General features: G+C 29.7%; 17 protein-coding genes and 1 non-coding gene across 36 annotated transcripts in view; 7 read left to right on the forward strand and 11 right to left on the reverse strand.

Annotated features, from left to right (window-relative positions):
- Positions 1 to 1879, reverse strand: part of LOC127241066 (uncharacterized) — a 4658-nt gene extending 2779 nt beyond the window's left edge. The window contains exons 1-2 of one of the 2 annotated variants that reach the window (XM_051259957.1): positions 1506 to 1879; positions 247 to 1080 (exon numbers count right to left, since the gene is read on the reverse strand). In XM_051259957.1, coding sequence (XP_051115914.1) covers positions 247 to 1078 — 832 coding nt within the window. In that variant the 5' untranslated portion in view covers positions 1079 to 1080; positions 1506 to 1879. Of the gene's footprint in view, positions 1 to 246 lie in introns of both variants that reach the window. The other variant, XM_051259956.1, reaches the window with a different exon arrangement.
- An 8098-nt stretch (positions 1880 to 9977) lies between these two features.
- LOC127240950 (uncharacterized) lies at positions 9978 to 15537 on the reverse strand. Its single transcript, XM_051259825.1, has 9 exons — positions 15334 to 15537; positions 15089 to 15204; positions 14910 to 14967; positions 12526 to 12675; positions 12225 to 12435; positions 11730 to 11775; positions 11429 to 11549; positions 11263 to 11335; positions 9978 to 10613 (listed from the first exon to the last, which is right to left on the reverse strand). Exons 1-9 carry the CDS (start codon positions 15410 to 15412, stop codon positions 10409 to 10411), a joined length of 1059 nt encoding a protein of 352 aa, XP_051115782.1. The 5' UTR covers positions 15413 to 15537; the 3' UTR covers positions 9978 to 10408.
- An 881-nt stretch (positions 15538 to 16418) lies between these two features.
- On the forward strand, positions 16419 to 21560 carry LOC127241062 (ATP synthase subunit gamma, mitochondrial). Its single transcript, XM_051259953.1, has 9 exons — positions 16419 to 16623; positions 17797 to 17840; positions 17975 to 18127; positions 18684 to 18797; positions 18892 to 19019; positions 19693 to 19815; positions 19909 to 20028; positions 20686 to 20807; positions 21127 to 21560. The coding sequence occupies exons 1-9, from the start codon at positions 16523 to 16525 to the stop codon at positions 21194 to 21196; spliced, it is 975 nt and encodes a 324-aa protein (XP_051115910.1). The 5' UTR covers positions 16419 to 16522; the 3' UTR covers positions 21197 to 21560.
- Positions 21561 to 39172: 17612 nt separating this feature from the next.
- On the forward strand, positions 39173 to 41386 carry LOC127241104 (non-specific lipid-transfer protein Lac s 1-like). Its single transcript, XM_051260002.1, has 2 exons — positions 39173 to 39556; positions 41342 to 41386. Exons 1-2 carry the CDS (start codon positions 39213 to 39215, stop codon positions 41352 to 41354), a joined length of 357 nt encoding a protein of 118 aa, XP_051115959.1. The 5' UTR covers positions 39173 to 39212; the 3' UTR covers positions 41355 to 41386.
- Positions 41387 to 47295: 5909 nt separating this feature from the next.
- LOC127240833 (heparanase-like protein 2) lies at positions 47296 to 53430 on the forward strand. 7 transcript variants are annotated; one of them, XM_051259659.1, is made up of 12 exons: positions 47296 to 47534; positions 47734 to 47779; positions 48591 to 48634; positions 48709 to 48968; positions 49054 to 49090; positions 49203 to 49386; positions 49486 to 49634; positions 49718 to 49951; positions 50022 to 50211; positions 50286 to 50411; positions 51343 to 51442; positions 52984 to 53430. In XM_051259659.1, exons 4-12 carry the CDS (start codon positions 48747 to 48749, stop codon positions 53377 to 53379), a joined length of 1638 nt encoding a protein of 545 aa, XP_051115616.1. In that variant the 5' UTR covers positions 47296 to 47534; positions 47734 to 47779; positions 48591 to 48634; positions 48709 to 48746; the 3' UTR covers positions 53380 to 53430. The 7 variants fall into 7 exon arrangements, with proteins under 7 accessions (XP_051115616.1, XP_051115614.1, XP_051115617.1 ...); XM_051259657.1 differs by having other exon boundaries at positions 48722 to 48968; XM_051259660.1 differs by lacking the exon at positions 47734 to 47779 and adding an exon at positions 48350 to 48465.
- An 834-nt stretch (positions 53431 to 54264) lies between these two features.
- LOC127241120 (protein ISD11-like) lies at positions 54265 to 57875 on the forward strand. The gene is made up of 2 exons (XM_051260025.1): positions 54265 to 54616; positions 57688 to 57875. The coding sequence occupies exon 1, from the start codon at positions 54309 to 54311 to the stop codon at positions 54579 to 54581; it is 273 nt and encodes a 90-aa protein (XP_051115982.1). The 5' UTR covers positions 54265 to 54308; the 3' UTR covers positions 54582 to 54616; positions 57688 to 57875.
- A 1259-nt stretch (positions 57876 to 59134) lies between these two features.
- LOC127241129 (SNAP25 homologous protein SNAP33) lies at positions 59135 to 64369 on the reverse strand. Its single transcript, XM_051260034.1, has 6 exons — positions 64182 to 64369; positions 61411 to 62067; positions 60547 to 60640; positions 60258 to 60391; positions 59540 to 59637; positions 59135 to 59454 (listed from the first exon to the last, which is right to left on the reverse strand). The coding sequence occupies exons 2-6, from the start codon at positions 62017 to 62019 to the stop codon at positions 59355 to 59357; spliced, it is 1035 nt and encodes a 344-aa protein (XP_051115991.1). The 5' UTR covers positions 62020 to 62067; positions 64182 to 64369; the 3' UTR covers positions 59135 to 59354.
- A 1942-nt stretch (positions 64370 to 66311) lies between these two features.
- Positions 66312 to 72715, reverse strand: LOC127241113 (uncharacterized). Of its 5 annotated transcripts, none has more exons than XM_051260014.1 (9): positions 72574 to 72715; positions 71915 to 71995; positions 71309 to 71368; positions 70452 to 70554; positions 69343 to 69916; positions 68166 to 68301; positions 66971 to 67138; positions 66729 to 66886; positions 66312 to 66634 (listed from the first exon to the last, which is right to left on the reverse strand). In XM_051260014.1, exons 2-8 carry the CDS (start codon positions 71993 to 71995, stop codon positions 66827 to 66829), a joined length of 1182 nt encoding a protein of 393 aa, XP_051115971.1. In that variant the 5' UTR covers positions 72574 to 72715; the 3' UTR covers positions 66312 to 66634; positions 66729 to 66826. The 5 variants fall into 5 exon arrangements, with proteins under 5 accessions (XP_051115971.1, XP_051115969.1, XP_051115970.1 ...); XM_051260012.1 differs by having other exon boundaries at positions 70404 to 70554; XM_051260013.1 differs by having other exon boundaries at positions 70404 to 70554; positions 72560 to 72686.
- Positions 72716 to 74706: 1991 nt separating this feature from the next.
- Positions 74707 to 74779, forward strand: TRNAR-UCU (transfer RNA arginine (anticodon UCU)). The gene has a single exon. It is a non-coding gene; the product is annotated as a tRNA-Arg (tRNA).
- Positions 74780 to 75995: 1216 nt separating this feature from the next.
- Positions 75996 to 81346, reverse strand: LOC127240827 (plant intracellular Ras-group-related LRR protein 7). 3 transcript variants are annotated; one of them, XM_051259645.1, is made up of 10 exons: positions 81055 to 81346; positions 80571 to 80640; positions 80273 to 80319; positions 79159 to 79267; positions 78938 to 79023; positions 78491 to 78581; positions 78248 to 78333; positions 76969 to 77055; positions 76760 to 76885; positions 75996 to 76297 (listed from the first exon to the last, which is right to left on the reverse strand). In XM_051259645.1, the coding sequence occupies exons 1-9, from the start codon at positions 81151 to 81153 to the stop codon at positions 76775 to 76777; spliced, it is 786 nt and encodes a 261-aa protein (XP_051115602.1). In that variant the 5' UTR covers positions 81154 to 81346; the 3' UTR covers positions 75996 to 76297; positions 76760 to 76774. The 3 variants fall into 3 exon arrangements, with proteins under 3 accessions (XP_051115602.1, XP_051115603.1, XP_051115601.1); XM_051259646.1 differs by having other exon boundaries at positions 76751 to 76885; XM_051259644.1 differs by having other exon boundaries at positions 76756 to 76885; positions 81055 to 81345.
- Positions 81347 to 84312: 2966 nt separating this feature from the next.
- On the reverse strand, positions 84313 to 89529 carry LOC127241027 (cell division control protein 6 homolog B-like). The gene is made up of 16 exons (XM_051259907.1): positions 89255 to 89529; positions 88898 to 89000; positions 88596 to 88816; positions 87991 to 88065; positions 87813 to 87919; positions 87553 to 87659; positions 87384 to 87443; positions 86729 to 86802; positions 86589 to 86639; positions 86359 to 86408; positions 85756 to 85891; positions 85592 to 85681; positions 85441 to 85503; positions 85245 to 85340; positions 84712 to 84801; positions 84313 to 84605 (listed from the first exon to the last, which is right to left on the reverse strand). The coding sequence occupies exons 1-16, from the start codon at positions 89426 to 89428 to the stop codon at positions 84573 to 84575; spliced, it is 1530 nt and encodes a 509-aa protein (XP_051115864.1). The 5' UTR covers positions 89429 to 89529; the 3' UTR covers positions 84313 to 84572.
- A 9015-nt stretch (positions 89530 to 98544) lies between these two features.
- LOC127240912 (diacylglycerol kinase 1) lies at positions 98545 to 108091 on the forward strand. Of its 2 annotated transcripts, XM_051259762.1 has the most exons (8): positions 98549 to 98870; positions 100996 to 102325; positions 103025 to 103391; positions 105029 to 105105; positions 105865 to 105984; positions 106140 to 106304; positions 106987 to 107124; positions 107774 to 108091. In XM_051259762.1, the coding sequence occupies exons 2-8, from the start codon at positions 101144 to 101146 to the stop codon at positions 107921 to 107923; spliced, it is 2199 nt and encodes a 732-aa protein (XP_051115719.1). In that variant the 5' UTR covers positions 98549 to 98870; positions 100996 to 101143; the 3' UTR covers positions 107924 to 108091. The 2 variants fall into 2 exon arrangements, with proteins under 2 accessions (XP_051115720.1, XP_051115719.1); XM_051259763.1 differs by lacking the exon at positions 106987 to 107124 and having other exon boundaries at positions 98545 to 98870.
- A 135-nt stretch (positions 108092 to 108226) lies between these two features.
- LOC127240915 (uncharacterized) lies at positions 108227 to 112661 on the forward strand. Its single transcript, XM_051259765.1, has 2 exons — positions 108227 to 108610; positions 112287 to 112661. The coding sequence occupies exons 1-2, from the start codon at positions 108435 to 108437 to the stop codon at positions 112429 to 112431; spliced, it is 321 nt and encodes a 106-aa protein (XP_051115722.1). The 5' UTR covers positions 108227 to 108434; the 3' UTR covers positions 112432 to 112661.
- On the reverse strand, positions 110332 to 113968 carry LOC127240913 (uncharacterized). The gene is made up of 3 exons (XM_051259764.1): positions 113648 to 113968; positions 113085 to 113249; positions 110332 to 111764 (listed from the first exon to the last, which is right to left on the reverse strand). The coding sequence occupies exons 1-3, from the start codon at positions 113892 to 113894 to the stop codon at positions 111724 to 111726; spliced, it is 453 nt and encodes a 150-aa protein (XP_051115721.1). The 5' UTR covers positions 113895 to 113968; the 3' UTR covers positions 110332 to 111723.
- Positions 113969 to 116918: 2950 nt separating this feature from the next.
- On the reverse strand, positions 116919 to 120233 carry LOC127240840 (UDP-glycosyltransferase 83A1-like). Of its 2 annotated transcripts, none has more exons than XM_051259671.1 (2): positions 118825 to 120233; positions 116919 to 117922 (listed from the first exon to the last, which is right to left on the reverse strand). In XM_051259671.1, exons 1-2 carry the CDS (start codon positions 119213 to 119215, stop codon positions 117033 to 117035), a joined length of 1281 nt encoding a protein of 426 aa, XP_051115628.1. In that variant the 5' UTR covers positions 119216 to 120233; the 3' UTR covers positions 116919 to 117032. The 2 variants fall into 2 exon arrangements, with proteins under 2 accessions (XP_051115628.1, XP_051115627.1); XM_051259670.1 differs by having other exon boundaries at positions 118660 to 120233.
- Positions 120234 to 120921: 688 nt separating this feature from the next.
- Positions 120922 to 125787, reverse strand: LOC127240841 (uncharacterized). Its single transcript, XM_051259672.1, has 3 exons — positions 125695 to 125787; positions 123028 to 123097; positions 120922 to 121602 (listed from the first exon to the last, which is right to left on the reverse strand). Exons 2-3 carry the CDS (start codon positions 123076 to 123078, stop codon positions 121264 to 121266), a joined length of 390 nt encoding a protein of 129 aa, XP_051115629.1. The 5' UTR covers positions 123079 to 123097; positions 125695 to 125787; the 3' UTR covers positions 120922 to 121263.
- Positions 125788 to 132348: 6561 nt separating this feature from the next.
- On the reverse strand, positions 132349 to 136263 carry LOC127240847 (protein Asterix). Its single transcript, XM_051259685.1, has 3 exons — positions 136056 to 136263; positions 135808 to 135908; positions 132349 to 132619 (listed from the first exon to the last, which is right to left on the reverse strand). Exons 1-3 carry the CDS (start codon positions 136194 to 136196, stop codon positions 132550 to 132552), a joined length of 312 nt encoding a protein of 103 aa, XP_051115642.1. The 5' UTR covers positions 136197 to 136263; the 3' UTR covers positions 132349 to 132549.
- Positions 136264 to 137076: 813 nt separating this feature from the next.
- Positions 137077 to 144179, reverse strand: part of LOC127240869 (uncharacterized) — an 11307-nt gene continuing 4204 nt past the window's right edge. For all 4 annotated transcript variants that reach the window (XM_051259722.1, XM_051259720.1, XM_051259721.1 and 1 more), the window contains 8 exons: positions 143216 to 144179; positions 142994 to 143133; positions 141109 to 142911; positions 140913 to 140961; positions 140578 to 140819; positions 140351 to 140458; positions 139058 to 139721; positions 137077 to 137887 (listed from right to left, as the gene is read on the reverse strand). The exon at positions 143216 to 144179 is cut by the window's right edge. In XM_051259722.1, the coding sequence (XP_051115679.1) occupies positions 139490 to 139721; positions 140351 to 140458; positions 140578 to 140819; positions 140913 to 140961; positions 141109 to 142911; positions 142994 to 143133; positions 143216 to 144179 (3538 nt within the window). In that variant the 3' untranslated portion in view covers positions 137077 to 137887; positions 139058 to 139489. The remainder of the gene's footprint in view (positions 137888 to 139057; positions 139722 to 140350; positions 140459 to 140577; positions 140820 to 140912; positions 140962 to 141108; positions 142912 to 142993; positions 143134 to 143215) is intronic.

The raw sequence follows: 144179 nt of genomic DNA on the forward strand, positions 1-144179 counted from the left end.
GAATCAACAATTTTCTTACCAATTACTATAAACTAGGTTACTACCACTGTATATTTGCCAATGATATTCGTCAAACAAGCTAAGACATCAATTAAAAAATTTAGCCACACTTTTAGTTCAACAACCAAACAACATATTTTCCTAGTATAATTAAGAACCAGCACATCTAGTTCGAAGCAAAAACATAAAAAAATAAACACTTTGAACGATAAATCCGGAAACAGAATTCATAGTATAGTACCGTACCATCTTGTTCATTACTTCGATTTCCAGTCGCCAATTTCACATTTCGTCTCTCCATCAAAACCTGCTCAGTTCCGACTTTAGCTTTACCTCTCTGCGACAACTTCACGGGAGGCAATTTTGGAATGCCAACGACTAATTCATCCCCTTCAGGACATGTATCATTACAAACTTCAGGTTTGATCGTTTCTCGTGTCATACTACAAGACTCACAAGGCATTCTTCGAATTACTTTACTTCCATCACTCACACAAAATGGATTCGAAATTGGTTTCTCCGGAGGATGAACCGAGCAAATGCATTCCTCAAATTTGGCATATTCTCTATAAAACTGAGCCATCACACAGCTTTCGAGCGAATTTCGCGGCTTCATGAATTTACTCCTAATTCCTCCAAATTTCCGGCTACTTCTACCCCGTTTAAACCCGTAATAAAATCCAACATCTCTTGATGAAGATTGAGTTGCCGTATCTCCTGTAAGAACCTCGCCAGCGTCGAAAGCCACTCTGTCCTCCCAATCCCCTTTGTCACTATCCTCGACATTACGTCCCTTTGAAGAATTCGGATCATAAACCACACCTCGGAACATTGAATCAACAACCATTGCCATACTGTCCCTTTCAGCTCCACTATTCGAAGCATCATTACACGACAGTTTTTTATGCCCCTCGACACTTTCTTGCGCAGCCATTGCAGCTCTGGAGGAATCAAAAAGATCAAAGCTACACTTCTTGCCAGAAACCGAGCACGAATTACTTTTATTAAATCGAAGATTCTTCAATTTCTGAGCTACATATCCGGCGCCGGCGGCAGCAGCAAAAACCCAAACATCCATTTCTAGTAGTACAATGAACCAAAATTCAATCCCAAATAAAAAGGGTGTAATCTTTCTTCGATGATTATCATCAGCATCCAAAACCCCTAAAATCCAAAACCCTAAAAATCCTCACATTACCAAATCTTAAGAACGAACTGATGAAACCAAAATTAAAGTCAACCCCACCCCCAATTCGCCATCCGAATCAGATTCGTATACATATCTCGTCAACAACACTAACTATTTAACCATTCCAGAAACCAAAACCAGCTACGACGAAACAAGCTGCCCCCAAATTCCACCAAATCAATTGAAAACCCTAATTATTTATCCCCAAATGCTCGGTAGCATTCAAATGCAGATTAATCTCACAAAAACCAGACAAAATCGCAAAGCATTAACAACAGAATTCCATAATTTTAATCTCCAAGACAAGCTCGTTTACCAGTGATTCCCGCAATGCTATTCCCGACAAGAAGCACAAAATGGAAACTAAAATTCCAACGCCGGCAACACCCACCGCCGCCAGTTGCTTATCTTCTTCAGAAACTTTCAATCGAAATCGAAAGCAGAGAAAAAGCACATCAAGGAGACGAAAAGAGATCATTTTTCATGGTTTTTCCACCAAAAGCTACCGAACAAGAGAGGCGTGGACCGTGATTCTGACGAAGCGGAGAAAGGAAAACGAAAAGGCTTGGGCTCGAACGACAGCTTTGTACAGAGCGGAGGGTTTATTATATATAGAAAGAACAACAATGAGAAGAAAAGGACGTTTGCCTTTGTATTAGGTGACGAGGTGAGCGGTCGAACTCGACGAGCCTGGCAAGTGAACGTGAACGTGATGTCAATTAAGAGGGCTATCCTTTTTTAAATAAATAAATATAAATATTAGTACGTTTTCGTACAACTAATGAAATTAAATTAAATTAATAATAGTAGTGATAAATAAAATTGTAAAAGATAGAGAAAAGGAAATTCAACAAATAAATTTTGTTTTTTTTTTAATTTGATAAAAATAGAGAATTTTAAAATATTACAAGAGAAAATGTCATATGAATCCGTCATAAGCATATAATATAATACTCCCTCCGGTCCATGGAATAGATGTATTGCTGCATACACAAGAATTTAAATAAAATATAATTAATAAGTAATTAAAAAGTGTATTAGTAAAAATAATTATTATTTAGTAAAAATAATTATAGATTAAGATTAAAATAAATAAATAGTTTAATTAAAATTAAGAAAATTATAAAATTTAAAATGCGATTAAAGTGCATAATTATTATTTTTATTTTTATCGACATACATAATTTGTCTTTTTTTTTATAAAATATAATTATATATTTTAATCACATTTTAAAATTCATAATTTATATATTTTATTGTAATTAAACCTTTTAGTCATCTTAATTTTAATCTAAAATTATTTTTATGAAATTATAATTATTTTTATTAAATCAGTAATACACTTCCTAATTACTCACTAATTATACGATACTTAAAACTCTCCGTGCCTAATCTAAATGGGACAAATTGGTCAGGACGCAAGGAGTATTAAATAATGTGCTATATACTTTCTCCATCTCAATTCAAAGTATTTTTTTTTACTATTTTCGTACGTCTTATTTCAAAGTATTTCTTTATTATTTTAATAAAAGAAAAATAGTCATAGATTAATATCAAAATACCTTTAGCTTTTACTTAAATTACAAATAAATCATTACACATATAATTACTTTATACATCAATTTAAATAGCAAAAATATCAAAAACTCTTATATACTTCCACCACTGACTAATAAAATAATATTACTTTTTAATCTACTAAAAAACCCCAAATGACTTCTTTGATTTGAGATGGGGAGTATTATATTAATATTTGCTATTTTCTTTATAGAAATTTGCGACTCAAATTACTATTATACTGAAATCAGAATACATGTTGCTAAAATCAAAATATATTTTATTATATATAATGTTGAGAAATGATTTATCGAACAAAACACCTTCAAACACTTCAAATAGTCAACTCCCGAAGTGTGGACAGGTCATAGTCAAAACACATCTTGACAACAAAATATAATGCATAACTGAAAACAACAAATGAGACAACATATTTATTGACCCAGGAGAAATTCCACTAATCAAAACTGATTATAAAATATAAATAATCACAACTTCTTCAACCAAAAATGATTTAATGTTTTATCTTGGAAATTACCTCAACAGGTTCACGTTGTCACAAACGCGTAGTGACAACGACCATATAGCAGAGCAGCTCAGAGCTTGATCGTCTTATCCGATTGGTACTCCATTAACTCCGATCACCGTCGACATATCCGGTAGGTTTCAGTATAAAACACTCATTCAGAATGAGAAGAATCGAAATGGGTGGAGAATGAGAGCTTCACAATTTTTTTTTTCTCTCTAAAGCATGCTCTCAAACTCAGTTACAACCAACTTTTTGTTTCAATGGTTATATATCACATGCAACATTGGTTGGAATAAACAAATTTCACATTAATTTTTTTTAGTACATAAATGACATGGGGTGTCCTTCAATGAATCTGTACATTTTGACCATCCCAAAATATCATCTTTGTGTCTTGTAAGCATTTAATGAATAGGACAAATGAATAAAGATAAACTCATAAAGTTGACTGTTGTAACGTTACAGTGACAGGCTTTCTGCAACTGCTGTTTATTAAAAATGAAATGATTTACTCCAGCATGAAGAAGACATATTCGCTTATATGTCAAAAATAATTGGGAGACTTTTTATTTACATATAATTATATAATGTATTATTCAAGTGTGTTTTGGTATAAAGAATAAAATTATAGAAAAATAATTAGGATGCATTTGGTATATAGAATAAAATTATAAATAAATAATGACAAAGAATAAAAATTATAGAGAAAAAATTTAATAAATAATAAAAAATTATTTATTTTCTTTGATAAGCAAAGTAAAGAGAGATATCATATGAATCGATTCGGAAAAAATGATGTATTGGAAAAATGATTTGATAAAAAGGAGACGGTGAATTAATGGAATAAGAGATGTTTCAAAAAATAACTATTGATATATTTAGTTAGTGAGTTTTATTATTATATATATATATTTTTTTTTTAATTCGAATAGTAATTTAAATGCTATATTTTATAAAATAGTTTATATTATAAAAATTCAATAGGAAAAAAATTGTAAAATATACAAACTTTTAATTTTCAATTATCCATATTTTTCTGTACATAAAAAGATAAATGAAATTGTCCTGCAAGGAATGTTCTACTGGTATGAGATTGGATTTATGACCATGAGGTAATGAGTTCAAACTCTCGACTTTTCGTCTGGTCTAGTTTGCAGGATATTAGGTTCGGCGGGCGGGTTCCCACATAAAAAAGTAAAAAAGACTGAGAATATATATAATTTTCAAATTCTAATTTTACAAATAAGGAAAATAGGTACAATTTTATTTATCTATCATCATTTTCTTGTATCGAACATTTTTTTTAAAAAGAAAAAAGAAAAAAAATAAAAAGAAAAGTGGTGATGAAGAAGATGCATGGTAGATTGAGGTAGTTGGAATGTTGCTTTCATTTTGGGCATGTTTGTTTAGATTTTGAATTTTGGATTTTAGTTATGAACTTGTAAATCTTTTAATTTGAATAGTTATTCAATATGATACAAATATTGATTTGATGTATTAAGGGTGTGTTTGTTTGGAGGTTTGGATTTTGAGTTGGGATTTGAATAGTAAAAAATTTGAATTTGAATAGTTGTATGATGTGATATAAATAGGTGTTGGTGTGATATTTTGAATGTAAAATTGATTTTTAGTATAATATAAAAAATGAAAAATAGATATTTGATTTGATATTTTTGGAGAGAAAAAATCGGATGAATAGTGGATTGGAAATCCAATTCCCCAAACAAACATATAAAAATTATTATTATTATGTTAATTTGATAGTGTGAGTGAAATTTTCATAAATAGTAAAAAAATAAATGAGTGATAGTAAGTAATAAATTAACCAAATAGGTTTTGAGAACAGACAATTATTATATGTTGATGTTTTCAATAAGAATGTATTTTCTTCAAAGTATAATATAAGTTGTTTTAAAATTCTCACATAATACTATAAGAAAAAATCATTTTTTAACAAAACGTTTTTGTCTCTAATGAAATAAGATATTCTTGAACATCAAGCTAGATCAAATTTTGGTTAAAGAGTTGTCTAATGAATATAAATTTTAGATTACCTTTGACCAAGAACATGCTAAAAAATTCTTATTGAACATTCAATTTTATTCATTTAGAGATTAAATTAATAACTTTATATTTAAAATTATATATTCCTTGTACTATAGTTAATTTAAATTATAAGAAAAGCTTGGTTAATTAATAATAATTGTATCAATTTACAAGTTAAACCAAGTTTAAAATTGAGCTCAAATAAAAAGGATATATACACATTTTAGAAGAATGATCGGAAAAAAAACTAACAAAAACCGTTAATGAGTTGAGTGCAAACATGAAAATTTAGTTTGGCTCGTTAACCACTTTAGTTTTGTCTATCTATTATATGCGATATTTTTAGCACGATGCACCGAAACTGTCATCGTATATATACGTATATATAGAGAGATAGAATAGAATCTAAATTACTTTTGCAATTATATATTTATTACAAGTCGTTTTAAGGATATTACCGCATTCTAAAGAACAAACAAGAACAACAATAATCGCAAGATTATATGACTCGAAGTTGAGCTATAAGAAGAAACAATCTAGGCGAAGCTCAAATGCTTCTTATTCAATACCTATTACATTATTATATCGAAACATTATTCCATCCATATTTTCTCCGATCAACGAACAATCCTGCAACGACAAACAATTCTAATAAGTATACATTCCTCGACGCATAAATATTTTCGATACACTTCTCTATTAATTTAATATTTTATTGTAAAATAGTCTCTCCGTCCGCCAAATTATTTACTATCATTTTTCTTTTTAATATGTCCGTTAAATTTACCTAATTATTAATTTTGACATAGTCAACAAATAAACATTTAACTATTATCATTCATTCAATCATTATTTACAACAAATGTCACTATTTTTATTACCTTGTCTCTCATCATTTTCTTTAATTTCCAACTATATTTTTAAAAATACATTCAACTACATTTTTACTTTTATCATTTTTTCATAAAAATATTTATTTTCATTAATCTCTGCTCCGGATCCAAATGTTCTAAATTTACCAGACAGAGAGAGTCGGTCTTTTATAAATTTACACTAAACCAACGAATAATCAATCTCATTAATAACCAAAAACAAGTTCTCATAGCCATCAACACAACCAGACAAAGGTTATTCGACGCCAAAAATGTAAAGAGTTGCATATCAGTAAATTTTACCTGGAACAATCAATATTCGGTGAAAGTTCGAAAGGAATGTTGATCCCACATTTTTTCGGGATATCTTTTATATGGTTAGACTTAGCTCGGTTAAACCTAGCAAGAGGCTTAAGGCACCTACAAGCAACTCGAGATTTGTATGTAGTCTTAGTTTCATCGTTTAGGGCTCGAGCTCCGGCACAACAAGCACGTGGTGGCATTGGACCGCCTAAACGGAGGTAGCCGAGGCACGGAGATAGATGGCGCGCAATGGTTAAGCATGTAAACGGGGCGGCGTCGCCGAGAGGAAAGATTGCAACCAAGAAAATGAAGAAGAGAATCATTAACTTATGTTTTGATGAAGAAGCCATGGTTGAGGATGTTTAGGGTAGTGTCATTTCATGTCTTTTTATAGAGTTTTGAGAGTGAGATAGGACATTGTAATAAAGGAGTGATCATGGCTTGGTAGTAAATGATAGTACTTAGGTTCGAGGATAGGGATGGCAATGCTACCGATAGAGTTGTAAAATGAAGAAATTGTTTTGCTGGTTTGGTTCGACTCGTTTGAACTTTTTCGTTAATCTAAACGAGTTGTAAGCATAATAAAAATTAAACTTTGAATAATAACCAAACAATCAATGATTTTAAAGAATTTTTACTATTTTTTTAAAATGCTTCATTCCTCTAAAATGTCAAATAAAACACTATTATTATTGTTATTGTTGTGTTTGTTATGTCATCTGAGCAACAAAAAAAAAAAAAAACTCAATTTTGCCACTATTTTTGACATACCATTAATATTTATTTTTTAACAATAATTTTTTAAAAAAATATATTACATTATAATTTTATTTTATGTAAGATATTGTATCTTATTTGAAATTTTTTCTTTTTTTTTAAAAAAAAAAAGTAATTCAAGATACAATTAAACAAAGACTTATACGAAAAAGTCGTTTAATAAAGTTTCAATTTAAAGACAAAGTTAATTAGTACAAACATCGTCAAATCACCTTAGCTATTCACCCTATAGGCTATATGTACTTTGTCGAAATGTGTTCACTAAATGATATTCCGTTGTAAATAGGACTTAAGGATGCGACTTTTTCCGATTAATAATTCAAATTACTAATAAGCAATTATCATTCGAGTTTCTATCACTACAAAAAAATGATAAATTTGTAACGGAATTCCGTCCCTAAAGTTCACGTAGCTAACGTAATTCCATTTCTATTTTCGTCTCTGATGTCATTAGTAACGGAAAAAATAGATTTAGAGACAAAAACGTTTTGTTACAAAAATGAATTTTTCTTGTAGTGTATTTGATTTCATTCTCAAATTTCAAACAATAACGGGTTTGTTTGAAGTGGGTTTGGGAATTGATATGAAATTTGTGAACATTATGATTTTAAAATAAAATGTATTTTATATATGATTTACATATATGTTTTACATATATGTTTGATGTAATATACGGAATAAAAAGTCATATTCAATGTATATGAAAAACAAATAATATTTTCGTCTCATAAAATCAGTATCATTGGTCTCTTGCGTAATTGTACTTAATATTAAGAATATCCTGTATAATTTATTCTGCAAATATAATTGTATTTGTAAAAGACTAAAAGTAATTTTGTCTCTTTGATTTGTAATACGTATTGATATAATAATTAATATTAAAATATTAACACGCAAAAAAATTTATGATATAATTATTATGGGAATGAGGTAGTATTTAATTTGGAATATTTGGTTTGTATTTTATGGTAAAACATTAGCCGAATGTATTGTTTTATGAGATAATATGATTCGTTTTTATAAAATAATCGTATGGATTGTATAATAAAAAAAACTTGAAGTAAAAAATCTTAGAGAAAACCGGGCCTTAGGTTCTCATTCTCCATTAATTTTCTTTTACATATATTTGTTCTTCATAATTATTTTGCGAATCTCCTCGGTTTATTGTTTTATATGATAAGGGAAAAAATCCGATCATATACATGAATAGGTATTTACGAGAATATGTGAATTTCATTTGTATAGTTCCAAGAATTATCGCAATCTTATTTAAAACTCATATGTATAACTTGTTTAGTATTAAGTTCAATGCACACTATATACGTTCAAAATAAATGTGGTTGGCTTGAACTGGGCGTAAAAATATAACAATAAGATGAAAATAAACAAACTAATAATCCCGTTCGACCATAAATACATTTGGGGGCGGGAGGTTTTTAACTCGGTCCTATTTTCATTATAAAATATGTTCAAGTACAATCTTATACAAGACTCAAAGGCTCCAAACGCTACTCGCACAAAACGGGACATAATACACGGGGAGCAAAAATTTATTAATTAAATATTAATATATAAATCGTCTAAATAAATTCAGAATTTTGCGATTCCCCCAAATAAGGCCAAATATCACAATATAATTACAAAATATGTAAATATATATTCCAAATATACATCGCAATATAAACTTTAATTTTTCCTTGTCTCCAAATTCGAATAGGAGAAATTCCAACTCATATTTCTATTGCGAGTCACTCAATTTTAAATATAAAAGCCTTATTTGCAACCCCAAACACAAATGTATTTCAGTAAAATATAATTTTCATACGTATATTTAATTATCACTTTTGTTCTACAATTTTGAATCACTATAATTTGGTCGTGCACGTTTCATTTATTTGTGATTTTAGTCATATAAACACACTTTAAACATGCAACAAAGTTAAAATCACAAAAGAATGTAATATGTACAAGAACAACTTACAAAGATTCAAATTTTTGATATAACTGTGATGATCAGGTGCATATATATATATATATATATAACAATGATTACAAATATTCTCCGCTAGAGAGAGAGAGAGATACCTTAAGAATCCGATCTATGGTCTTTGGATCTTTACAACTAAAAGCATCCGATATATGTTGTTTGGCGGAAAGCATGTGAACCACACAAATTTGAAGGTTCGCATTGCCTATGTAGAATGTTCCACTATTGTTCTTCCCATCTCTTTCATGCTAACTCGATAACATTAGGACAACAATTTCTCAACTCAATCAAACACAAAGTATCGATGGATCTAACTTCTACACAAATATGGTGTGACATTCGGCTAAAAAATTACTTTTCGCACTATTCATCTACAGTAATATATTTAAAAAATAACATCAAATGCCTATTTCTAGTGTGTATGTTTTGCAAATTTCTTAGATTTCTACTAATTCACTACATTTTCCCTCCAAAAACATCAAATCAAATACCTATTTTTTATTTTTTATATTATACTAAAAATTAATTTTATATTCAAAACATCACATCACATATTTATATCACCTAATACAACTATTCCAATTCAAAATTTTTACTATTCAAATCTCAACTCAAAATCCAAACCCCCAAACAAACATACAGGAACACATCAATTACTCAATTCCAAAAATTTCCAAAACTCGTAGACTACTAAAAACTCATATATATACAAAAACTCATATATATACAGAGCCTACGCATTCTAGTACTTCTATTTGAGCGTTCGATCCTCTCATATAATTTCTAGCCTTACAATCCTACAGCAACTTCAATCCTGATAATATGAACCAAACTAAACTCAAGAAACTACAAATGGGTCGTTCGAAAATGCTTCAATGATACAACAGCCTTGACAGTTATATAATTCAAATAAAATGGATTAGAACTGATCTTCACTTTCCTATACATCAGCAACAAATTCTTTCAAGAGATTAATCATATATCTTCTCATCAAAATTCGTAAGTCAGCATACTTAACATTAACAAACGACGTACCTAAGTATGTGTAGAGCTTCTCTGAAATGAACAATAGGCCTTACTTAGTACAAAGGATCTCTGATCTTCTCTATGTTACTACATGCTCGCGCAACGGCAATGCATGTGATTTATCAGGAAATCTTCTGCAAAGAAGACTCCTTTTTGTCTAATGATATGCGAGTCGCTCTATCATGTTCTCTCAGAAATTCTACAGCCATGAAAGTGAGCGCTGAAGCTGGAACATACCACATAATTCTGGGGACGGCCCCTTTAAACATCCCCGGAATGCCTTCCCCCAACCATATCTTAGAAAGAGCATCGATCCATCCATTGTACCTAGAGAGACATTTCAGCATCAGTACTGATGATTTGCAAGGAAGAAAAAGGAGTCATGGAAATTATTGAGAAGATATAGCTGTTCGACAGCGAATAAACAGTGCACTGAACTTGCCCATTGCAGTAGCTTTTCTGTTACTAAATGTGAAATTAAACGACAACATTTCAAACACATAACTGACTGAAACAGGATCAGACACAATAAAAAAAAAAAAATCGACATGCTTTTCAATTAATATTACTAAAACATACAACATATACATATACTTACGCAAAATATATAATATATTAATACTCTATCAACTCACAAAAAATCAACAATCGAACACCAAATATTATTTTTTATATTACCGAAACGCTCCTTATGCCTCACGGAAAAAACACCTCAAACTTAAAACAAAAAACAATGTTTTGGCTCCAAACCAAATCAATACTAATTCGCTCGTATAGTTTCCAATAAAAATATGTTATTTCATTTTATAACATATCACGTCAAACTACACTTTAGGACAAAACTCAAATAAAAAATTCAAACTCAAACAAAAATCAAACACATTGCTGTCTTTGAATTATCGGGTATTAACTGATTGATGGTGCTTGAGCAAAAAATAAATTCCGTTTAAAATGAAAATCAAACAATCTTAGATACCTAGTGGCTGTCCCTTGTACTTGCAATCTGGTTTTGACAACATCCAAAGGAGTGGTGAGATAAGCACTCAAACCTGGGATATTTAAAGATTCTCAGCACATTAATTCGGGGAAATATCATCGACTCAAACTGAAAACAGCTCCATAGTTTGGAAGTATATACATACCACCGGCTAATCCTCCTAATAAAAGCCCCTCAACTGAACTATTTACATGAAAATCTGAACTGGGAAATAACTTTTGTTTGCCATATTCCGTCGTCTTCTTAAAAGCTTCATAGAAAGTGACCTGAAAGACCAAAAAGACGCATAAAGAGCATGACATGAATGTAAAAGACTGTTTATATGTACAAGATTTAACTAAAATCCACACAATAATATTGGTGGAAAACACAATTCTCATTCCACATTTGGTGGAAGAAAAATTATTTTAAATATTTGAGGAAATGCATTTACAAAAGTTTTATACCATAAGGCCAGCAAATGGCACATCCCTTGCAAGTGTAGACCAGTATCTGCAACAAGGTACCAAAATGCAGTCAATAATCAAGCATTAACAAATCAACCAAATTTTCAAATGAGGTATAACAAAATTGAGCTCAACTAACTTGCACAAATTAATAAAACTGAAAAGAAAAATTGGCAACACAGTATATTATTAAACCTAGCCTTTCATAACATATATTTTGATCACATCAAGATATTGTTTGCTGCCTAATTTATTGCACACAATTGGTTCTTTAAAAATTTTCTTACAAGCTCCATCGTAATGCCAGAATGCAGTAAAAAGGCGAAAGCTTCTTTACTACCATACCTTCTAAATACTTATGAAGATGATCTTTGACATATATCATCTAGCAATAATTTATTTATTTATTCATTATTATGTTCTTTTTCTTTTTCTTCGTAAAAGTGGAACAAAGTACATTATTAGAAGCTCAGACAATAAAACAATTGGTCATACCCTGCATATAGTCCCTTAAGCCCTTGTTCCTTCCATATTGAACATCCAGCCTGAAGCATTCCCGAATAATATCCATACATGTTCACACCATGCCCTGCACCTAAACCATCTTTGGCCACAATAGATGCCCAGTACTTCTTAGAGCCCTGAACCTGCATTCGTTGCTTCATCACTTCACAAGGAACATATATGAAGGAACCGAGTGTATCTCCTGAACCACATTCAGAAAACAGGCACTAAAATGAGTCATTAGAGATAAGACCACATTCACAGTTGCTACAAATTTTTTTGAAGAAATGACCTATCGCTCCAGAAATGAAATGTGCCCAGTGACCACCCAGGTTGGGATGCGACTCTTCCAACCATTTCTTTGTCGATTCTATCACCCCAAAATATGTGGCTCCAGTAGAAAGAGACCCCACAATTCCTGGCGTTATTCCTCTGTAAAAGCCTATCAAACAATTACCATCTCAACTCAAGTATACAAAATAACAAATATTACTTCTAATACTGTGAAAAGAACTGATCTACATTAGTATCATGATATAGTGATTGCATCAATAGGAACAAATTAGTCAATTTAAACTCATAAATCAGTCATTTTGGGGACATTAAAATTAGCAAAAGGAAAATTGTAGTATGAGACACATAACTATGACAGATGGTCTGTCATCGGATTTTTGTCAATCTTAACTGAAACGAACAAATATAAAGCTAATATCACTAAATCTCAATTCATTACTCATCAGCATAAAACAGAAATGGACACTTATGTCACCAAATAAAAGTAAAACTTTGTTTATTACTGTGTTTGGAATTTTCATTGGAATCCAAAGTTTATTACGATTAGAATTCTTCCATTTGTCTTTGCAGAATTATATTAGATACAACTCATACAAGTTGTTTAGAAATAGAAGTTTCTTTGGGATAGAAGTTTATACATGGTAAGGGTGGAGGAATAGATGAAATGGGATTTAAAGGTGAAGAAGAGCCTCTGATCATATAATTTTCAGAGAGTTTACAGTGTCCGCATTATAGTTACAGTTTCCATCGTTAGTCTTATTGCATGTTTCGTGTTATTTTTGTCTATCCTTGTATTTAAAAAAAACTACAGCAAATGGATCTTAGTTATGGCATTTTCCGGACAAACGATTTCAATGCCAATGTTGAAGAACTTGACTGCATTGGAGAATTAGATAGTATCAGCACATGGATTGATATCAAAAAGGTCGAAAGGTGAAATTTGATCATAACATGGGAACACCAAAAAAGTTGCTATTAGAGTAAGCCATCTGCTGTGTACCTATTTTTCAATGGAATATGCAAATAGAAGAGATGACATAGGAAAATTCTGGAAATGGAATCGAGAAAAAAGTGGAATGGTAACAAAAATGTAAATGGCATGCCAAGTATGATTTTTCTAAAGGTGGAGCCAACAGGGACAAGATCTACTCGGGCGAGATTTGAGGAACTTGGCAAGTTGTAAGTGAGAAACAACACGATAAAGATGCTGCAGGAAGTAGAACAGCAAGGATATGGAGCTTTGGCAATCGCATGCACATTTAAAAAAGCTCAAAGAAGTGATGCAAGAAAATTGACAAAATAGAATCTCTCAAATGCTTCGGAGAAGCTGAAACCAACTACAACAAATTCAACTGTTTACTTTTTATCAACAGTTCCCTTTTCAAAAAACATTATAGTTGTGTTTATTTGGAGCTTTTTACAATATTTTTACTATTCATGAAAAAAATTTCCCTCCAAAAAATCAAATCAAACACTAATTTTTTTTATTTCTTATATTATATTAAAAATCAATTTTACGTTAAAGCATCATGTCAACGCCATATCACATCACATAACTATTAAAATTCAAAATTTTACTATTCAAAACTCAATCCACCAAACAAGCACAATATGTTCGTAACCTAATTTTCATTTAAAATGTTAATTAAAAACTATCAAAACATCACATCCACCGCCTATTTATCTCATATCAAATGCTTGTTTTCTATTCAACTTTTTCCTACTCTCAAAACTAACACAAGACTCAAAAATACTTCCAAATCATATCAAATTGTAAGAAACTTGTCGAATTTGAGAAAGCAAAAAAAAATTGATTTGTTTGGGGGTTTGGGTAAGGATATTCACCATTCCATAATTTTATCACCAAAAACATCAAATCAAATACCTATGTTTTTATCTTTTACTATATTGTATAAAAATTCTATTTTATATTCTAAACATCACGCCAATACCTATTTATATCATATATCAAACAACTATTTAAATTTAAATTTTTTATTTATTCCCTTTCAAAATCAGCCGCAGTCTTCTAAAGCATAAGATGGCATGGACGAACTTCTCACTTCATCAAAATGTGTAAAAGATTATAGCTGCACTTAAAAGCCAAGTACTCTACCGATGAGTTAGCAACCCAGGGGGGTGTTCCAAATGAATTCGAAAATGAGTAGATGAAAATGCGAGAATGGGGATATATACATATATATATATATACAGAACTCAAAAAATATCCAAAAACCAAAATCAAAACTCAAACCCCCAAGCAAACACACCCATCACTATTCTCCCAACATTATGCATTCCAGCAGAAAATCGACTTGAGGAAATTATCAAGTATCAAAATAGAATAAGAAATAACATGAGAAACAAACAAAGATCGCTCACCACCCAAACCATCCGTAGCCCAAACAGCTCGAACCAACTGCAACACGTTCTTCTGATTCTAAAAAAAAATAATAATAAAATGCAACAGTTTTACTAACAAGAACGAAAAGCAAACCAATTCTGAAAGTAATCAACTCGAAATCGTCTCAATCAAGTTTCTAAAAATTCGAAAAAATTACTTTGCATCCACTGAAAATAGCTTGGCTTTGGATGCGCGTTTTAACAGTATCGACAGGATGTATCATCCCCTCGCCGAAAGCGCCGGCGATCGCGCCCCATAAGAACTCCCTCCACACTGCCAAATAAGAAAGCAACGAAGGATGACACGTAATCAAGCGCCATTGCAATGTTTCAAAGTAATAAACCCATCAAAATGGGCGATCTTCCATGTTAAAGAATTCCCATTCAGTCGAATGAGCTCTACCTATCGGATGATTCTGGTCTGAGATGCCGACAGACAACGATTTCGCGGATCTGCGGGGAGTAGAGCCGTCTACAGCCATGAATGTGTGGATGGTTGAAGCTTGATCAGGGTTTAGGGTTTTAGAGCTTGGGACTCGATCGGCCAGAATTTGGGAGAATGGCGGGGGTTTTCAGATCCGAATAGGATCCGGCTATCGACATCTGCCGGGTCAGACTCTTTTTTCAAATATGGGTAGTGTTGAAAAATGAAAAAGATATGCAAAATTACCTACGTACATTGCTTACGAAGGTATGTTTCGTTTGCCCAAAATCCTATATTTTTATTATTTGAATTCTGTCTTCGAAAAAAAAAAATAATTTTTTCTGTTACAAAACATTTTATCATATATTAATTTAATATCAAAATCAAATCAATTATTTTTAAAACTTATCTAAAGAAATATACCTTAAGCCTTTTTCGATCAATAATTCTCTTTCAATATTATTAAAAACACAGCAGCTACAGTGCTATTAGCAAATTATGTTACCCCAAACATACATACTTTAATATAATACAAATATAACATATAATTTAACACCACAAAATATAATTTCACACGATATATAATAATGTGTGTACATGATATACTCACATACAACATATACTATAATTATAAATTAATACATACATATTTTTTATTACAAAATGTACTCGTAATACTTCTTCCGTCCCATAACAAAGTATCCATTTCTTTTTTTAGTAACTGTACTATCTACCTAACGTTACAAATACTCTTACAATTTACAATATATTACACATTTACAATATATTACACAAATACTATTATCTTATATCACATATACTAACAAGGTTATTTTAATCATTTCTACTTTATTCCTATTATAATAATAATATTTTTAAAATTACTTGTAAAAAGTAAATGAATATAAACAATTTTCAACCTACCGACACCCATATTTATAGCAGATCTAAAAGAACAAATTATACTACACACAATTGGGCTTTCCACTATAACAGTACTTAAATAAACAGGCCCACTATCCCTACGACGTCGTCTCAGTAGACTACAAAGTTCAGCTCCACAGCACACAGCGTCTCCGCAATCACCATTTCCGAACAGGTCAAGAACGAGGGGAAACCCTAATCAGAGAAGCAGAAATCTGTTAGATCGAATCGATTTGGAGTCACGATGGCCATGGCTGCACTGAGACGCGAGGGCAGGCGGATCGCCTCCCCATTCGCTACTTCTCATGTCATCAATCCCATTCGTTCATCTCTTGTTAGCTCCGAGTAAGATAGATCTTTATGTTTACATTATTGATTACTGATATTTGGTGGTTTCTCTCCAATTTCTTTGATCGCGCTTCGATTTTATCTCACCGGTCGTCGGGTTATCATTAATTTTGGCTTATTGAGGTGCTTTTTTATTTTTCTGTAAAATGTCGAATTTTATTTTGTAATGGGGGAATGCCGCGATTTTTGTAGGATAATGTACATGATTTTTGTTCAATTAATGGTTTCTTACTCCTGGCTATTGTTGGGAAACCATCAATCGCCTTGACATTACTCATTTCTTTTAGTTTTGATTTCTGAGTGATGGAATAATTGTGAAAATGAATAGTAAAATTGGGTTAGTCTGTAGATTGACAGGCTTTAATTTGATTAATTGTATGATTTAGTGATTGAATTTTTAGTTATGTAAAAATGATTTTGAGAAGATCTTGGTGTTTAAGATTTCTGTTGTTTTGTACATGTGTGTGTCGCCTGCATCACCTGCTCTTGCATTTGCTACCTATATTTCTTTTGTTTATATTTGTGGAAAATTTGCAAAGAAGCAGCGGCTTGACCGGTAAATAGAGTTTCCTTCTAAGATTTCAGAAGTTGGGAAACTGATGGAGATGTAAAATGCTATAGTTGAGCGTGTCGAACGTAGCTTCTGGTCATCAATTGGTCTGAGCATGACATAAAAAACCTTATTTTATGTTCTTTATTTCAAAAAGATATGTGCTTGTTGTTAATTAAATGATTGTTTACCTTTATTCTATGAACCGAAATGCATGATTTTAGTCTATTCTTATATTAATATTTTGGATGAAGCTAGCTATTACTAGTTGCAGCAGAAAAGAAACACATCTTCTCCGTCAATGTGTGAAAAAAAAAAATTATTTGCTTTTTTGTTTCTTACTACTCGCTTGAAATAAAGGACCGCCGTATCTCAACTTGAAAAACGTAAGAAATGCACCAAACACCATAAAGAAATAGGAGTGAAAGAAAGCAATGATGATACTTTGCATAACTTCAGTTATCTGCATGTAATTAGATATAATATGGTGACATGTCAATTTCTATTGATTTATTTATTTTAGTCACTCATTCCTGCCGAAGACTGTGATGAACAAATTTACTAACTATACCTGTAGAGTTTCACTTGTCATCCTCTAACTAATCAATCTATGCCAACAGGGATAATGCCCTCACAGGAGTTCGCTCTATTTCAACTCAAGCTGGTAAAGATGTCTCATTGGATTTATTACGGCTTTCCTTTGAAATCTTTCTTTGGTTGATCATTTTTTGTTTATCTTTTACTTTGGTTCGCATTTGCACTTCCATTGACGGGTACAATGATACTGCCTGTGTCTAGTCCGCAACCGTATGAAGAGTGTTAAAAATATTCAGAAAATCACTAAGGCCATGAAGATGGTTGCTGCTTCGAAGCTTCGAGCCATCCAATCAAAAGCTGAAAATTCTCGTGGACTCTGGCAGCCATTCACTGCTCTTCTTGGTGACTTTCCAAGTAAGTTGACTGTAACGTTAATAATGTCGATCATAAATTTCCCAGCAGCCTGATATCATACATTATATGTTTCTTTCCTTTACTTCTTCATGATCTTTCCTCAACTTCAGTCCACGGAAGCCTTATTTTAACTGAGCTATTTATTTATTTTTCGTTCGCGCTCTGTCAGATGTGACCAATTAAATCTTTGATGATACTCGCATATTGACCTTTCTATTAAGCTAGAAGATAACCTCATCTCAAGCTTCCGGGTCAAGGTTTTTTATTGTTTGATATCTATCATTTACTTGATAGTCTCACGTTAAATTTCTACGGTCATAAGCTTTCATGTCACCTATGCCAATGGACAGTAAACTTAAAGCTAGTATAGGTATGGCTGTGATTAGAATGGTTGCTAGTTACTGTTGCGTCAATTTGACTAGGGTTTAATATGTTTCTAAATTGATCGGTGTTCTTTTAATCTTCTTTCTTTGTTATTATCGATGCTTTTTGGAACATCTTTATGATTATTGAATAAAAAGTTTGACCCTTCAGACATGTATGTTGATACATGCAGGTGTTGATGTCAAGAAGAATGTGATTGTTACTGTTTCTTCGGATAAAGGTCTTTGTGGCGGAATTAACTCCACAGTTGTCAAGATCAGCAGGGGCCTTCATAAGTTGAATTCCGGTGAATACAATTCGGAATTGCCTTTATCTCTGAGCTGCTGTTCCTTTTCTCTTATGTCATTCTGTTGGCATATTATTGCCAATTCATTTTACAGGCCCTGATAAGGAGTGTAAATATGCAATTCTGGGAGAGAAGGCGAGGGCCCAACTTATTCGAGACTCTAAGAAAGACATTGAGTTAACAATGACAGAGTTGCAGAAGAATCCATTGAACTATACACAGGTTATTTCCTGGTCCGCTCATTGCCAAATGATTTCGAACTTTTCCATCTCCCAAGCATTGGTTCCCGCAAAGTTGTGGCTAGATTCTTTTATCCTCTAAATTTTTGTTTGACACCTTTGTTATCAAGTACAGATTTGGAGTAGTATCATAGCTGAAGTTTGTAGATGCTTGCGTATCTTTCCTTCGGCTTTATTTGCTCCTTTCTCTCTATCCTGAATTTCTAGCCTTTTTTCCTTTTATGTTCTTATATTGATCTATGTTGCTATCATCATCATCATCTGTATCTATATGTTGTGCTGTTCAACTCTTTATTTTATGTTAAAAGGACATCCGTTTAAACTATTGACCTCTAACTCAAAGGTGCAACTATTGCTTGATGTTCTAATCTAAGTTCTGTACCTTCATTTAAAGAATTAGCTTTACTCATTAAATCATCCGGAAAATTTTCTATCCTAATTCAGGCTTTATTAAAACCTTACTGCATCTAGATTCTTTGTTTGATTTGCTACCGAATGAGAATAGTAGTCTTGCAGCAGGTTGGTCTCGGCGTCTCTCTACTGCATAATCTCTAAAACCCGTTAGATGTAATATACATGTTAATTCTTTCAGAGAGATATTTCTCTCGAGAATGTTCTCTCCTTGTGTATTATCCTCAATTTCCATTACATTGCAGGTTGCGGTGCTTGCTGATGACATCCTAAGGAACGTAGAGTTTGATGCATTAAGGGTTGTTTACAATAAATTCCACTCAGTCGTGTCATTTCTGCCAACAACCTCTACTGTACTATCTCCCGAGGTCATTGTCTGCCAAAGATAAATTTACAAATGTGATTCCAATAGCATGAGCTACATCCGGTGCATAATGTAATTAAGTGTCATTCTGATTCAGATTGTTGAGAGGGAAGCTGAAGCTGGGGGGAAACTCGGGGAACTTGACTTGTATGAGATTGAAGGTGGAGAATCAAAGTCTGAAGTCCTTCAAAACCTCGCTGAGTTCCAGTTTTCTTGTGTAAGTTTTTTCTTTTGATGATTACATATTATATTCCTAATGATAAATCAGATCTTATGAATATGGGGAAAATACAATTTTTTGGTCGCACTTATTATCATTTTGGTCCTGTAAATGGCACTTGACCTTTTAATGGACCTTATCTGAAAATGGTCTTGTTTTAGTCGATGTCGCTCTAATAGTTCTAATTATGCTTGTGACACTTACGTGTGCATTATGGACCCTCGTGTAACTTTTTATGGCCACACGAGTCCCGTGCAATTTTAGGACCATTAGAGCGACACCGAGCTAGATACAAGATTATTTTTAAAAATGTTATTTAGGTTGAGTTTAGATACTTTTGGAAGTGTTTTGAAGTTTTTGAGAGATTTATTTTTTAAAATAAATATTTGATGTAATGTAATTAAGTATTGGATGTGATGTTTTGTAGAGAACATAGAGTTTAATGTAATATTTTAACTAAATTATAGATATTTGATACGATATTGTTGATGTCTTGATGAGGAGGGCGCCAAAAGCAATTTTAAAACATATGTAAACAGAGCCTTGAAAAATCAAAATGACGTATTACCACTTACAGGACTCAAATTATATTCTCCTCCGCGAATGATTATTCTCTCAAACTTCGACGCAAATGTTTTTAATCTTTTTCTTCAGGTTTTGTTCAATGCCGTGTTAGAAAACGCTTGCAGCGAACAAGGTGCTAGAATGTCTGCCATGGACAGCTCCAGCAGGAATGCCGGAGACATGCTTGACCGTCTCACGCTCACTTATAACAGGTTTCATTCTTTTATCACATTTATTTCAACTTGACCAAATACATGCCCAATCTTTATCATATTAATATCAGGCGAACCAAACCTACTTCAAATTTTACCACAAAAATAAAAAATAAAAAAAAATAAAAATGAAGGGTGTTTTTGTTTAAGGGTTTTTAAATTTAAATAGTTGTTTGATGTTATATAATGTTTTGAATATAAAAATAGGTGTTCGGTGTGATGCTTTTGGGAGAAAAGAATTAATTGAATAGCAAAAAATCTTAAAATACCACAAACTAAATGATTTTCATCTTTCAATTCTTTTTTTTTTGGTCATCAGAACTCGTCAAGCTTCCATCACTACTGAATTGATTGAGATTATTTCTGGAGCATCGGCACTGGAGGGCTAACTGAACCAGGTTCCTTCATCTCTCTGTTTTTACCTCTTAAGAAAGTTGATGAAATAAATACAGCGCAGTTTCCGGAAACACCTTACTTTCGAGCCTTTTGTCTGATTTAAGAATAATATTTTCTCGGCTGATCTTGGGCGACGAAAACAGCACTATTGTGCACAATATGTCTTATAATCCTGTTTCAACTCTCCCTTGTTCGGACATGAAAATTGCTCGTTTTGGGACTATTTTCGTAGATTTTGGTACAATTTTATCGAGACCGGATTATGTCTTTACGCTTGCGAAAATGCCAGGCTTCTTGATTTATGTTATGTACGGATATGCCGATCAAGGGTGTTTAACTTGTGTTTTTAATCTCTAAGATTTGTTCTTTTGGCCATTTTTTTGGTTACTATGCAATTCTCATGCTCGAACTTTGAATTTTGATAGATTTTCGGTTTGTAAAAATCAAAACCAAAACCAAAACCGAATCAAAATTTTTAAAACCAAACTAAACCGAAATTTTTGAAATTTTCATAATGATGTTAGAGCTCATTCGTTCAATTTATTTTTCATCTCCAAGCAGTTTCATCTATTCTCACTTGCATATTTCAAACAATTTACAAATGACTCAAATGTTGAAATATAAATTTTTTAAAATTAAAATTATAATATTTATATATTTATAATATAAAATTTATTTTATTTACAATTGGATTTTTTGGGTTTGAATATTAAAAATCATAACCGAAACGAAATTTAAAGTTATAAATTCGATTTTAGATAGAAACAGATCAAATTAATCTGTCCAAATTGAAAAAAAAAAAATCAATTTTTTGGGTTTAGAACAAATGTTCATCCCTAAAAAAATACATTATCATTTATAAAATATCATATCAAATTACATGCTAAATAAAATCGCATAAGACCAAATTTAGCATTTGTAGATTAGGATTTTTGTTCCAAGGCATGTAAAAATGTAAAAGTATTATAGTGAATCATATTTTTTGTATTTTTGTTTTATTTTTTATTGGTATATGCATATATTTTATATTTTATATTCTTTTTAAGATAATGATTTATGGTAATTGTGTCACTTTGAAACACTAAAGCTTTATATATATATATATATAGGTTTTTTACAAGATTTTTATTATTAATTTATTTGTATATGATACTTTAAAATCAATTTTATATTTAAAATATTATATCAATATCTATTTATACAATTATTAAAATTAAAAAAATTTATTAGGTGGAAATCCGAATATAAAAATCAAATTTCCAAACAAACACACCCTACGCCAATACCCACAATAAGTGCTCGTGTATTTAAATGAAAAGTAGGTCATATCTCAGTGTATTTATTAGCATGTGAGAAAAACCATATCCCAATACAATAGTGTTAAGTTTACCATTTTATCCTTTTCAAAATAATAATTTTGGTTACATAAATAACCATATCACCATAAAATTACTCCTATTTTTTATTTTTGTTATATAATTGCCACTACCTTTTACACTAATACACTCACAAGAGCAAAAAGATCTTCTATCCATATTTTTTACCAACTACTAATATAATATCAATATTTCTTAAATTTCATATATTTTAGATATTCAGTTTTAGATTTAGTAGATTTATATCTAGATTTGATCTTATTCATAAATTAGATTACTTAGATTTGAGTCTATCGAATATGTTTTGTACTGTCTATACGTAGGCTCTTTATTTTGACGATGAACAAAACAATTTAATTATTTTCCCCCAAAATTTTCAACAAAAACTATATTTATGGGAGAAAGATGGGTATTATTAAAAGCATATTCTATACAATTTAAGGCATCTCCGACCAATGCTATTAATGGTGGTGAGTTGGTGGATTTAGTGTTGGTTGGAATTCCGCGTCATTTTTACTGTTGTGTAAAAAAATAGAGTTGCTCATTTTTTTATTATTTTTTTAAATTATTGTAAATTATAAATATAAAAACTGTTTAAAATCATATCCAATTGAATGTGACACATGACCAACAAATCATATCTTGATCAATTTTTTATTTCAATCATACATATATATATATATATATAATGGTGACAAATAGATCATATCTTGATCAATTTTCAATTTGAATTATAATATATATATATATGTATATAACATGGTGTGTTTGAATTTTGGTTTTATTGTTGAGGATAATAATGTTGTTCGATTGTAAATTAAATTATACTCCCTCCGTCCCAAATACTGTGCAACATTTGTGTTTAGCACGAAAATTTAGGTGGAGAGTATTAAGTACGATAATTTGAAATAATTTGGATATTAAGTGATGTGATTGAAGAGATAAATGATTATTTGGTTTTTTTTGTATTTGAGTGATGTGATGAGATAAAGTGAAGTGTATATTAATATATGTATAAAAATATTACTCCCTCCGTCCCAAACAATGTGCAACATTTGCTTTTGGCACGAGTTTTTAGGTGGGTAGTATTAAGTAGGATAATTTAGAAATTAGGTGATGTGATAGAGAGATAAATATATTTTTTATTTTTTTATTTGAATGATGCGATGGGATAAAGTGTGAGGTAGACATTAAGTATAATTAATTATTTCCTAGTTTGAAAATGTTGCAGGGTGTTTGGGACCTACCAAAAAAGAAATGTTGCGGGATGTTTAGGACGGATGGAGTATTAATTATTTCTAAATTTAGAAATGTTGCAGTGAGTTTGGGACAAACAAATAAAAGAAATGTTGCAGGGTGTTTGGGACGGATGGAGTAATATACTCTCTCCATCCCAATACAATAGTCTTGTTTACTATTTTTGTCCGTCTCAAAACAATAGTCTCATTTTCATAAATAACCATATCACCGTAAAACTATCCTTATTTTTTCATTATTATTACACAATTGTCACTATTTTTTATACTAATATACTCACAAGAGCAAAAAAGTTATTTATCCTTACTTTTTACCAACTATCCATATAATATCAATATTCCTTAAATTTCGTATTCAATCCAATAGGACTGTACTTTTGAAACGGAGAGAGTAATATTTTATTTATTTGTCAAATTTATTTTCATTTTCTTCTATCAATGTTAAATTTATTTTATTACCAATTTTAGTAAATTCAAAATACTAATTTTTAACTATTATCAAATATTTGTTTATAACAAACACTATTATCTTATTATTATACATTATTTATATTATTTCTCTTTATTCTCTTTAAAAATTAAGAAAATATTTTCAATTATTTTATATATTTTTAATATTCGTACCAATCCAAAATAGACTAAAATTGCTTAACGGAATTAGTATATATTTGATCAAAGATATCTATAAAGCATTTTTAAATATATTAAAAATTATATTTTAATAAAATATATTCAACGTAAAATGTTATTTTATAGTATATAAAAATTAATATAAATAAATAAGTATTATATATACATAATTAATAAGAATTAATTTATAAAAATTTTGGATTGTGTTTATTCTGTGAAATATTTTGAATTGATATATATATTTTTTGTGTGTGGAGATAATATAAAAATAATGAATGTCGGCATTTAGGGGAAATATGTGTGAGGTTTTCATTAAAAGAACACACTTTTGTTTTGTAAAATTGTTTGAAAGAATGTCTTTTTATATAAGGTATATAGAATTTTGTAGATAATATAAAAATAATAAATATATATAATATATTAATTTTTTGGGGATATATATACATATTTTACAAAAGAAATAAAATGTAAAAATATGTTTATTTATAAGGATAGAAAAGTTTCATTTTTCAAAAAAATGTTAGGGAAATAATTGAGACGAAAAAACTTTGGAGCATAATGTCAACTTAATACAACCATAGTTTTTTTTTATATCACACCTCATCCATCCCGACTTAAAGTATCTATTTACTTCTCTTTTTTTTTAATAGATTAATATAATATATTTTATTAGTTAGTAAAAATATGTACGATAATCTTAATATTTTTTTTCCTTACAAGTACAAAGAAACTAAATATTTTATAAAAGTTATAAGTATTTTGATATTTATATATGAACTACTTTTAATATAATAAAAAATTGATATTTTTTAATGAGACAGACGAAAATAGTAAAAATAATACATTGAATTGAACAGAGAGAATATATATTTTCATCATTCTCTCTATAGATATTTATTTGATTTTTGTAGAGTAAATATTACTCTCTTTGTCCCAAACGAAAGGAGCCATTTGAAATTTTGTAATAGATTAAGAAATAATAGTATTTTATTGGTTAACAAAAGTGTATAAGAGATTTTGACATTTTTTGTTCTTCGACTTTTTGTATAAAGTAATTGTATATGTAATGATATATTTATAATTTAAGTAAAAATTAAAGGGTATTCCACTATTAGTGCATTATTACTTTTTCTAAATTAGAAAATAGATACTTAAGGAGTGAGACAAATGAGAATGTTAAAAATATATTTTGAGTTGGGACGGAGGGAGTATATTTCAATAATAGCTGATGATACTTTTGATATGTAAAAAATATTTTGTCCTTCATATATAGATTAATATAATTATATAAACATAAATATTTATAAAGGGTTTGTTTTTTTTTTTCGAAAACTCCATGTTTCTACTATTTTGATTTTATATTTTTAAAAAAAATATATTTTTTTCTTTCACAAAATATTTTATCATATATTATTTTAATATCAAATTCAAATCAAATTTTTTTCAAACCCATCAAAAATAACATATAAAATATTTGTATGCGGTTGTAAAATTTAACATACTAAAACAAAACCTTTTACGTCTTTAGACGATAAAAAATAGCAAAATATTTTAGGTTCTATGTTGTATATTTGCGGCTTCCTTTTCTTCTATACAAACAAAATTATTCACAATATATAGTTTTTGGATTTTGCGAAATTTTTTTTTTTTTTTATGACATGAAAATTCACAACTTCTATACTCTGAGTGCATTCTGAATATATTTTTAGTCGAATCTAATAACTTACAAATTTATACAACAAAATAGTTTGCAAGCTATATCATTGTATAATAGTGGCTGTGATATTTTATAAGAAAAAATAATATATTTTAATTAATTATTTTTATTTTAATCGATAAGCAAACAAACCCTAAATTTGATCAATAAACCCAATGGAATAAAACATTTGAAAAAATAATTTTGTTAGTAGTGTCTCGACAAAATTTTAATATAACTTAAGTTCAGGTGATGGACGTATTTCAAAACTATAAAGTGTATTTTTCACTGAATTTTTATTACAATTTCTTCCTTTTTTTTTTTTGTGATCGTTCGGTATTTATTTAGATAACAAAAAGCATTAGATAGGTGGCGCGTCTCAATTATCCTAATTCATGCATAAATTACTCGTAAAAAGAGTTCGAATACGAGATATTTTATGCAATTATTTTTTAATCTATCCATTTTATTCTATCAAATTTGCTTCCCAACTATTTTGGTTATTACCTTCAAGAGTAATCTTCAAAATGCCTATTGATTGGATAGCATTGTCGAGATAATTCGGTTATATTTATTTTAGTATTTTCAAAATAGTAGGATTTTTTTATCGTTAATTATTAGAATAAAGTAATTTTGGGTAAACTGATCTTTTAGTCTCGTAACTGGACCCCTTATCATTTTAGTCCTGTAAGTGGAGCCTGTCGCAAACTAGTCTCATAAGTGAAAAATTTTCGCTGTTTTAGTCCTCCGGCGCCGGAGATGCCCGCGTGGCTCGCCGGAAGTGACGTGTCCGCCAGGTCTGACCTGGCGGACACGTGGATTTTTTTTTTAAAATTTTTTTTAAAACTTATTTTTAATTTATTTTAAATTTTATTTGTATTTTTTTTATTTTTTTATTTTGTCCAATTAAAAAAAATGAAAAAAAAATAAATAAATCCACGTGTCCACCAGGTGTCGCTGACCTGGCGGGACACCTGGCGGACACGTCACCTTCGGCGAACCACGCGGGTGTCTCCGGCACCGGAGGACTAAAACATCGAAAATTTTTCATTTATGGGACTAGTTTGCGACAGGCTCCACTTACATGACTAAAATAATAAAGGTGTCCAGTTACGGGATTAAAAAAACAGTTTACCCTCTTGAAAAATTGTGAAAATATTTTAGGTGAAGCAATATTTATTATTTTTTGAATATATATATTTTTAAGAAATATGAATAAAAACTTTTATTGAAAATGACAGGAGAGTATTTTTATATTGGACCTTTGATTGGAGTGGTTTAATAGTTATATTGATACTCTATAAATTATGTCATTTTTTTATTGTGTTAGAAATCGCATGTGTTTTATATTTATATCATATGCGATATTTTGGTGATTTTGATTGGATTCTACATAATTTATATGCGAATTGTTTATTTGCTGTGTGCAGAGGGCAAATATTAAATTCGGCATAATTGGCTGAAAAGATGAAATAAAATTAATTAAAGGCCCAAAAGCCCATCTACAAAATAACTAGGGCAAACATTAAATAAAAGGAGGGATCACACGTTTAAAAGGAGAGGACGGTTAGGGCAGAAACGCACAGGAACAAGAGACCGATAGATTCATAGATCGCGCAGGAGCAAATCGACAGAGAAGATTTCCCCCTCCCACTATGACTTCATCTTTCTCTTTTATTCTTTGTTATTTGATTATGAAGTAGATACTTTTATGGTTTGAGGGGTGATAATGTTTTGGTTCTTTTGTTTTGGAGATTTTTGATTTTTTATAAAAGTTCTTTTTTATTATCAATATTTGTCTAATTCTGATAATAGCGTTTGTGATTGTTAGATTGATTGAATATTTTGGTACCGATATTTAAATTAGTCTGATAATCTAAAGTCAATTCAAATAGGATATCCGTAATTGTATTCGCACTTGAATAGGTGATAATCGGGTTGAATAGTTCCTTCCCGGGGGTTAGACAATCAAATCTAATTTCTCCTCCTAGGTAGTAATTGTTTTGAATTGGGTTTTTTTAGATTACAATGCAGTTAGTCAATATTCTTATGGGCGCACCTAGGTTTATTTGCTTAATTAGGCGCAGTTAAAGGTCGTACCTTAATTACCTACACTGTAAAGAAAAATTGGTTGTCAGAGCTTGTTGATAACTATAACCAATTTATTGATACTTTAATAAGAATTAATTTTATTGAATTAATGATAAAACACAAGTGCCATAACTGCATCATCCCTTGAGCAAGCATCGCCTTGATAATCAGTTCCCTTTAATTTAATTGCTTTGTTATTTTATTTTAATTAGATAATAAAAGAAAAATCCCTCTTTATTTACTGCATTAGAACACGAAAGAGTGAATCACACAATCCCTGTGGAGACGATCCCTTCCCCTATATTACATTAATTCCCCTATATTACATTAAACTGTGATCACGGAGTAGGTGAAATATTTAATTGACCGCGCGACGGGTCATTGTTGTATGCTGAATTTTGTCATTTTTATTTATAATTTTATTATCTATATTTTAGTAACTAATAATCAATTTATCACCGTTTTATTCTACTTAAGCCATTACTTTTTTACTAAATTTTTAATATTTTTTCCAAAATAACCTTTTTTTTTTTTTTACTTACCATACTCTAACATTAAATATTATTCCCTCTGTCCCGGGTATTTTGTCCGCTTTATTGTAGACACGAGAATTTAAGAGGGGTATAATTAGTAAATAATTAAAAACGTATTAGTAAAAATAATTATCATATAATAAAAATAATTATAAATTAAACTTAAGATAGCTTATTAGTATAATTAAAATTTTAAAAAAATATAAATTAAATTTTTTAAAATAAAATTAAAATGTATAATTCTTTTCCAAAAAAAGAAAAGTGATAAAATAAGTGGGATTGACGGAAGTGCAAAAATGGACATGAGAAATGGAAGGGATGGAGTATTATTTTTCAATTTATATGTCCATACAAACTTACATAATTTGTCAGACGAAATGAGCATAATATTCTATAAAAAATAAATAATATATTTTTATTAAAAATCGTATAATTTAATAGTAGTGAATTAGGTTTGAAATATAAACCAAATTAACAAACCTTCGTCTATAGATTTTAATCATTTCATGGTCGTTAGGAAAAAAAAATAAAAGGGCGTTTTTTTTTAATTATTTTTTCGGAAAAAAATTATTTTTGTTTTAATATAATTAAAATTTATCAATTTTGGTTTCAATATAAAAATCTTATTAATTTTGGTCTCAATATAACCAAAGCTTATCATTTTTTGTCTCAATATAAAATTTTAATCAATTTTACTCATAATATGACCAAAACTCATCATCTTTTGTCCCAATATAATCAAACTTTATCTTTTTTGGTCCCGTCAACAAACCGACGAAAAATGCTGACGTGAAAAAAAATCAAACCTTATATTTATATTTGAAGAACTTGCACAATCTTGCAGTATTTTCCGTCGGTTTGTCGACGGTTGGACAAAAAAAGATAAGGTTTGATTATAGTGAGACCAAAAATGATGAATTTTGGTTATATTGGGACTAAAATTGATAAAAAAATTATATTGAGACAAAAAATGATGAGTTTTGGTTATATTGGGACAAAAAATGATGAGTTTTGATTATATTGGGACCAAAATTGATAAATTTTTATATTTGCACCAAAATTGATGAATTTTGATTATATTTGGACCAAAATAATTTTTTTCCCTATTTTTTATTTTTTACTATTTATTATTTTCATTTTTTAAAATTTTATTACATTCAATATTTAGTTTTATACAAACTATGAATCAAATATTTATTAACACCTAAAATTTTGAAATTAAATTATAATATTAATATATATATTAATAATAGTCTCGGTCAATGCAAGTGAGTGGTTGGGGTAGTTCAAGTTCACTCAAGAAAGAAATTGTCAATTATTGGATCATGATTCGTCTAAAAGAAAAATTATTATTATTATTTTTATATAAAAAGCATGAGGCTCTCTTGATATTTTTAAGTGAAATTATTCTCATATACTAATATTGAAAGAATACAATATATTCAAATTAATACAATATATATAATATATATTTTTACTAATTCATAAAATATTAACAATTATATATAAAATATTACTCCCTATAGATACCGTGTCTGCTACACTGTAAACACGGTATTTTAGGATGGGTACAATTAGTAGATAATTAAGAATTTATTAGTGAAAATAATTATTTTATAATATAAATAATTATAAATTAAGATTAAGATAACTAATTAGTTTAATTAAAATTAAAAAATAATAAAATTTAAAAATTTAAAATGAGATTAAAGTGTGTAATCATTTTCCAAAAAAGGAAAGTGACATGGTATATGGGACGAACAAAAATGGCAACATGGACATGGTATCTGGGACGGAGTATATAGTACTAACATAATAGAAATACTAGGGAACAAATTATTTTCCACTTAAAAACATCAAACAAAACATTTTCTTCAAAATATTACCAAATATTTAAAAAGATTTTCATGATAATGATTTGATTTTTGAATATACAGTTGTTTGCTTTTTGTGAAAAAAATATATTTTCTCCAAAAAAATACTTTCCTCTGGTTTTAAGAGTTCTATTTACTTTTTGTATGTTGATATTTAAATATTAATTATTAAATTAAAATTTAGTACAAATTAAAAAATAAATAAATACAAAACTATTTTCATTAGTGTTTTATATAATATTGATAGAAAGACACTTGTATAAAAAAATTATACAAATATAAGTATATTATTAACGTTGAATACAATGCCAGCAAAATATAAATGTGACTCTTAGAGATTGAATAGAAAGGATATATTTATTATATTTATATTATTTATACAATTATTTATATTTTACATAAATATATCCCAAACAATTTCACAAAATTTATATTGTTTGATTTGTTATTAATTCTATATATCAATTCCAATTGATTGTTTATCTATTGGTAATTATATATCAATTATTAATTTATTGCATAATTATTAAAATCACCACAATCAATGGTGATTTCATCTCATATGAAAAAAAATAATAATAATAAATATATATATCTATTCTCATTGACTTTTAATATTATATCATATAAATACGAGTTTGTACGGGTCTGCCACTTGAAAAGTCTATCTTGCCCCTCATTTCAAAAATGACAATTTAGCCTTTAACCTACCTTTGTACTGGCTTGAAAAGACGAGATTGTACGGCTCTGCCACTTGAAAAGTCTATCCAGCCCCTCATTTCGAAAATGACAATTTAGCCATTAATCTACCTTTGTACTGGCTTGAAAAGACGTTTTGGAACCGTCGCCAGCAACCACCGTCAACCGCCCAAGACGAAACGTTTTGAAACATCGTCTGCTCGGTTACATCAACCGCCTCGCCAAACGCCTCCACCAGTTCCAGAACTCAAATAGCCCAACCGACCAATCCAAAGACCAATCGCTATACCAAAAGACTTCTTGGCCGCACCAACCAAGCGACCTGTCTATCCGCCTGCGGACCAGCTGACTTGCCTATCCGACCGCAGACCAGCCGACCTACTTTATCTGACCGCAGACCATCAGACCTGTCTGTCCGACCTGTTGACCATCAGACATGTCTGTCCGACCGCTAACTATCCGACCGAGGACCAACCGACCATACCAACCGACCAACCGAGGACCTTCCGACCTGCCAATCCGACCGCTAACCAACCGACCTGATCATCCGACCGAGGACCAACCGACCAGACCCACCGACCGAGGATCTTCCGACCTGCCTATCTGACTGCTAACCAACGCACCTGACCATCCGACCGAGGACCAACCGACCTGAGCGCAATTTTTTTTTCCTTTTCCACCCGATTTCGTGTCTATCTTCCTTTAAGATCCTGCTATCCTTATTATTATTCTTATTATTATTATTATTATTATTATTATTATTATTATTATTATTATTTATTTTTTTTTTGCTTAACAATTATCAAAGTTGAAATATCCTTGTTATTTTTGACATTTCAAAACTCATAAAGAGATGCAGGGTCACCCTTCTTATCTCAAACATTTCATCTACATTCTCCTCTGTTTTATTTTTTATTGTTGTTGATGCAATTTTTCAACAATAAAAAGTAAAATCTGAAAATAAAGTGTTGATGTATTTTTTCAACAGACAAAAAGTAAAATTCAAAGATATGGAAAATATCCTTAAATTTGATTAATTAGCGCCTGAGATTAGGAATCTCTAATTCCTCCTTTATTGACACGTGCCTTGCACCGTCTCGCCAAACGCTTCCACCAGTTCCCAAACTCAACTTGCCCGACCGACCATTCCATAGACCAATTGCTAGACCAGCCGACCTACTTTATCCGACCTGCTGACCATCAGACCTGCAGACTTCCCGACCTAAGGACTTCCCGACCTGATCACTTTTCGCCTTGACGACCTCCCGACCTGAGGACTTCCCGACCTAAGACTTCCCGACCTGACCACTTTCCGTCTTGAGGACCTCCCGACCTGAGGACTTCCCGTCCTGACCACTTTCTGTCTTGAGGACCTCCCGACCTGAGGACTTCCCGACCTGACCACTTTCCGTCTTGAGGAACTTCCGACCTGAGGACGTCCCGACCTGACCACTTTCCGTCTTGAGGACCTCCCGACCTGAGCGCAAATTTTTCTACTTTTCTGCCCGACTTCGGGTCCTACCTTCGTTCAAGACCCTGCTACCATTATTTTTATTATTATTATTATTTTTGTACGTAACACCTTAAATTTGATTTTTTAGCGTCTGAGGTTAGGAATCTCTAAACACTGTACGGTACATAAAAGGAAATTGATTGGAAAATTAAAATGCTGAAAATTTAAAGTGGTGATCCCCAAATCTGACTTTGCTTTGTTGAAGTTGATTGAAGATGCTTGAAAATAAAAAATCTAAATCCTTAAATATTACTTGAAAAGACGTTTTGGAACCGTCGCCAGCAACCGCCGTCAACCGCCCAAGACGAAACATTTTGAAACGTCGTCTGGTCGGTTACATCAACCGCCTCGCCAAACGCCTCCACCAGTTCCAGAACTCAAATAGCCCAATCGACCAATCCAGAGACCAATCGCTAGACCAAAAGACTCCTTGGCCGCACCCACCAAGCAACCTGTCCATCCACCTGCGGACCAGCTGACTTGCCTATTCGACCGCAGACCAGCCGACCTACTTTATCCGACCGCAGACCATCAGACCTGTCTGTCCGATATGGTGACCATCAGACCTGTCTGTCTGACCGCTAACCATCCGACCGAGGACCAACCGACCAGACCAACCGACCGAGGACCTTCCGACCTGCCCATCCGTTCGCTAACCAACCGACCTGATCATCCGGCCGAGGACCAACCGACCAGACCAACCGACCGAGGACCTTCCGATCTGCCTATCCGACCGCTAACCAACTGACCAGACCAACCGACCAAACCAAACGACCTGACCCACCGACCTGAGCACAAATAATTCGATTACATTTTTGTTTTACAGTTTATATTTCAAATAAATAATGTTTCACTACATTACATTATAGAATAGTCGCGCGGTATACCGCGCAAGAGCGTGTTCTAGTATATATATATACATGCAATTGTTCCGTGTGTTTGGTACAGATAATTGGTGGCAGAAAAATGGAAATGTTTCTATTTTTCCTGTTTGTTTGAGTCAGAGAAATGAAAGTTAAGAGATAAATTTTTTCTATTTTTCTATTTTCATTTCTATCATATATTCAGAGAAATGGAGAAAAATGATTTCTACTATATATATTTTTATTTTTTTTATTCTTTTTTGTAATATTTAATTTTTATAATTATTTATATTATATTATTTCAGTTTTACAAAAATTATTTTTAATTTATCATTAAGTATTTAATTTTTTACAAAAATTTATACTAAAATATGATCTTACAAAACTTCGTATATAATTTATAATTTTTTGTTTTAAAACAAAAGTCACCATAAATATTTTTTCATGATTCTCACTTGCTAAAACTCTCTTTTGTTAGATTAATCATTTATTCTTGTCCGATCCATTCATTTTTTTTTTTACATTTTTCAACTGAATTCTCTATTGTACCAAACAAGAGAATTAATTTCCATTCTCTCCTCAATTTCTTTTCTCTCAAATTCTATTCTCTACTCTCGTTTCTCTGCAAACGCCCCACAAATGTAACACATCCAAATGTTTCAAAATATTATTGTGTTTGTTTGGGATTTTTTTAGGAGATTTATTCTATTAATGAAATTTTGCTCCCAAAGGATATTTTAAAAATATATTACTAAAATATATTACCTCCGTCCCACTTATTACGTCCATTTTTATATTTCCATCGTCCCATTAATTTTGTCACATTCTCTTTTTAGAAAAAAATTACTATATGTTTTAATCTTATTTTAAATTATTTAATTTATAATTTATTTAATTTTAATTAAATTAATTAATTATCTTAATTTATAATTATTTTTATTATATAATAATTATTTTTACTAATATATTTTTAATTATTTACTAATTATACCACTGCTAAATTCATGTATCTATAGTAAAACGGACGTGATAGCCGGGACGGGGGAGTATTATTATTATTTTTTTATATAAAAAATTATGTTTAATGCATTATTAAAATCAAAATTTAAAAATAATGACCAAGTAAATTTATGATGATTTCAATTATTCTCAAACAACGTTAATAATCATTTCGATCGAGAAATTCAATGAAAGCATGTGAATGTGTTTTCTTTGAGGTTTGGATTGAGGTTATTTTTTATTTAAATAATACTATCTTCGTCCGGTTCTAAGGATTACATTTAATTTTTGCGTGTTGATCTCTGAATATTAATTATTATATCAAAACGCAGGTAAATGTAACCATTAGAGGCGGACGGAAAAAATATTTAATATGATATTTTTGTAAAATAAAAAATTATATTTTGTTCGAAGAATATAAGTCTAAATAATAGAAAATCTGAATAGAAACCATCAAGAAATACAATTACGTCTCAATAAATTTCTAATGTAATTAAGGCTCGGGCGACGAATCTATTTCAAAACTATAAAGATATCCGTTATAAATAAATACTCCCTCCGTCCCACCACAATTGACACTATTTCTATTTTTATCTGTCTCGTAACAATTGACACATTTCTATTTTTGGTAAAAATTATTAAATCAAAACATATTTAACAAATATAAATCAATTTAATTAACTGCATACATACAACATCATAAATGAGGTAGAACCCACTCAAAACTCTTTTATTTATATCTCTCTCCAAAAAAATAAATATTTTTATCTATATTTAAAACTACACATCTTTTATAAAATTGATTTATGTTAATTATAAATAAACAGAAATATTTTTTTATTTACTTATATTATAGAAAAGTTTATTCTCTACAAAATGATATCCATATTGCATATATTTTTTAATTTCTATATAATTTTTAAATTTTTAAATATATATTTTAATTTTTTTAATCATATATATTAAATTTACTTTAAAAATATAAATATTATTAATTATACAAAAAAATAATATAATAATATTATAATTAATTATTATTATTAACTAATTAAATATATTCACCTTATATACCGTGTCTCTAATTCAATTGTGGTGGGACTAAAGGAGTATTTCATTACAATTTCTTACATGTTTGTTGATCTTTCATTGCTTATTTAGATGACAAGGAGCTTTAAATACCCGACGTCTTACTTATCCTAATTTGTATATAAATAGCTCGCAAAAAAAAAAAAGAGTTCGAATACGAAAGGTTATTATCATTTTTAATTTTTTTTTCATTTTTTTTTTCTATCAAATTTAGTATAACTGTTTTGGTCATTTCATGGTCATTGTATGGAAAATTTGTAATGTGTTCTTTTTGTATTTTATTTTATATTGTTATTTATTACTTTTAAAATAATTAAATTCAATATTTGTTTTCATAAAAGAAAATAATATATTAAATAACTATATATATATATATATATAAAGAAAATATCCAAATCACTCAATAAAGGTGAGTGGGTGAGACAGTTTATATTCCCTCCGTTCTTCAAATATAGGGGTTGTATTCAATTGAAATTTTAATAATTTTTTTTTTTAAAAAAAATATTGATGGATTTAGAAAATTCACAGAGTATACGCTAGTTTGATGAATTTTAGTAATTTATTTATATTTGAATTCTTTATGAATTTATATGAATTTCGTAGGATTGTAAAATAATTTTTTTATGAATATATATTAATTATATAAATTTATATCCGGCACAAATTTTATAAATATAATATATAAGTATTAATAAAATAAAATTTAATATTAATAAATAATATATAATTATTAATAATGTAGAAATATTGTAACATCGGTAACACCACTATATTGTAAATTATTAATTTTAAAATTTTAGTATTATATTATCATTCAATATATCAAAATAATTTTACATTTCTTTATTAGTTATTATTATTATTATTTATATAATTTTTTTATATAAAAAATGAATACCTATATAAATCAAATAAAAAATATAATTTACGATTTTTGAAAAAATGTTAAAATAAAATACAAATTAACGGTTCAAAAAAAATATATTTTAATATCTATTTCACCGTCATTGGAATGATAATATAATGTATTTGATAATTGAAAAAGGAGAATGACACCGAAATGACAGTATATTATATTCGATAATTGAAAAGAAAAGACGAGAGCAATACATATTCATTATGATAATAATATTTTTTAAAATTATATTTATAATATAAAAATATATTTTAAAAAAATTCATAATAATTTGCTAATATATTTTAATTTTAAATTATTATTTTTATTACAAATTATAATAATATTAATAAATATTATCATATTATTTATCACAAGAACAACAATAAGAAAAACAACAACAACACCAATAATAATAATAATAATTTAAAGAATCCACCAAAATCTCTACTGATGATTCTATTATATACAAAATTTTCACAAATTTTCATTAAAATCTGTAGACTTTGAAAATTTATGGATTATTGAATATCTCAAAATTTTAAAAAGAACTTTGAAAGTCAATACCTCAATATTTTAAAATACTTTAAAAAATTTCGATTGAATACCTCCAAATTTTTTGATTGAATACATTCAAATTTTGAAAGTCCAACAAAATCATACAGAGTCTAGATTGAATACACCCCCTTAGTTTCACTTTTCTTTTTAGTCTATCTGATTATTAGTTTTGACAAAATAAAAAAATTTATATTTAATTATTATCTTTCCTTCAATATTTATTTACACCAAAATCACTATCTTTATTACATTCTCTCCTCATTTTTTTTAATTATAACTAAATTTTTAAAAATATCATCAACTATATTTTTACTTTTATCACTCTTTTAATAAAATATCTATTTTTCTCAATTTTCGTACCGGACATAAACGCTCTAATTGGGATGGAGGAAGTAACAATTTATTTATTTATTTTTGAAAAATTAGTGATTAAAATATTTATCTTTGATTTAAATAATTATGTCAAAATTTATGTACTTTTTATTTTGATATTTTAAAATAAAATTATTATTAAATATATTTTGTATAAAAGTAATAATATTTTTAAAAAATTAAAATTAAAGATATAAAAGTATGAAATTTTGATTTTTTTTTTAAATGGTAAAAATCTAAAAGAAGTAGGTATTTTATGTAATTTCTAAATATTATTAATAAATAATACTGCTTCCATTTACTATCCATATATCCTATTTGTCATTTTGATGGTTTCAAAATCAATTTTTCCTTTTTATTTTTAATAATAATTGTACTTTCAATTTAAATAGAAAAAGTAATACACTTTACATACTATTATAATACTCCATCCGTCGTTCAAATCTATGTTCATTTTTTTTGTCATTGAAAAATATTTTCGTTTCTTTTTTAAATAAAAAATTATTACATTTTTGTAATTTTTTTTTACTATAAAAAGAAAAAATAACTATTATTACTCACTTTTATTAAAATTCGTGTCCGATCAAATTAGCACACGTTTGGACGACGGATGAAGTAAAATATTATCAAAAACCAAATGCCTTTAGGATATTTTATATTGTGCTATTTATTTATAAAACTACCTATATTTTAAAATCTACAAAAAGCAAATAAATAAATAAATAAAAGTGGACCAAAGGAGTATCCAAAGTTCTAAAATTGTATATGTAATTAAATAATTTCAAAATATCAAGATATATCACTAAATGCTTAAAATATTTCATAAAAGGTTTTATTTCCTTTCGTTTTCTTTGTATATATATACATATATATATATTTTTACTATGCAATGTACAATTTCTTTATAAGAATACATTAGTTTATTTTATAAAATATTATGTAAAATTATTATTTAAATTAAAATTAAAAACTAAACAAAACGTTTCAAAATGTCGCCCAAAAACAAAAAAACACTTTAACAATATTTTTTATGTAAAACATTTTAAAATAAAACATTTCAAAACACAATCAATTGAACAAAATAAAGAAATATTTTCTAAAAGAAAAAAAAATAGTTTTCAATTATATACAAAGCTTAAACTCAAAATCGTTTACTTAAGGACGAGAATTCTTTTACATCGTCATCAACTTATATAAATATAATTTCTCATAATAAATAAAATATATTTTGTGGCAAATGTTTAATTAGGACTAAAATATTCCAAAAATAGTATTAATCGTATTCGCTTTGACATACTAAGATAATTGAACACAACACGCAAAAACATTATGTATATTAACAACCTAATCGAAAAAAAATCGACAAGTTGATGTCATTCTCTTGTTACAAAAAAGTAAAATTATGAAGAGGAAATTTCAACTATTATATAATTGTTAAAATTTAATAAATTCAAATTTTCGATGTAATTCCTTCTATAAATATAAGTGAAAATTGCGCACATTTTCATTTACTCTGAACTGCAACTCAAAGTACCCTTGTTTATAAGTACACAAATTAATATTTTTCCATGGAAAATTCAACGGCTTCTAAACTTGCTTGCTTGGCAATAATGTTTTTTGTAATAACTTTTACAAAGGTCGAAGCAACTGTTAAATGTAGTGCTGTCTTGGCCGATCTTAGCTCATGTTACAATTATGTCCTAAATGGAGGACAAGTGCCGCTACCTTGTTGTTCCGGAACTCAATCACTCAACGAAGCCGCCAACGATACACCAAATGCACAAGATGTTTGTAAGTGTATCAAAATCATTGTTCCGAAGATTGGGGCCAAATCGGATTTTGTTAACAACATCCCAAAAATATGCAACGTTAATATCCCCTACACATACTCAGACGCGCTCGATTGTTCAAAGTAAGATATATATATATATATATATATATAATGCACGCTATTGTTTATATACGAATGTAAATTGTTATGACTCAATCTATATGTGCGCATTTAGGTATGGTTTAAAAGTATTTTTGAAGGTTTTTAGAAGATGAGAAATATATAATTAGTAAAATACTCTCTCTGTCCGGTTAGAAAGTATACATATTTTTATTTTGGGACGTCTAATTACAAAGTAAACATTTCATTAAATACCTTACTTTTTTCCACAAATACCTTTACTTTACATCACATCATTACTTTTACACCAAAAAATTATGGCAAAAATATCATTACACTATTTTTAACTACCCACTGTGAGTGTGTTTGTTTGGGGGTTTGGATTTTGAGTTGGAATTTGAATAGTAAAAATTTTGAATTTGAATAGTTGTATGATGTAATATAAATAGGTGTTGATGTGATGTTTTGAATGTAAAATTGATTTTTAGGATAATATAAAAAATGAAAAATAGATATTTGATTTGATATTTTTGGGAGAAAATTTTTTGATGAATAGTAAGATTTTAGTAAAATTCTTCAAACGAACAAACCCTATAATTAAAATACTACTCCCTCCGTCCCACATACCATGTCCACGTTGCTTTTCCGTTCGTCCCACATTTCATGTCACTTTCCTTTTTTGGAAAATGATTACACATTTTAATATCATTTTAAACTTTTTAATTTACTTTTTTTTATTTGAATTAAACTAATTAGTTATCTTAATCTTAATTTATAATTATTTATATTATAGAATAATTATTTTTACTAATACATTCTTAATTATCTACTAATTACACCCCTCCTAAAATACTGTGTCTACAGTATAACAGACACGGTATGTGAGACGGAGGGAGTATTATTTCTTAAACATCGCGTCAAAAATAAATGTTTACTTTGTATGTGATGGACGGAGTATAATTTTTTAATACAATATAAATAAAGTTACATGTAATGTCTTGTATATAAAGTTATTTTTTTTTAATTTAATAATTTTAAGAAAAATCCAATGGTTGATCTTATATATTATAGAGAGATAAATGTTGAGTTAATAGTATTAAAATATGTTCAAAAATATATCTAAACAGAGTCTATGTTATGGTCATTTACGACCACTCAAAGCATATATTTATATACATAATTTTGAAAAAAATTGACACTATTTATTAATATTACTTTTTAAAAAAATAAACTATATATATCAAAGTAGATATTTATTTTTCTTCATAAAATACCGGACATGGATTAGCTGTTGATCTGGTCAATTCAGAATTACGTTGAATTTGATCAGATCAACCTATGTGGTACTACGTGTAAATATATATTGGTTATGTGTATGACATATGCTAATCCGGTCAACACCTTGTTGACTTAGCCGGATCAGCATAGGATCCGCATCCTAAAATATCACATTAAGGGTGTGTGTGTTTGGGAGATTGGATTAGATTTCCACTATTCATCCTATTTTTTATCCCCAAAAACATCAAATCAAACACCTATTTTTTTTTTTTTTATATTATACTAAAAATCAATTTTACATTCAAAATATCACATCAATATTTATTTATATCACATCATATAACTATTCAAATTCAAAAAAATTTATTATTCAAATCTCAACTCAAAATCCAAACCCCCAAACAAACACACCCTTAATATATAATTTTTTTTTTTACTATTTTAAAACATTTTAAAATTTCAAAACTCAAAAAATCTTTGTCTAAATAATTTATTGTCGAATATGAAATCTTATGTTTTTCATTGCAGGGTGGAGCGTTAAATCAACGAACTTCGACAGATATATATATATATATATATATATATATATTAAAAAGTGCAAATAAGGCATCGATCCTCGGCCACATTACTATATATGTCCTAGAGTGGTTATTTACTTGAGTGTTTACTTGTAAACTTGTGCTTCATATTTTCAAATTTTCAAAATTTAAGGATGGTACTAAATAAAAATAATATAGGATGTGTTACATATATATTCTTGTCTTTATTTTGTTTCCCAATACCAAAATCAAAATAAAATAATGTATAGTTCCCACAAAGCCATTTCTCCCAAAAAGTCAAATGTTAACAAATTCTCCCTCCGTTTCGGATATTTTGTCCGTTTTACCGTAGACACGAGAATTTATGAAATGTATAATTAGTAAATAATTAAATATATATGAGTGAAAATAATTATCATATAATAAAAATAATTATAAATTAAGATTAATATAACTGAGTAGTATAATAAAAATAGAATTAACAATACGTATTAATACTTTATACCAACATGTATTGTATATTATATTTTTATATGCTATCTATAATTTGTGTGATTAGAGGATGGTGCTAATGTTCAATCATGGCATTGATTGAAGCAAAAAAAAATAATAAATAACACATACTTCCTCCGTCCTATTGAAATATTGTCATTTTCTATTTTTTTTAGTTATAAAACAAAGTTACTATTTCTTAATTTAACAATTGTACCATTTACTTAACATAATAAACATCATTCCAACTTACAATATTGCACAATACTAACAGAGATATTTTTGTCATTTTTACTATATTCAAATATAATATTAATATTAAAAAATTTACGTGCAAAAAGTAAACGTCAAGTCTCCAATAGAGTACTATCATTTATAAAATGCCACGTGTATAATTAGGATTATTAAAAAATCTAATATGCTTAAATGACTAAAATAATGAATAGCATTTATAAAAAATTAATAGGAATGCATAACCCTCATATATGTAGTCAAATTATGACTCCATAATGGGCTATGATATTGTACTTTCTCTACCATAAGTCATAAGACTTTTGCTATAATTTGAAATTTTCCAAAAACTTATGTAACTTTTATTTCTACACCTCTTTTTCACATTTTATTATTCTAAAGACAATTTGTAAAAATATTTTAAACTAGCAAAAAAAAAAAAAAAACACTATAAAAATTATACTTTCTCCAAATCACTTGTCACATTAAATTCCGTTATGACCACGTCACCTTATTCCGTTGAAATTTTAACGGTGGGACTAAGGATTAATTTTGATAATTTTTTTTTTTAATGAGACAAAAATATAAAAAAAAAAATGAATTTGATTGGGACTAAAATTGATTTTTACTCTATTTTATTTGAATATGTAAAAAGTTTATATTGTGTTCTAAATCAAGTTCATTTAATTTAAATGCAGTAATTGCTTACAAATAAAATTTATTCCTTATTTTACTAATAAGAAATGGATTCAAATATACAATTAAGCAACTATTTTTTTTTTAAATAAAATTGGCCACATTAATATTAATGATCAAGCAGAGAATCCAAAAATATTAAAATAAATAACTTATATGGTTTTAGTAGGAGGAAGAAGAAGAAACCTTAAATAGCAATTTGGGATAGAAAAGTAAAGTTTGTATTTATTTTAATTCCGAATAATAAAATTTTGAATTGAAATAGTGGTTTAATGTGATATAAATATATATTGATGTAATATTTGAAATATAAAATTAAATTTTAATATAATATAATAAATAAAAAAGAAATACTCCCTTCGTCCGCCTCTAAAAGTCACATTTACCTTTTGCGTCATTGTATTTAACTTAAAAAATATTCTTATATATATATAATTTTTTGTACAAATATCATTCTATTAGTATCTAATGAAAGTATTTTTTTCTTAATTTGTACTATGTTTTAATATAATAATTAATATTTAAAGATCTAATACCAAAAAGTATATGAAACCTTCAGATATTTAATTTAATATTTTAAAAAATATTTTTTAAAATATAATAAGATTAAAACTAAAGTTTTACAACTAAACATGCCAAAAGAAACATCAAAATAATAATAATAATAATAATAATAATGATAATAATAATAATAATAAGCTAAAAGATAAATTGAAACTAAAATTTAATTAGAACACCGGATACTATGAGAGTTTGCTACAGAGAATGAAATTGCGAAGAAATGAGAATAAAATGAAATTGGAAAAAGAATTAAGTAGGGAAAGAGAAATGTAAAATAATTTATTTCTTTAGTATTTTAATTTGAATTTTTTTATGTGAATGATAGGGAATAATGTCGATAATAAAAAAAATTTAATATTTGTATTGAATTATTGATTTTTGTCAGAGAATAAAATATAAATACTCTCTCCCCTCTATCCAGGCTGATTATGTTACAATATTCGAACAAAAAAACTAAAAATATATTGTAATATTTTATTGTAAAAATGAAATAAGTAAAAAAATAAAATAATGGCATTATGAGAACTTTATTGATTACAATTTTATTGATTAAAGTAGAGATAATAAAATTATAAACGAATAAAATTATTTCTTATAAATAAATTATGTATAAATATAACAAATAATAATAAAAAAATATGACGTAATTCTCCCGCACAGAAAGAGAAAGTACTTTATATATATAATCACATTAAATTATCATGTCATTTTGAAAATAAAAATACAAAATAAAAATAAAAATATTGCTTATTTTTAAAAAAAATTTATTATATAAATTCATATTGTGTTCAATAAAAAATATATATATATATACAGAGGCGGAACGAGACCGGGAGGAAAAAGGGGGTTTATTTTTCAAATTTCGAAAATATTATAATCTACTTGTTATTCAATAATTTGATCAATGTAATTATCATATTTTGAAAATTATGCAAAATATCAGTAACAACTACATATTACAATATTATTTTTGTATTGTTTGAAATTGATAAATAGTAAAAAAAAAATTATTAAAAAAAAATATTATCTCCTATCCATTTGATTGAGAACTTTTTGAAAAATATTTTTTTTATTATTATTATTATTTATTTTTTTATTCATATTTATTTTTATAGACTCAAATAATTATTATGATATAAATTTTTTTATTATTCAAAATTTAAAATTTCACAAATACTCTATCAATATTTAGCAATTTTTAATTTATTTATTATATATATTATAAAATATAAATTAAATCTTAAAAGGGGTGGGGTGGGGTGGGGTGGTGTGGAGTGGGGGGAGGGATCCTAGAGTCCCTTGCTTCCACGTACATCCGCCTATATATATATATATATATTTCATATAAAATACTGTATGTAATCATTGTCGATCAAACCAAAATGCTTAAAATATAAAAATGATGATAGCTATTGCGTAAAGATTACATTTGCATGATTCTCTCCAAAGGAATGCCAAAAAAGGAACTACAACAATAGCTATGTTTTTCTTTAAAATTTTATTTTTTTGAAATAAAAAATATATATATATATATTTGTTATCTAATAATAATATATTATAATGGTAAGCGTAGCTATGTTTTTCTTTAAAATTTTATTTTTTTGAAATAAAAAATATATATATATATTTGTTATCTAATAATAATATATTATAATGGTAAGCGTGATATATATATATATATGTACGAATGTGTTGTATAAAATGCATCTATATACTAAAATATACGTACGTGGATACGATGTGTATAATATATGTATAACAGTTTTTAATAATATAAAAATATTTGTTTATATTGAATTATTATTATTATTTAATTTTTGTATGCTCTGATCGGGTTCGGAGTTTGATCAAGAGGTAGATGCCAACCGGATCCATATCCGATGGATTCATTCAGGGTTTGGATTTTGAGTTGAGATTTGAATAGTAAAATTTTTAAATTTGAATAGTTGTATGATATGATATAAATAGGTATTGATTTGATGTTTTGAATATAAAATTAATTTTTAGTATAATATAAAAAATAAAAAATTGGTGTTTGATTTGATATTTTTGGGAAAAAAAATGGAATGAATTGAGGATTTAAAATTCAATCCCCCAAACAAACACACCCTCGCTATATTAATAATTTACCAATATATTAAAAAATAAATCGAAAAATATAATGATATTATATTTTTTAAATTTAATTTATATATTACAATATTTTTAGATAAATTACATAAATTTGGATTTACTGGATTCATTATCAATTTTGATTTATTCTTAAATATATTTAATAAATATAAATAAACTTATTGATTTTTATAAAATCTGTTCAATTTTTTTTATTTCTATATTTTTTTAATAAATAAATATTTTTTATTCATATTAAAAATTCTTAATTTTTTATAAATTTTTTTATTTATTTTTAGTATATAAAATTTTGTTTTTTTATAAAATGACATCTACATAATATATATTTTATTAAAATATAATGTTTAAAATATTTAAATGTATATTCTATACTTAACATTACAAATACCCTGCTACTTTACAATATATTACACAAATATCATTATTTTTATATAATACAATACTAATAAGATTAATTTAATTTTTTTATTTTTATTTTTATTTATACTGTATCCCAATATAATATTAATATTTCTAATATCGTAAAAAGCAAACAGATAGATTGATATAGGACGAAGAGAGTAATACATACTCCCTCGTCTCATAACAAATGATATCATATCTATTTTAGTTAGTCTTGTAACAAATGATATTATCTATACTTAATAAATTTTATTAATTTAATACTTCCTCTGTCCCATAACAAAATATCTATTTCTCCATTTTAGTTCGTCCCATAACAAAGTATCCATTTTTTTTTAGTAATTGTACTATCTACCTAACATTACAAATACCCTTACAACTTATAATGTATTACATAAATGTCATTATCTTTATATCACACGTACTAATAAGGTTATTTTAGTCATTTATACTTTATTCATACTATATCTCAATATAATACTAATATTTCTAAAACTACGTGCAAAAAACAAATGGATACTTCTTTATGGGACGGTGGGAGTATATACTTAACAAATATAAATCAACTTAATTAATTTTAAAATATATAACATTATATATAATGTAAGACCAACTCAAAACACATTTATTTTTTATCTCTCTCTTCGATAAACAAATATTTATATCTACATTTATACTTTTTTTTTTATAAAATTAGTTTACGTTAATTATTTATTTGTTTGTATTATATAAAATTCTTTACAAAATAATATTATATATTTTAATAAAATACTATAGTTTTTAAAATATAAAAATACATATTTTAAAAATTGTTTAATCATATGTCGTACCCGCTAGTACGCTCGTAGATGGTCACATTTACTTTTTGTGTCATCGTATTTAATCTTAAAAATATTTTTATATTTGTATAATTTTTTATACAGACGTCATTCTATTAGTATTATAAGATATTAATCAAAATAATTTTTGTAATATTTTCTTTAATTTGTCATACGTTTTAATAGTAAATAATATCGCGTACATAATATCATGTACATAATAAATAATACTGTATATCTGTCCGGTTCTAAGGGTCTTATTTACTTTTTGCTTGTTGATATTTGAATATTAATTGTTATATCAAAACGTACTATAAATTAAAAAAAATTACAAAAATACTTCAATTAGCGTCTCATAATACTAATAAAAATATATTTGTATAAAAAATTATATAAATATAAATATATTTTTAATATTAAATACAGTGAGAAAACAAAATTTAAATATGATCTTATAAGCGGACCGAAAAAATAAAATAAATCATAACCTAAAAAGTCGTTTCCCCAACTAAAGGTTAAAAATAATAATAAAATAAAATAATTTAAAATATGATATTTGAATTTATTATAAATAATTAGAAACAAACAAACACTAAAGCACACCGTAAAGTATCCAAAAGAGCGATCGTTGCCAAGGCACAAGAACTGTTCACAAGCTAATAGGAAGCATAATAATTGCATCCCAATTCTTAATCGGCGGATTCTCCTCCGGGCGTAGATCTGTAAGAAAAATTATGTGACGACGTCAAGGCGCTGGTTAGTTACCGAAATACAGCTGAATCTCTTCGCAGAAGCTCTGTCAATCGACCTTCATTCCCGCTCGTTAATGGAGATTATGTGAAAACCGAGGTTTCGTGTTTCGTGAGCATTTTTTGTGTAAATATTCATTTTAAAATGCAGAATTTGATTTCGTGAGGTTTTTGTTGGTTGAATTCATTGCTGAGAAGTAAGATCATACACTTTTTTGCTGCTGCTTGTTGATTACTGTCTACTGAGGTTTGGTGTTTCGTGAGCATTTTTTTTTTGAAATATTCGTTTTAAAATGCAGAATTTGATTTCGTGAGGTTTTTGTTGGTTGAATTCATGGATAAGAAGTAAGATCATACACCTTTTGCTGCTACTCTTTGATAACTGCCTGATTTCGCATTTTGAATTTGGAGAATTTTTTTGCGTGTCTTATTCTGTTGTTTATCTTCTTTGTTTATGTTGTTTTTTTGGTTAATGCTGTTTTTTATCAGTCAGAACATTATTTTCTACGTTATTTTTTTTCCATTTAAAGCATCGCATCCATCCATGCTAAATCACTTGTTGACAGTAAAGAAGAAAAATTACGTCCACCTATTTCATCTAAAACTAAGATACAAACGCATACAACAAGAACAAACAGTACACTAACCTTTAAAAGTAAAATTGTGTTCTATACAAGCAAAGTAATATTCCTCTAAAAAATACAGGATTTAGATTTGTTTACTTGTGCTTTGTTTCTTCTGTTTTTTGTATCTTTTTGGTTTGATGTGATTTTTTATATTGAAAATTGGTATTGGATGCCATGTGTTAAAGAAAGATTAGTAAATTGACCAATTAAAAAACTATTTACAATAATTGAGAATTTTCATGTGGTTCTACTGATCTTTCTGGGGTTTTATGTTTTCATAAAACAATAGTTTTGTATCAGAATTCATCAAATGGATCTGAGTGTTCTTTTAGATTGAGATAGATGGATAAGTTGAATCTTTCGATTAGTTCGATGACAGTGTTTTTCGAAGAATTATAATCGGAGGTAGTCATTGTATATCCACCTCTGCTTATGCATAAGTCTTTTGTCATATTTGTAATCTTCTATAGTTAATTTTGTGGGATTTTCTCATGATAATCTCTTCTTTTGTTGTTTGTGTACATTTGCAGTATTCCTGATTAGCTTTTGCGGGATAATTAATCGGTTGAATTTGGTATGGATAGCTATGCTTCTTGAGAGGGATGTTGTAGTTCTTGCAATGAGTTTCTTTCATTTATCCATTCACAGTTTGTATTCGTAGGTTCTGTTACATTCCATTGCTGTAAATGGGATTTCGATTACAAATTCGAAGCTCCATTTTGGTCTTTTTCGTGCTTGTGCCTGCAATTCTTGCACACAAGTCCGAAAAGACTAGTCTTGTTGTGGACACAAATGCAACCGTAGCTGAAACCGATGCTAATTATATTTGTGCTACTCTCGACTGGTGGCCACCCGAGAAGTGCAACTACGGTAACTGCCCGTGGGGATTATCATCTGTTATAAATCTTGTAAGAATATCGGTGTGGCAGAAGAGATTAAAATGTTGTTCATATGTATTTTTTGGTCTAATTCATGTGTTTCTTCTGATTTCAGAACTTATCTCATCCGATTCTGACCAATGCTATCCGAGGTTTGATCGATATACCATGCTCTGTTTTCTTCCCCTGTCTCGTTTAAGTAATTTGAATATTGGCGATGTGTTATCTATGGTGTTTATTATGTCCTTTTTCTGTTTCTGAAAGCTTTCGAGAGTTTGAGAATTAGAATCGGTGGCTCATTGGAGGACCGGATCATATATAATGTCGGGAATCCCCCGCCTTATTGTCCTGAGCTTAAGAAGCAAAACAGTGAGATGTTTGGATTTTCGGAAGGGTGTTTACACATGGAGAGATGGGATGAGCTGAATAACTTCTTCGAAAAAACCGGGTGAGGCCAACTCAGATTCGTTCGATCAAATCTTGCTGTGTATAATGCACATGGTCTTTACGTGTCGATTTTATGATATAACATTGGGATCATTTGCAGAGCCGTCGTGACCTTTAGCCTGAATGCTCTCTACGGGAGGCGCCATATGCAAAACGACGATTGGCAAGGCAATTGGGATTCAACTAATGCCCGTGATTTTATAAACTACACCGTCTCCAAGGGATACAAAATCGATTCGTGGGAATTCGGTACGACTTCTTGAACTATTTTCTTCGAATTCAAACAAAGCCCCCCCGATAAATTTGTAGTTTCAATATTGTCTTTTATGAAGGTAACGAGCTAAGTGGGCACGGAGTGAGCGCTCGAGTCGGCTCCAAGCAATATGGGAAAGATATGATCCAACTCAAGGCATTGAATGATGAACTATACGCAAAATCCGAGTCGATCCCACAACTTTTGGCGCCGGGAGGATTCTACGAAAAGCTGTGGTTCAATAACATGCTTCAAGCCTCGGGTCCAGATGTGATCAACGGTGTCACACATCATTTGTACAGCCTCGGCGGAGGTGAATTCTTGTTCATATTACGCAAGAAGTTTAGCGTTCATGATCGAAATAAACTCTTCCGTTCTTGCAGGAAACGACGGCAACCTCAAGAATAAAATCCTAAATCCCGACTTCTTAAACAAGGTATCATCTACATTCATCAATCTTGCTTCGACTATTCGAGCCAATGGCCCTTGGGCGTCCGCCTGGGTTGGCGAATCCGGTGGCGCCTACAACAGCGGTGCTAAGGGGATATCCGATACATTTTTGTACAGCTTCTGGTAATCAAATCTTTTTATTCATTTTTTTCCTATTAACATTCGACAAATGAGTTTAAACTCGAATTGGAATTTAGGTATCTTGATCAGCTCGGAATGGCGGCTAAGCTTCACACAAAGGTATATTGTCGACAGAGTTTTATCGGTGGATTTTATGGGCTCCTAAACACCGATACATTCCTTCCGACTCCAGATTATTACGGGTAAGATACTCTCCTATCTCTTATATATAAGTTCTTGGTTGCTTATATATGATTAGAGATGTTATGAGAATTGAGCTATTCAATAGTAGCGGGTAAATTTTGAAAATTTTTGTTGATCATAGTAGCGGGTAAATTTTGAAAATTTTTATTGAGTTGAGTAGGCTCGACTTGAAAAATATTGATAAAATTCAATAGGGTGATAGTTCTTACTATCTTTATGTGGCTCTAAGGTTCCATTTACTTTTTGCATATTGATATTTGAATGTTAATTATTATGTGAAAACGTAACACAAATTAAAGAAAAATGACAAAAAAATAATTATATTAGTGTCTTACAGTACTATTATAACGACATTTGTCCAAAAAATTATACAAATATAAGAATATTTTTAATGTTAATATAATAATGCAAAAGGTAAATGAGACCATTAGAGCAGAACGGATGGAGTATTATCTTTTTAATATATAATTAGATAAATTATAGCTCATTTATATAATTAATAAGCTTGAGCTCGCCTCGATCAAAGTTGAAGCCAAGTTCAAAAATAAAATACTTGACTCGGCTTTGCTCGAACAAAAGTTTTAGATGAAATATAATTATTTCACCCAACATTAATGCATTTATGTTGAAGTACTACCTCCCGAGAACAATAGTATCATATTGCTAAGCGAGTTCGAATCAAATCAAAATGGCAAATGCTCTTGGGTTTAATGTAGTCAATAGTGAAGTGTGTGATGATATCCGGTTAAGTTGAGGTAGGAGTGACAGTAAATTGGTAATTGAATTATGACTATTTAGGCGAGAGGATCTTAAACGAAAAGTGGGACTATTCGAGTGGGAGTATAATTATGTCGACATTATATTTAATGAGATAGTTTGTCGATCATTGTCTTCCAAAGATAGTCATTTAATCTAGTTTCCACTTCTCAGCGCGCTTTTGTGGCATCGACTTATGGGAAAAGGCGTGCTCGCCATCAACAACAATGTGTCGCGCTATTTACGAGCTTACGCTCATTGTGCAAAAGCAAGAGTAAGAGCACACCTCCATCCCAAGTTGATTACATATTTTTGTTCTCGCATGAAATTTCATATAGTACTCCCACCGTCCGCTTAAAAGGTTGACATTTGTTTTTTTGTATGTTGATATTTGAATATTAATTATTATATCAAAACGTAGTACAAATTAAAGGAAAATAACAAAAATACTTTTATTAGTGTCTTCTAATACAAATATAATGACATTTGTGTAAAAAATTATACAAATATAAAAATATTTTTATTATTAAATACAATTACGCAAAAGGTAAATGTAAACTTATTAAGTGGACGGAGGGAGTATAATTTTTATAGTGTTTTTTTTTTTGCTAGTTTAAAATATTTTTACAAATTGTCTTTAGAATAGTAAAATGTGAAAAAAGAGGTGTAGAAATAAAAGTTAAATAAGTTTTTGGAAAATTTCAAATTATAGCAAAAGTCTTATGACTTATGGTAGAGAAAGTACAAATATCATAGCCCATTATGTGTCATAATTTGACTACATATATGAGGGTTATTAATTTTTGATAAATGCTATTCATTATTTTAGTCATTTAAGCATATTAGATTTAGAAATAGTTTTATATTTCATTTGCCACCATTTTAATAATCCTAATTATACACGTGGCATTTTATAAATATAGTACTCCATTGAAGGGTGACGTTTACTTTTTGCACGTAAATTTTTTAATATTAATACTCCCTCCGTCCTATTGAAAAGTTACTATTTTCTATTTTTGTCCGTCCCAAAACAAGGTTACCATTTCCTAATTTAATAATTGTACTACCTACTTCACATAATAAATACCCTTACAATTTACAATATATTACACAAATGTCATTACTTTTCTATTACATCATACTAACAGGGGTATTTTTGTCATTTTTACTACAATCCAATATAATACTAATATTCAAAAATCTACGTGCAAAAAGCAAACGCCACCCCTGTTGCGGGACGGAGGGAGTATTATATTTGATTGTAGTAAAAATGATAAAAATATCTCTGTTAATATTGTGCAATATAAAAGTAATAGCATTTGTATAATATATTGTAAGTTGGAAGGGTGTTTATTATGTTAGGTAAATGATACAATTATTAAATTATGAAAGACAAAAAAATATGAAAAATGACAATCTTTTAATTGGACAGAGAATATGTGTTATTTATTATTATTTTTTGCTTCAATCAATGTGATGATTGAATATTAGCACCATCCTCTAATCACCTTATGAAAGAAATTATAGATAGCATATAAAAATATAACATACAATACATGTTAGTATAAAGTATTAATACGTGTTGTTAATTCTATTATATATATATACTATAAATTTATATCTAATGTGTTGTATGTGCTATAAGCACGATGCTGAAATTGCCGTCCATTTTGTTGCAGTTAATTTTAAAAACTAAAATAGTAAAAGATATCGCTCAGTCAAAATTTTAAAATATTATATATATATATATATTTCTCTGTTATTATTATTTTTTTTAATATGACTTTTCTTATGTAAATTATATTTACGTAACAGGATGGTGTAGCGATACTTCTTATCAACTTGAACAAGAAAACGACATACTATGTCGACATTTCTAGCCTCAACAACATAGAGCCATCAATTATAGAACAAAAGGGAGTCGAGAAAGGGTCGTTCTCCCATGTCATTAAAAGATCCATCTTATGGATCGGGAACAAAGTGCCGGTCGATGATCTATACCGCGAGGAATACCACTTGACACCCTCGGGTGGTAATCTTCAAAGTCGAACCGTATTGTTGAATGGAAGGCCATTACGGCCGAATCAACAAAATGGAGCCATCCCGGACTTGGCTCCCGTCCTAAAAGATATAAAGTCTCGAGTAAAAATTGATCCTTTATCCATCAAATTCGTTGTACATCCGTACATTGATGCTCCCGGATGCAAGTGAAAGTATGCTTGTAAAATATCTTTCTTTTGAATAAAGGCAAGGTTTGTTAAATGCATTTCTTTATATTCAAAATGTCACATTTGTTTCATTTCGATTTAAATATTATAGATTTTTAATATGATATTTTATTGAAAATTATAGAAATTGAGTAGTAAAAAAAATTGAATTTGAGTAAAAAAATCAAATAGCTCCATCACTTTTAATTATTACTTCTTTTATCTACGTAATATGTCATTTTCTTTTTAAATATGATTATATTTTAATGGCATTTTAAAATTTTTAATATTAATTAAATTATTTAATTATTTTTACTAATATACTTATTAATTATAATTTATCTAAATTCTCAGCCTATCTTATTGAACATAGGGAGTACTATTAAAAGTAAAAAATAAGAAAATTAAAATGTATTTAGTTTCTATTTGAAATTAAGATTATAAATGTCCAAACTTTAATAAAAAAAAAATAAAAAAATAAAAAAATTCTCACTCTTCCATCAAAATTAGTTATATATTTCAAGTAAGGTATAAAAAAAATATAATTAATTTTGACTTGAAGAGTATATTCTTTTGAGTGATTTATTTCTATTTTTATTATTTATAAAAAAAATTAAAAATATCAAATAAAAATTTATTTTTATACTTTTTTATATTATATTAAATATTAATATAATACAATAATTTTTATTCATATAATATTAAATAATTATTTATATTCAAAATTTAACTATTTAAATTAAAATCTTAAATTAATTTTCAAATAGGATTTTATTAGATTTTTTAAAATTATAAAAAGCATTTTTGAATTTTTGTGGATTTTTTAAATCTTTATTCGAATATTATTTTTTTATGCACATGTATATATATATATATGTAGGAGTATATTGTTTATATTGTGAACTAAAAGATTGCGAGCAAGCAGCAGCATCAATGGCGTCGGCGCCCACGCGTAACGAAGTGATCTCGCTCTTCCGTTCCTTCTTACGGACGGCGCGTGGATTCACGGACTACAACGTAAGGGAGTACGCCAAGCGCCGCGCGGTCGACGCCTTTCGCCGCAACGGCGGCCTCTCCGACCCGGCGGATGCAGCCGCTGCCTTCGCCGACGGCAAATCGCAGCTCGTCGTCGCCAAACGCCAGTCCGTCGTCTACTCGCTCTACTCTCCCGGCTATAAGAACGTCATGGAAATCGAGCGCTCGTAATATCATTCAGGCTCACCTCTTTTCTCTCCATTTAGGTCAGTATTTCAATTCTAGGGTTTACAACAAACTACTCTGTTGAAATTGATCGATTTTGATCTTTGTGCGTGACACTCCTCACGATTAATCGACATTGATGATTTTGGATCTTCAAACTAATTCGATGATTCACATTTTTCGCTGTTTTCATCAATTTCATTAAAGGAATTCGATAATTAATGATTTTGTTCTACTCATTTCTTGAATAATCTTCACTGAAATCCCACAATTCACATTTTTCGCTGTTTTCATCAATTACATCAAAAGAATTCGATAATTGATGATTTTGGTTTATTCATTTCTTAAATAACCTAATTCGATAATTCACATTTTTCCTGTGTTCATCAATTATACATAAGGCTTTTTCTACTATATAATGGATTTGTGGCTTTGCAATCAGCTAACTTCAACACTCAACTCTAATTGATTTTATCAGTGTGTGATGTTTTTTCTGGCATAGTTTTGATGCTATTCAATTGTTCTAGTTATTTAATTTAGGTCTTCTTTTGCTGCTAGTTCCTTCCTTAGGAAGGTTTAGATTTAGGGTGTGTTTGTTTGGGGGTTTAGGATTTTGGTTTAGGATTTGAACAGTGTGATATAAATAGGTATTGATGTTATATTTTTTAATGTAAAATTGATTTTGTGTAATATAGAAAATAAAAAATAGGGATTTAATTTGATGTTTTTTGAGGAAAAAAATTTGATGAATGCCTGAATGGTAGAAAGTGGGTGAAGTTTGATAAGATAACACACCCTTTTTACACAAAACATTTTTAAGAATTTGCCGAAAATTTCACGGGTGGTGAAGAAATCTATTTTTTTCTACAGATCTATCATATATTGTCAAATATTATGTGCTCTGTATAAACTAGGGATGTGCTTGTTGTGTTTTTAGTCTAAGGTGTTTTTTTACAGTAGGTATAGAGAAACTTCGGTAATAGTGGATAGAGTGTATATATTATATATTTTGTGTATATATATGGATATATTGTACTTTTTATAATATTAATCGGAAAGCTGGTCGAAAATTCTTTCTTGGAAGATCACTCCCAAGATATTCATATTGAAGAAATCTTGGCTCTGATTTAGATGTAAATTTTGGAATTTTGAAAATTGTAAAAGGTTGGGTATTTGATTCGACCATTTAAGAAGAAAAAGGTTTTTTTATGTACTAATTTTTTTCTTAAAAAAATTTATGTTGATGAATAGTGCCGAAAATTGCAAAAGTAACTAAATAAACAGAGCCTTTGTTATTCAAAATGTTACAAATTTGTTTCTTTAACCATATCAAAACTAGATTGGCCAAAACTGTGTTGCCGTATAGAGTGTGGTAAACCGAAGCATGATCCCATGAAAGGAGCATTTTTAGAGCTGATTATGGCGCCTTATATTTTGTGGAAGTCTTCTAAGTTTTTAGTCTTTTACCATATCGAAACATGATTGGCTAAACTGCTTATCGTAAACTGAAGCATGATCCCATCGACAAGAGTAATGTAGAGCTGATTTTCTTGCTTGATATATTAAGGAACTTGGTTGATAATACCTCTTGATGTCGTAATTAATGGTGAGATAGAGTCGAGCTTAGATAGCATGCTGCTTAATAACTTTTTGAGCTCGACCTTGAGTTGATTGACGAAATTTACCACTAAATTCGACTGATATGAAGACAAGAAAATTTAGAAAATAAACACTAGTTTGCTTAAACTTAAGATATTTAGAAATCTTAGAAATAATAAAAGGTGTATTTAATTTGTTGTTTTATTTTATTCTTTGTAATAGTGATTGGATTTGATGTTTTAGAAAAGAAAATAGTGCTTTTTATAGGAATTTGGGAGGATTGTACAATGAAGAAATTGGTGAGAAAAAAAATGTTGGGGACTCACTTCGAGCTTTTAGGTGAGACGGTCATTCTGCATCCCGATAAAAAAAAAAAAAAATTATCGAAGTAAACAATAAGTTCATAGATTCAAGAATCTAGCGTCTTTTCCGTTCAATAACTCACTTCACCTTCGAGTTAATTCACTAACTTACCAATATTAGTTAAAAATAATCATATAATGTTTTCCGTGTAGCTCGATAAAAACTTGATGTGATAAACAAGTCAAGTGGCTTGAGATTGAGTTTGAGTCGAATATTATTCAATGTGAACATCGAATCAAATATGAACTACAACTGAATTGATTCCCCTTTCCTCCCCGTAGTGTTTAACCGATACTACTTTCAATGAACATGCTGCTTTGCTAGTTTGAGAATTAACCACTTTGATAGGCTCATTATTGTTCGAAGAAGAGTTCACAAACTTTATTCATCTTGCTCAATGGAATGCGTGCTAACCAAGGTCAAATTTGCTTCGAAAGTTAAATATATCCTTCATCTCACACACTAATTTTGTAGTAGATTAAAAAATAATATATATATATATATTTTTTTTTATGAAATTACCTTTATGTTTATGTATAATGGCATGATGGCATTTTGCTAAATAGAGGTAAGAGTGAAAATAAATGGATAATTGGGTTGGGAGGGTAACACATAGTCCATAAATGGAGAAGTGCTATGTAGGTGGGAAATGGTTATACTATTGTTGATTAAGTTTAAATAGCACATAAATAATAATAATAATAATAATACAATAAATGGTTTCAAAGCCTGCAACTTGCAGTAAATATTTTAAGGTTTGCTTAATGAATAGATCATTATGTGATGAAATCAACAGTAGTGTGTACTATCCCGTAAGAAATGGTTTGGTGGCGCCTTCCGGTCTTGCCTGTCATATATGGTTCACCTAGCCTGACTTGTCTTGAAAAAAAAAAAAACGATGGTGATTTATTGTTGTCAATTCATATGTTGCATTCGGATTATATTTGTATGTATTTGGTGCGTTGTCAGCACACTATGTTAAAAGTGCTCAATCAGCAACCGTAACCGCAGCCTTAGGTAGGACAAATCTAAATGGAAAGCGTGTCTATTTTAGTAGAGACGGAAGGAGTATTTATTGTACTTCCCTTACAAAAACAATGCCAATGCCGCTCACGCTAATATCACATTTTGAAATTGTGCCCTGTTTCAGGAATCAATAAAGACATATAATAACGGGGGAGCGCAATGGATAAAAGGGATTGTTGTATAGCATCCGATACTCTATATGTAGTTCGAAAACAATAAATAGGTTCTTCCACACACATACATAATACATAATGTTTAGGAGGAAATGAATAATTTGAAGCTTTTTATATACATGTTATAATTGATCCTCTATTTTTGGGAGTTTTTGTTTTGCATTTGTTATGTTTGTTTGGAATTTGGTTTCAGTATTTCCTTTAAAATTCAGCACTGCGCTGACGACACACCACAGCACACGGTGTGTCTACATTTATATGAACTAACACAATTACCCAAATTCAGCGCTAAATAAAAAGACAAATATTTGTATGACTGACTTTTTTAAAAAAGATAATAAAAATTAGTGAATTGTATTGTTGTAAATATATTAATTGTAGGGTATCATTCATTGATAAGAAATGATGTAAAAAATGAGATGGATACATTTTTATTTTTTTTTTTGTGAATGGATAAGGTGTTATTTAGTCTCAAAATATTGAATGTGTTATTTCTTTATTTCAAATTAAAAATTTTACCATTTTAAATATATATATATTTTTTTCTCAATATCAAATTAAATTATTATTTAAATTAAAATTTAAATCTTTCACTCTAATGTTTGTACAACCATCAACAATTTTTAAATACTTGCAAATGTGTGTTCATTTTACTGGGCACAAATTTTAATAAAAATAAGTAATAATGATTACTTTTTTCTTTTATATTAAACAAAAGTACAAAAATATAATAATTTTTTACTTAAAAAGAAAATAATAATAATTTTTTCTTTTATAATAAAAAAAAAACAAAAATATAATAATTTTTTATTTAAAAAAAAAATGATAATATTTTTCAATGACAATAAAAAAAAAAAAAGTTAGCATACATTTAAAAGACGAAGGGAGTAATATATTTTATTATATGAAAGAAATTTTTTAAACAGATAGTATAATTCATTAACTTATTATTTTGAGCTGTACGTATATAGCATACAATATTAGCAATGGTTGAAGAAATGTAGAGCAAAAAGAGTGAGAGTGAGGCTCTATTTGTTCGTAGCTTTCTAATTCTCATTTTCCTCAAAAGTTCTATTTTTATTTTCTTCTACCTTGCCCCACCTAAAAATAGTCAAAAAAATTATAATATATGAAAAAAGTTATGGTATCATATTATTCAAAAAAATAATATACTCCTTTCGTCCGCTATATTTCCATAAAGAAATTTTTAATATTAAATACAATGACACAAAATGTAACGTGACCATCAGAGGCAGATGGAAAAAGTATTATACATTAAAAATCAATATTAAAGTCAAAATATAGAATCTAACAATTATTTCAATTCAACCTTTTACGATTCAAAACTTCAAACCTAACCTCAAAAATCAACAAGGAAACAAACAAAACAAATACAAATTTCCAACACTACAAATTCCAGCATTAAGCAAACACATGTTATGTTTTTCCACAGTTTAGTTAGTCAGATCTCAACGAAACCGACGATCCGAATCATATAATGCCGGCGTCATTGTAGTCGAAACAATGCAAGACAAAATGCCAACGATACTATAAACTTCTGTCTAGCTAATAAATCGAGCAATGGTAGTAAAGCTTAGTTATCTTCGTCGTAAAATAGCTACTTACCAAGTAAACGGCGCGTGCGCTGATTCGCGCCTTTCACTCTGAAACTTAGCTCCTCCACGTCGTCCTGAAAATGGTCCATCGCCTTGTTTTGCCTGCGCATTCGTAAAAACACACAATATATATATATATCTTTAAAGTGTCGAGAATAAAAATGCAACGTAAAGAATTTTAACTGACCGATCGATTTCAGATCCCATGTCCAATGCCATCTCCTTAAGCTCTCCCAAAATATTACTTAAATCCAATAAAGCATCGTCTTGCTTCAATTTCTCGACCTAAATATAGATACAGAACATCAAAAAATATCCAAGGTTGTGTTCTTTTGTGGATTTTATCACATATGTTTATTATTCATATTCTTTTTTCTCTAAAAAAATATAAAATCAAACCATTACTTTTTTATTTTTATCATATATTTTTATTATTCATATTCTTTTTCCTCTCCAAAAATATCAAATCAAATAATTACTTTTTTATATATATATTATACTATAAATAAATTTTGCATTCAAAATATCACATCAATATATATTTATATCACATCAAAATAGCTATTCAAATTCAACTTTTTACTATTCAAAAATCCAAACTCACAAACAAACACACCCTAAACATGCTGTATCATTAACCTAAAACAACAAAAAGCTTCTACAAAAAAAAAAGTCCACATTAAGAGAGTAATCTATATCTTTGTTCATGAACACATAGGGTGTGTTTGTTTTGAGATTGTTAGAAAAGAAATTTTTTTCTGTGAGGCATACAAGATCGTGTAGGAAATATAAAAATAATGAATGTCTGTAGTGTATTTACTTTTTTTGGGAAAATGTGTAGGAAGAAAATTAGAAAGAACAAAGCTATACTTAATTAATTGAATATCAAATGTCACCAAACATACCTCGACTTTCTGCAATGCATTTGCGGGCTCGGTGGTGGTTTCTGCGCCTGTACGGCGTCGTTCCTTTGAGGCAGAAATCAATCCCAATTTTTCCCTCTGCTCCAAGTGGTTACCTTTCCGAAGAACTGGATCGTCTACATAATCACCAAAGTGTTATACCCGTACGAAAAAATGCTCGACCAAAGTGCATTGATTGCATATATCTTATATTGGTCATAAGATTACCATCTTAGATATAAGACAGGTTCGATTAGTTAATATTTGAAGAAGGTGGAAAGGTGCAAAATACCTCTTGTGATTACAGGGCCGCTTATTGGGCGAGTCTTCTTAGGCTTCCATGTCCGGGAGAACATGCCCCCGAGGCTTCCTAAAAGCTTCTCACCCTAAAAACATCGATATAATCGAGATCTTGTCAAAAAAAAATTTACGCAATTTTTGGAGGACATTTTAGAAGGAAAAGAATTTTCGAAACATGTATTTCTACCAAATATATAGGTTTCGGAAAATTAACACTATATTGGATATTCTACATTCTAAAGTGACCATCTAAACATCATCGGGCCATTTTATATCAAATCAAATATTCTTTTTGTTCCACTCAAAAGCTTTTTTTTTTTTTGTCCAATTAACCCGAAAATATACATTACCTATTACAGTAAAAATGTTCTCATATTAATATCAAAATACTTTAACTTTTATATGAATTATAAACATATTATTAATTATTAATTATTCATAAAGTACGAAGGAAAAATTTATCAAAATATTCTTACACACCCGTACTAATCAATGAAATATTATTATTCCTTAATCCATTACAAAAAAGTAGATATATATAATTGGATGGGACGAGGGAGTATTACGAATACTATTCACTACTGGGTAAAACACATAAATAGGAATTTGTATAATGATCCTTCCTCGTGTTAACAAAATATTTTTATGCATACAATCTCGATATTGTCATAATTTATTTATACAAATATAGGGATTCTATCCATCAAAGAGACATAGTACATATATTTATATATAGAATATACCCTTGACTGTATATTACCATTCAAGTAATCGAAGTTGACAATTTCCTAGCTAATGCTCAATAACTTAAAAACTAAAGTGTGAGAATAAAAAAATCGATAATTTTGATACATACCCTGCTAAGGTCCTGATCAATGTCGGCAGCAACCATGTGAGTATGTGTAAGTTGTTCTCCTTGTTGATGCAGAGTTACCAATGTTTTAGTCGCGGATTCTCTCATGTCCTCAGCAATCATGAGACAGTTATTAACCGCATTTGTAGTCTCCTCAGCTTTATACAGAGCGTAGCTCTCGAGTTCCTCTACAGTCTGATTCTCTAACCCTCCTGCATCACGGAAACCATTCTTGTATCTATTTTTTGTTGCTGAAGCATGATAGATCCGAGAGGATGATGTATCCTTGACATCATCATCGTCATCAAAAGGATTTGTACCCAAGCCGGGAGAAAAGCGAGAAGGCTCTGAGGATTTTCTTCCCGGGGTTTTCAGTGTTAGCTTATTGTCTATCTCATCATCAGAGTCAAAAGGATTGGAGCGGCCGTTCACAGAGAACTTGCCATTGGTTGCATTGTGTTTGGATGTTTTTCCCGAGCTTTTACGGATTTGCTTATTATCCAGCTCGTCATCCGAATCAAAAGGGTTGGTGCTACCACTCCCTGAAAACTTGGTTCCACCAATGTTGTGCTTGGAGAATCTATTTAAGGGAGATTTCGTCAATCCAGACATTTTTTTTCCAACTGGCAAGTTCCCGGGGAAGAAAGAAGCTTCGGATCCCTGAAAATTACAAAATAAGAAACTAAATAAATTATGCGAATACCGTCATTCTTGCTGCTGATAAATACAGCTACAAAACCTTATGGAACAAACACACTAAGAAAAGTAGAATAAAAAGAACATGAAGACATGAGAATGGACAAGATCAAAGAATTCGTCCATAAAGTATAAAAACATAAAATAAAATGTAGGAAAAAGATTGAATTCGTTTGTGTTTTCAATCTTTTTTATTTTTATCCTCCGACATATATTACATCCAATACATGTTCATTCAAACATTACATTCAAATGTATTTTCTATTTAAAACATCACTCCCCAAGAAAATTCATTCAATAAGTAAATAGATTCAGATCTAAAATGTCAAAAATCATACCTATTTATTTATTTAAAATAATATATCAAAAAACTTAATTTCCATTTGAAAGAAAAAAGAAAGAAATTCAAATTCAAAATACCGAAAACATCCAACACACAAACCGAACATCCCTAATGGTCTGAAAGAGGCATTTAGGTATGATCTCTTGTCCCATGTGTCAATTACCACAAAACATAGTCACATAATTTATAACCTAAATATGAATAAACTACAGGTTTGTTTCTTTTCCAAAAAAATTTCAATATATTTTACCAAATAAATTAATATATTATGCACTCTCATTATTTTTATATTATTTATACAATTACCTATGCCTCATATTAAAAACAAAAAATTCAAACCAAAAAACAAAACACCCTACAAATTACTCTCCTTCAAAACACACCTGCTTTGGTTGTGGTTTTTACACCAACTCCCACTACTAACTAATTTTTTGCCTTGAAAATAATTAAACCGAACACCTATTTTTCTTTATATTAAGCTACAAATTTATTCATATTCAAAATGTTACATTAATATCTATTTAAATCAAATCAAATAATTATTTTTGACACCAACTCCCACTATTCACTAAGTTTTTCCTCCAAAACCATTAAACCAAATACATATACATATAAACATTTTTCATATTACATTAATTTTACATTCAAACAAAGTGTATCAACACCTACTTATGCCTAAACAACCACTTCTTACCCTAACTCCCACAATTCACTAATTTTTACCTTTCATGAACCATTAAACCAAATATCAAATATTTTATTTTTTTATATTATATTATAAACTAATTTTACATATAAAATATCACATGAACACTTATTATATCGCATCAAATAATTATTTCAATTCAAAATTCCAAATCATCATCATGACTATTCGTCGACGCCTATCTCCTCTGTTACGTCTGGCTTTGCTCGAGAAAAGGATCTGCTCTTGCCGTTCGTTAGGGATGAACTCTTCCGAACAGATTTTATCTAGAACACCAAAAACGGCCAACACCGGATTCTAGCCCTGAGGCTCGATTCTCTTTGATTTTTTTTTTTTTTTCACTTTCTTTACTATGCAGTAAACACGAGTTCCTTTTTTTTTCAAAAAAACATTATTTACACTCATAGGTTACCACATCAAACCACTATTTTAACACAAACATAAATCAAACAAACCCTTACTATTTGATGTTCGAAAACCCCTACATTTTTTGCTTTGTAAAAAATCCTCAAGAAAATAACCAAAAATTAACCAACACTGTAGAGAGGTAAACTATACTAATTAAAAAATGAGCGGACTGCGTCTTTCAGTTTTGTTCCATTTCCACACATTTCGTAACCCTAATTTCTGAATTACCCCAAATACAATTCTCCAATTCTTTCGTGAATTCAAAAATTAACGCCAACCAACAACACTCACAGAAACCAAATCCTTCCTTAACCCCTAGTAATTCACAGTTTCAAAATTCCACAGATTCGTGAACCGCCAAAAACACACAGCACAATCACAGTAGAAACACATCCAAAAAGGCGAACAGAAAAAGGTCGAAGTCTTTTCACAATGAGATTCACTCAGTAAGGACTTTCAATTTCAGATCACTCACTACCAATCTAACAAAAATAAAATAAAATACACAAACAGATCATCTAACAAAAATGAAAAAAAGAAGGTAAAACAGTTCAATATTCCCAACTCTATTCGGTAAATAATTTCCAACAAGATGAGTCAAAATTTCAAAGCGGTTAATACCTCAAGTTTTCTCCGGTAAGAGAGCGAGAGGGAGAGGAGCGGGACAGGAATCTTGGATTGGATTGCAGAGAACTCCGGAAGCAACGGGCCAACGGCTCTTTACGGAGGAAACTAGAGAGAGAGAGAGAGAGAGTGGGAGAGAGAATTTGAAACGAGTTAATAATGCGTGGTGAGAGAAAAGACCGAAATTGCAATTTGCTTTAGTTCTTATGGCTGCGTCCGTTTATGCAGATTTGTGGTTGGATTTTGAAAATAAAAAATTTAAAATTTAAACAATTATTTATTTTTATTTTTTTTTACGTAAAATTAAATTTGAGTATATTTTATAATTTTTTTTAATTTAATATATTAATTTTTAAATAAATAGTCGTGATTGTTTGTTTGATTTTAGTCTAAAATTGATTTAAAATAAAATATTATTAATTTTATTTTTTAAAAATAATAAATTTGTCCACTCAGTTAGATTTTTTAAATTTATATAAAAAATTGTATTGATAATATAAATAATAATGTGTTGAATGGTCGACTGTTTATGGATAGATAACGTTTAATGTGTGTATTTTTTTAATAATATTTACGAAGAATTGTTTTATTAAAAAAGACATTCTAATTTTCAGTTAAAAATAATTTTTTATGTTAGTATAAAAAACTAAGTTGATAATATAAAAAATATATTTTATACTCTATGTACAGTATTTATAATAATAAAAAATAAAAATAAAAATATGTAAATATTAAAAATGATCGAAATAAATATATTTTTAACATATAGAGTGCGTATATATAATATATTCTGTATGAATATATGTGTATATTATGTAGAAAAGAGTATTGGGTGAACTGGTACATTATTATAACTATTTTTAAAATATAATTTTTTAAAAAGAAATCGATTACATTAAAAAAAAAAAAAAATACTAAAAAATTATTATTTCCATTCCATTTATAAGTAAATATTTAATTTTAGTCCAAAATTTTAAAAATAATAATATTTTAATTGTAATACATAGTTAAAAATAATATAAAGACAAGTTTATCATTGTTTTTTCGATGTACAATTATTTTTACTGTAATAAAAAATAAATATTTTTAGTGAGATAAATAAAAATGATAAAAAATATATATATATATACTTTCAAATGGAATGAATTTCTACAATTTTTTTGCACTTTATTACAATTAATTGAGAAAAATAATCGTATCGGTTATACTATTTTTACTTTGTAAAATAGATATTATACTATATTACATTGTATATTTATAAAATATTAATTATCTTTAGCTTACGTGCAAAAATTAAATAAGAAACTTACCGATAGGGTGAACGAAAGGAGTATATATATTATGAATAATTGTTCCACCTAAAATTACTAGGCTATTTGGTTTATGAACTTTTTTGGTGGGATTGAGATTTATTATATTTAGGATTTGGAATCTCATATTATGTTTGGTTGGTAAAATGTGGTAGGATTTATATTTCGTGAATTTGGACTTTTTATATTCTAATAAACTCGAGACCGAGCCCGATCTATTTATTTGAAGTTAAGTCCAATTATAATATTTTCTAATAAAATAAATAAATTTTAATATACATTGGATCTGGTACATGTATAATTTTAAATTAAAATTTAAGAATTATAAAAAAAAAATGAATTCTTCGGAACCATCAAGTCTTACTGGATATAGTCTCGGTCGGATCTAGTATAATCGGATCCAATTTGAATATCAGATTTAACAATATATATTTGGGATGAATATCAGTTCCGACGGAACCATAAGTCGTCCCTATAATTTTATAATTCAAATAAAATTTATAATAAATAATAATTTAAACAATGAATTTATTAATTTATTTAAAAAAATATTGTACAATAAAAATAATATAAATTTAATTTAATATATAATTCAAATAATAATTAATTTTAAAATTATTTAGTTTTTTATATAAATATAATACTATTATTTTTTTATAACATGATATAAATGTAAAAATTAAAATTCAAGAATGGGATTTTAAAGTATCAGGGTATCCCCATTACAAAAAAAAACCCTTATTTGCTTTCTTTTTTTTAACCAAACATGAATTTCATGGAATTTTAAAATCCAAATCCCATGGAATCCCATTAAATCTTTGAACCAAACACCACTCAAACCCATTAATTTCTCCAAACTATTGACAATCTTTTGTTATTTTGAACAACATATTTATAGAACAAAAATTATTCACCAAGGATAAGAAGAGAGCATAGAAAGTTGCAAAAGAACTTCAAACAAGCCTGCAGCTCTTAACTTAAGAACACACACAGACACAAACCCTCAACAGCTTCCCATGGTACATAAAAACAAGAATGCAGAAGCAATAAATCAAAGCTCGAAATGTTTCTTTACCGAATAGTTTGTAGCCGGCGCCCAAATTTTCTCGACCAGGAGCAATCACCCTTATCTCCTTCGAACTGCGAATGATCAAGAACGACAATTCGTCAACTCCAAAAAATAAAACAAAAAAAAAAAAAGACAAAAATCAATATATTTAGATATTTAACTTACGGCATCGGGTATAAAGAAACCGGGGAGGGAATGTGAAAGGAACAGAAAGGTCAGGATCCCTTCGACAGAAATTCCAATCAAGAAATCGTGTTATGGATTTATGAGATCCTGAGAATACGATCTTGAGGCCCTGTGGATTTTTGTCGATCTGATGCAATCTTAATTGCAGAAGAAAATCGAGTGAGTGATCTTGAAGCTTATGTAATTTTCTAGGAAATAGAAAAAGGTCCCGTTTTGATTACCTGAGCCTCAAGCTCGGCTATTCTCTGTAGAGATATTTGTTCGATGTTTGCACGGCGCTTGCGCTCTTCATCGAGCATGCTCGTTAGTTGGTACCGCAACTCAGCCATCTCCTGAGCTAAATCCTCTGCTTCTTCTTTGGATTTCAGCCTTTCCTCTCTCAGCTCTGCCTGAATATATTATTGTCTTTAAGTTCACAGTTTTTGTATTCAACAAAATTCGTGAAATCATAAATGTATGTGTTCTCATAATTCGCCGTTTGATATAATGTGTCCAGTTTGATCAATAGTGTCTGCAATCTAAAAAGGTTTTGTTTCTACTTCTAAACATTTAGATCCGAAATGGAAGGAACTTCCAATAGCTTTGTGATCGTTCGAAGTGTGATAAGTTTTCTTAAAATTGTTTAGGTTGGTTTACTTATTGCTTCATCCGTCATTCAATTGTGTGTTCATTTGACCAAACGCGAGTTTTTAAATAAATAGATAAAAATAGAAATTTTTACTTTTTAATGTAAAGAGAAAGTAGAAAAGAACGTAACAGAAATAAATTTAGATAACAATAAAAAAGAAAAGTAAGAATAAATTTGAATGACAGAGAAAACATATTTTTAGTCCCAAATTTGCACGGTTCAATCTAACATTTTCGCTTTAAAAACATTTAATTCAACGACTATTTTCGCCTAAAAAATATCAAAATAAAAAATAGCAAAACAAAGAGAAAACACTCTCTAATGCGAAAAATGATTCTATTAGTCGAGTGTTAGGTATTTAAGTATGTCATGCATAAAATTTTCTACATATGTAAGGTCTTGAACACGACATTATTAAAGTTTCTTTTCACATTATCGATAAAAATAAATTTTAGAAAAATAACCATGAAATAGTTGTCTTTGCCTTTAATTGCAATAACACTTCCACAGTTACTTATAAATACCGTTTCCAATAGAAATACACTTACTAAAAAAATATCTAACAATAAAAAATAAATATATAATAATATTTTTACAGTTCTTAATAACTAATAACAAAAACCCAAAAAAATTCTTAAATACTAAAAGAACACTACCTTTTAATTTTCCAAATATCTACAATTTGCGTGTTTCTACTTAAGATTTTACATGCTAGACTCCAACTGTTAATTACTATTATCATTAAAATTAAGATGCATAAACAAATCTCTTAGTGTATGAAAACATACCGTAAGCTTGCCAACAAGAACTTCATAGTCATCTATCCGGCGTGACATTTCAGCCGCTTTGTTCCTTAAATCTGCATCTGGTGTTGAGAGAGTGGAAAGCTTTGAGAAAAGGGGGCCTAAGGCGTCACCGTATATGCTGCAATTGAGGAGTTAAAGGATCCCATATTAGTAAGTGTTGCACTCGTCATATTTTCGTAATGACGGAAGCCGCCCTCCATTAATAGGAAGAAACAAATACAAATGTTACAGAAACCAACTAATTTGTAGTTTGCTTAATAATTACTTCAAACTATTGGCTATAATTTATTCATGTTCAAGTATACATCATGTATTGGCGATTACAAACCATGAAATTCGAAACGAGTTCAAAGCACAATGCTCACTACATTCACATAATAAACCGCAATGCTTCCACCAATAAATATTTATATTCAAGACAAAGCAAAACTCGCAGAAAAGCTATGGGCTTGTTTTTAACCGTAGTTAGATGTAATGTTTTGAACAAAAAATGGGTGTTAGATGTGATATTTATATAGGAAAAATGGTGGATTGAATAGAATAATAATTCGGAGGAAAACACATAGAGTGAATAAACCAATATTTTCCAATAATTCAGCTGCTAGAATATAGTTTTTGAAATTTTAAATCACACTAATAGCTCAAGTTTGAAAAGGAAATGTAACCTTCTTACCTAAAATGATTATTTCACAGCTGAAAACAAACTTCTTCCCCAAATGTCACTTGCTCATTTGACATTCAAAATGACCACGTTTGAGATGGGAACAAATACGACTTTTCTAGCAGGATCAAATGGGGTTCTCTCATCAACAACCCTGATGGGGAATTGAGCTTGAATGCCAAATTCATTGCACTCCCCTCTGTTCTTGAGTACGCTAATTTTACTTCAATTAAATAACAAAATATTGTCACCTAATCAGCCAATTCATTGTAATACTAATTACTAATAACTCATTAGCTCTGTAACTAAGAAAAATGAGCAGACGAGGATTTCATGATATATATTTGGGGTGATGCAGAAGAATTAGTAATGGTAGCTCTCCTTTCTTAAGCATCATATCACATGAATGAATATTGAAGATGCAGATCATATAACGCAACGAGTAAATGTATTGATTAAGGTTCAGATTGAAAGTGATGCAAGCTGGTCCAGACTTACCTTATATCTTCCTTCAGTTTACTCGACCACTTGATGTCCAATGGGTCCATTGACTTGTGAAATTGCTCTTCTACTTTCCTGGCAAACGCTTTGGCATTCACCTCTGACTGTCGGAGCTTTTCTTTCAAATCACTGTTCTCCTTGTATAAGCCATCAATCACCATGTTAGCATCTTGTACTTGAAGCTCGAGATTGTGAATTAGCTCTCTCATATTGGACTTCTCCAGATTACTTTCTTCTAACAATTTCTTAGTTTCTAGAAGGTTCTGCTCAACGGCAACTGACTCCAGCTTTGTGCCCTCTATTTCACATTGATATTCTAATGCCATAGATGAAATCAAATCCTCCAGCTTTCTGATGCGTGATGTGGAGTATCTAATTGCATTTTCTTTATCTGCTAAATCGTTCTTTAATGACAACCTTTCCGATTCAGATACCTTCAACTGCTCCTTTACCTTTCCCATTTCCTCTGTTTGACTTTCCATCTCAGCAAGTTTCAACTGAAGGTTACATATTTGCTCGCCAAGACAGGTTAGGTCGAAGTTCCTTGTATTTAGTTGATCCTGCAGGTAATCTACAAGAATAACATATCATAGTTATGTCAGATAGAAATTAACAGGTAACAATGTAATGGGCAAGTAAAGCATCCTCATTAAAAACTTTCCAATAGTCTTTCAAAAGATCTTAAATAAAAACGAAAACAACAGGTGATAACTATCAAGTTAACCAGATATTTATTATGAGGAGTTACGTGATTTTGAAAGCAAAATCGATGGATGACACAAGATCATATAAGGCCAGACAAGAAAGCTTCAGGGAAAATGGGAAAAGTCTGTTATTGTGAATATATAAAGTGGCTCAAAGAGGTGAGGTAGTTACTCAAATGTCTTAATGCTTTATGTCTTTTGAGCTTTTTATAGTTACCTTATAATGAATATGATTTTCATTTAAAATACATAAAATAGAAGACCCCTAGATTCACGTTATCAATAGTTGAACAGCTGACCATTAGCAATTAGGATGGAAACAGATTCCGGAGCAAAGGTATAATGGAGGATTACAAAAAGTTATATGTTGTAAAAAATATGTGTTGCGGAGGATGCCTCCACCTATTTCTTGGTTGCAGTTGCAGAGTTGTCTCTCTAAGTCCTCAATATGTTGCTTGTCTTCTTCGCGAGATTTAGATGACGCCTTAGCATGTAATTCCAGTTTCTGCATTAAAGATAACTTCATTTAGTTTCTTCTGAGACTAGCTAAATTACCTGATGACTTTGTGGCTGGGCCTTAGTCTTAGCATCGATCTACTAGCTCAAGTCTAGTTCTTCTTTCCTCTAAGCTATCCTATATTCCTATGTATCCTATATTAAAATCTAAAATCTATAAATAATCTACTTCTAATTTCCCAAAAAAGAAGAAATCTGAAGTTCCTTAAACTTGTACCTTATCCCCAAAGGAAAAATATAATGTTATAGGAAAGCTAAAAATGACAAAATAATTAGGGGTGCTATTTCAAATTGGATAAAGCCGTAAAGGCAAAATTTCACTAGCAAAACATGTAGTTCCATGAAATTAAATAAAAATGAATAAACTGATGATGATGGAAAAGCAAAGGAAAAAAGCAGCATTCAATAGACAGTTCAAAGCAAGAGACCACATCAACACAGTTTAACTATTCTTTGTTACCTCACATCACAGTCAACAAAGACAGACTTTTATAATCATGGTGTCACAGCAAATATTAAGATGTTGTGGCTCTTGAAATCCTATTTAACAGTCATAACTACATACCAAACAACAGTCACTTTAAGACGAATAAGTGGTCTAACAAAGTTGATGTGTGTAATAAAAAATTAAATCATGACCCTTGTATATAAGCTTTTGGATAAAATTGCCATCAAGCAACTGTAAACTAATCGATAACTTGACAACTGCACAACAACAAAATAAAATGGACAAAAGATTATACCTTGATTAAATCGAAGCTGTGGGACTTTGAATCTCTCAGCATCTCCTTTTCCTTTGTCAGCTGTGACACAGTAAACAACAAGCATTGAATAATATAAGCGCCGAGAATAAAAATAAAGACCAATCACCAAAGTAAGAGAAACATCTGGTTTATTAGAATTAAAAGTACAAAACTTTGCAGTGGCGTCAATGAGAATAAGGGAGTTTGGCAATCTGCTTTTTAGCAAAGTTCTTCTCCCAAAATCCAAAGCAATTATATCAGTCTGTAAATTGATACAATGTTTTCCTCTAACCTATAGCCAATGTACATTAAAATGTTGGACACTTTAAGGGCAAAAAACTATGAAAACATCACAATAGCAGGATGGGATCCATCCTATCTTTAGGAATTATGTAAGAAAAAAGAAATGTAGCCTCTGCCACATGCTCTAGAATCGACTGCACCATGTAATGATAACAAGTAGATAAATAAAACTACAGAAACAATAATAAACCTTATTCCAATCGTACATTACACTACTATTCAATCCAGACATCTCCAACTTTCAAATTCCAAAAGAGATCTCATTTCTACAATTACTTGAAGCACATATTTTCATTAATTTACCTCCTTAAGTCTTTCCCTGATCTCCAACAAATCATCTGCATCAAGAGATGATTCACTGCTGCTACTTAATCCTCCAGACATCTGAAACATCGCATTTACGGTAAGAAGCACACCCATAAAGATAATCAAATGAATTTACATCCTAATCGAATAGCTCATCAAGTGTATTGTGCAAAACACATAATAGTACACATACATTATACATATAATCTCAAAAGCATATCCTTGCCTTAACCTAATTACCAAAACAGAGAGGCTTTGAACTGAAACACCTTTTGTGGTTTTTACAAGATTTTTAGCTATTCAATTAAGCACTTATTTTTATTTTCTATATTATATTAAAAATCAATTCTACGTTGAAAACATCGAATCAAACAATATTTATATAACATCAAACTCTCTAAATTTTTATAATTCAAAAATCCAAACTAAAAAAACCTCAAACAAACACACCCCAAGAATCTTTGCCCTCAATCGTTACTGTGCATAAAATCAAGGTTCAAGCAAACTGTACAAATCTACAATCTCGCAATTTCATCAATGACCTAAACAGACCAAAATTGCTTGGCAAAATAAACGGCCAAAGAAATCAAAATCCACACAAAGAAAAAGAAATAATCACTCCGAAGAATACTGCAAAATTACCGCTGCAGGGATACCTGGGCGATTAACAGCAGCAGAGTATGAAATTTTGAAACTGCAGACAATGTTGGAAACTTCGTCGACTTGCAGAGAATCTTTTCCTTCCTCGAAAGTGATGACGCTTGTAATATTCAAATATTTTCAATTAGGTCCATAAAGTTTCAATAATTGCAAAAAAGAACTTTTTTTAAGCTTTCTGCTACTTATATATAAAAATAATTTTTCTTTTTTTAATAGAAAAACACAAAAATGGAGAACGGTCGCCGGTCGAGCGTATCGGAGCAGGCACCGACGGCGCCGCCGTGGATGCGCCGACGGAGGTATCTGATCGGAGGCGGATGCTGCTGCTGCAACTTGTACTGCTTCGCCGTCGCAGCTGTGACGATTTTGTTATTGGTGTGGTTATTGAAGTGCGGTGTGATGGGCGTGTGCGATGTAGGTAGTTTCAGCTTCCTCGCCGGCTTTTTTTCCGGCGACTCTCCGGCGAATGCTTTGGTTTCTGAGCTCTGAAGATGTCTACTGTCGCCGGTAATTGATCTGATCTGAGAATTAGGAATTCTCAGGTTGGGGAAAACTGATGAATTGTTACACATTGCTTGTATTTTGTTCTTGAATTTTTTGGTTTGTTAACTTTTTTTTTTTTCTTGCTTATTTTCGAATTTTTGTACTTTTAAATTTTGAAAATGGTATGAAAGTGTATTTTTGATGTGTACAAAAATATAGGTTGTGTTTGTTTAGGTTCGGTTTGGGAAGATTGAGTTTCACTTTTTTAGTTTGATTTGAATTTGAATTTTTGTAGAAGTTTTGGGAATAGTCGTTTCTTTGGTATAGTAGCTTTTGTTCGGATTTTGAGAGTTTTATTGGATAGTAATTTGATCGGGGATGATAGGAGTGATGAGATTTTAATTTAATTGAAAATAATTTATATTAAATATAAAAGTAAAGGAATATCTATATGAAAAGTGAATTTTTTTCTCTTTTATTATTATTTTTTTCATCTGTAACTAAGAAAAAAAGACCAGAATTTCGAATTTACTTCTAAGTCTTACCTACAATTACATGCAGAAGAACAAACGTGTGCACGGTCTTGCATGAGTCCGTGGTTGTTCGATAACAACACTAAATGCACCGGACATAGAAATGCGGCCACATTTGCAGCATAATAAAATTGATCAAGCATGGCCGTGCTCGTTCTTTAAAAGTGGTTGCTTCCCGTATAAATTGGAGCAGAAAAACAGACCTAAATGCACGGTCGTGCACAACTATCCATATTCTTCTGGCTTTCATACGAAACCCTTAGCGATGAATGAAGGCAACGCCGGATTGGTGTGTAGTATGGTCATATCACAGATTTATCGAAAATTGCACGAATTTACGAAATTGACTAACCAATTAAATCTCAAATTGAAATGTAGTTCGATTTTCCTTATCTCTTTGAGCTCAACCGCCAGAAATCCTATCCCCCGTCAAAGTACATCCCCCGAATTCCTTCGCGGCAATCCTCTGCTTCACTTGCCGACAAAATCGCTAAAATCCTACGATCCTTGCTCTACAACGAAATGGTGAAGAAAATTTGGAAGAAAAATAAAAGATGATATATAATAGAAGATGGAGAAGAAACTGAGTAAAAATGAAAGGTGAAACAGTGGATGAGGGAGATATAAGTTGCAAGACTTTGTCCTCTTAGGTCTGTCTCTCGCGGGAGGAATTGTGCCTAAAAAACACACCTTATATTGTCTTTATATTATTTGAATTTTTACATTAAATAATAATAATAATGTTTTATTAAGTAATAAAAATATATAAGATATTTTGTTTACGTTACAAGTAAATTCTAACTGAATTGTGTGTTATGGGAAAAATCTGAAGGCAGAAGGCAAACCTCATATTATCTGGTGATCCTTTAAAAGTGTCGTTGTTTGATGGTTAAATATTTAAATAGTAAAATTTTTAAATTTAAATAATTATATAATGGGATATATAATATAAAAAATAAAAAATAAATTGATATTTTCTTTAAAAAAAAAAAATTGATACAAAACATAGTATAATTTCTTATTAAATAAAACAAAATGATCACAAAGTTGGTGAGAAAGATAGTGAATATCTCAAATTAATATATAAATTTAATATTGAGTATACATCCAAAAGCGCCCATGGCCTAATGGATAAGGCGCTTGACTTCTAATCAAGCGATTGTGGGTTCGAGTCCCACTGGGCGTGAATGATATTTTTTATATAATTTAATTTCATATTATTTCACATATTTGAAGAACGATACATGTTTGTATCATTTCTAAAGAAACATCTACGGAATATCTTAAATCATTTATTTTCACTGAAAATAATAATAATCTAAAATATTTACATATATCTTCCAATTTTAATTGATGGATCTACTGTATAATTAGTACTAATGTAACATATTATAAATTTAATGTTTTACTACATATATTGTATTATTGGTTTACTGCAAGTATGAGTAAAATTGTTTACATAATTTCCATTTTGTTTATTTTTTGGTACAAATTAAATAGAAGTTTTTCGAATTTAAGAGTCTTAAAAATGAGTTTGGATGATCACAGCATATGTCAAATTAATCCCAACCATTTAGTAATATTAATTATTTAACTTAGACTTATACTCTTAACTCTTAAATTAAAATACATATAAGTATACTGACTAGCCCGAAGAAAATATTTAGGGTTTTGTTCTAGTAAAAATTTCAAATTAGAATAATGGTATAATACAATATAAATACTAGTGATGTTCAAAATTGATTTTTAGTATAATATAAAAAATAAAAATATATATTTGATTTGATATTTTTTTTAAAAAAAAAATTGTGTGAATAATAGAAATCCCCAACAACAAATCCGGAAGAAACTTTTGTTTAATGTTTTAAAATCATGAAATCTCATAGTTCTGCAAAAAACTATACTAATATCAATTCTAATTAGGACAACTCATAATACTAATATCAAAAGACCACAACCATTAGGTATGTCTATTTAAAATTAAATTTGGTATTTCGATTTTAAATTTTAATTTGGGTGATTTGAGTGTAATGTTTTACTACGTTAGATTATATATTTCTATGGGGAATTGCAATGTCTACATAGTGAAAAATTGAAATGAAATTCAAATAGTCCTACAAATTATTTTAAACTATTATGTTCACCATTTCAACTACACATTTCACATAGTTAAAATAAAAACAGAAAATGCATAACAGCAATTTAACATAAAAATAAATAAAAACAACTCACCAAAAGAACAAAATCATGGGTGTTTTTTTATATTAGAAAAGAAAAAACCATTATTCAATTTGTACTATTTTCAATAAAAATACACTATATCATTTTCCAAAGGCAAAGAAAATTAAAACAACTAACCAAAAAGAACAAAATCAATAATCCAAAAGGCAAATAATTACCTATGATTCAGATTCACATAATATTTAAAGTACAATATCACAAAATGAGTTTCTGTACCATTAAAGACACCTTTCTTGATTCCCAAAGTTTAGGGCACATTATTGGATGAGTTATGTATGTATATATATATTTGTGTGTGTGCACATTGCTATACAAATATATGACTATATGCATATATAGATATGTCACAGAAATGCCAATCAAACAAAATCTGCAGTAGCAAAGAACTAACCCAAGATTCAGCTCAACTCGATGATGGATTTCACATCTCCGAGGACGTGATGGAATCAAGTTCGACATGTATCTGCAAGCATACGGACATAAATTACAATGACAAGCGTAGTATAGTGACAAATTTTCGCCATATGCGCAATAACCTAACTTATAATCATGTGTCGAAAATGTTTAGTGCTGTGTATTTCAGAGCGTAAGTTTTCGACTGTGTGGAAATAGTGCAAGAATTATTCCGTCTGTTCACTCAGCATTTCTCAATAGAACAATTCTTCATAAATATTATTAAAAAAATACAAATATGCACACACATTAATATAATATATATATCCACTCCTAAAAAGCCAATCATTCAACACAAAATATTATTTTTTATATTATCACCACAGTTCTCCATACCGCACAAAGAAATCAAATCATATAAAAACACTGAGTGAACGGACTGATTCATTTCTGCAGAGTTTTCAGGGATTTCGAGAGAGAATATGGAATTCTTGATAGAAAAGAATTTTTAGAATTAAGAAACCTTACAGACATTAGAAGGGAAGTTTCAGAGATCAACACCCTCGTCGAGGCCTTTGGAACCGATCATCACATTCGAATCAATCTGCTTGTCGAACTTCCTTTTCCTCCGGCCTTCGAATTCTTGAAAACCATCCATCTGAAGGGGGAAGGAGAATGATGAATGCTTGAATAGATATCAATTATTGGTGAGATTTTTATTTTGTGTATCGCTGACATTACCTGCTGGAAATATTCCATAGAAATCGGGTTTCCGTGGAGGGATATGTTCTGCAGACTTTTGCATTCTTTCAGCAAGTTTGGAGGTATCTGTAGTGCAAACAGGCCAATATGTTTATACAGATGTAAGCACGCGCATATCTCTAAAATAATTCTTCAAATGAGAAAATAATATATACTCTTTTCATCAGTCAAGTTTATGTTTACTTTTCATTTAAGCATGTCCGTCTAATTTACATTTATACCATAAATAACACTTTTTTTCGATTTAAATTTTACCATTACTTTAAACACATAATGACATTCACTATCAATTAATTTCTAAAATAATCCTGCACAAGCATATCTTTTTCCGTATGAAAGGAGTATGAAAATAAATAAAGAATACTATGGCCAACACATTGAAATTACAATGCAGTAACACTGCTTTCCATGTGAAAAGTAAAGGCAATTAATTGAGTGGAGAAAGGACCGAACAAAAAAGGTGTGTACACTTAGTGTTTTTTAATGAATTTATATTTTTATGTTAGGTCTGGGGAATCGTACATGCAATGTAAAAAATAATATTTTGTGTTAAAATTGTTGAATTTTTGTGAGTGAATAAAATATATCTATTATATATACTGTATTAATATGAATATATATATTGTATTTTTTATAATATTTACAGAAATTCGTACCACCAAAAAAATGTTGGGTGAACAAGTAATTTATTCCTACAAAATTCTCCAAAAATATTACAAAATAATAGCATATATACACATAACATCATTCTCTGTAATACTTTTACGTTTCTCTATTCCTCACAACTAAAAGGCTTAAAACTATAAATACTAAACAAACAATTCATAGTCTTATTCGAAAAGATGATAAGAATCATAACCCTATTCGCGAGCTCAGAATTATTCCTTCTTCACTTCTCTAATGGATAGAATCCTCAGAGGACATAAATATGTAGACACTAAAAGAAATCACACATTACATTTATTTGGACTAGATAATTTTAATCTTCACTCTGAAGTAGTTTTTTAAATTATTACTACCGCACATGAGAAGGGAATGTTCCCAACAACATAGTCATGATTTCAAACTTTATCTCGGTTAGATCTTGTTGACAGTTCATAATTTGATTTCTATTCATTTAAACCTAAACTTTCTTAATTGCAATACGATTATGATAATCCAACATATGATATAAATTATTATAGGTGTTTTCTTTGGGCATGATTCTAACAAGCTATGCAATTTAACCAAAGGGAGCTGATCTGGGGTCGAGCGAAACCTGCTTCACGCTGTTATTATCCAAGCAAAGAGACTTCAAATGAACAAGATTGCAAACTGAAGATGGAAGTTCTTCGATAGAATTTTCTGCAGATAAAATGTCAAGATAAATCAATAAATAGAAGATAATTCAAACACCCAAAAATAATACTGAGATTGAATTAATACAGTACAAACTTGTCCCTATCAAACAAAATATCGTCTTTTGGTTGTGAAAAACTGTAAAATCTTGCATTTATAGTACCGTTAGCTTGAATTTCCTCCAGAGAGAAGCAACAACCAATTGACTCCGGAAGATGCTTTATCTTGTTGTTTGATACATTTAATAGAACCAACTGCAAAATCAGTCATCAACATCAAGAAAACATGAAATATCATAAGGGATGCAACATTTCGATATCAATTGCCTACTGAGAAATGTGCTGACAATACATTAACTTCAAATTATTAGGAAATATCAACATGAGCTGAATTGTTCACATATATTGGCAGACAGTGAATAGCCATGCATGTTTTGGAACTATGAACAACATGACTGTCTACAGAAAGACAATTATAGATAAATTAGCTCCAATTCAAGGTAAAGTCTATAAATCCGTGCAGTTATTATATTATGATAGGCAAATATAAGATAGTAAAAGCTTTAATTCATAATTTCAGAAAGATGACATAATGTGAATCGACTACTCACATTGCGCAAGCTCCCAATTGTTTCAGGTAACCCAATTAATGAATTTCCTGAGATTGATAGCCTCTCCAGCTTCACAAGTTGACCCACTGATCATTAAAAATGAACACAGTTAAGAAAAAGAAAGATATTATGTAATGCTCGGGCCTCAGAGTTAATCAACATTTCGACCAATGAATCCATTACATATAAAGCCAGTCCTCTCTGCTTGAGAAAAAACTTACATTCATCAGGCAATGCAGACACTCGATTCCCATCAAGAATCATGACCTTTAATGACTGAAGCTTTCCCAAGTTCATTGGAAGACGCTCGATAATATTCTCAGCTAAAATCTGTATCAACAGGTTGGAGGATAAGGTTAAATCATACTGATGTACCTCTAAAAGCAATAAAAATTAATAAAAGAGCAACGTACATAACACCATTACTTGAATTACTAATACAGAACCGCTTAACAATGTCCAAGCAATGAGTTAAGAATGGATGTACTAGGAAGTTAATACTACAAAGACCTACAAAGAAACTTAAACATTTTCCCATATCCAAACAAGATACATCGCCGAGGCTTCGGTGAGGTGTCACCACAGCGTCACTACAGCGTCGCCAAATCGCCTTCTTTAATTAAGGCAAGAGAAGTTGAGGCGCACCCCAAAAAGCACCATGACGCCATGGCGATGCAGTGATGGCTATACTACTCAAGAAATTATGTTGGATTTCTTTCAAATGCTGAATTTGCAAAAGAAGTTCCTTAATTGCTTTATTAGAATGGCAAAATTCAATCTCGCCAATCTGCCACCCCCTCCGTCCAGCTAAAAGTGTTTAAGTTTATTTTTTGTATGTTGATCTTTACATATTAATTATAATATTAAAATGTAGTATAAATTAAGAGAAAAATACAAGAACACTTCTATTAGTGTCTTATAATACTCTAATATAATGACATTAGTATAAAAAAATATACAAATATAAAGATATTATTAATGTTAAGTATAATAACACAAAAATTAAATGCAACTCTTTTATCTGGACGGAGGAAGTACTAAACTCTTAAATCTTCCAAGACATTCTTTATGCATCTTTGGAAAAAAATAAAAAAGTAGAATTAGAAAAATTAATGATTAGAGAATAAGATTCCATTCTGCAAACTCCTAGAACATTTGAAAACATGCAAGTCAATAATAGACCTTCTAGAAGGTGCATCCGGGCAACAAGAAGATCAGAAAAAAAGGCAGCAGGTGCACACAAGGCACTGCACAGACCTTCTTTCGACAATTCATTTTTCGCAATTAAAAGCATCTCATTGCATAAAAATAAAATCAATACAAAGGAGTTCTTACCAATCGCTGCAAGTTTATTAATTTACTTATCTCCACGGGAACTTCAACTGTCACAGCAAAGGAAAAAAGAAAATATTATTCGGAAAATCCACGACAATAAATGATGCATTCCTACACCATAAAAAATCACATTTATTATATCTTTTGAAGAACTGCCACGTTGCATTCATATGATGAGGTTAAAAGGTGTTTGAAAGTATCCTCGGATCACAAAATGCTCATTTATCCAAATATTCATCAAGCAAAACGACAAATTACATGTAACGACAAAACATGCTTCGAATGCTAAACGAGATACCTAATTTATTCCGCGTTAAATCCAACGTCCGAACCGAACTTTCTAAATCAAGAACTTCATCCGGAAAAGCCTGTGAAGCATAGAAATTTCAGAAATTAGAACACATTAACACATTTCTACATCAATATCTTATACAAGTCTCTCTTCGAAAAATCGAGCTGCAAAAATTTGTGCATTAGCTCAGACTACACCACCAACTCAGCATCACGAAAAAAATGCAATCAATCGCCCAAATACCTTCAAAAAATTGATTAGAACTTCCCTACTTACAAAAAACACAAAATAATCGCCACAATGTAAATTATCCACCATTGCTTGCTTAAACCCATACAGAAAAATATTATTATTAATAATAAACAAAGTAGAACAGAATCCCCACTTTAATTCCCAGAAAACACAAACTGAATGATCGAACAACAAACGCAACCCCAAAATTCGATAAATAATTATTTGTTCAGAAATTAATGAGCGGTAGCAACGATACCTTCAATTTGGAGTCGCGTAACGCCACAATTCCGGTGGAGCGCCACCGCGCGACGCGGCCGGCTTCGGAATCAACGTTCTTGCTGGTACAACAACCCATCCAATTTATCAATTTTTTAGGGGGTCAGGAAACATAGAATTTGCAGGAAATGAGTAATTGTGTGCGGGGACGAGGAAGAATAAGGAATTTGGAAGAAGAATTAAGAGAAATTGGGGTGGGGCAGAGGGGGCGGAGGGCGACGGGAGAGAAGAAAAAGAAGAGGCGAGAGAGATGACGAGTTTGGGTTTGAACAAGAAACCGCGTCATTTGTCGTATGCCATATTCGCTCAGTGCTATATTATTTACTGCCTTAACTCCCAAAATAATTATTTTTACCGTATAAAGTTTCTTTCTAATTTTTTTTTTCTAAATAATACACGCTTTTCTCATATTTATTTATTTTTTTTATATTAGGTAAATAGTACAATAATTAAAATACTAAATAAATATTTTGTTATATGACCAAAATAAAAAAATAAATAAATTGTTAAAAAACTGAAGAAGTAGTAAAAATTGCAAAGAAAGTGACATAATTTTGTCCGATAAATGGCGAAGTTATAAATTATACTTCTTTCGTTCTACATAAATTATCTATATTTTTCATTTTCATAATTTGTCTTTCATAATTATATTTTTTAATCTTTTTAATTATAACTAAATTAATTAATCATTTTAATTTAAATTTACAATTATTTATATTTTTTACTAATATACTTTTTAATTATTTATGACAAATATGTATTCATATAAAATTTATAATATATTCTCTCAATCAAAGTCAAAGTATCTATTTTGTCATTTTTGTCTATTCAATTAAAATATATTCGTTTCTTTTAAGTAAAAATATCTCTCAATTAAATACCGAAATACTTTTACTTTTTTTATTAGTTTTTTTAATGCTATTAATGTCAATGAAAAAAAAAAAAAAAAAAAAAACTTTACGCCTATATACATGTTGAGTGAACATGTGACCGTGAAAGTTTGGGGCAAAAATGTTTTCAAAAAGAGGGATCAATCCCTTTTGTTTGTCACTCCTAAAAGTCCAATTATGCACACTATCCCAAGGGATCAATCCTAAGGGTGTGTTTGTTTGGGGGTTTGGATTTTAAGTTGGAATTTGAATAGTAAAAATTTTGAATTTGAATAGTTATATGATGTGATATAAATAGGTGTTGATGTGATGTTTTGAATGTAAAATTGATTTTTAGTATATTATAAAAAAAATGAAAAATAGATGTTTGATTTGATATTTTTGGGAAAAAAAATTGAATGAATAGTGTAAATCCAATCCAATTCCCCAAACAAACACACCCTAATGTGCTATAGGAAATATATTGTTATTGGCATCAATACCCACAACATAAGCAAATGCAATGGTTAGTAGGTAAAAAAATCTCGACCTACACATTGAAGGGGGGTTTGGAAAAATTTTGGTTTGGATTTAGTTTTTATTTGGATTTTGGGATGAGTTTGAATTTTGTTGTTTTTTTTTTTTTTTTTTGTGTTTAGGTTTAGTTGGAATTTGGGAAGTTTTGATTTATATTTGATTTGATAGATAATGAATAAAATAATATAAATATATATTAAATTTAATTGATAAAATTAGTATGATTTGATTATAAATTTATATTGTATCCAACATATATATATTTAAATTTTTATTTATTTTTATTATATAAAATTATATGTTAATTTTTTTTATAAAAATAAAATAAAACTTGCAAATTGCCGGACAGTGGACAACCCCAAATTTAGAGTTGAAGAAACAAACCCTTAATATTTGGGGAAAAAAACTAGTATAAACTTGAAAGATAGAAAAATTCTTAGATTACATATATCAAATACATAGAGCAAACCTAACAATCTTTTCCTAACTACAATAGTAGAAATATCTCCTTTGAAATTATTTAAAATAATATCTTTTCTAATATAATTTATGCACAAATACAAAATATTTACAAAAATATATTTTTGAAATTATTTAAAATTATAAATATTACTGCCTCTATCATCTCAAGTTAAAGTACATTTTTATTTTATAAAATATATTTTTATTAATAAATAAAATACTATTATTTTTTAATTTTCTATAAAAAATAATTATAATAAAAAAATAAGTTATTTAAATTGGAACAAAAAAGAGTAATAAACAAGCACATTAATAAGTCAAAATATATACATATATTTGTCAATATCTGACAATATTTTATTGATTCTAAATATTTAACAATAAAAATAAAATAACATAAAATAAATTACTTTGTCAGCCATAATATTTTTCAATAGTCTTATCTCCATAAAATCATTTCGCAGAAGTTAACTAATGTCCTCTTTAGATCAAAAAATCGAATTCATTTTTTTCTCACAATTCTTGATTTTCTTGTATCTTCCCTTCTCGAATTTTTGGGTAGTTAGTTGTTGCCGGGAAGAGAATTAATCAACACCTTATTACATTATATAAAAATAGAATTTAATATCACATGAAATATAAATAAATTGCAAATATATATATATATATATTAACATAATACAAATATAATATATACATCATAACACATCATATACTATAATTAAACTCAAAATATAAAATAAGTAAAAAAAAATACAAAATGACTATTCATTAAAATTAGGGTAAACTGTTTTTTTAAGTCCCGGACCCCTTATATTTGAGTCCCGTAAATGAAGCCTGTCGCAAACTAGTTTTATAAATAGTGAAAAAATTTCGCTGTTTTAATCCTCCGGCGCCGGAGACGCCTGCGTAGCTTGCCGGATGTGACGTGTCCGCCAAGTTTCCCCGCCAGGTCAGCGACACCTGGTGTACACATGGATTTATTTATTTTTTTTTTATTTTTTTTAATTGGACCAAATAAAAAAATAAAAAAATGCAAATAAAATAAAAAATAAGTTTAAAAAAATTAAAAAAATAAAATTAAAATTAAAAAAATCCATGTGTCCGCCAAGTGTCGCTGACTTGGCGAGACACTTGGCGGACACGTCACCTCCGGTAAGCCACGTGGGTGTCTCCGGCGCCAGAGGACTAAAATAGCGAAAAAAATTTACTTATGGGACTAGTTTGCGACAGGTTCCATTCACGGAACTAAAATGATAACGGGTCCAATTACTGACTAAAAGACAGTTTACCCTTTAAATTAAAATTATATTGCAGATTAATTTAAATTAGTATAGTAATCAAATTATTTTGGGTAACATCCCTGCCAAAAAGACAGTAATAAGAATTAAATAATTCCTAGTAACATTTACAAAAACTAGATAAAATCAGCAACAAAATTCACTTCCTAAACACAATTGCACCAAATCATAATTGAAATCAGTCTTCTTCCCATATAGTTCAAGAAAATATACATGCATATAGTTACTTACCTATTGAAAATTCTGTCGAAATCCCGAGCTTGGCTTTTCCATGGAAGAATCAACAGCATATTTTATTTATGTTCGTCCTCATGCATGACTACTTTGAATCATTGTAGACAGTTTCTGAAGAATCGAACTCTCTGCAGGTATTGTTCGAACATAATTATCGTGATAAGGAAATTATTGAATTTACAAATGAAAGGGAAGTAATTGGTGATTGTATTAGATTGATTTAGGTTAGCGTACCTGCAGTGCGAAAACAATGTCGGCTTCATCTACCTTTAGTGCCACTCTTCTTAGTTTATCTTCCCGCGATTGTCCTAGTTTGAGAATCCCCTGTGATGTTGGTGTTCATGAGCTTCATGTTTCTTAGTTTTCAACCAAAATGAATATATATATATATGGAAAAACTTACTTTAACCCACTTATGATTTGGAGAGTCTACACTATCTTCTTCATAATTTAAAATTGTACGATACGATCTTATATTTTTCAAAAGTATTGAACAGAATCATCTAAAAAATAGATTTTGTGCAATGTTTACGAAATCGCAAGAGAGTCTCATGTAAATTTTAAGAGATTCTGTGCAATATTTTTTTAAAACATGAGAAGAGTTTCGTGAAATTTCTAATTCATAAGAGAGTATGATGTCGACTTTCAAAACCATAAGTGAATTATAAGCAATTGTCTCTCTCTCTCTCTCTCTCTCTATATATATATATATATATATTGTGCTTCTGTTTTCTCTCTGTGTGTGATCTTATATGCAATGGCAGTACCTGATCATCTAGAACGCGACACATGCTTGAGAGTTCGGTGATGCCAACAGGAGGGATTAAAGTAGATTTGCAGACGTCTACATAATGTTTGTTCAACTACATTGGTAGAAAAGATTGGCTGAGAAATATAATTTTGCATGAAAGGCAGGCAGTGTGTGTGAGTTGTAAGAGAATTGGAGGGGTGTAGCAAATGTACCTCGCCAAGAGTCGTATCCTTCTTTCCTCCTCGGAAAAGCTTTGCTGCCGAGCAAAGTATGATCTGCGAAAATCACTTCATAATTAAAGCATTGTATAAGGCGTGTAAAGAAATGAAATGTGGTTTTGTTTGGCTGCTGAATTGGTCTTACCTGCTGATGCTGTGGCAGAGATTGGATCGTGTCCACGACAGGCGATTTGAATGTTTTCGATAATGAAGCTGCAACATGATCTATCCTCACCTGCACAGTTGCTGAACTGATAAGAAAATTTTTACAGTGTAAAGGGAAGATGCATTTGTGGGTAAAAAATTTACCATATTATTGGCTTGATTTGTTGTTTCATGGCAGGGAGAAGGATTCTGTTGATCCCCATTTCTCTCTAGCAATGGTAAGTTTGAGTTATTGATGATAGTGTCCCTTTTCTCTGCTTCGAACATCTCAATGGCACTTCTGAAAAACATTGGCAAATAAATATATAATATGATTAAAAGTACACTTATGAAATAACATTTTACTTTGTTAAAATAAGTTCTATATCAGATTGAAAAAACTGATAAATAGCATGTGTATTTTTTAATCAAATTGTCTTAATATTATTTTGAAATTTTTTAATTACAAAATTTAAAACCGAATAGCTTCGAATAGAATAGAATAGGACAAAAAACAAATCGAATATTTAAGTGATATGGTTAAACTTCATTTTAAAATATTGAATCGAATACTCAAATTAAATCTAATAATTTGAAAATTATTTTAAATCGAACACTAATATCATTTAAGATTTAAAACGAATCGAATAGAAAATAGTTTCATAAATATAAAATCAAATAATGCAGTATTCATTTCAATTTGATTCGTATACAACCTAGCTGAAAGCGGCAAAACTGAAACGAATTAAAGAACTGATTAAAGCCAACCTGCAAACAGAAAGGGCCTTTCTCATGTCTCCAGAGGCTGAAGCAACTTTCTGCAGCAATAGAATCACAAAAATAAATGTTGGTGTTGAACAATATGCAGGAAAATCGAATCTTCCGAAAAAGTTATGATGTGTTCCAGCAAAAATCATGGTAGCAGTGTTTAAACTCATTAATAGGATAGTTTGCAGCTGTTAAGCTTAGAAGAAAAAAAGGGATAAAATATGTCTAACCCTTGCACAAAGCTCCATGGCTTGAGGTTGGAAGACAACATAAGGAAGGTCCTGTTACAATAGCAATCTTATTATTAGAATGGCAATTACTTAACACTCAAAAGAAGATCAAAATAGTGGGACATGAATCCATGACTTACTCTCAGCCTTTCCTCAAGAATTGCCTTGATCTCATCTTTGGAGTAGGCCCGGAATGTTATGACTGTAGGTTTGCCTAAAAGAAAATGTTAAAAGACATGAAATGGGAAATGAGTTTTGATATATATACCGACAACTATGAATTCATTATGATAGATAGCAAAAAGATGTTACCAACACCAGAAAAGGCTAACCAAAGAAAAAATTTTGTTTACTTTGATTTTTTTGTCCAATTTCTTTATTTATTATGCAAACTTACGTAGTCTTATTTACTTTAATATATTATCATTAGCAATATATTTTTTTTCATAAAACATCTAAAAAATAATAAAAAATAAATATTTTTAAAATACTTTTAGCAATCTCAAAACTAACAAAAAAAATACAAATATTATCAGGCTATGTTTATTTGGAGATTTTTTTAATTTTCTACTAATTCATCAAATCACAAAACCTATCTAATCAAATATTCTAAAACTTTCATATAAAGTCATGTCAACTATGTTACCCAAAAAAATAATTACAAAATCTAAACCAAAATGAAAATTAAACACATGTAAGATTGATCACACACACAGAGCCATGGGGAATTTTAAAGTTGTGCCATTTATCCAAGTCAAGGACAGCCAAAGTGAAAAGCAATAAAAATGTACTCACAGTTCAAAGATTTCAATTTCGGAATAAATCTGTCAGCCAAATCAATGGCATTAGCAATCCCTGTCGACATTTGAAAAAAGAAGAAAGGTAAACAGATGAGCAAGACATCAAACAATTAACAAAATGACATATCAAAACATTTCTTATAGTTGAATAAACAGTACACTACCTATCAAGATACACTTGGAGAATGGCATTGTTGTTAGCATGAAAAGATCATGAAGCACAGCACGATCTTTTGTAATCAAATAGTCCAATTCATCAGCAATTATCAACCTGTTGATCATATCAAATAGAATAAGAACAACGCAGGAATACATACAAGGGGCAGAATGTATACAATGGACACAACATACTATGCTGAGTAACAGATTCAGGTAAATAGCATAACCTCAACCAGAACATCAGAAATGAGTTTTAGATACTCACATCATCTTCATACCATCAGGCTGTTTCTCAGAATACATTCGTTGAAGAATTTGTAAAGCTGACGTAGATCGATCAGGTTTCCTCTGTGGATGGCTTTGTTCAAGAATCTGTACAAGAGTCCAGTGTGACAAAGTTGTGTTTCTTGGTGAAATTATTCAATATAAATGCATTGCAGTACCTTGTTGAAAATTGCGGTTGTGTTGGTAAGAGAAGTGCAATTGATTGATAGCATATCTGGAGATTGTACACCATCCTAAATTTCAGAGTAAACGACAAAATTAGTGATTAAGTACTAGAAGAAGAAAGAACTTCAATCGATCATCTTTCAGCCATATTAATCCTGCTTTAATCAAGAACATATAGTGCAGGAGTTTCCAGTTTCACATGTACCAAATGCTTGATCATAAACGAAAACAATAGAAAGAATCGCTACAATTAAAATGAAAATAGCAGCTTCAATCATACTACCATTGATTTAACCTACTGAACAAAAAGACACACAACAAGTTATGATGGCAGCAAAAGAAAGACATCGTTGGATCATCTTTCAGTTTATAAATATGAACAATAAGAATGATCGTAATAAATACAAACATGATTGCTAAAATTAAAACAGGAATCACAGAATCAAAGCTATGTTGCTACTATCGATTCAACCTATCGAAAAAATCCCAAGTTACAATTGATCAAGAACAAATAACTTATAAACCACCTCTTTCATTTTGATCTGAATGTGAATTAAATGCAACCAAATCAAAACCAAAGCTACAAATAAATAGGTACCTCATTTGCCCAATCTACTAAAGCCTCCTTTACTTTCTCCATTGACAATGACTTTCCAGTTCCTGGACACCCACAGAGATACAAGCTTCCTGCCTTCTCTTCCTTGACGCATTTCTTGCAGAAATCCAAGATCGTTCTTTGCTCTAATTCACGGCACATAACGTAATTCGGTGCAGTTGATACATGTAATGCCTCCTTAACAGCTCTCAATTGATCCAAATCTACGATCAGGTAAAGCAAACCTCAATAAATTAATTAGAGATTGAAACATAATGATAAAATTCGCCAGCCAGATATAGCACCTTTGGGATCCCAAATCGGCTTTTCCATATCATTTTCGGGAATCCTCTTTTCAGGCGACGAACTCTTGAAATTTAGAGAGCATTTCAAGCTCTTCTCAATCACCTATCACGCCAGATCACAAATCCTTATTTCAATTGACATGGCAAAAAAAAAAAAAAAAACAGTGTTCTCTAATTCCAAACGATACTGAATTACAAGCGAAAGATTGGATGCAATAAATGATCGTCGCATTCCTTTAGTTAATCTACGAACAGTTTTCGATAGGAAATTGAATATTGGGAAAATCAACACAGATAATTGCTTGAATTACGAAAAAAAACAGCATGAACATTATCTGATTTGTCGACGGAATTCACCTCAACTTTGGGCGGACTTCCACCGCCTTCCCGACTGCATAGCCTGGGAGATTTCCGCACCGGCGCTACTACCGGAGATCCCGAATCGGATCTCAAACTGCGTTTCTGAGGAGTGGCGGTGCTCGGATCTACCACGGCGGCATGAGACGATCGGCGTCGGGCAACGGTCGGCATATCTTCGTTCGCAACTGCAAAAAACCAACAAATTTTGAGGAATTTTACAGTGCAAAATCAATCCAATCCGACCTGCACAGAAAGGAGGAGGGAGATTGAATTTATCGGCGGAAGAACGCGGTAGCGGGAAACTCAAAGATATGGCGGGAAAGGGAAACGGTAGCTAAAGATGAACCGGAACCAATGTCAGACCGGAACTGAAATCGAGTCCTTTTATGGTTTGATTACGGTTTCAATATTCTTCCAATCTTAAATTGTAGGTTTTCGGTTCGAACCGGCAAGTCAGTTTCCATGTCTGTTCGATTAAATATTAATTTATATATTAAAATACAGTACAAATTTTTTTAAAAATTTCAAAAATATTTTCACTAATGTCTTATAATATTAATATAAAGATATTGTACCAAAAATTATACAAATATAATAATATTTTTAATATTTAATACATAAACGAAAAAAAGTCGACTCGAGAAATACTTAGGTTGTATTTTTTTGTGAGTTTTAATGTTTTTATTATTTACATTCTTCTTTCTCTTTAAAAATATCAAATCAAATAATTATTTTTTTTATATTATACTACAAATTTATTTTTTATTTAAAAAATTATATCAATATATATTTATATCAAGTTAAACAATTTTTCAAATTTAACTTTTTACCATTTATAAATTCAAACTCAAAACACCAAAGCAAACAAACACACCCTTATTTTCCCAAGACTGAAGTGGGGAAGGAAGCCAAGTCGAAAAAGATGTGTTTTCACAGATAAAACTAAAATATGTTGTTATGAGAATATATATATATATATATATATATATATATGTGTGTTAGTTTTAGGATTAATGATGAAGACTGTTTATAGGCTTTCTATATAATAATTTTAACAAAAATTATATAGCATATTATAATTTGTAATTTTTAAAGTGAATTTATTCCATTTTATTTATTTTTAATATAAGTTTACGTGATAAGAAATTATATATGAAAATAATCTAATATATTATATTTTATTTAAATTTTAAAAAATATATATTTTATAAATAAAATCATTTTTATATAAAAAATAATAATGTTATGTATGTAAATAAAATAAATAAATAATTTATGCAGATAATGAATAAAGTTTCAACTTCAATCTAACCATTGAAACAAAAACAAACATGGGGTCCCGTAAGGAATAGCCTGGTCGTGTAGGGGTTGGACTTGTGACTGTGGTTCGGCTGGATGATTTATAGTTTATTTTTTATTTAAGGAGTTATATTTAAATTTTATTTTTATTAAAATTATTTTATTAAATATATATTTATATGATATCAAATAATTATTCTACTTCAAAATTTTAATATTTTCAAAATACTAAAAAACACAACAAAGAAATATGTTTGAGGCTACTTATATTCTCTTAGCCTATAAGATGAATACGATATCCTAATCTGTATCGGATGATCCACATTTGACTATTAGGCATCGATTAGCTCGTTAAATTATATTAATAAAATGCAAAGAAAAACAATCTTTGTTTGATGTAGTTTATACAAATGCACCAATTAGTTACAAGGCAAAGTCACAATGTGTATTTGTTTGGGAGTTTGTGTTTTTAATAATATAATTTTGAATTTAAATAGTAGTTTGATACGATTAAATAGGTCTAGAATATGAATATCGATACTATTTAGTCATTGTAGATTTCGATCAAAAATACATTTGGTGCGTTCTTCCACCAATTCAAAAAAATACATTTTCCAAAAAAATATATTGTTGGGATTGGGCCAACTTAACACTAATATAATATTGTCCGCTTTTGGCTGAGTCCGTACGGATTTGTTTTTGGATATCCTCCAAAAGGCCTGTGGAGTTCACTAGGGATTTATAAGGTGTGAAATTTTCTTCACAACTTTTGATGTGGGACTTGAGTTTGCACCCCAACATATATATTATACACTTATTATTTTTATATTACTTACACAATTATCTATATTTCACGTAAAAAATATATATATATATATATCTTCAAACAAATTTACTAAACAAACAAATTCTCTCATAAAAACCAAATACACCCTACATCTCGTCTCAGGTCACTAGATTCGGCCGAAGATTCCCACGTCATCAATAATAATAATGAAAAAAAATAAACATTTTTCATCAGTAAAATTTATTTTCATGTTTTTTAGTCAGTCTATTGAATTTATTATATTATTAATTTTGATAAAATCATATATAAACATTTAACGACTACTTTATACTTAATATTTATTTATTGTAATTTTCACTACTCTTAGGGTGTATTGCCGGGAGATTGAATTTTAAATACATTGTTTCTTTTATTTTTTCTCTCCAAAAATATCAAATCAAACACCAATTTTTTATTTTATATATTATATTAAAAATCAATTTTACAATTAAAAATATCACATCAACACCTATTTATATCACGTCATATAACTATTCAAATTCAAAATTTTTATTATTAAAATCCCAACTCAAATTCCAAACCCTCCAAACAAACATACCTTATTGCATTATCTATGTTCATCATCATTCATTACTAATTATTTTTTTAAAATAAAAAATAAAAATCTTCAATTATCTTTATATTTTTAATATTTTTTTAATAAAATATGAATATATTTATCTTTATATCAAACTCAAATGAACTATTTTTATGGGACAAATAAATTACTCCCTCCGTCCCATGTAATATATTACCGTGGACACGGGAATTTAGGTAAAATCTAATTAGTAAGTAATTAAGAAATGTATTAGTAAAAATAATTATTATTTAGTAAGAATAATTATAGATTAAGATTAAGATAACTAAATAGTTTAATTAACATTAAAAAAAATTAAATTTTAAATTTTAAAATATGATTAAAGTGTATAATTAATTTTCCAAAAAAAGAAACGATAAATTATGTGGGACGGACGAAAATAGAAAATAGGAATAAATTATGTGGGGCGGAGGAGTACGAAATTAAAAAAAAAAAAAAAAACATTTTCTAAATAAGTTAAATTGAAATTTGGAATAATTGAGTGCAATCAACTACTTTTAAACCCAACCTTAAATGATGATGGCACTAGCATGGTTCTATTTAAGAGAATTAAAAGCTATCTAATTTAAAATTCCTCACATAGCCATAAATAAATTCTTAACTAACTTACCAAATTATTTTTTTACAATTTTTTATTATTATTATTATAATTAAAGATAAGATATATGAGCTGTCTTTGTTTCGTGGATTTTTGAGAATTTTTTTTATTGTTTTTCATAAAAAAAAAATTATTTGAATATTGTTAAATTAAACATATATTTTTTAATATTATATTAAATTTAATTCTACATTCAAAATATTTAATAATATATAATTATATCATATTAGATGATTATTAAAATTTTAAATTTACTATTCAAAACTTAAAAACAAAACTAATTAGTATGATTAAATAATATTTTTATGTGATAGTTTATATAAGTGAATAATACCTTTTTATTTTGAAAAATTGTTACGAGTCGGAAAGTTAATGTATTTGGGTTTGAAATCCAACCTAAAATTAGCTCGATTTGAATATGATATGATCATAAATAATTGAGTTTGAGTTAAAATTTTTGACTCAATTAATAATTAGATTAAACTCGTTTAACTCATTTAATTAAATGAGTTATCTCTTCGTTTAATTAATAGCCTTCAGTCTCACTCCAAATAGGCCCTTTGAGGGTTTTTTTTTTTTTGTATAATATTAAAAAAAATAATACTAATTATTTTATTGGTTAATAAAAGTGTGTAAGAAATTTTGGCATTACACTTTTATGTAAAAATTAAATGTATTTCGATATTAGTATATGATTATTTTTACTAAAATAATGAAATAGACGAAAAATGTAAGATAATATTTTAAGTTGAGACAAAAAAAATATTACTTTTATATATATATATATATGTATGTATATTAAATTTTACCAATCCAACTCATATTAATGGGCTATTCTATAAAAATAAAAAATAAAATAAAAATTTAAGTTGAAATCCTACAAAATTAAGGTAAAAAAAAATCATTCCAATTTTATATCCCTTCATTACTCCGATGTGTTGTGTACTATTGTGTGGTGTTTATTAATTTGATTATTGGATATCAATTTCATTATATGAATAAATATTTTTTGGTTAAACATATATATATTATGTCTTTGAAAATTTTATTAGTTAAAATTGTAATTTTAAATAAAAATTTAAAATTTTTAAATTTGAACATATTACACATAGATTTAAGATTAAAAAAAAAAAAAACATGATGATAGTGATTGAAAATATTTTAAATTCTATTTATAATTCATTTAGATTATAATTATTTTAAATGGGCCCGAAAAATATATATATATATATTATTAACATAAATAATCAATTTGGAGGATCTCAACTTAAAAAAGTATCACACCTATAACAAAATTAATTAGTACTCTCTTCGTTTCGGCTATCGTGTCTCATTTACTATAGATACAAGAACTTATGAAGAGTATAATTAATAAATAATTAAGAATATATTAGTGAAAATTATCGTATAATAAAAATAATTTTGGATTGAGATTAAAATGACTAATTAGTCTAATTAAAATTTTAAAAAATTATAAATTAAAAAATGTAATATGTGATTAAAGTTTATAATTCTTTTTCAAAAAATAAAAGTGACAAAATAAGTAGGACCGACAAAAATAGAAAGATAGACACGGTAATAAAAGGAGGATGTTTCTTTTAAATTTTGAACTTATTTTTCTCGATATATGTTACAATATACTCCATCCGTTCCGTAAATATAGTCTTAATTGGGTTGACACGGAATTTAAGGAATATTGATATTATATTGGTAGTGGATAAAAAGTACTGATAAAAACTTTTTTGCCCTTGTGAATGTATTAGTGTAAAAAGTAGTAACAATTGTGTAATAAAAATGAAAAAGTAGGGGTAGTTTTATGGTGATATGGTTATTTATAAAAATAAGACTTTTGTTTTGCGACAGACAAAAATGGTAAATAAGACTATTGTATTGGAACGGATGGAGTATATGAAATATTAAATCAAATTCATATATTACATTCAAATTTCATACAAATTGGACTTGGTGGATGGGGGAGCCCATGAAACATTTAGGGGTTGTTTGGTTCATAGATTTTTTTTGTGGGATTGAGATTTCACAATAGGATTTATATATGATGGGATTTATTATATTTAAAATTTAGAATTTTATTTTATGTTTGGTTGGTAAAATGACGGAAGATTTATATATCTCACATATGGTTTGTTTTTTCATATGAGTTGAAGGATTTGGATTTTTATATTCTAAATGACATAATTGTCCTTCTATGAATTTTATTTATTTTGATAAATTAAACTTCTAATTCATTATTAATATAAATTGAAAATATATCAATAATTTTATAGGATGATAATAGGTTCGCCTAAACTCGATACCTGACCGGGCCCGACCTATTTATTTGAAGTTGAATCCAATTATTTGAGTACTAGGTCTGGGTTCGAGGTCATGTTCAGAGTAATATAATAATAATATATCAACTATATATATAAAAATAATAATTCCGAAAAATATAATTATATTAAAAATATTGTTTGAGTTTAATTTATTCATTATCTTATTATAATATTTTTTAATAAAATACATAATTTTTAATAAATATTAGGTCCAGTACATATGCAAATTTAAATTAAGATTTAAGAATTGTAAAGAAAAAAATGAATTTTTCGGATCCATCCGGTCTTAGTGAGTATAGTTTCGGTCAGATCTGGTATAATCGGATCCAATTTGAGTCTCGGATCTAACAATATATATTCGGGACGAATATCAATTCCGACTGAACCTAACTCATTGTCATCCTTATAATTTTATAATTCAAATAAAATTTATAATAAATAATAATTTTAAACAATGAATTTATTAATTTATTTTTTAAAAAACATATTGTACCATAAAAAAACAATATAAATTTAATTAAATATATAATTCAAACAATAATTAAGTTTAAAATTATTTAATTTGTATTTTATATAAATATATTATTATTTCTTTTATAAGATGATATAAAAGTAAAAATTAAAATTATAAGAATGAGATTTAAAAGTAACAGGGTACCTCGTTACAAAAAAAATCCTTTATTTGTAGGATTTTGAACCTCCTTTTTAAATCCTATCATTTTAAATTTCACCATTTTTTTTTTAACCAAACATAAATTTCATTAAATTTTAAAATCCAAATTCCATAAAATTTCATTAAATTCTTGAATCAAATTAGGATTTATTTTTTTAATCAAAATTTTCTAATCTTTACTGTTTGGATTATGTTTAAAAAACGATATATGTTTTTCTGTTACAAAAACATCATATCAAATATTATTTTAATACCAAATTCAAACTAATTTTTCTTAAATTCATTCAAAAGAAACACACCCTTAAATTAAGTCGGAATAATATATTTTTTTAAAAAATTGTAAATTGAATAGTAAATTATTTTTAAGAAAAATGCAAAGCAAACAAAATCATTTTAAATAATAGTTTAGAAATAAATATTATAAACTTCGAAATCCATATCCTCAAATCTTACACTATTTATGTAATATAAATATGCCAATTTACCCTCTCACCTCGCGTCACTCTTGATATTTTGAAAATATTTTTTTTAGTAGATTAAAAAATATTATTTTTTTATTAATTAATAAAAATACAAAAAATATGTTTTCATTTTATAGCTTTGTATCCTTTGTAATAGTATATTTATAATATATGTAAAAAAATAAAATATTTTTATATTACTAATATGATTGTTTGATACTTTTGAATGAAAAAAATAAAAATAATAAAAAAATATTTTTTTAGTTAAGGCTGAAAAGATAATATTATTTAGGTTCTATCTCAAAATATTATTTTTATCATTTTATTTGTCTTAGTAAAAGTAATTATATACTAATACCAAAACAACATTAACTTTTACCTATAAACATATAATTATAAGTATATAATTAATTTATATATAAAGTGAAATGATAAAAATTTCAAAATCTCATATACATATTTACTAATTAATAAAATATTACTCCCTCCGTCCTATCTTGTATCCAAACTCTATTTAGTTTTACAAACTCTCATGGATTGGCTGTTACTCTACCGCAATAACTCCAGCAGCCTAACGACCAAGCTAAGAATAAAGTTGTTTACCGTATGAATATCTTCTTCAGTTTCGACTCCAAGAATCCTTATTCTTGTCTTCAATCCTCCATGGATGAGCTCTCTCAACACTCTAACAGGTGGTGAGAATATTTACTCTCTAAGTTCTGGTCTCTCACACGAAAATAAACATTAATCCATATAAAATATATATACACTACACAAAGGACAAGAGTTTACTATGACAACTTTTGGGGCAGGGTGTTCAAAGCCAATTAATGCCGTGCAGTATGAGATGACAATACATACAGTCTCTCCTACATTTCCTCTCTCCAATGCATATTCATTTGTCCTATTCCATGAGTGTATGTCACGCAAGATGCATCCAACACTTGTATCTCGGTCAACTCTGCACAGTTGGCAGGTTTCCCGAAATGATGTCAACCGAAAGCATCCTCATATGCCAAAAGTAGAAATAAAAAGATTTGGCAATTTTGAATATGCCAACAAATTAAAATTAAGATAATTAAATAACTTAATTAAAATTAAGAAAATTAAAAAATGATAAATTTTAAAATATAATTAAAATATCTAATCATATTTTTTTTAAAAAAATGACAAATTACGTGAAACTAAGCAAAAAATATAAACGATTTATGTAAGACGAAACAAGTTTTAGCTCTGTTCATCCAACACAATTGTTTAATTGCGATTCCCAAAAAATAATAAAACAACGGTATACTTTATACAAAATTTATAATACTTGTTATAAAAAAGTCAAAAATCATTACAAAACCAAAACAATCTAATATTCAATCTAAAATAATACTGCCTCCGTTCCACGTACCGTGTCTGCTACATTATAGATACGGTATTTTAGGAGATGTGTAATTAGTAGATAATTAAGAATGTATTAGCGAAAATATTTATCCTATAATATAAATAGTTATAAATTAAGATTAAGATAACCAATTAATTTAATTAAAAATTTAAAAAATAAAATTAAAAAATTTAAAATGAGATTAAAAGTGTATAATCATTTTTCAAAAAAGGAAAATGACATGGTATGTGGAACAGACAAAAACGACAACGTGAACATGATATATGGGACAGAGGAAGTATATTTTATATTTTTACATAATTTTTCGTATCACACCACACCAAATAACCATTTCATCCAAAGACGGTGCTTCAACAAACCCAATATTCTTTTAAGATCTCAATTACAAGTCCACTCCACACCGTCATATTATTTTTTAGGTAAAATTGCTTATAACTCTCTTGTGGTTTCAAAATTCAGCCTAAAATCTCCATGTACTTTAAAAATTGCATGGTACCCTTTATACTTTAAAAAACGTTGCATGAAACCCCATTACCATGAAACTTTATTCGTGTGATAAGAAGATGATTTCCTATCTGTATATTTTGCATGACAGGGGGTTTTGCAATATTTTTGAAAGTATAAGTGAGTGTAATGTAATTTTTAAAAGTAAAATGAGAATTTATGCTGAATTTTAAAACCAGAAAGTGGTTTCATGCAACATTTTTTATAGTATAAGGAGACATCATGCAATTTTTAAAGTAAAAGGAAAATTTAAGTTGAGTTTTAAAACCATAAAGAAATTACGGACAATTTTATCTATTTTTTAATTGAAATTATTATTATCTATTTATTTGATCGGAATTATTATTATTATTATTATTTTAATTGGATCATTATTATTATTATATTATATATATTTTTTTGACGTAGGAGTATTAATTTAAATGAGTAAAATCTAACAAATTCACACCATAATGAGTTATGAGTCAAAGCGTTGTTCCCAAGAAAGGCAACAATGGTATTGGTAGGTCCCCAATCCACCGATTCCACAATCCGTAGCCCATTCCTCCCTTACCCCTACCCCCCCCCTACCCACCCCACCCCCACCACCACCCTGCCTGTACCTGTGGGCTCCTGTGCCTGTCGTCCTCATATCGTCCGCCACGTACTGCCCCCGAGATTCCATTTCCAGAGAAGTCCCATTCCTCCTGCTCTCTCTCCTCCAGGGAATCTCCAATTCTGCAGAATCTCCTCCATAATTTTTGTTTATTTGATCAAAAATACAATGCTCGCCTCGCGTTTGATCGCTACGGCGTGTGATCTGCACAAGTAGCACTGTTTTTTGTATTTTCAAATTCTATTGTTTTTTGCTTTTTGTAGCTTTTCAATTCAGGGTAGTGTTAAGGGAGAAGAGGGTTTCCGTGCTTCGGCGACGGATCGTGATCTCTCCGTAAGTTTTTAATACGATTGGATTCGTATTCGTGCTTATCATTATTGTTGTTGATATTAATTTTATTCTCTTGAATCTGAATCGTTTTGTTTGTTTGTCTGTTTTGGATTTCTTATCGGTTGCTTCACGTCTAAGGAAATTTTATGTTGTGCTTTTTCTACGTGCCAAAAGTATCATTTCGTTGTTTTTCTGCTTTTGAGAATTTTGTTGGTGAAATTGAGAGGCTGATAAAGCTACTGCTTGTTATTTATGTTGCAGTCTTGGTTTGTGTTATTCTCTCCTTTGTGTAGATAGATGCTTACGTTTTATGAAATTTTGTTTAATTAAGGTTTGTCTACTTTCCTGTCTTATTATCATGACCTGATCAATCTGAGACTCAGCTTACTAGCCCGGTACTCGATTCTGATTCAGGAGGGAGGCCTTGCCAAAGCTTTCACTCTTGTTTAATAGTTGGAAAAATTTAGGAATCGTTTTGGAGTTGAAATGAGTGGCTTCTTTTCAACTTTCCTGTTCGATCCCTTTGAATTCCATACTAGAAGACTACTCCGGTACTCGACTCTGATTCGGGAGGGAGGCCTTGCCAAAGCTTTCACTCTTGTTTAATAGTTGGAAAAATTTAGGAATCGTTTTGGAGTTGAAATGAGTGGCTTCTTTTCAACTTTCCTGTTCGATCCCTTTGAATTCCATACTAGAAGACTAGCCCGGTAATCGACTCTGGTTCGGGAGGGAGGCCTTGCCAGAGCTTTTAGTCTTGTTTAATAGTTGGAAAAATTAGAAATCCTTTTGGGCTTTCCATTTGATTGTATCAAAAGGCGTTGAAATGAGCTGCTTCTTTTCAACTTTCCTATTTGATCCCATTGAATTCCATATTTCAAGACAAGCTGGGTATTTGACTCTGGTTCGGGAGGGAGGCCTTGCCAGAGCTTTTAGTCTTGTTTAATAGTTGGAAAAATTAGAAATCCTTTTGGGCTTTCTATTTGATTGTATCGAAAGGCTTGAAATGAGCTGCTTCATTTCAACTTCCCTATTTGATCCCATTGAATTCCATATTCGAAGACTAGCCCGGTATTTGACTCTGGTTTGGGAGGGAGACCTAGCCCGAGCTTTTACTCTTGCTTAATAGTTGGAAAGATTATGAATCGTTTCGGAGTTAAAATGAGCTGTTTCTTTTCAACTTTCCTAATTGATCCCTTTGAATTCCATATTCGAAGTTGCAATGGGATTAATTGCTATAAAAGAGATTGCAAGGAATAGAACAAGAATAGACGGATGGTTTACATTGGTCAATTTAGTAACAAGCCTAAGGGGCATGTGCGTAAACAATATAAGTAATTCATTGGTTATTCATGCGATTCATAGAAGTTTCACACTAGTTTAAGCATAAGAAAAGACATATGTTTGTGGTAAATACGAGTGTTTCGATTGAGTAATAGGTGTTATTTGGAAAAGACAGGAGTTAACAATTTACAAGGGATGAACCTGTAATGAGTATAAGAACTAACGTTATCCACTGAACTGCTCGTTGTATGTACAGTCATACTTTTTGATCTTTGAGGCCAAAATACAAAGGAGAGAACTTCATACACATAAACATGGAATTTCAACCTTTTTAGTGTGTCCGCCACAATACATACAGTCCTTATAATAAATAGGCTAGCCCTAGTTTTCTGAAGAAATAAGCAGTTGGGATTCGATGAGGTAATCATTTTAAAAGGAACTGCCTTTATAACATGATGAAGGTATATCAGATTTTTTATCCCTATAGATATGTCCGCAAAATGTACACTTATCATGGGTTGATGCCACAGAAATCATTGAATGAGCTATGAAGAAAATGATAGCTCGTTTATTGACTTTAGAAAATTTGGGTTGTTAATGTTTCTGACATTGTCACATTTTTTTTTTTATTTTTTATTTTTGTTTTTTATTAGTATTTTTTATCGAGTTGTTTAGGCTTTTACTCATTGTTACTTTGATATTGCATTCCCTGATTTCAGTTTTCAATTTTGAATGTGCTTGTATTTCTGTGTAAGTATTATGTGACTATGTGGCTTCTTGACACACACACGCCCATTCCCATTCCGTAAGTAATTTTGACTTGTTTATCAATAATGTTGTCTTTCAGTTAGCAAGGGTGAATATATCATCCAAACAGTGACAAAAAAATGCGCAAGCTTCCTGTAGTTCATTTGGGGCTGGATGGATGGTATTGTATGGATAAGCTAGTTTTCTTTTATACTCTCAGCCAAATGTGCGACACAAGAATGTGAACAATGGATGAGTTAAGGGAACCTGATGTATTTCCTCCTAGTTGGATAAATATAAATCCAGCTGAAATGACAGAGTCTTATCTGTTCATTATGTCTTGCTTCATCGCTGGGTTGATAGGAGTCTTCACTATTTTATATACAGCTTTCCAGTGGAGAAGAAACATTAATTTAAGTTGGATGAGAGCCATAGCTAGGTCAAAAAAAAACCCAAAAGCAAGGAGCAAGGCTGCACTGGCGCCTCACACTTGGAATTTGGAATCAGTAACTCGGGGGAAAAATTTAAACTGCTGTGTATGCTTAAAATCTGTTTCACCTTCACAGTCTCTCAGTTCGATGACAGCTTCAGACAGTTTCATCCACCGGTGCACCATATGTGGAGCTGCGGCTCATTTGAGCTGCTCATCTAATGCTACCAAAGACTGCAAGTGCGTGTCAATGTTTGGGTATGAGCAGGTGATGCATCAATGGGCAGTTCGTTGGACTGAGGTAACAGATCAACTGGATGAATCTTCATTCTGCAGTCACTGTGAGGAGCCATGTAGCAGTTCCTTTCTTGGGGGATCTCCAATATGGTGTTGTTTATGGTGTCAGCGCTTGGTGCATGTCGACTGCCACAGTAGCATGTTTTATGAAACAGGTGATGTTTGTGATTTGGGCCCTTTTAAAAGGCTCATCTTATCACCTCTATATGTAAAGCAGTTGAATAGGACTTCTTCTGGTGGATTTCTGAGTTCTATAACCCATGGAGCCAATGAAATTGCATCTTCTGTGCGTGCAAGCATAAGAAATCAAAGTAAAAAATACAAACATGGACATGAGACCTCTGCAGATGCCACCAATAATAGTAACACGAGTGACACATCCGTAGAGAGTACAGCAGAGGTTGGTCCTACTGTCAACGGTTCTCTTAGGCCAGAGGAAACTTACAGTGGCAGTCCAAATGCAGGTGAGGTGGATCAACAACAAGGAGAAGCCAAAAAGACGGAAAAGTCGCCAAGCTTGAAAAGAAGCTCATCGAATAATCAAAAGGATGAGTCCCAGCTATTGGGCATGAAACAGAAATATGAATTGATAGATCTGCCTCCAGAAGCAAGACCGCTGTTAGTGTTCATCAACAAAAAAAGTGGAGCTCAACGAGGAAATTCATTGAAGCGAAGACTGAACATTCTTCTCAATCCTGTACAGGTAAAGCTACTGTACAATAATATACATTTAACCAGGCCAACAATGAGATTTAGTATGGAGACTGTGTTCACTACATGCTAATGAAAGATTGTTTATGGGAAGGTGAATGATTTTCCATATCAGGTTGTGTAGTTTTGATCTTGAGAATTTTAAAGCAAACTTCTTTTTGCGTCTGGAAAATGTGCAATTGTTTCCTTTGTCTTGGATGTGTGTTATTAATACTGAATCGATTGTGGTGAAATTTTCGCATAGCAGTTCTTGATCTACAAATTAGGTGCATTTTCTAAAGCTCTTAAGAGTAGTTTGAGCAAGTTGTCTTGGAAACACTATATATTAAATTCTGGAAGCTAGAGCTTGTAGACTTGTAAAATATCATATCAGCAATTGTTTGAACAGGGCAATAAATGCTTGTAGTTTAGTTGCTCGTGTTCAGTTCTACTTCTGCGAAGGACAACAAGGTTGTGTTTAAGATGGGATGGGAGGGAAGTAACATTTTTATTGGTGCTAGTTTTCACATTCAATTAGATTTTTTTCTGGCAGCCATTGTCTTACCAGTTGGAATTGGCTATTCAAATTGGTATCTTTCTGAATTACTTGGCTTTGTAACCCTTCTTTCTAGTGTAATTTGATGGAATGCCCATCTTTCTATTTAATTTATGCATTTCATAAAGTCTTAGTTGGTTGTTTCAATTGTTTTAGGTTTTTGAGCTGAGCTCAACTCAAGGGCCGGAAGTTGGACTTTACCTATTTAGAAGGGTGCCCCATTTTCGTGTTCTTGTTTGTGGAGGAGATGGTACTGTTGGCTGGGTTTTGAATGCAATAGAGAAGCAAAATTTTGTTTCTCCTCCACCAGTGGCCATTCTTCCTGCTGGAACTGGAAATGATTTGGCCCGGGTTCTTAACTGGGGGGCTGGGTTAGGGTCAGTTGAGAGACAAGGTGGCCTCTGCACTCTTTTGGATCACATAGAACATGCAGCAGTTACTATTCTTGACCGGTGGAAAGTATCAATCTTGAATCAACAGGGAAAACCACTACGCTCTCCAGAATTTATGAACAACTATCTTGGTAAGCCTAAATCTTATTTTTTCCTAGCCTAATTGGTGGATATCAGATGTCTTCCCACAACAAAATGCTCTTTTAAGGTCTGTTCTGTAAAATGGATTTTGCAACATTTCAATTATCATCTTTGCATTGGTTCAATTTGCGCCCCAGTCTCTAAATTTGTTTTTCAGACTGTTAGATTTAGTTTCTTTTGCTCTTTTCAGTTAAAAGGATTTACTAGTTGGAGGGTTCTCTCTCTCTCGTTTTGTTTTTTTTTCCCCTTCATGTTCTATTGTCATGAGCATTACTTCCAGGTCGTACTCAGGCAATGTATGCCACTTTCCATTTCGAGAAATATTAAAATGCTGATGTCAGATTAATCTTGCTACACGTGAACCGCATCTTAAAATGGATGTGGCATTGAGCAAAAGATACACATAAACACAGTACATCTTTGTTATGGGGACTTACTTGCTTCTGAGTTTTGACAATACATTAAGTCTTCATCTCTTTGGGTTTGTTTGTTTAGCGTTTTAGTTTGAGGTATTTTTTAATGTAAGGTTTATGGAATTGTGTCGATAATATAAAAAATAATATATTGTGTTGAATGTTAATATTTTATGAGAGAATGTAATAAATATACTATATATATTGGGAGTCGTATCGGCTAAAAAAAGTTGGGCGAACAAACCCTATGTGTTTTTCTTGTTTTTCCTTTCTATTAGTATATTTCTCTTGGCAAGTTTTTTGAACCGTATTTTGGGTGGTGTGTGATTTTTTGTGTTGGGCACTGCAGAAGCAGGAAAAAGGAACATAATTTACCATAATATTTATTATTTAATGAAATACTAAGAGAGAAGTTGGCCTATTTGAATTATATAGCTTAAGTTGCATTTATATAGTGTTTAACTTATTGGTTTTATGGCTCGTATAAATTAATTTTGAGGGTGTGTAAAAAGACTTAATGAGTAATGACTCGCATATGCATGCATATATCAGTAAGAACTGAGGGTGTGTTTGTGTTTTTATTGGGTACAATACAGTGTACGATGAAATATCTTTGCTTAAAACATCCAATCCAATACCTGTAAGATGAAAAAAATTTGAATCCAAATCACCCTAAAAAGATCCAAACACACTTAAGAACTCCATATTGAGTAGCCAGGGGATACTTCACACAATATATATGTATTTTAATTGATCTTAGCATTCTTACTAAATAAGTCAATTAAATTCATCCAGCCTCACGGTACAGAATGAAGCAGCAGAAGTGTGAGATACAAGATAGATTTTTCTTTATTTTTTCTTCATATTTACCATGTTATTACTTATTACTATACTCGACCTATGCACAAATAAAATTAAAAGCATTTCATATATAGTGTGAAGATCTACTTTTGATGTCGCCGTGTATCTTTTATTTCTTTACTCATGTTTTAATCTGTTCCTAATCCTTTTTCATTTTTTTTTTATTTTATCTGTAGTCTTAGGGCTTCTCTAGTTTAGTTATAATTTCGAATAGTATTTTTTACTAATAAATTATAAAAATCGCTAACTTTAGTTTTATTAGTACTGATGTAATTTTATTTTTTTTTAACATTTAATGCACTTGCAATGGTTCTACAATATATATATATTTATATAATTTATGGATATTGCAGGCGTTGGATGTGATGCAAAGGTGGCACTAGAAATTCATAATTTAAGGGAAGAGAACCCAGAGAAGTTTTACAACCAGGTCGGTGCAATTATTTTGTTTTGTACTTTTAATTATTCCTAAGGATAGAAATGGCTACTAAAAAGTATGTAACTGAATGTGCTCTGGGCGCGGTTTTTGACGCTGCTTGAAGCCTTCCAGAACAGTACAATGTCTTATCTATATTCTACTTTATGATGGGGGATACTTATGGTTGGAATTTTGGATGTCTACATTGTCCCAAAGATCCTTTCCTAATAGTGCCAAAAGGATACTTATGTTTTAAGTCTTTTATGGTTGGTTTCATATCCCATCGTTACAGATATTTGTCAAGTCCATTGAATTATGAGCAACAAACTTTAGAAATTTCTAATTTAGCATGTTTTGGTGTTGCTATGGTTGGGTAGTGGGTACTTGATCAAAATTCCATATTTTGATCTTTCCTTAATTGCAACACTTGTTAAGATATTTTGATAGTTCTATGCCAGTTGTTGCAAAATATAACTCTCTATATTCTACTATTAATTACTTTCGTTAAAGCAAATACCGAATCAATAAATAATCTATACACACACACAATATATATATATATATATAGTATATATATTTAATGGTTCTCTACGTAGCTATATTGGATTGCTTCATTGTAACTGTTTTGTGCACTAGTGTTTATAATGTACCACAGCAGTCAGTATCTGGTTACTGGTTACGGTGTTGAGTCTTTTGCTCTTCAATCCCGAGTTGATAAGCATTAATAAATATTTTTACTTGGAGCTCTAATAACTTGCAGTATTTTTTCAGTTCATGAACAAAGTTCTTTATGCAAGAGAAGGTGCCAAAAGCATCATGGATAGGACATTTGCCGACTTCCCTTGGCAAGTTAGGGTTGAGGTTGATGGCATTGAGATCGAGGTTCCTGAGGTTAGTATAGCAAACTTTGAAATACAAGCTATATTTATTAACTTGTGATGTTCCTATGAAATCTTTATCACCTCACCATTTTGTTCTTCCTTTTAACCGTGTTTTATGCCCTTTTAATCACATTGAAGTTTCCTTGTTGTTCTCATTGATTTCAGGACGCAGAGGGCGTCCTTGTAGCCAATATTGGAAGTTACATGGGTGGCGTCGACTTGTGGCAGAATGAAGACGAGAGCTATGACAACTTTGATCCGCAGTCTATGCACGACAAAGTGCTCGAGGTAGTGAGTATTTCAGGCACTTGGCACCTTGGAAAGCTGCAGGTATGTAGGGTGTGTTTCTTTAATCATCAAACCTATGGGTGGGCACGGTTCGGGTATTTGCTGATACGCAGATATTTGATATCCAAACCAAATCGAACAAATGCCCGAAATCTCGAACTGTTAACCGAAAATATTTGCAATATTTGCAAATAATTCGAACTGAACCGAAATTTAAAAAATATGCATTAAAAAATAATTAAAATGCTAATTAAATAAAAATATTTATACATATTTCAAATAGTTGAACCGAATATAATTATTAATATAAATTTTAAAATATAATAATATAAATATATAAATATATTCAACCGAACCGAAACAAATATAAAAAATCGAAATCGAATCGAACCGAACAAATATCAAATATACAGTATTTATATTCGAACCGAATTTGCTCGGTTAACCGAAAATTCGGTTCAGTTCGGTTGGGTTTTTTTGCCCACCCCTAATCAAATCCTAGTTTTCTATTATTTGGACTATGCGCTTTCTAAAAAAATTATACTTTTTTATCTTATAAAATATCCCGTCATACATTATTTTAATACCAAACCCAAATCAAAATTTCCCAAACTAAATCAAAAGAAACAGATAAATCTCTTCCTTGATTTGGAAAATTGTTCGAGTATGCTTAACTAGTGTTGAGTTTTTGAGATAGTGCTTTGTGTTTATGTGTTGTATGTAGGTTGGATTGTCCCGGGCTCGCCGGCTAGCACAGGGCCAGTCGATTAAAATCCATCTTTTTGCTGGTTTTCCAGTTCAAATCGATGGAGAACCATGGTTCCAACAGCCTTGCCAATTACTCATTACACATCATGGACAGGTCTCTCTCTCTCTACCTCTCTCTCACAGAAAGATACTTAACTTATTCACGAAGTAGGAAATATATGAACTAGAATCTCTAAAACCCCCAAACATACAATTAGACCTGGCAAAAACTGATACAGCACAACGAATCCGATACGAAATAATTGGGTTTGGGTCAAGAATTTCAATCCGATTATGTATACGGATTGATACGAATCCGACACGATAATAAACGGGTCGGGCTAGGGTTGAAGTTCTCAACTCGAATCCGACACGATAACCAGATTATTATAATTATAATTCATCATATACATTACATTAGAACCAACAAAAACTAACCGACAATATGACAAAACATAATTTAATTTGAATAAAAAATTTCGACATAATAATATATAGGGGTTAACACTGGTCAATACAAACCCGACATAATAAACGGGTCGGATTAGAGTTGAGTTATTTAACCTGTTTAAAGTATTCAACCCGACACGAATCTACCCATTGCCAGCTCTACATACAATTTACAATCTACATTTAATGCTATTGACATTTTTACTCGTCAACATGTCTAAAAGGTATAATGCGCGAAGGACTAGTTTTATTTTTCCTTAAAAATGCTCTCCGTTCTTCCTTTGTAGGCCATTAATATCCCCTTTTTCTCTCAGGCTTTTATGTTGAAGAGAGCTGCAGAGGAACCTCTCGGTCACGCAGCCGCAATAATAACCGACGTTCTAGAGAACGCTGAAACAAGCCATGTGATCAATGCATCACAAAAAAGGGCATTGCTCCAAGAAATGGCGTTGAGGCTGTCTTAGCTCAACGCCAAAATCGATGTATAGTGACAGTTTGGTTTTTCTTCACCGCCATCCTATTTCCCAGTGTGCTCCCGTTTGTGTGTTATACGTTCATGAAAAAAAAAAAAAGAATGCTTGTGTGCGAGGCAATTTTGTCGGTGGCATTATCATCCATACGTACATAGCATACGACGTGTTTCCTTTTTGTTTCCTTAAATACTTCTTTATTATTATTATTATGGATTTTTGATACGAAAGATGCATTTACACTTTAGGAGATTGACGTTCTTGCACTGTCTTTGTTATTTCTGATTAGCTATAGGAGTCTCGAACCTTTTCACGAGTCTTGACTTTGTTCCACAGCCACATGATGAATCCTCTGATCGTTGTTGTCGTGGTTGTGGATGAACTCGCTTCACCAATTTTCTTCGGTGCTGAATTTTTCTTCGACGTTTTTGTGCTCTCTTTGTATATCCTGTCTAATCGATGAAGGTAGAATGGGGATTTCAGGTGAGGGATTGGTGAGGCATGGATGGCGCGGTTAAGCTGTTTGGTGATTGCTTGGAGTTCGTATGAGTCGAGCAGGTTGCTGCTGCGGCTGCCGCCTTTGTGGTGTGGGCTGAGTTTGGAGATGGAGCTCCTCCGGCCGGCATTGGGCGGGGAAGTTTCCAACTGGAATTCCATTTGGAGGGTGTTGTCTGGAAATAGGTATGGTTTCTTTTTACATGTTGTTGTTGGTGTTTTATTATGTGTTGTGTTGGTAAGTATTATTAGTTCATTGTTGTGTCTTTGTGTTCCCATTTGAGTATGATTGCTTTGGAGACACCGATGGATAGAGATATACATAATACATATATATATATATGTATATATCTATACATTGTTGTTTAGCTAAGTGTGCATTTGTTATCGGAGATTTCCAGTTGTATTATATATATATACATTATTTGTATGTATATATACATACACATACCACATGTATATACACACTGTATATATATATACCTATGGGGCCGAGGATCCCCTCCCTACATGTACATATACATGGGATTTGTTACATCATGCTTATTTTTTTGGTCAGCATATTGTTATTTGAAAATGTATTGTTTTTTTTTTATGTGCTGTATTAATATTATACTATTGTTATATTTTTGTGTTGTTTACTATAATGTGATGTGTTGTTAAGTGTTGTTTTGAATGGTGTAATTCATTACAGTAATTGTAGCCATATATGTAAATTGATCTATTAGAAGAAGAAATTGTCTATTATTATTGTTATTATTATATAGGATTTTGTCATTTTAAGAATGAGGTAAAGTTTTAGTCTATATGCGCAATTAACCACATGGACAAATAAGGGGCTAGACTTCGACTAAATTTTATAACACTAATTTAGTAATTTTATAATAATTGCTGACTCATGTTACAAATTTGCTACAAGTATATATATATATATATGGTCATGACGTGTTCTTTGTATCTGGTTAAATATTTTAAAGTTATTTTATTAAAATTGAATGACTGTCTTGATTGAGAGGATCGAAGATGAGCTTACGATGGATAAAGAATAAATTTTCAGATGTATTGATCGAATTTGGTTTTAAAAACCGATGGTAAACCTAAAAAAATAGACATAACACAAAAAAATCGTGCTTGGGTCCAGATGAGTCGGGCTAGGCCTGGGTTTTTTAAAAGTTGAGCTATACCCAACCTAATTTGGTTTAATTCTTACCTACCAATTAGGCTGTGCTAGGGTTTGGACTCTTAGTCTCGATATAAAACCGGGCCAAGCTTACACCAACATGGAATAAAAGATAAAGCCGCGCCCTTTCCCGATACAAAATAAAAATAAATTGGGCCGGCACGAAATTGTCACATCTCTTTGCAATCAACATTTATTGGCCACTTCTCTATTTGCATTTCTTTCTTCCAATATTGTTTTGCATTTCTTTCTTACAATATCTATAATGTTTCATTTAAGGCTTGTTAATGATCAACAAATAATCTCCCATTAAACAAAATCGTGATATTGTACTTATTTGGATGGCTGAGCTCATCGCTAACAAAATCATATTTAGTTAAACTAAACCGGTTTTGTTCGATCGCCTAGGGTTGTTCATGATCGATCCATTTTTGTACGACAACAATTACTTAATTCTAACATCAATCATATAATAATGCTTTGGATTGGGTATTTAGAGAGTTTCACATCAAATGTAAGATAATTTCTGTTTGAAACATTTGAAGTTTTGAAAATTTTGAGAATAGCAAAAAAATTGATACTGGATTTGATGTATTGTGAGAAAAAAAAAATGTATTTGATGTAATATTTTTTCACATATGATGCAATATTTGGTTTCCGGCACTGAGATTTAAGTGGTTAGTATTAACTAAAATAAATTGAAAATTAAATAATGTAATGGAGAAAGTAGAGTATATTTATTTCTTTCATTTTATTTTGAAAATATTGCAACATACATTGGATGGATGAAGGGGTATTATTTTTTTATTTATTTATTTTTCACAAAAATATCGTATCAAACAACTATTTAAGTCAAACACACCTGAGCTCTTTTCGGGTCTCGTCTCGACTTGGCGTAGCTGAGTTGAAGGTGAGTAAGCTTGTCCGTTGGTCTAATTTATTCTATTCTCGTGACGGACAATTCCACGTGATAATATATATATGATAATATATATATTTCAATATATTTAAACAATAAGGACATAAAATTTTGCCTAAATGGCAATACTTCTTCCTGCAACGAGTACTAAATACACTTCAAAGACATAGGACAGCGAAGAATTTGAATGATAAACAAGTATAAGTAATTGCACATATGTTTTATTAGTCATAATTGTTCAAAAAAAAGAATATATATATATATAGATACACCTAAATAACACCTATATATATACACTATAAGTATACCATACACTCAACATATTTCTACACTCGAGCACTTTTAAACTGTCGAAAATGATCAAAGAGTTTAATGACAAGTATCCTAGGTAGTATTTACTTATGAATTTGTTTCGATGTTCTGAGTTAATAAATAATATCTTGAATAAAAATAAATGTTATAACTCACAAAGTGAACACACCTCGAATGATTACTCGATTATAACCTAAACTAACTTATGACATTAGCCAAACAAACCCATTACGAAAATAATTTTATTTTTATATTCATATACATATTATTTCTTCTAAAAAAATATTAAATCAAATATATATTTTATACTTTTACCTCAACTTCAAGGAACCAAACACAAGCAAACACATCCTAAGGTATTTATTTATTTCCAACACTTAAATTAGATCTATGTTAAGCTCTCAAAGCATCTTATAAAGGGGAAGAACTAGAGAATTTTGTTCGTTTTTGTTTTTAAGAATATTTTTATACTATGCAAACTGCAATGAAAACCATTGAAAACACCCAAAAACATAAACAAGCAAGCACTGCTCGGAATATTCTTCTAATTGAATTTCACTTTATGAGAAACATAGGGTGCGTTTATGATATATTTTACAAGTGTTTTAAGTTGTTTCGAGACTAGTAAAAAATTGAGAACAAAAAATAGGTGTTAGATATAATATATGCAAGTTCATAAACATATCGCGAAAAAGTAAGCATGTACTCAGAGTGTGTGTTTCATAATTCATAGTCAATTAAAAATAATCCTGAGACGACAGAGAGCCACATATGAAGTTCGAGACCAAATTAGCACATGACATTTTTCAAAAAAACAAAAAAATAAAAATTCCATTTCGAAATAATAAAGTTGTTACCATTAAAGAGAGTAAGACAGTCCCGTATATGTCAAGCTTTCTGTTGCCCGCTATTTTCTCCAACAATTTTTTCTGCATAAATAGCAAAACATCTCAAAAAACATAAAATTTGAGAATGGTAAATAATGGCCAAATAATGAAATGATCCATAAGTTTCAATTTCACACCCATGATATAAATTTTTCCTTCACAATTAAAATCCCATAAACATAAAAACGGAACTTTGCATCAGTGAAGGTATTTCTGATAGACAACAGCATTTCAAAAATGTACTGAGACTCGAGAATGAAATAGGCGAAAGTAAAAAAACATAAGAATAAACCTCGAGTCTTTTTTTTTTTTCCAAATAAAATTCACTTAAAAATTTACAGGGGAAAAACAGAAAGCATCCTTTGAAGAGATGGAATAGGCAACAAATTCTGACTCGGAGCCAACTTAACCTGACCCAGTATTAGTCTTATGCTTTTCGATATTTTGTAATCAGTCCCAATGTTTTCTAACCTTAGTCATTATTATTTAGCTTTCATCTTGTATCTTCGGATGGATTCAACTTAGAACCGGGGGACTAATCCTGTAGTTGTTTATTTCTTCCAGTTTGATTAATAAGAGCTCATACAATTTCCGTCAAAATCATAGAGGCAAAGTGCATCTCATCATTGTATACCGCGACAAGGCTGCACCATCAATATTTCAAGCCACGGCGCGCACCAAGGTGCCACTTAAAACTATGAATTATTAAACTAACTAACAGAATACGAGATCTATGGCATCCAATGCTGCAATTTGCGAACAAAGCAAACTTAATGTTTCTATTAGTAAGTGTTAGTGGCCATCTCACATAAAAGTTTAAAGTTATCATATGCATTACTATATACATATCGCGTGCAAGGTGGGTTTGCGACACATACGAATCTTGCATGTGTACAATTTTCCGAAAGGGCAAAGTCGGACTCAAATACGGGACGTCCCACTTTGATAACATGATAAATAGTCATCTCACCTAAAAATTTAGACTTGTATATCTCACCTAAAAATTTAGACTTGTAAGAATATGCATCACTATATACATATTATATAGTCTTTCAATATGCCCTCTCACGTGCAAGGTATGGTTAAGCCACATATGAATCTTACACGTAGACAACTTTTACGAAGGCGCAGTAGAACTTAAACACGGACGTCCATTCTGACACGATATTAAATGATCATCTACCTAAACGTTTCAATTTGTAGAAATATGTATCATTATATATATATATATATTATATAGCTTCCAACACTAAGTAAGATTGTTTCTCAAAGCAATACAATATCATAAATAATAATGTTAAACCGAAAAAAATTGAGAGGGGTGGGTGGGGGAAAGGGGCAGCATAAAGAAGATGACCATACCATGAACTAATCCAGTTGACAGCATTCGGTCCATATTGTCGATTCGACGCTGTATGGATTTCAGAACTGTATTTAATGCTTTTACCCTTTTCCTAACACCAGAAATTCTTCCAGCATGCTGCATTATGAAGGGTGATGGTGCATCCTCTAACAATTTATCAAGCTCTGGAAACAGGTAGATCTTCAAATCAAACCAAATTTGTAACTCTCACTTAATCAAAAGATGATCGAATCGAACACAAATGTCTCAAATTATAATCATTGCATAAATCGTAGACAGCATTTCCAAACTGTAAAACTTGAGAAAATTTTGAATTTACAATTTGAATATGATAACATAAACAATCTAGTGCATCATAGTCAAAATTCAACTCAACAATATCCAGAATTCCTGTAATGAACAATGAAAATTTCAAGCATGCCATAATCTGGATAATTCACACTTCAAAACGATACAGGAAACAAATCGAATTATAATTCAATACAATATATAATAAATACATTTTAAACAAAAGTTATAAAATTCTAATCCAGTGAAACACAAGATAGAAGTAAGAAACGACCTCCTGTTAAGCGATCTAGGGTAAATTCAAGCTGGTCTTGGCTGCGCGCAGTAGCTTCAGCTCTCGAATCGAAATCAATCATTACGGATGATATCAGAGAGTACAAACCCTCAGCCACAGCGGAATTGGAACTAGTTGCTCTGTCAAGCCGGTCGACGTTATCGCCGCCGCCTCGACTAGCATTAGCGGCGGAGTGCGAAGCTACGAAAGCTCCGTGATGATCGCTAGTTGGATTTCCATCCGCCATGAAATTGATTGGAATCGCCAATCCAATCCTTCGAAATTTGGTCTTTTCTTTTACTTGCAAGGGATTTTGTTCGTTTGCCCCAAAAAAGTACTATTATTATTATTATTATTATTATTATTTATGTTGTTTGAAAAAGATTTAGGATTTGTTTGGTCAATAATTTTTTTAATATTATTGTCAATAAAAAAAATATATATATATATTTATAAAGATAGAACATTCAACATAATCACAATTCTTATACTTAATACTATAATAATTTTTCAATTTAAAATACTATAGGGGTGTGTTTGTTTGGGAGTTTAGATTTGAATAGTAAAAATTTTGAATTTGAATAGTTGTATGATGTGATATAAATAGGTGTTGATGTGATGTTTTGAATGTAAAATTAATTTTTAGTATAATATAAAAAAGAAAAATAAATGTTTGATTTGATGTTTTGAAAAAAAAAAAAATAATAGTGAATTTAAAATCCAATCCCCAAACAAAGACACCATAAATAAACAATGTCTTCATTTATCTAAATTCAATTATTTTATCATTTTCGTTTTCTTGTACTCAACATATTTATTTCTTGTTATAATAATAAAAATAATTTATATATAAATAATAAAATCCTTCTAATTTTTATCAAAGTAAAAATATTAAAATTATCTTATACTATTTTCGTTCGACTTTAAGGTCTTGTAAATATAGTAAAAATTTAAAAAAATATAAAAATATAAAAATATTTTTAATTGTAAGCTTAGAGAGGAGTATATTTTTACTAATGAATACAATTTCTTATTAAAAGAATTTCAAATTGAGAAATAACTAATTTTTCATTTATTATTTTCATATATGTAGAGTTGTCAAAACAGATTTGTGGACAAATTAGTTTACAATTAACCATAATCCGCAAATAAACAAATTATTTACGGGTCAGGACGAACTAAGATTTAAACTACTCAATCCAATTTCTCGACCAATGGCAAGGCAAGCGGGCTACCACAGAGATTTTTAAAAAATATTTAAACTATTATTATTATTTTTATATATTTAATATAAAAATAGTTATATCTTATAATCTAAATAATAAATATTTAAATCAATTCCAAATTTTAGATATTAATGATCGGTATTTTTCAAAAAGTTGCCAAATATAAAATATTTAAACAATAAATAGATATTATTCTTATATATATTTCAATAAAATTTAAAATAAACAAATAAAAAGACAATGCAAAATGAATAAAACAAAGGAAAAATAATTCAAATAAAGAAAACAACGATATCACAGAGACAATCGTAAAAGAAAATATATATGATTTTCATGTTTTATATACGAAAGAAAAAGAAAATGAAAAAAATGAGAAATTGCATTTAGAGTCTTGCTTTGTGAGATTTTAAGTTTGAATAATAAAATTTTGAATTGAAGTAATATGATATAAATATGTATTGACGTAATATTTTAAATATAAAATTAAATAGTAGTATAATATAACAAATAAAAAATAAATATTTAATTTCATATGTTTTAGAGAAAATATTTTGAAATAGTAAAAATCCACCTTAAAATCCCACGAGTAACCATATTCTAAAATAAATGTGTTTGGGGGAAATTGTTTTGAATTTTAAAATTTAAAAGTAGAAAATGGGTGTTAAACTGTTACTGGTTCAATTATCCTACCAAATGAATTGTATTTATCATGTACCGACAAATTACTTAACCGTTCTTTGTACTTAAATTTTTTAATTTTAAAAATACATATGACAAATACACAATTCACTGAGGATAGGGTAATTGAACTTAGATGTTATGTTTTGAATAAAAACTTGACTTCGAATGTAATGTTAGTTTTGGAAATTTTGCATAACTAGAAAATAGAGATAAAAATTAGAGGCGAACATTCAAATTTTTGAATTGAATTTTGTCAAATTTGAACTAATCCAAATATTCGATTTGTTTTTGAAAAAATAAAACTGAACCGAATACATCTTTATTTCTCGTTCTCTATTTTTATTTCTCAATAATATACCGAAAGAAATTGCAAAGTTTTTATTTGAAATTTCTATTACTCTTATGTATATATTAATATATTTATATGTATCTATACACCTATACAGGAACGTAACTAGCTTTCGAAGTTAAAGAAGGTGGAGTTGTCTAGTAGGTTTCAAATTTTAATGATTCGATTTCAATTTTAACATATTTCAATTTTTTTTTATTCAAACAGATTGTTCAATTTTTTTTTCTTTTATAAAAATTTAAAAATTTTATTAAAATATGTCGGTCACATCTTCTTATATACTACTTCAATTCTATTTTCTTCGATTCTTCTTGATACTCTGGTATAATGAAAAAAAATAATAATAATCGATTTTTCTTGATACTCTGGTATAATGAAAAAAAAATAATAATAATGCAATGAAACGCTTGTAATAATATTTAGTATAAAAAATTATATATTTTATTTAAATAAAATATAATTAAATTATTGTATGAATATAAATTAAAAAAAATAATAATAAAATATATAATACACTTAAATTTTAAAATGAACAAAATTATAAATTTAAATTTTAGAGAGAAATAAAATAATACATTTATATAAAATTTATTTATTTTAAATTAAAAAAAAAAAAAAATAGCGGGCTCGGGGGGCAATCCCCTAAAATCCCATGTACGTCTACCTATGCACCTAAGTGAGAAAAATGACATGGGTACAGCAGATTCCATCCCATTCGTCTTCAACCCCTAATTTGAGGTTTTGTCGACAAATTTCAGGTCTTACTTATTTATTATTTTTTTAAGAAAAAGAATAAAAAATAATTTAGTAGTTATTATAATTATAATTATAGGGAAAAAAAAATATATACAATATATATACGTTATTTTGTACATAATAAAATTTTTTACAATACAAATAAATAAAAATTTAAATATATATATTGAGTATAATATATATTTATAATTAAATCATACAATATAAATTTTATCAATTAAATTTAATACATATTTGTATTATTTTATTCATTATTCATCAAATTACTACACATCAAAACTCCCCAAATCCAAACACAAAAGAAACAACAAAATTTAAATAAAAACCAAACTCAAATTCAAATTGACCTCTGACCCTCTAAAGAAACAAACCCTTAACGTATCATTTGTTCGACTAAATACTTTAAATTATTCAAAGAAGACCCTCCATTAGTACCACTCTTTCCCGCCATTTCCTTCATTCTCAATGCATTTTTTCTTACTACATTATCACACATAACCTCTTCCACCTTTTTCTCCACTTCAAATCTCGAAATAACGGCCGGCCCGCCGCCGCCGTCATCCGGCGACAACCGTATCCCAACCCGCCATTTGTCGCATATACAGGTCCTCGCATACAATTGATCCGCAAAATACGGCCAGCAGAGCAACGGCACGCCCGCGCTCAAACCCTCGATAACCGAATTCCACCCACAATGCGATAAGAAGCACCTGACCGCCGGGTGGGCCAACACCGCCTCTTGCGGGGCCCACCCGACAATTTTCGCCCGACCCGCCACACGCTCTGTATACGCCTTAGTAAAAGCAAGGGGCGGTTTTCCGGTCCCGCTGCCGGTCAGTGCGGCCCACAAGAAGGGCCGGCCGGTCAGCTCAAGCCCTAGTGCCAGCTCATCGAGTTGGGTTTGGTTGAACCTCGAAGTGCTACCAAAGGCAATATATATGACTGAATCATTGGGTTGTTTGTCGAGCCATTTTAGACAAGAAGAGTCTTCGGACAAAAGACTTCCGTATGATTCTTCATTAGAAAGAAATGGACCAACTGGTAGGGTGTTCAATGGCAGGGTGGATAAAGATGGTTCGAGTTCTTGGAAAAAATTGCACAAAATCCAATCTACATCTTGTAAGTGATTTGCAATGTCCTTGGTGGCATGGAATATTGCATTTTGCATGTTTTTGTCGTGTGGGAAATGCCATATGAGGTCGGACATTGCCATGGCCGGCATGTTCGGCAACAATGGAATGGCGTCGTTCTTCAATGGAGTACCTACAAAAAGAAAAGAGAGAAGTATACTTACTTAAAAGATCTTTAGAGCTGCTAGTGAGTCGAATAGAGTTTGGTCTGTGTTCATTCGCTAAGAGCTGAGCTGAAAATTTTTATTTGTATTTGGATTGTTTAACTTAACGAATGAGTTTCTAGTAAACTTAAAGTATGAATGACAATAGGTTGGATATGAGTAGAGTCTAGTTAGATCTGAGACCCAACTCGAATACATATTGTTGGACTCGAGACCAGAATCAGATATGATATACCCGGACTCGACAGTACTCAGACCCGACAAGACCCAATGGACCTAACAAACCCACAAAAACTTTTATAATTCTGAATTGGATCCGAATCCAGATCCGGATCCGAATCCAGATCCGGATCCGATAGAAATTATTTTTTTCTTATATATAATTTATACATTATTAATATATTAGGATCTATGTCAGGTCTGGGCTCGGAGAGGGTCTACCTTTAGACCCGAGACCCAACCCAGACCCGATATGGATATACATTACCCGATGCATACCTGATCCGATACTCTAATAATTGAACTCGACTCCAAATAAATGGGTTGGATTTGGGTCAGATTTTGTGTTAATCCTAACCCATTGTCATCCCTATTCAAAAGGGCCGGAACGAGCTGAACTCGCATACCATTTGTTTGTTTTATAACTCTAAATAATCTAATATGAATGTATACAAGCACAACCATACATGTATGTCTATAATTTTACCGTCGCTATCAATGACTTTCGACTCCATAAGATGAGGAATCTTGAGCCCTAAAGCCAAACTCCCCGCGGAACTAACCCAAAACATAGCAACCTTAACTCCAAACCTCTTCACGATTTGAGACACCGAAGCTAGAGGTGAATCAACTATCACTCCATCGATCTTACCATCGCTCTTACTCAACAAATCTTCCAAGAAACCGGGCAATGCTCTTTGGATGCCCGCAAACTCCCTCTCTTGGTCTTTCCAATCGTCGTTATGCTCTACGCAATTTGGGATTGAAATGATCCGAATCCCCTCATTATGATCGTTGGTCGGCCCGACTATTCTTGCATGCACGGCCTTCGTGGTGAGAAATGTGACCTTGGCCCCTAACTTGGTGATTTTTTGTGAGAGCTTGAGGAGAGGGGAGACATGGCCAAGTAGAGGACAAGATATTACTAAGATATGACCCTCTTTTTGCTCCATTTTTTTATTTGTAATACACATATGTATATATATATATATATATATATGAGAGAGAAATGGAAAGAGAAGAGAGAGAAGAGATGCATGCATGGATAATTGGCTAATAAATAGGAATCCCCAAGGCAATAGAAAGATGGTGATTTCTTGATATAAGTGTTCTAGGTGTGTTTATTTGTGATTTAAATTCTCTTTTCATGTTATGTAATACTTCGGCCGTTCAAAAAGAGTTGTTTTTTTTTTTCTTATTTTTATTTGTTCTAATATTATTTTTTTTTAGTAATTGTGATTTTCATTATACAACAAAATTATTCTTATTTTTTCACAATATTTACACAAACATGTTATAATTATCAATTTAATCTGCTTTTTCAATCATTCATAAAGCAAGGATAATTTAGTCATTTATATTCTACTTTATACCGACAAATTCTTTTGAACAGAGGGAGTATATAGTAAAATATTTTTTCACACTTAAAAAATTATTATTTTTACTTTTCTTTTGTTATTATCATCTAAATTTATTTTCAATAAAAAATATCATCTTTTTTCAATTTTTATTTTTTTTATCTTAAAAAAATTTCTATTTATTTATTTTTTCTTTTAAATCTGTGTAGCTGTTCAAATAAGCATTTTTTTTCCTTTTTTTTTTTACAATGGGGGAGTATATTTTTATGTTTTAATTGGATTGGATTTACATTATTCATCTCATTTTTTCCCCAAAAATATCAAATCAAATACTTATTTTTTATTTTTACATTCAAAACATCACATATTTATATCACATCATATAACTATTCAAATTCAAAATTCTTACTATTCAAATCATAACTCAAAAACCAAACTTCCAAACAAACACAAACAAATCCCTTAATTCGCCACGCTTAAGGGAATGGCACAGAATACGCATCCAAACAACCCCTTAATTCGCCACGCTTACTTCTCATGCCATACATACAATTCAAGCCTAACAATTTTTTTTTGTATTTCTATTTTTGAAAAAATTGTAAGGTGATCGATATCAGCCATTTGATACTATATTTGTTATAGAGAATGAGACTGTTTTTTTGGAGTTTTTTTCTAAATTTATTAGTTAGTAAAAATATGTAAAATAATTTTAATATTTTTACTTTTGTAAATATAAAGAAAATAAATAAATTTATAAAAGTAAAAAATATTTTAATATTAATATATAAATTACTTTTATTATAATAGAAAATAAATTTTTTTCCATGAGAAAAATACTCTTTTCAAATACACAAATTTAGGTAAAGTATAATTAATAATTAATTAAAAAATGTAAAAATAATTATTGAACAGTAAAAATAATTATATATTAAAATTAAGATAACTAAATAATTTAATTAAATATAAAATTTAAAATATAATTAAATTGTATAATCATATTTAAAAAAAAATAAAATTATATAAGATAAACGAAAACAAAAAAAATAAAAAATCTAATGTCAGATTGATGGAGTAATTGATTTGATAATAATGAATTTATTCAAAGCAACAGTAGAATCTTTATTAATAGTAATCATATGCTTCAGTTGCCTTAGCACAGCACTAATTAAAATCCACCGTTCAATTTCTTTATTTTAATGTCTAATGATTGATATAAATATATTTTAAATGTTATTCTTTAATGAAATTATATATATATATATATAAATATGCATATACAATTAATATAAATTAATTTCTAACTGTATTTCTCAATTGCAATTTTTAAAAAATAATAATAAACAATACAAAATATATATATATATATTTTTTTTAAAAAAAAGAGCCTCCAAATAATCATTAGAAAAAGCCAGATATTCAATTTAAAAATATTATATTGTTGAGACAATTTATCGTACCACGTATAAAAAATAAATCCATCTAAAAACGTCTCAGTGAATAAAACCACTATTTAAACAGACTCAGATAAAAAGACAAATTTCACATCAAACAAAACAAACCCTGCATAAAAATTGCATAGTAAAAAAGACCATGACAGTAACATGTACCAATTACTTCCTTTCATTTGAACTAATGAAACCAACTAAGTTTAGACCGTTCCATCATGCAATATATGAAAATCGATCTAAAAACTTTTGCATCATCATAAAAATCAAGCAAAATCTAAATATTAATTACCTCGTAATTTTATACGGCGTGTACCTGCTCCGGTTCCCGGCTGAAATGGCCAAAAGAATCGCAACTCCACAAGAAATCCCGACTCCAAAGATGAAAGAAGGCAAGTGAAAACTTACTTGCTTATAATTCCCCTTCATAAAGGACCACCTCATAAGAACCTCGTCCGGGTGCCATAAGCTCATATGAAGCGCCAGCGTCATCCTCAGGCTGCTGTTGCTTTCGCCGTTGAACACAGTTTTGCATTCCGGGCAAGAAATATTTTCGTTTTTCGTAGGGACTCTCCCTGCAATTTCCATAGCTTTCTCCCTCAAGGATAAATGAGGAGGAGGAGAAGACTGGAAAGGAATTTGTGTGTTAATTAGCAGTAGGGCTGGTCTTGACTTTCAGGGTTCTCGGATAAAACGAAAACAGGCCCCATAAATATATATAAATAATATTTTTTATTTATAATAAAAATTTTAATAATTAAATATATATTTTTTTTCTAATACTTTTATATGCAAAAATAGTATTGAAGAAGAATTCAAAATTTTGTAACCCTCTGAGGTAAAACTCATGACTTTATTTACAAAACAATCTCACACTACCAAACTACATTTTTAAAATGACATAGTAAAAAATGTATTTAAACTACAATCTTGTGATATACTTTAAATACTTTTTATACTATGTAATTTTAAATATTTGTAGCAGCTAAATGATAGAGTTTAATTATGAGTATTTCAAATTTGATATATGTAAATTCATTCATTTAAGGCAGTGTGACTTAAGGAGTTGGATGTGGATTTTAAAATAGTAAAATTTTGAATTAAAAAGTGAATTGTATATAGGATTTAAGAATGATAAAAGATTTGAACCGGGTATTTATTTAATCTAATATTCTGAATGAAATATAAAAATATATATATTTTATTTATATTTTTAGGGGAGAAAAATTGTGAATAATGGAAATTCAATCTTAAACCTTCGGCCAAGCACAGTGTGTTTGATTCAACCTAGAGGATGGTAAGAGAGAGGAAGGGTTTTGATGTAGGGAACAGGAGAGGAAAGAAACAATAATAATTTTGTGTTTGATGAAGCCGTGAAAAGACAACTATATTATCAAATCATATAAATAATAATAAGATAAATAAAAATTAAATATTTAAGAAAAAATAATCATTCTGTTACAAAATTTGAATATAAAACAATAAAAATGTCAATTGAATAATTACTGTCAATATCAATAAAATTACAAACATAATAAACAAAAATATAGAATATGAAAGGTACAATTGGATATTGAATAAATGTATAATAGTAATTAAAATTTAAAAAAAAAAAAAAAAAAAAAAAAACATTCCCATCCCCTCCAAATTTCCATTAGTTTTCACAGCAAAAATATCCAAATATTTATATATATATATATAACACTTCAAACCTATTTTTTCTTAAAAAATAACATTTCATTCAAAACCTGATTTCCATTCTAATATTTGTAATTCCCAAAAGATCCAAAACACAAGCAAAAACAACCAGGAATTCAAAAGATATGCACAAATAGTTTTTCTTTTTTCAAGGGTTGATTTGTGAATATATTGAAAAAATATGATTCATAACTAATGAAAAGGACATTAATCTACAAACATTTATTTTCAAATAAGCACAAAAAATCTATTATTTTTGGTTGTGCAAACACTCTGGTTTTATTTTAAACCCAAACTCAATGCCAATCAAAGTCCGGAATATAAAGAAAACTAAGAAAGAAGAATGTGTCGTACCTTCAAAAGATCACGCAACCACAACCATGTTCCCCTAATAAGATTCTTCATTTAAATTTGTCTCTTCCAACTAATAAGCAACGGCAAACGACAAATTCGTCAAGAGATAAGAAAAGAGGATCACAAATATAACAACAGACACAGATTGAAATATGAAACTAAAATTCTCTATTTCAACAGTAAATTTTTTTACTTATTTATAGTGCAATAGAGATTCTCTAAATAAATCTAGAACCCTGAAAATCTCACAAATGAGATCGTTATCATAGTTACTCGATGCTCCGTTCTAACTTAAAGTATTATTTTTACTATTTTTGTGCGTCCCAAGTATCTCTTTCTAAAAGTAATACATTAATACCAAAATATTTGAACTTTTATCTAAATTACAAACATACTATTCTACATACAATTATTTTATAAAGTCAAATGACAAAAATATCAAAATATCTTACCAATAAAATATTATTATTTTTTAATTTACTATAGTCTATAAAACTCCAAAGAAATATTTTGAAGTGAGACGGGGAGTATAATATAAAAATATATATCCTAGAAATGCATATCGGAACATTAACAAACTATGTGTTTGTTTGGGAGAATTTACCAAACTTCCACTGTTCATCCAAATTTGCTCTCCCAAAAATATCAAATCAAACACTTATTTTTTATTTTTTTATTATATAAAAATCAATTTTACATTTAAAACATCACATCAAAGTCTATTTATATCACATTGTACAACTATTCAAATTTAACTATTTTACTATTTAAATCCCAACTCAAAATTCAAACCTCCAAACAAATACTCCTCAAGTGGACTAATAGGATTCAATGCAAATATGGGGAAATGGAAACCATTCTAACTGTGAAAACTATCATTTTCACCATTAGTCTACCAGCACTTAACTCAAAGTCCCATTTCATTTGACTTCGTAAATTTTTTATTAAGATCGTGTATTTAGTTGAACGTTTGGATTTTGTGTTTTGGTTTTAAATAATAAAAGTCTTGAATTGAATTGTCGTATAATGGGATATAAATATGTGTTAATATAATTTAATGATTTTTTAGAAAATTGAATGAATAGTAAAATTCTACCCCAAAATTCTTGAACAAAATACACCACTTTCATTCAAATGAAACTTAAAATGCAATTGAATTAATCATTTTAACTTATTTTTTTAACGTAAATGATAAATAGAAAGACAGTAGAAAAGGTAACATTTTTTTTTTTTGAAGTAGTAACTCAAGTTCAACTCGCCATTCCGACAAAGAAGAAAGGAATCCTTTTCTTTAGTCTATCTAAAATTCCTAGAAGAATGCAGCATCAAACTAAAGAAGGAAATAGAAGCAAATCATAATTAGAGTATATGCTTCAAAATGGAGATCATAGTTTTCGATTGAATCAAATATAGCATCCCACTCTGCTTTTAAACATATTACAACCAAAAAGTAGGAAATAGAAGCAAATCATAATTAGAGTAAAAACCTGCTACAACTCTTTAATCAACAATTAAATAAACTACTAATATGATGATTCCCCTAAATAGAATTCATCAATATTCTCACATCTTACTAATATTCATACTATGAACATAAGTATTGAAAAAAAAAATTTGCAAAAATTTCCAAAATATTTAACAATATGTTTACTTGTAAGTTTGTCTCCATATTTGAACTGTATAATCTACTTGGAAATATCTTTTTTCAAACCAAAAACACAACATTCAAAACCTATTTTCCATTCAAAACACTTCATCCAATACTTATATATATATATATATACAACTTAAATACTTAATGAATCCAAACAAACTCCCAAAACACAAGTATACGCAATTCCCTGATTCAACATATTAATGTCACTTCCCAACCAATTTATTTTCTTATAAAAACAACTCAGATTTCCTAATTGCAATTTTACTACTAGTTTTTCCTTCCCCTTTTCTTTTTTTGTGTTCCGAGTGATTAGGATGCTGATTAGCCGAAAACAGCAAATGGTTTATAACATCCATACATGACATAATTGATCTCAACATAAGAGAATATATTAATATAACCCAAACGGTGACAATACATAGTAATAATTCACACAAACTATTGATTTTAACACATGTTAAATTAGCACAAATGTATGTGGCAAACCATCAGCACAATAGGTAATAATTCACACAGGAAATGTATGCTCCATATTTGTTCCATGAAACTGCTTCAATATTAACCCCAATGACATATCTAACCTCAAGGGAAAACTATATATATATATATATATATATATCGACTTCAAGCCATTCACAAAATAACTTAATGCATCCATAGATATAACAAGAAAGAAATAGAATATCGACTGAACTTCAAGCTAATCGCGAAGAACTTAAAATCAGCAGAATAAGGCACCGCATATCAATTGATAAATCTTCAAAAAGGGGAAGAAAACCACAGTTAGGATCACAGTATTTGAAAAAACAAAAAACAAAAACAAAAATTCATTAAAATATAATTCATTTCCGATCCAGTGATTAAGCTTTAAGAAGGAACAAGAAAAATAATATCAAAATAATGCACCGCGGAGCCGAGCGTATCAGCTAACAATACATACATACATACATAGAAAATCGACAAATTCCCATAAATTAACCATAAAACTAGCTGTGATAAATACAACTCACATTGAATGAGGAAATCACGAGCTCCGCGTCGATTTGAAACAGATACCAAAAGTAGAGAGAGAGAGAGAATAGCGGAAAGCAGGGGGAAAAGGGGGAAGGAGAGTGACTTTAAACGTCCAGCTTGAACGCCACACTGTCGAATATTTAATTTATTTATTAATTAATCAGCCTGGAAGGTGACATTTATTTTTTGGTTCGTATTAAAAATTACTCTCTCCGTCCCTGATATCCACGTTGCCGTCCCATATACCATGTCATTTTTTATTTTTTTTAAATGATTACATATTTTAATTTTATTTTAAATTTTTTAATTTTATTTTTTTAATTTTAATTAAACTAATTAGTTATCTTAATCTTAATTTATAATTATTTATATTATAAAATAATTATTTTCACTAATACATTCTTAATTATCTACAGACACAGTATCTGGGACGAAGGGAGTAATATAATACTAATAATATTAAAAAATATACATACAATCGGAAACAAAGAGAGTATAATATTTTTTTTAAAAAAAAATTATTGATAAAACAATGTCAAAATTAAATTTCTTCACTCATTTTTTTTTTGAGTAGGATTTCTTTGGTTGTAGTTAAAAATTAATTTAAAATTTAGTATTGATTTGAATTTTTACATAGTATATCTGATGTGATATTTTACTAGCATAAAAAATATATTATTATTAAAAATTGCACAGAGTAAATATTATTAATTTTGAATTGAAATACTAAAAGAATAAATTCATCATTTTTAATAAATATTATTAAAAATATATTATTTACACATACTTACACAATATATATATTATTAACTTACAAAAATTCATTACAATATAATTTTTATATTACTAAATATATATATACTTATATATATATATGTATTATTCATACAATTTTAGTATATTGTATTAATTCATAAATTCAATAATTCAATATAAAATATTATTTTTAATATTATTGATACCTTTTTTTTATATGTATTATTAAAAATAGGATAAATTACATAATACTACCTTATGTCTAAATATAAATTCATAAAACATTTTATATTATATATATTGTGCGAAATTATCTTTGCCTTAAATTAAAATATGAATAAAACACACTTCCGTCTCAAGTTGATACTCCCTCCGTCCCATAACAAAGTATCCATTTTTTCATTTTCTTTTAGTAACTGTACTATCTACCTAACATTACAAATACCCTTACAACTTACAATATATTACACAAATACCATTACCTTTATATCACATATACTAATAAGGTTATTTTGGTCATTTCTACTTTATTCCTACTATATCTCAATATAATACTAATATTTCTAAAACTACGTGCAAAAAACAAATGGATACTTATATATGGGACGGAGAGAGTATTTGATTGTAAACATCCAAAAATTTATATAAGGTTTATACATATAAAAAAGTAAAATATTTTAAATAGTCTTATTTAAAATAAATAAATAAATAATTGATCAATTATTCATTTTATAGTTTTCTTGTAAAAGTTAGGTAATAGTTCGTCTAAAAAAATATTAACTAAATGGTTGCTAAATTTTTTCAATTATTTATTTTATTCCAAAAAATATTAATATTCAATATATTTTATCATTTTTATTTGTATAAAACTTACATAATTATATTAGTATTTAGAATCATATATCAATTTTAAATTAAAAAATATTTTATGCATACTTTAATTTAACTTTAACACGATACAATCTCTTCACTTAGCATTTTTAAATAAATTAATTTTTTTTTGTGTGGTACAGATAACTGTGTTGACTTTTTATAAGTGAATGATATATAATATATTAATATGTATGTATATTTGTATTTATTAAATAATATTTATGAGAAATTATTCTATTGAAAAATGGTAAACAAACTGATAGTGTTTTACAAAATAAATAAAATATAAGGTGTTTAATATATTTATACTAAAATACAATTAATATTATACTCCCTCCATCCCAGATACCGTGTCTTGCTACACTGTAAACACAGTATTTTAGGAGGGGTGTAATTAGTAGATAATTAAAAATGTATTAGTGAAAATAATTATCCTATAATATAAATAATTATAAATTAAGATTAAAATAACTAATTAGTTTATTTTTAGTTTAATTAAAATTAAAACAAATAAATTAAAAATTTTAAAATGAGATTAAAGTGTATAATCATTTTCCAAAAAAAGAAACTGACATGGTATGTGGGACGGACATAAACGACAACGTGGACATGGTATGTGGGACGGAGAGAGTATAATTTATCCTTATAAATATATTTTAACTTAAAATACTAAACAAATATACTCACACTCTTTTTTATCTTTCCATTAAATTTAGTTTGTCACTAATTTTGGCAAAATTAAAATTTTAATATTTAACTATTCATTTGTTCAATACTTATTTATTACTCCCTCCGTCCCACATAATTTGTCTATATTTTCTATTTTTGTCCGTCTCACATAATTTGTCATTTCTATTTTTGAAAATATAATTATGCACTTTAATCGCATTTTAAATTTTATAATTTTTTTAATTTTAATTAAAAACTATTTACTTATCTTAATCTATAATTATTTTTACTAATACACTTCTTAATTACTTACTAATTATACTTTACCTAAATTTCCGTGTCTAAGTAATACATTCATATTACATGGGACGGAGGCAGTACTATTATCACTACCTTTATTATATTTATTTCTCTTCGTTATCTCTAATTACTAACTAAGATTTTAAAAATACACCAAAAATATTATTTTTTAATTTTCACATTTTTTCAATAATTTTTTTTTTGTATTTTCCTATCTGACACAAAATGGCTATTTTTACCGTATGAATTGGAGTAATATACATTTGATTAAAAATTTTGAATATATATAAAATTAAAGAAAGGGTTTGTTTGTTTACTGTTTTAAATTTTGATATTTTTTATAAGATATGAAAATTTGTATTGGTATTATAAAAATTAATACAATATTTTATATTGAATTATTGATTTTTATGAGAAAAATATGATATAAAGATTATATATGTTGAAAATCGAAAAAAAAATTAATTAAATAACTATTTCCATTTAAGATTTTATTATTGAAAATTTAAATATTCAATTAAACACGCTTTTATTTATATTTTTTAAAGTAAAATATAAAATATGTTTGATTGTGATTTGAAACAAATTTATATTTTTTTTAAAGTAAAATATAAAATATATTTGATTGTGATTTGAAACAAAGTGTTAAGTTGAAATTTTTATTTAAATAATATTTTATAAAAAAAAATAATATATACTTATTAAAATCTATACAGATGAATAGTATTGATTCTATACCTATCATTTTAAATTTGCATACATATATGTACTATTGTTTAGTTGTAAGTTAAAATTGATTTAAAATACCTATCATTTTAAATTTGCATACATATATGTACTATTGTTTAGTTGTAAGTTAAAATTGATTTAAAATAAAATATTGATTTGAATTTATTTAAATAATATTTTGGTATAATATATTTTTATTAAAAGTATACAAAATAAATAGCCTTAATTTCAATTTAAAATAAGAAGAGAACAAACCAGTGTATAATGCTCATAAAAAATATACAAATAGATAAATATTCTCCAACATGTGTTTTCTATATACTCTCTCCGTCCCACATAATTTATCTCTATTTTATATTTTTGTTCGTCCCACATAACTTGTCATTTCTATTTTTGGAAATATAATTATACACTTTAATGGCATTTTAAATTTTAAATTTTATAATTTGCTTAATTTTAATTAAACTATTTACTTATCTTAATCTTAATCTATAATTATTTTTACTAATACACTTCTTAATTATTTACTAATTATACTTTACCTAAATTTCCGCATCTACAGTAATAGTCCCGTATTTTCTGAGACGGAGGGAGTATGTATTTTCTTAATATATATATATAGTTATATTTAAATTTGAATAAAATATAATATATTTTTTTTAATAAAAAATAAAATTAGATTATAAACACATACAAAAACCTTAGAATTATATGAAACTCTTTGTATGTTATTATTATAAAATATAAACTCAATATGAGCATAATAAATTAACATCAAATTTAAACACTAATATTCATTTGTTGCTTATGCTATAGAAATGTAATTTCTATTACGTAAGAGCATATACAATGAAGTTTTTTTCCATGGCCTCCCACATTTATAAAGACTTATGGTTTATTTTTCCATGATTTTCAAAAAATTTAATATATTACATATACTTATTATTTTTATATTAATTACATAATTCTCTATTGCTCACTTTAAAAAAATATCTCTTCAAACAATTTCACTGAACACACGTAACTTTGTTCAAATCTAATGCAAAATAACAATGTTGTGGCTCAATTTTAGAAGCCAAAATTTAGATGCAGGATGATTGTATATGTTCTAAGAAGGCCATTTATTCAGTTTTAACTCTTGATATGCAGTTGATATAGTAATTTTATTTCAATCATAACTCCAATTTTTACTATTATTCTTCAAATATTCAATTTTTCCTATTATTTTAAACAAATTTTTATTTTTATAATTTAAAATATTTTTTTTTAAAATTTAGAAAAATAAAAAATAAATTTAAAAGTTAATTTTATTTTTTTTTTATTTTTTTTAAAAAAAGAACCAACGCTGTAATAGCGCAAGATTTGTCAAATTAACCAACCTAGCGCCAGGTTGGAATGCCTAAGAGATACAGTAGAGTGATGTAGGGGTGGGCACGGTTCGGATATTTGCAAATATACAGGTATTTGATATCTGAATCGAACCGAACAAATACTTGAAACCGTGAATCCTATTCGAACCGAAAATTTCGGTTAACCGAATTTTCGGTTAGCCGAAAATATTTGCAATATTCGCAAATAATTCGAACCGAACCGAAATTAAAAAAATAATATATTAAAAAATAATTAAAATTCTAATTAAATCAAACTATTTGCAAATATTTCAAATATCCGAACTGAAACCGAACTGTAACCGAACCGAAACCGAATTGAATATAATTATTAATATAAATTCTAAAATATAATAACATAAATATATAAATATATTCGGTTCGGTTAACCGAACCGAAAAACATATCAAAAACCGAAACCAAACCGAACCGAGCAAATATCAAATATGCAGTATTTGTATCCGAACCGAATTTGCTCGGTTAACCAAAAATTCGGTTCGATTCAGTTCGGTTCAACGGTTCGGCGGTTCGGTTCGATTTTTTTGCCCACCCCTAGAGTGATGAGTTAAAATTTCTAACGCCACACCTCTAGACTATATTCTTTAAAAACTAATGAACACATTTACATAGCCTTATACGGGCTTAGGTGTAGCCCATCAAAACCTCGGACCTAGTCCCAGGCCCAAAAGGCTGTAAATTTATATTTTATTTTACTTCATCCACCGTCTAAATTTATTTTCGTTTTACATTTTAGCAAAAAAATATCAAAATTTTTCTATTTTTTCTTTATCCAAAAGTAAAAGTTTCTATTTTTTTTATCTATTTTCGTCTGATCAAATAAACACACAATTGAATAAGAGAAGGAGTAATATATATTAGGGGTGGACACGGTTCGATTATTTGCAAATATTCAGGTATTTAATAACCGAACCGAACAAATACCCGAAACTGCGAATCGTATTCGAACCAAAAATTTCAGTTAACCGAATTTTCGATTAACCGAAAATATTTGTAGTATTTGCAAATAACTCGAACCGAACCGAAATTAAGAAAAAATATATAAAACAAATTAAAATTCTAATTAAATAAAAAATATTTGCAAATATTTCAAATATCCGAACCGTATATAATTATTAATATAAATTTTAAAATATAATAATATAAATACATAAATATATTCGATTCGATTAACCAAACCGAAAAAAAATATAAAAAATCAAAACCGAACCAAATCGAACAAATATAAAAAATCAAAACCGAACCAAATCGAACAAATATAAAAAATCAAAACCGAACCAAATCGAACAAATATAAAATATACAGTATTTGTATTCGAACCGAATTTGCTGGATTAACCGAAAATTCGGTTCGATTCAATTCCGTTCAACGGTTCGACGATTCGGTTCGATTTTTTTGCCTACCCCTAATATATATATATATATCTTTATATATGACTCAAAATATGTATATAGTCTATGATTCTATTATTCCCATATTTTATTATCCTGATAAAGGATGTGGTAAGATGAACCGCAAAGTCATCAATTCAAATCCTGCTGACGTCTTCTTGATTGAGCCTAATACTATAATGCATCATGCTTGCCTAGTACTTCTTCCGTCGCGACTACAATGATTCTTTTACTGTATACATGAGAATTTAAAAAAATATATAATTACTAAATAATTAAAAATATATTAATAAAAATAATTTTCAATTAAAATTAAAATAATTAATTATTATAATTATAATTAAAAAATTTAAAATAAAATTAAAATGTACAAACAGAGAAAAAAAAAGGTCAAACACCATAAGTGGAACGGAGGGAGTATGATTTATCCTGCTAGTGTGGTTGCATGCTATTGCATTCAATCGGAAAGTGCACTCGAAGATTATTAGCACCCCATATTATACACCAAAAAAGCAAAAACCCGACGGAAGGAGCAAGAGTGTTGCATAACAAAAATGATACTAAAACATCCAGCACTTGAGTACGTATAGGCAAACAAGGTAAATAAGTGTAGTATCTCATCATCCAAGTAAATTGAGGTCACATTGCTAAACGGGGGAAAAAAGTTTGCAAAGATTAAGCATTTGATTAGAAGGAAGCTATGCCCGTAAATATCCAAAAATCACGCTTACTTACTTTTTGGGTTTGACCGAGGTCCTAGCCCCATGTAGTTTGTTACCAGCCCCATGATACCGAACCTGGCATTTAAAAAATAAAATAAAATAAAAAAAGACGAATTGATGCTTCATGAGTGATGAATTGCAAGTGAGACGATCAAATGAAGTCGAGTATAAGTGGGTATGATGCTTGATAACAAAATCACACAAAACATCATTCTATGTAATATTTTCACAATTTATCATACCTCACAACAAAAAACACTTAAAATATAAACATTAAACAAACACACTCTAAGTTCGAGTTAATATTTGCTTGCTCAAGCTCGAGCTTGCCTCACATATATATATATATATACATATAACATTTTAACATCAGATTTGTTCATTTTAACAGTTCCGACCCAATTTGCCAATTTATAAGTTCTTAACTCTATTTAGAGTGTGTTCTTTTACCAAACTGTACCCAATTTATGCTATTCACTAAAAAATAATTTACCCAAAAATATCAAATCAAACACTTATTTTGTATTTTTTATATTATACTACAAATTAATTTTACATTCAAAACATAGCATCAATACCTATTTATATCACATCATACAACTATTCAAATTCAAAATTTTTACTATTCAATTCTCAAACCAAAATCCAAATCCTCAAACAAACACACCAGTATTAAGTGGGATAATTTAGAAATTAAGTGATGTGATGGAGAGAGAAATATATATTTTATTTTTTTTGATTTGGATGATGTGAGGGGATAAAGTGTGGGGTAGAGATTAAGTATAATTAATTATTTCCTATTTTGGAAATGTTGCAGGGTGTTTGGGACGTAGCAAAAAGGAAATGTTGCAAGGTGTTTGGGACGGAGGGAGTACTATTTTTTTTTTAAAATCTACTACAAAATTTATTTGATACCATTTAGGTGGGACCGAGGTAATATATGCTTACAATCATGCTCATCAAGTAGGCTGATACCTCTTATGCATCAAAATCAATATTTAGATTTGAATAAGATAGAACACATCAAATAGTTCAGAGTTCGAACTTGAATTTGAATTACACACAGCTTGAGTTAAGTTAAAGTTGCTCAGTTTGACCCATTCCTCAAAACAATGCTTAATATGAAAATCTAACACTCATAAGATGTGTATATATGTATGCCTTGGAATGTGCAATCAAGTTGGAGTTAGCCTATCGGACCAAATTAAATTATGCAGATGGATTGTTCAGATATAACATCAGTTCTTTTCACAAATACAGAGAAGTATCTTGGGTTGTGTTCTTTTGTGGGTTTTACCACATATTTTTACTATTTAAATTCTTTTCCTCAAAATATATCACATCAAACAATTACTTTTCTTTATTTATATTATACTAAAAATTTATTTTACATTCAAAACATCATATCAACCTCTATTTATATCACATCAAACAACTATTCAAATTCAACTTTTTAATATTCAAAAATCCAAACCTAAAAACTAAAACCCACAAACAAGCACACCCTTGCAGATTTAGTAAATTTAAACCAAACCAATTACTCATATTCTTCAAAGGTTATGGATGTAAAATGGGAGCGTCATTCATAAAATTAGTGTTAGTTCTAAGATGAGATCACTATTAATAACCAAGAACAGATTGAGAGTGGAATTGAAATACCATCTTCTTGAACAAATAGCCCACACAAGGAGTGTGTTCTTCTATAGGATTTTACACAAATTCTACCATTCATCAAAAACTTTTTACCCAAAAACATCAAATCAAATACTTATTTTTTATTTTTTATATTATACTAAAAATCAATTTTACATTCAAAACATCACATTAACACTTATTTACATCACACCATACAACTATTCCAATTCAAAAGTTTTACTATTCAAATCCCAACTCAAAATCTAGACCCCCAAACAAACACACCCCAAAATGAAACAAGGCACATATCTGGCTTGATAAAGACTAATGATGCTTTCAAAAAACAATAGATGAGATGCACTCAAGAACCAAAGGAAGACACTTACAAACTGTTATATTTGATTCAATATATCATCAGAAGTTCATAGGAGAATGCAATGTCAGAGACTGGGTTGTGTTTGGATATGTTTTGGAAGTATTTTGGAGTGTTTCGGAGTAGTAAAAAGTTGAATTTTAGAATAGATATTTGATGTGATGTTTTGTGTAGAAAATACATTTTTTTATGTAATATTTTAAATAAAATATTCATCAAAACAGTAACTTCTAGAAAAAAAAAAAAAAAAATTGCATCAAATACTTATTTTCTATCACAAAACATCACATCAAATACCTAATCTTTTTCTATTCCCAAAACTTTTTAAAACTCAAAAAACCTCTATCTAAATAGAACTAAGTATTTGGTGTGAAGTTCTTCTAAAAATGTATTGCCAATGAATAGTCACAAGTGTAAATCAAACACATGCATAAACAGATCAATTTAACTAGAAACTGCTTTCTAGAAAAGAAAAACAAGATGAAAATTCAGTCTTCAAAACATGAATATCCACCCAATTCCCCCAAGAATAGTACACCTACAATTGTCCACACCAGGCTTCCAAATACTCCCTACGTCCACCAACTTTACTCTCATTTTCCTTTTTAGTCCGTCCGCAAAATACTCTCTCCGTTCAACAATTATTTACAACAAAAGTCACTACCTTTATTATATTCTTTCTCCACATTTTCTTTAATTCTAAATAAATTTTCAAAAATACCTTCAACTATCTTTTTATATCACTTTTTTAATTAAATATTCATTTTTCTTAATCTCCGTGCCATACACAAATGCTCTAATTTTATCTGACGGAGGAAGTATAACATTACGAGGGCCATTATATCACAAGTTTACAAGTCTGCCCATGTAGGCTGTAGCATAGTGCTGATTTTGTTGTTTCAGGAAATTAACCAGTCGATACCAGTAATTCATCTAAATGCAAAGGTTATTGATTTACTAAATGCATCAAAGGAATAATTGCTCGAGATTATATGTACACTATGAGATCTAACCTATCCACTTTCCTGAACCAATGAATTAGGTTTTCCATGTTAGAAATTATAGGAATGTTAGAGCAGTGGCTAACCATTCATAAATTAAAAACCTACAATTACTTTCATGATTTCGTTCGGAAGGGAAACTAATTCCTGAATGTGCAATTCTCATTACTAGTCAGAATAAGATTAGTGCATAACAATAGGTAAACAATGATTGCAGCGAATATGTATATATGACAACAGATCTTAGAACTTACATCATGGCCATGGTTATCTGCTTCAGATCATTCTCGATATTCCTCATGTTAGCAAGCGATTGAGCAGAAAAAATGATTGCCAGCCACGAGCACGCCTTGTACTGCAGAAATTAAATCGATCCGCAACAAATAACTCATAATATCAAAATCAGTACATCAAAACCTCCAAATTCATTCCATCGGAAGATTCAGTCTACAAAACACAATAGCAAAACCACAGATCGAGAAATACAAAGATAAATTCTTACCCTAAACATGGCCCCAAAGACGCCGAAAATAACAGCGATAAAGCCGGAATAATCGACGGGGAGATCTTGTGGAGCGACGACCGGCGGCTTATACGGCCGCGCCGCCGATGGTAGGCGGGGATCGTTGGATTGCGAAGCCATCCACGATCTGCTTTCGTTTGGGAAAGTCTCTACAGTATGCACTGTATTTCTTTCTTTAATAGATTTAATTTTTAAAACCAAAAATAATTGTAGTACTTTCTCCTCCCACTCCAAAGGCGTTTTGTAATAAAATTAAAAATAATACTGTCACACGTAATTTATCATTATCATAAATATAATTAATTAATAATATATTAATAAAAATTATTATTTTATAATATAAATAATTATATATTAAAATTAATATAACTAATTAATTTAATTAAAATTTTAAAAATTAAATTAAAAAATTTAGAATGATTTAAAATATATAATCATTTTTCTTAAGATATAGAATACGTGGGATAAAAGAAATATTTTTTAAAAAATATATTTATAATTATTTATTAATCACATATCTTTTTAATAGAATTTTAAATTTGATTATACTATTTAAAAAAGAAAAAAAAATCTAAAATCATCACATCAAACATATACTTCCGCGTTCCATTTTGTTTTTTAGCGAATTAAAAAGTAATACTCCTTCCTCAGTCCGTTTACTTTTGAAAGGAACCATTTGAGATTTTATGGTAAATTAAAAAATAACAGACTTTTTAACTTTGTATAAAAGTCTAGAATATTTTTATATCAATATATGATTACTTTTTACTAAAAAAAAAATAAAAAATACTTTAAAGTGTAACAGACATAGTAAAAATAGTACTTTAAATTAATACAAAGAGAATAGTATTTTAGATAATTTGACATTTTAATAATATTTTTATAATTTGTGTAAAAAAAAGTATTTATATATAAAATACTTTCTGTATTATGTACTTTTAAGTGAGACAAACTAGTGACAAAACTAGCTCTCGAATTTCCGGAGGCAAAGAATGTCCTCTTCTTTTTTTTTTTTTTTGGTGTAGTGGTGTAAAGAAAAAAAAATAAACATAATGGCTCAGTGTTGTGTATTGAACTCTAAGAAGTTATAGTAGATTCAAAACCCTGATGCCTTCAGGTTTTAACTACGACCCGTGATTTACCTTGTTGAGTTTTACGAGCGGAAATAACAAAAGAGTAAAAAATTTGATCTTACAAGTGAAAATAACGAAAGAGCAATGATCTATAACCTTCCAATTAAAGAGTACCACTTCCTACGCTCGGCATTATTGTAAACTTTGTTTCTTTACACTCTAGATCTCAGATTTCTACTATTTAGATTCTATTTTTTCCGAAAGAAAATACACATTTTTATCTCACAAAATATCTCATCATATATTATTTTAATACCAAACTCATATTAAATTTTTTTCAAACCCATCAAAGGAAACATACCCTTAAAACTCATCCCAACTCTTAAGATTATAGACTTAAAGATGCATACTAATAACAATAGTCCCGACTTTTTAATAAGACACCGTGCATGAACAATTTCAAATATGCAAAACTAAACGTTTGGTACTGAACCCTAGGGAACTACTACCAACAAAGGCTAAAAACTATCGTGCATATAAAACAAAGCCCACGTAACGGAAGAGCCACAACAGGTTAAAACCAATGGTGCATTAAAAAAGTTCAGTATACTCACAAGAGCCGCAACAGAAAGTTAGAACCCGTCGTGCATTGAATGATAGGATGCAATTGCAAGAACTGCAATAGACTATGGAGCTCTGCTGCACATCCTTAGCATGCTCTCCATTTTCCTTACTCGGCTGCCCATGGAGAAAGTTAGGATTTTAAGTAGACTTCAAGAAAAGTAAAAACTGCAACTAATATACGACTGAGGCAATGAAATGATCTTCAAATCTAAAATCAGAATAAAAATATGAAATACTAGAAAATACTTCCTCCGTCCCAAAACAATTGTCATGTTTCTTTATTTAGTAATCGTAATCCCACTATAGAACAAATTATTCTTACCTTTTCATAATATTTACACAAATGTCACTACAATTATCACTTTAATCTACTTTTTCAACCTACATAAAGTAAGAACAATTTAATCATTTACATTCTACTTTATACCTACTTTAATTTAATACTATTATTCATTAAAGCCGTGCCCACCCCCAATAATACATCTCTTTTGAGAGGAGGGAGTATGTAATTTTGAAAGGAGATTAAGAAACCAATGCAATGGAACAATTAATTGATTTTAACATTTAAAACATAGTCAAAATTGATAAAGTTTAGCAGTTAACATAAATGAGATAAGAGTACAAAGATCAACACCACTTTATTGATAAACCGATTTAAGTTTCTCTCTACATTATCGGGCATTGTCTCTTACAATTAAAACAGAAGATATGTTTTTATATGAGCTATTTATAAATCAACACTCACCATTAATATCAACTTATGGTTTTGAATTCTACTAGATACATAATAATAATAATAATTTACAATAGGCCAAACAAATTACATTCAAATTCTTTCTAAAAGCAGTTCTAACCAATCCAAAATAGTTATTCAACTCAAAAGGACAGTACAAAAAATAAAACCCTCTAATCACATTTACACCAAGCAAATATACAATAATTGAAAATAGCTCTTTTCCTGTCTTTATGATACAAAATAAAAAATAAAAAAAAATTAGAACTTCAAGGAGCCTTTTTAAGATTCAATTTCCTGGCACAAATACTCAAATTAAAATTAAAAGACAAGCTAATATACAAACTGAAGTAACTCTAAACTTTTAGATGGAAAAAAAAAATCCCGCAGGCCATTCACAGAAACAACATTAAAAACTAACCCAAGAATGCATGGTAACAACAGCTACTAGCAGATATTTCAGAGAAATTACAGCTAAAACTTGACTGATCGCAGGGGATTGATACCCTCTTGAAACCACTAAGATGTATTGCAATGAAATGGCAACATACCTCTGTTGGAAATCCGAAATGCATGCCAACCAGGAGCAGCTCCAAACCTTGTTGCATTGGCTAAACATAAAGATCATATACAATGACCTCAATAAAAGGAGAACATGGCAAGGTTTATATATCATTTACTTTCTAGACTGATTGGCCGTATGAATGATTAACCTGGATGCACTCATATTATCAAGCTCATCGCAAAAATGGACTGATAATTAACTCAATATCGAAAGCAATACATGAATGGAACCACATTTCTCAAGAATAATATTAAGGGCTTAAAATGGAGAAGATTAAGCACCACCAATATTGAGGAAGATATCATACCCCCTCTGCAAATTCCATTCTGTGGTTTGACTGGCTTTTTGTGAAGTTTGAGTATACAAACGATACGAGACAATCGAGCCAAAACCAAGGAAAGCCCATAAAATTTAAGTATTATAGCAATAGACATTGTACACCATCGGGAATGTTTTTAGGCAAGGGAAGAGCCGTTACATATCTTTGCGGTATAGGTCTTTGACTAGCTGCAGTTGCATTAGCTGAAGATGTGTCAGGATTATCACCCTGTCCACGCCCATGAAATCTTGCAAATCGGTTTATCACTGAGTACTTCTCCAGATCTTGACATTCTAATCTTAAGTCAAGAATTGATGCACTCTTGTCAAGCCTATAACACCAAAAATGGATTCAAGTATTACAAGAAGGAAAATTATTAATCTTTGATCACATTACTAAAAAAAAAAGGTAAAATTACAACAAGACAACGCTGAACCATCTAAGACGACTTAATGTCCAAAGGAAATGAGGAGAAAAGGAAAAAAGAAGATCATGGAACAAAGAGAAGTCACAGAAGTAGAAGAAATTTGTAGATGCAAGGAGCTCCCATCAGCAAAAAATACAAAATTCGAGACTACAAAACTACCAAAGATTTGGTGATATTAATAGCATTGTTTAACCAGACCACAACTTTGAGTAAGTCCAAGGAACATCTATAAAAACAAGTCCACACTTTTTTAAGCAGACCGCATTCTTTTTTCTTTCCTTTCAGAAAGATGGCAATATCAATAAATTACTGCTGAAGTGGCCACCTAAATCATGCTATCATGCAGCATGTCCATAGTACTATAACAACAAACTTATGGATTCACTACGCCTTTTTCTGCGGCTAAAAGCCAGGAAAAATTCAGTTACCCTTTTCCTAAAGGACATAAGAATCTTAGCAACATCAAAACTAAAAACTTAGACAATACGATATCCATGGATTCAACAAAGATAAAGCTCCCACACATAATTTACCTCAAGAAACCATTTTTCAGTTTCCCGATTCTTTCCATCAGCTTTTCATCACCTTTAGCATTACACCGGACACCATTTCTCACTGATATTTTTCCTTTTGAGGGATGTCTAGTGTGTAGTTAACAAGAATATTTTATCAGGTCAGATGACAAGATAAATAATGCATGAGAAAAAAGGTATTGACATGAAATTCCAGAAGTTAAATGTATATAAAAGCTCATTCTTACAGGTTCTTGCCGTCAGCCACATCCAAGTTGCTCAAGTGATAAACTGTACTGCAAGCATCTCCTAGAGCGATCCTGGTGGCAGCATAAACGAGGACATCATAACTAGTACTGGCATCAGCAGAGAGAATAGCTGCTACTGGAGAATGAAGCAATTTCTGCATGAGTCTTGTTGTCAAAATAAGCCTTCTTTTACATCTAAGTACTGGGGATCCATCATCAATCAGATCTGCATCATCAGAAACCTAACACCAGAAATAAAAAAAAATAAAAATGATGGTAAGGAGAATTCAGCAAATATAGCCAGCCACAGAAAAGGGGAAAATAACACATCTTACTTTGCCAGTAAGACAATGTGAAGCATTATCCCAGTCCGACTCTGCCATGCTGCAATTAATAGAATTCAGTGAGATTAGGAAAAATAAATTTTCAATCAACAAAGTATTGAGAGATAAATGAAAATGGGAATACATTTTTAAGAAAAGAAGGCAAGAAAAAGAAAGGGCAGCAAAACAAGAAATTCTGGACTACCACCTGTGAGCAACAAGATCTTGTGAAACCTCTGAAATTTCTTTGTGCCAAGGATGAAGATCCAAAGTAGGACTTTTGCGCTTCTTGGATCTCAAAACCCCCAGATTTTGATCCGTAACATTCAACTGCAACAACTTAAGGGAAGTGACACTTCCACTAGCAATTGATGATGCTAACAAATTTTGATGGTTGTTACTATTTTGACATGCATCAATGGGTTGAACTGTTCTTTTCTCATCTGAATTAAAAATATGGAAGCCACTGGAAAACTTCAGAGGTGCCAAAGATTGTTCTCCTGGTCTTGAGGGGTTGACTTTGAGAGCATCATATGGTTGCAGCATTGCGCCATTTTTTAAAGACCCATACTGGCTGAACCATGATGGTGCCATCTGGGGACTAATCTGATGATGATCAACTCTAGAAGTAGTCAAAACATCATTGCAAGAATTGCTCTGAGAAGTATCCTGATTAAGTGCCAAAGCATCATGTAGGGCTACATTCCCATCTTGGGAAGGATTTCTCTGCAACAAGTCAGCTGGCATGCTAGAGCCCAAGGAATCTCCATTACTCGGTTCACATTGCTGCCCCGGCTTAGAACTAGCATGATGGACATCGTCAACATTTTCCAAATCTTTTGTTCTCTTTGAAGCTCTATTACTTAAATCACTCTCTGCATCCTTTGCAGCCTGCATTTGGTGTAGTAATGAATAATTTTGGTGAGAGAAGCTATTATGTTTCAAAGATTGGCCAAAGGCTTCAATATCCTTCTGCATCATTATAGAACTAGAAGGTGAATCATCCAAATGCTTTTTCAAGATGGGCGTTTTTCCTAATGAGTTTTTCATCTCAGGAACTACTTCAGTGTTCAAAGATGCCACCTGCTGAGTGGTACTTTTCTTTAACCTTTGCACTTCACCAACTCCTTGAGAGTTCACATGATCATGCATGGAAGGGGCACTTGATTCCACAATGTTTGGCTTGGGAAATTCCAAACTCTCTGATGAAATTTGCTGAATTCTAGCACTCGTATTTTGCTTTTGTACAGGAACATTGGAGACCACCTGCTGCAACATTCCTATGGAATTGTTCTGTTGTGAAAGGACAGGTGTCACGAAATGATGAGAAGTTTGATAACAATCCCTGCTTTCTATATTTCCACTCAGAACTCTTTCCTGTACAACATTTGGACCATTATTTCGAGACACAGACCCAAATGAAGTATGATTATCTTGTTGAAACCTCCCAGAAGGATAGGAAGCATTTTCACTGAGAGATTCAGCGTGCTGATTCAATAGCATTTGTCCACTTACCCTTGCTATTTGCGGATGTTGATCGTTACTTCTTAAATAAGGAAGCCCAGATCCGAACAACAAAGCAACATTTTCGGGTGTCTTACACGGAGAATTTCCACTTCGCCCATGCTCCGGAATTGTTGACATATTAAGTTTGAACTCTGGCTGCTTTTCTTCAGAAGAAGGCAGAGACTGAACAGAATTGTTGGCAACCATCTCATGGCCCTTATCTTCTCTATCAGCAACACCATTTTTTGAGCACATTGAATTTAATGTACCTTGACCATTTTCAGAAGATAATGGGTGTTCAGAAATCTGCAACCCTTGAGAGGGAGGACCAAGTTGCAAACCAAAACCTTGAGAGGCATGAGACTGGCTGTGCTGGATGTGACTGAAGCCATTGTACTTTTCCACTACAGGTAGCTGTGATGATGGCTCAGCAGAGTTGAGCTGCATCCCAGAACCATGATTTCTTGAGTGATCAACCTTGTTAAAAAGCTCCAGCATGTTTTGACTGACATTATCAAATATAATTAAAACATGGCACAGGTTTGTAGATGCTTATAATGCTACTGACGATAATGAATTTAAGTTACCTCGGTGTAGACGAATTGCTTAAGGTGTCAAAAGTTTGAGTGCGGGAAACTTGTCTGTTAGGCATTTGACCAGAACAGTTGCCCTGTAATGGTTCCTCATCAGAACCTTTAACATCTCTTTGAAGCTCAGAGGATTGCCCCTGTAGACAAAGCATTCATATGAATTTCTTCTTCTTCATCATTAAGTTTGTACAAATATATGTTGCAAAATTAATAAATCACCTTTTTGATCTGCATGGAATTTCGTGAAACCTGTCGAAACATTTTTGATTGGCCAAAATGGGAACTATTCTGGAGCATATTATGTACATGGGATGGCTGCTTCAGATCATAGGCAGGTTTCACATCCTCACCCACATTTCCCATGGGATGATACTGAAACTTGCGAGGAGCAGAATTCTTTCTTGACAATTGAGAAAGAGGCCGTGAATCAGTTGAATTTGGCACTCCACCTTCTCTGAAGCCGTCAAAGGAAGGTTGAGACAAGTTTGAGTGGTGACTTTCATTAGAGTTTTCCTTTACATCATGATTCTCTATCTCAAATCTTGCAACTTCATCCTTCTTATGGGAACTCACTGATCTTAAAACCTGACTGGGATCATTAGCCTGATTCAGCAGTCTCCCCACGTTTTCACCACTCTGGGATCTAGCAGAAAGATGCACATTTTTCCACTGGTTAAGTGAATAACTATTCTGTGGTTGAGGACCCGTTTCATCACTTATCCCCACATTACATGAATTATCTACAGAAGGAGTATTTTTCAAACTTAAAACTCCCTGATTCACTTGGGGATTGCTAACCCTGGATTTCATGTTACCCAACTCCATAGTAGAACTGGGAACAGAATTAGACTTTAATAAAGAACTTCCGTGGAGAACTTCTCCTTGGAATCCCCCAACATGACTGCTTCTAGAATTTTGCTGCAACATTTCAGGATCATTATTAGTCACCCTACTTCCTTCAGGTGGCATTGCTGCTGTAGCATTCCAACCATTTGATCGTTCCATGGTCCCAGTTTGTCCAGGAAACCGAATTGTTTTATCATCTCTGTCTCCTTGAAGTGGATGTGAAGCATCTCTATACTGACTTCCTTCAGCAATCGAATTTTGTAGTGGACCACCATTGGACAACTTATCAGCTTCTCCCAGTGACGGGAAGAACATTTGAGACACCTCATTATGCTGT

The sequence above is a fragment of the Andrographis paniculata genome, unplaced genomic scaffold (assembly GCF_009805555.1).
Source record: "Andrographis paniculata isolate CXL003 unplaced genomic scaffold, ASM980555v1 Contig80END, whole genome shotgun sequence".
In the NCBI taxonomy this organism is placed as follows: domain Eukaryota; kingdom Viridiplantae; phylum Streptophyta; class Magnoliopsida; order Lamiales; family Acanthaceae; genus Andrographis; species Andrographis paniculata.

Excerpts from the sequence above, each read along its gene's own strand:
- LOC127241104 (XM_051260002.1), top strand. The coding sequence starts at position 39,213 with ATGGAAAATTCAACGGCTTCTAAACTTGCTTGCTTGGCAATAATGTTT.
- LOC127240833 (XM_051259659.1), top strand. The coding sequence starts at position 48,747 with ATGGGATTTCGATTACAAATTCGAAGCTCCATTTTGGTCTTTTTCGTG. Across the intron at positions 49,091-49,202 it reads TCTGACCAATGCTATCCGAG|CTTTCGAGAGTTTGAGAATT; the intron begins GTTTGATCGATA and ends TGTTTCTGAAAG. Across the intron at positions 50,412-51,342 it reads CCGACTCCAGATTATTACGG|CGCGCTTTTGTGGCATCGAC; the intron begins GTAAGATACTCT and ends TCCACTTCTCAG.
- LOC127241113 (XM_051260012.1), bottom strand. The coding sequence starts at position 71,995 with ATGTCTGGAGGATTAAGTAGCAGCAGTGAATCATCTCTTGATGCAGAT. Across the intron at positions 69,917-70,403 it reads TTTACAACATATAACTTTTT|ATTACCTGCAGGATCAACTA; the intron begins GTAATCCTCCAT and ends TTATTCTTGTAG. Across the intron at positions 66,887-66,970 it reads TAGCCGAGCTTGAGGCTCAG|ATTGCATCAGATCGACAAAA; the intron begins GTAATCAAAACG and ends TCTGCAATTAAG.
- LOC127240841 (XM_051259672.1), bottom strand. The coding sequence starts at position 123,078 with ATGAAGAATCTTATTAGGGGAACATGGTTGTGGTTGCGTGATCTTTTG. Across the intron at positions 121,603-123,027 it reads GGTTGCGTGATCTTTTGAAG|TCTTCTCCTCCTCCTCATTT; the intron begins GTACGACACATT and ends ATTCCTTTCCAG.
- LOC127240827 (XM_051259645.1), bottom strand. The coding sequence starts at position 81,153 with ATGGGTTGTTGTACCAGCAAGAACGTTGATTCCGAAGCCGGCCGCGTC. Across the intron at positions 80,320-80,570 it reads TTTAACGCGGAATAAATTAG|TTGAAGTTCCCGTGGAGATA; the intron begins GTATCTCGTTTA and ends TTGCTGTGACAG. Across the intron at positions 76,886-76,968 it reads CTATGGAATATTTCCAGCAG|ATGGATGGTTTTCAAGAATT; the intron begins GTAATGTCAGCG and ends TTCCCCCTTCAG.
- LOC127241062 (XM_051259953.1), top strand. The coding sequence starts at position 16,523 with ATGGCCATGGCTGCACTGAGACGCGAGGGCAGGCGGATCGCCTCCCCA. Across the intron at positions 18,128-18,683 it reads TCTTCTTGGTGACTTTCCAA|GTGTTGATGTCAAGAAGAAT; the intron begins GTAAGTTGACTG and ends TGATACATGCAG. Across the intron at positions 20,029-20,685 it reads CTGAGTTCCAGTTTTCTTGT|GTTTTGTTCAATGCCGTGTT; the intron begins GTAAGTTTTTTC and ends CTTTTTCTTCAG.
- LOC127240913 (XM_051259764.1), bottom strand. The coding sequence starts at position 113,894 with ATGGCGGATGGAAATCCAACTAGCGATCATCACGGAGCTTTCGTAGCT. Across the intron at positions 113,250-113,647 it reads CCTAGATCGCTTAACAGGAG|AGCTTGATAAATTGTTAGAG; the intron begins GTCGTTTCTTAC and ends ACCTGTTTCCAG. Across the intron at positions 111,765-113,084 it reads GTCAACTGGATTAGTTCATG|AAAAAATTGTTGGAGAAAAT; the intron begins GTATGGTCATCT and ends CTATTTATGCAG.
- LOC127240950 (XM_051259825.1), bottom strand. The coding sequence starts at position 15,412 with ATGGCTGTAGACGGCTCTACTCCCCGCAGATCCGCGAAATCGTTGTCT. Across the intron at positions 14,968-15,088 it reads CTATTTTCAGTGGATGCAAA|AATCAGAAGAACGTGTTGCA; the intron begins GTAATTTTTTCG and ends ATTTTTTTTTAG. Across the intron at positions 12,436-12,525 it reads TTTCATTTCTGGAGCGATAG|GAGATACACTCGGTTCCTTC; the intron begins GTCATTTCTTCA and ends AATGTGGTTCAG.
- LOC127240915 (XM_051259765.1), top strand. The coding sequence starts at position 108,435 with ATGGCGCGGTTAAGCTGTTTGGTGATTGCTTGGAGTTCGTATGAGTCG. Across the intron at positions 108,611-112,286 it reads AGGGTGTTGTCTGGAAATAG|TTTGATTAATAAGAGCTCAT; the intron begins GTATGGTTTCTT and ends TATTTCTTCCAG.
- LOC127241129 (XM_051260034.1), bottom strand. The coding sequence starts at position 62,019 with ATGTCTGGATTGACGAAATCTCCCTTAAATAGATTCTCCAAGCACAAC. Across the intron at positions 60,392-60,546 it reads CGGCCCTGTAATCACAAGAG|ACGATCCAGTTCTTCGGAAA; the intron begins GTATTTTGCACC and ends GTGATTATGTAG. Across the intron at positions 59,455-59,539 it reads ATGGGATCTGAAATCGATCG|GCAAAACAAGGCGATGGACC; the intron begins GTCAGTTAAAAT and ends ACGAATGCGCAG.
- LOC127240847 (XM_051259685.1), bottom strand. The coding sequence starts at position 136,196 with ATGGCTTCGCAATCCAACGATCCCCGCCTACCATCGGCGGCGCGGCCG. Across the intron at positions 135,909-136,055 it reads TCTTTGGGGCCATGTTTAGG|TACAAGGCGTGCTCGTGGCT; the intron begins GTAAGAATTTAT and ends TAATTTCTGCAG. Across the intron at positions 132,620-135,807 it reads CAGATAACCATGGCCATGAT|GTTCGGTATCATGGGGCTGG; the intron begins GTAAGTTCTAAG and ends TTTAAATGCCAG.
- LOC127241027 (XM_051259907.1), bottom strand. The coding sequence starts at position 89,428 with ATGCCGACCGTTGCCCGACGCCGATCGTCTCATGCCGCCGTGGTAGAT. Across the intron at positions 88,817-88,897 it reads GCCGATTTGGGATCCCAAAG|ATTTGGATCAATTGAGAGCT; the intron begins GTGCTATATCTG and ends ACCTGATCGTAG. Across the intron at positions 85,341-85,440 it reads AGGATACGACTCTTGGCGAG|TTGAACAAACATTATGTAGA; the intron begins GTACATTTGCTA and ends CTACCAATGTAG.
- LOC127240840 (XM_051259670.1), bottom strand. The coding sequence starts at position 119,215 with ATGCATGCATCTCTTCTCTCTCTTCTCTTTCCATTTCTCTCTCATATA. Across the intron at positions 117,923-118,659 it reads GAAAGTCATTGATAGCGACG|GTACTCCATTGAAGAACGAC; the intron begins GTAAAATTATAG and ends TTCTTTTTGTAG.
- LOC127240912 (XM_051259762.1), top strand. The coding sequence starts at position 101,144 with ATGGATGAGTTAAGGGAACCTGATGTATTTCCTCCTAGTTGGATAAAT. Across the intron at positions 106,305-106,986 it reads GGCACCTTGGAAAGCTGCAG|GTTGGATTGTCCCGGGCTCG; the intron begins GTATGTAGGGTG and ends TGTTGTATGTAG. Across the intron at positions 107,125-107,773 it reads TCATTACACATCATGGACAG|GCTTTTATGTTGAAGAGAGC; the intron begins GTCTCTCTCTCT and ends TTTTTCTCTCAG.
- LOC127241120 (XM_051260025.1), top strand. The coding sequence starts at position 54,309 with ATGGCGTCGGCGCCCACGCGTAACGAAGTGATCTCGCTCTTCCGTTCC.